The 144,179-nt window shown below is 45.9% G+C and overlaps 1 long non-coding RNA gene across 1 annotated transcript; it reads left to right on the forward strand.

The window, feature by feature from the left end:
- Window positions 1-12,636: 12,636 nt before the first annotated feature.
- Window positions 12,637-76,546, forward strand: LOC146861068 (uncharacterized). Its single transcript, XR_014978907.1, has 3 exons — window positions 12,637-13,340; window positions 21,030-21,102; window positions 76,443-76,546. It is a non-coding gene; the product is annotated as an uncharacterized LOC146861068 (long non-coding RNA).
- Window positions 76,547-144,179: the final 67,633 nt, after the last annotated feature.

Here is a 144,179-nt window from a genome sequence, read left to right on the forward strand (position 1 = left end):
ACTGATGACAGTAGCCCATCATTTCCAGAAACATCCTGGCTTCTCTGTGAGTGGCTGGGGCATTCTCAGTATGATGTCCTGAACTTCCATTTGACAGTACCACAAATTCTTGGGAACTTTTTGTGTCCGTTCTTTGCCAAATAGTTCAGAATGGCCTTGGTGTCCTACATATATGCATCTTGTGTTGTCGATGCAACAAATAGGTCACAGATATTGAACTAATATTGAATGGGACCACACTAGAATTATATTTTGGAACCAAAAAGCAAAAAGGAACTTACTGTCATCATTAAAGGAAATGGAAAAGAATGCAGAATGCTTGACACAAATCAATGAATGAAATCCACTCACACCTCATGGTTGGTTAGTTAATTCTTTATTCAATTAAGTTTAAAATTATAAAATTTAATGAAAAAAAGCAATGCAAAGGATGCCCCTAAAATATACATACTCTAGCCAACACTTAAAATTCATCTAATGCAATATAGTAACACAATATAAAATTAAAATACTTTTGGAAAACATTAAAAAGGGTCATGAATTTAGCTAAATGCTTGTACCGATTTTCCTTCTATTGCTGATTACATTATGTAAGAAGGTATGAATAGAAAAACAGACAGATGCTGTCTCTAGTCTTTGCAAAATGTGCAGTGCAGGTATACTATCTCTAATGCCCTCTTTCCTCACCAGATATTTGATAAAGTGCGAAGTGAATAAAAATGACATAAAAATAGCACATGTAGGGTACTTTGCTTGGACATGTTATCGCAGGAGCAAAAAGACATATGAGTAAGACGGTTATTATGTAGAGGGAAGGAGACAAGGCAGTGAAAAATGCTTGACCTGAATCTAGTGAGGAGAAATCTCTGGTACTGGGATGCTATAGATGACTAATAAAATTGCAGTACCCAGAGTACTTCCCCTCCCATTTCCAGGTAAACAGATGGCATAGACCTATACCTTACAACCCTGTTGGTTTCAAATGTCTTTCTGCACAGTTTTTTATTGGCACCTTTACATAGGCCACCACGGAGGGGGATCATCAAAGAAATCAGGTCTATCTAATCTGATGCCCATATCCCTTATGGCCGCAGCAAGGGAATATCCAGTGCTTGGTCAGAACCCAAACAGTCTGTAATGATTTGTCTATTTAACACAGACTCTTGGTTAGCTCAAACATGGTAATACAACATGATGGGGTTAGATCTGATGATATCCACCAGGAATGGTAATGCCAATTCCTAATGGCCTAGAAAGGCTGGGGTACTTTTCGGGCAATTGAGTAGGCTTCTGAGAAAATTATTTTCAGTAAAACATAAAGTAGTGACATCAGTCTGACTTCAAACAACAGTATGGGAGGCCCTGTGACTGGGACCTGCCTACCAGGAGGGAGGGGAGATCTTTTTTAGAGAAAGGAAGACAGGGATAGGTTCTGCTGGATCGTGACTACTAAACAAACAAGCATATCCCTTTGCCTAAACAAAACTAGAGTGCTCCTCACAGATATACACCACCTTGGAGAACAAAGGAAAAGGAGTCTTTTTCTTTTTATGTATAACCCTCACCCACTCTAATGGTGGCATGCTTCATCATCGGGTTCATCCTGGCCCCTAAAAGCCAGGATGGGCTCAACTTTGTACCAGGGAGCTCTATGAGTATTATGGTGACCGGGTGAAGCTAAGTATAATAAAATTGTCTTGTCCACATCCAGCGAGGTTCGTAGGACCATTATATGCTCCATTGTCCCTCTATTCTGATTTTATAGTATGACCATCTACCCCACTAATAAAGGGATACCTTGATTTGACTGGAGAGTGTAGATTGACCCTCTGCCCCACTCACCAGCAAACACATCCCCAGGGAGAAACTACTGACAGATGGAATTGGCTTAATGTCCTTGAATATAGCCGGCCTGTCCACCAAGTTTGACAATCATGAATGGAGGGAATACATAACCAGGTTTCATGTTATTTGTCTGCAGGAAACGTGGGTGGTAGATCATGACCCTTTCCAGTTAGAAGGTTATGGGTGTTTCGCCGTCCCCGCACAGAAACTTGCATCAGGTAGAGCAAAAGGAGGATTAATTATTTATGTGGACCTGCAACTGGAAGGAGTATGGACCAATCTGAATTGGAACTCGGACTATTTCCAAGCCCTAGGGCTTCAGATAAATAGATTAAGTATTATTTTGATCAACTTCTATAATGCCACAGCTTCGAGCAGGGAAGGTTCAATAATATGTGATCTATATAACCATCTGACCACTGAGATTGATCAGAGTAAATCTACAGTGGCCCCATGTGTAGTGCTAGTGGGCGATCTAAATTGCCATCTGTGTCCAAACTTAAAACCTAGCAAGGGTGAATGGTCTGGGTGCACTGTGACAAAGGGATTGCACCTCGAACACACCGAGCAGGGGAGGGAATTAGAGAAAATCATGAAAATCCACACATTAAGACACGCACTTGATCTGGTGGGTTTAGAAGAAGGAAGTGGGGTCACCCCAACATTTAAGGGAAGAGGGTGTAGCTCCATCATAGATTTCATATTAGTTTCCAATAAATTCCGGGATTGGATAAGAGGGGCTACTATTGATTGGAGTATATTTAGTGATCATAATCCGCTTGCTTTATGGATAAAAAATTGGTCCTCCCAGGAAGTAATGAGAGGTGTACAGACACGCAGCTTGGAAAAGGTAATGGACCAGGGGAGGCGTCTAAGATGGTCTAGAATAGACGGAGAAGCCTTTTATAAGTCCTTAATTGAGAAAGGCAAAAAAGAGATTGAGGTGTGCACCGACCCACGTGCAGATGGCCTGGCCGTGACCAAAGCATTTGAAACAATGGCCAGCTTAATAGACAGGTTGTTAAAATCCACTCGGCCTCAGAAACAAAATAATGCCCCGAGATGGTTCAACAAAGATTGCTCACGGGCACAGAAAGATCTTAAAGAAAGTCTGAAATCAAGACCCAGAGAAAAATCATGTATAGCACAGTGTAGGATTGCTTATAAAAAGGCTATTAAATGCAGGAAATTTGCTCTACAGCTCCAAACTTGGGGAGATTTAAGGGAAGCAGCGGACAGGAGGGACATAAGTGCCTTCTGGACAATCATAAATAAGCCCTGTTTTCAGGATATTGCAGCTCTGGTAGTTGGCACATCCATTCTCCCCGAGCACTGGTTTAATCATTTTAAAAGTTTATATAATTACTTAACGGAGAACCCACAGGTAGAGGAGCTGTGCCCTTGGCGGGCTGCTATTGAATTTACCCTTGAAGAAGTTACAGTGGGTATTCAGGGGCTAACACACAATAAAGCACCAGGTCCTGATGGGATTCCCCCAGACCTTTTTTTAAACAAGATAGAACTATGGGCTCCTATACTGACACGGGTAATTAATGTAGCCATTGCCGTAGGCATGCCACGGTCTTGGACATCGGCAATAATAGTGCCAATCTTTAAAAAAGGCAAAAAGGATGACCCGCAGTGTTACCGCCCCATATCCTTAATTGATGTGACGGCGAAAGTCCTGGGTAGAGTAATTTTAAATCGTTTGTTAGACTGGGCGGAAGAACATCACATTATCTCAGACCTTCAATACGGATTCAGGACTGGTAGATCAACAACAGACCAGTGCCTGAATCTCTACTTATTAGTGGCCAAATACACCCAAGCAAGCGACCAAGCAGTATATTTGGGGTTTATGGATCTCTCGGCCGCTTTTGATCGCGTGAACAGAGAGAAATTATGGGGCCTTATGATTAGATTAGGGGTAGATCCAGACCTAGTAAACATCTTTAGAGGAGAAACATCGTTTACTTTGCATTCAGTACAACGCGATGCTGTTACATCGCGGTCGTTACAACGAACGCGACGTAACCACGCGATGCCATTACAACGCAAGTCTTTACATCGACTTGCGCTAGATGGCGTGCTAACATTACAAATAGTGTAGTTTACTATCCCAACACCTTCCCTACTGTTAAGTGGACTGGAGTTGGAATAGTAAATTACGCTTTTCTAATGTTAGCACGCCATCTAGCGCAAGTCGATGTAAAGACTTTCATTGTAATGGCATAGCGTAGTAACATCACAGTCTTTGTAACGAATGCGATGTAACTGCACGCGTTGTAATGACTCGCGTTGTTACGTCATACATCCTCTTGAGAGCACTCCATTGGAACACCTCCGCCAAAGTACGTTTTAACCTGGCTGGTGATACTACTGCACCTTTTTGTTGCACCAGTGGAGTGCGACAGGGCTGTATATTGGCTCCGTTCCTGTTCTCTCTGTATATAAATGAATTGGAACAGGCATTATGCAAGCGGAACGTAGATACTCCAAAGGTGGGCCCCCGCTCTATCCCGGTGTTGTTATACGCCGATGACGCGGTCCTATTGGCACGAACACCGAAAGGCCTGCAGTGTCTAATAGACGGTTTTGTTGATTTTATGGACACACTAGACCTGTCAGCCAATTTATCCAAATATTATGTTTTGCTAGCAGGAAGTAAACCTTGTAAAAAGTTTTCCTATAGAATAGGCACACATACATTAGAACAAGTGAAAACCTTCTCTTATTTAGGTCTTTTATTTGACGGGCTTTTACATTTTAAATTTTTAATTGAAGAACGGAGCACAAAACTGGTCTCGTCATCTGGGGCTATAATGAATTATGGACGTAGGCTGGGTTGGTGGTCACCAGAACAGGCCATGCATCTGTATGGCTCCATTTGCTGCTCAAAAGTAATGTATGGAGCAGAAGTTTGGGGCTTTACCGGGATTCGGCAAATACAGACTGAGGAAAATAAATTCTTGAGAAAGATACTGAAAACCCCTCAAAGTTCGCCGGCCCACATTATTCATGCCGAACTAGGGAGGCCATACATCGAGGACCTGATCAAGGCCAGACCTATTATGGCTTGGCTTAGGATCTGGACCAACATTGATGCAGACCTAAGCAGGCAAATTATCAGAGATTGCATAGGCAGGGATAAGGGGATGTGTATCCCGTGGTTCAAATATGTAAAAACCACCCTGGAGGGAATAGGTTGCATGGATCTCTTCACCAACCCCACCACAATTATTTCCCAAGACAAGAATAGAATCAAGAGTTTGCTCCTGGCAAAGGCTGTTGAGCGTAGAGCCTACATTGAAGGTAGAAAGCCCACAGTTTGCGCTTATAGCATGGTAAAGACAGTAGATGGCATGCAACCATACCTTACTCTTATGCATAATGCTCAAAATAGGTTCTTATTTACTCATTTTAGGCTCAACCTTATACATCATTTATTGGTGGATCCTTCTGGTTTTACCGCTACAGTTGAGCAGAAGGGTACCTGCGGCTGCGATAATAAATCTCCGCAGGATACCCTTCATTTTGTTTTATTATGCCCTTTTTATTCTTTTCCTAGGCGTCGCTTCCGAGTAAGAATATTAAAAAACGGCAAGTTCAGACAAGTCAAGGTTGCCTTATTATATCTACAAAGGGCTGAGAACCCACTGACCCTTGTATGTATAATACATTTTTTAAGGGTCGCTTTCAGATTAAGAAACACTAGAGAGTAGTTTGGATTAAAAAGGGCTGAATGTATTTAATGAAAATGTTTTACTCTGTAAATGCATTGAATTGAATGTGGGCATTTTTTGTCCTTTTTGTATTTTTTATTATATTTGTTAGATATCGAATAATGGTTTGGATATATAATTCATGTTCCTTACTGCTACAACTCTTACATTATGAAAGGTGTAAGAGCTTGATTGTAACGTTTTTCTAACATGTATTAAGTCAAGATATATAATGCCGGATATGAACCTGGTTTTTAATCGATGATTTTATATTCTTCTTAATCATGTAATTTTGATGTGATTGGATTTTTGATAACCATATTTGATAAAATTGTGCTTTTATGATTTACGTCCTGAATCGAATAAAGCTTATTTTGTATTTGTATTTGAATGAGACATTTTTATTATACTTAGCTTCCCCCTGGCACTATAATATTCAAAGAGCTCCTTGGAACAAGGTTGAGCCCATCCTTTTTGTTTGTTCGCAAAGGAGGTGTAAACACGTGAGGTGCTCTCTAGGTTTGTTTAGGCAGAGTGGATTCCCTAATTTGTTTTGCAGGCATGAGCCTGACCCCAGATCCCTGCTCCAAATCTAGCAGTCGCCACACATTTGGCATGGTAAATGGTCATCAATTGTTGATAGATCTACCATCTAATTTTCCAGCAAATCTTTCAAGAGGATTAATGATTTTGACCAATGGATTATTTCTGATCGATACTCGAGGGACCCATGAACCCATCTCATTAAAATTAACCCCCCGATTTAATAAAAGTAGAAGTTTGCGAGATAGGTAAGTTGTCTAGATAAAACTTTTGTTTTGGTTTCCACTGTATTGAACAAATTAGGACAAATGTTTCGGCGGGATCAACTTTGAGGTTGAGTCCTGCCATGAAAGAGGAGAAACTATTTAAAAGAGGCCGTAGTGACCTCGGATTGCGGCCCATAAGTACTGAGATATCAGCGTTAGGAATGCGGGGATTGTTCTCTGTCCTACCTGTGGCATGTCCCTGCACTCCTCCACCAACACTCTTTCCAGATGATTAATGTAGAGGGTGAAGAGGAAAGGGGAAAGGACATAACTCTGCCTTTTGCACCATTGAACTTGAACACCCAAGTACACTCCCATTCCCTACTATACCTCACTCTGCCCTTGCATCACTGCAAATTTCCCCGATCAGGGATATCATGGCCCTGTCCTCTCCCATGTCCCCCATGACAAGCCAAACCCTGTCATATGAAACACAGTTGAAGGCACTGGGCAAGTCCATGAATCCCAAAAACACGCACCCTGTTTGACCCTGGTGTATTTATCCACCAGAAGTGATAAATTAAGACACTGGTCCTCAGTTCCCCATGCCCCACTGAAAGTCATATTGAATGTCTGTGAAGACACAATTCTCCTCCACCCATGACTCCAACCTAGCCGGATGATGCAACCCAAGATTTTGATCAGTGAACCTAACAATGAAATGGGTCTATAACACTTTACATTACTCCGATCTTGATTTTGAAAAATTGGTATGAGAATGGACTCAGACCATGTAGGCAACTTGCCAGTTTGTCACATTGTCCTTAAAACATTAGTTAGGAGTGGTTCCCAAACCCCAATGTTGGATTTGTATAAATCAAGGGGAACCCCATCTGGACTGTGGGCTTTTCCATTGCGACTCTTGGTAATGGCCATTATCACCTCCGTCATTGTGAGAAAAATGGGGGGAGGGGTTGACTGGGTCTTTTGCTTTCAAAATTACCTCAGAGGCCCCATTCCCCAGTAAGGGGTGATTCATCTCATTCACTAACATAGCAGAATAAATATTACTAAAAGCTTGACCCACTCTTCCACGGGGACCATGACCTCAATGGCAGAACCTCCTAAATCCCTCAAAAAGATTGATTAATGGTACACCAAAAAGCTCTATGATCTTTATTCATGGGGTCCTCTATTAGGTTATCCCAACTTCCCAAGTTATCCCTTTTAACTCCTTTTTCCTAGATGGCAGAGCTAGTTTATATTGTTTCCTACAGGCTACCACCCTGCTATTAGATCTTGGAGCATCCTCGAAGGCCCGCATCAGGGCTTTGTGTGATACTCTGCAGTCAAGGTCAAGCCACCTCATGGGACTCCTGAAGGTGTTTTTGGAGTAGGACGATCTAGTTAATCTCTCTTTGATAGCCAGGAAAAATGTTATCTTGTAGTGGAACCTCCTCATCTGGCATGTGTCCAAAGCTGATATCTTTTTTTTGAAGACCTGGGAAAACAATCCTCTGGGGTAATGGTATCCCACCTACTACGTGCATACCTCAGGTTATCTTGACCTTTTCCTCGGGTTGTGATATTGAGGACAAGTATTTGGGGTCTGTGATCACTATAACATCTGATATGGGGGTTAATGCTGCAGACACGCGTGCGCTACTTGTCTCAGTTAACAAGATGCAGTCTTAGCTCTCCCTATATTAGTTATAGTAAATGAAGCCTGATCTTAGTTGCTTCATATGCAAAGATTATATAATATTTGGCTATAAGATGGGTCACCCCCTTGCCATAGGAATCACAGGGAAAATGTGTTAACCTATTCCCTTCTTTGTCGGTGGTGCCGCAAGCTCCTATAAAATGCGGCGGGCATAGATGTAAATTAAGGTCGACCCACCCACCCCCCATATATAATGTATTATTTTACCATTTACTCAGGAAAATACCTAAAGATCCTTATCCAGGTTAGGCAACATGTGGGTCCTTTCGTAATCAAAATTATTATTGTAGAAGTTAATTATGATCAATTTATTAACTTTTACATACCTCAAAGATAACATCTGATAAAAAAGATGTCCAGTTACATGACTGTTTTAGCCTTTATGGTTGTGGCAACATACACCGATAGTCCCCCTCGCTCCTTAGGTAATCTAGGGAGAGATTTCAGGGCCTGTAAATGTGTATACCCATGTAAGTGGACTGGCTCAACAGCCCACGTCACAGCCCACGTATCCAGTAGACGGACAATAGGAAATGGCTCAATGAAGTCCGTCCGGTCACTTAGTTAGATTTTCCTCACCAACTCTGCGATATTCCAAAATAAGATCAGCAATAAAGCTACCAATTTATCTGGCATTCCTAGCTCCAACATTTATGTCACCCATAAGTCCCTAAACATGTTTGTATTGACTGTAGCTTCATTATTAAAATGAGTATTAATCGTTTATTGAGCATCAGATAATGGAGCTATTGAGGGTGATTCGGTTACAGTTGTGCTGGACTGAAGACAGCTGTAATGGGGCAAAGTCTCAAGTCAATCCAAACTTTCAGCCCCTTCAGGACATGCATATCTGTTACCAATAGGACAATTGAAATTGGGCTGCCACTATGTGGGTAACCCAGCTCAGGGGCGTAGCTTGATCAGTAAGATTGGGAGGGCGTGAGCTTCAGATTTTCCGAAAATCACACTGACAAATAATATTAAAATACATAATACGACAAGTAGGGTGCATGAGATGGACCTAAGGGACTGTGAAAATGGACAGGAATATCGATTAATAGGAGTACTAACCGAGAGAAACACAATATTTTGTTAAATAATCAATATTTTTTAGGGCTTTCAAAACAGAGATGAGAGAGAGCGTGTGTGTGTTTTTGTCAGTGAGTGCATGCAAAAATCACAGGTGAAATATGACAGACACCTCACCATACCCGACTGAAAGCCCCTGCACCCAACTATTAATAAGAAAATACATTTATTATTGGGGTGTAACACCCCATACACCCCCCTGAAGCTTCGCCCCTGATTCAACTACATGAGCTTACGTGTTAAACAAATATGATCTGAGAAGTCCTCGTATGGACGGTAGGAATATCCAAGAGGAACAACTAGTATTCTTGTAAATCTGGATTTTTCATTTTGCATGAGTTATAAAATTGGTTTTGTGGCATTGGGTGATTTAAAATTAAGTCCCACGCAGCCTTCTTTCTGGTCATCACCAATCAGCACCACACTCACCCACATCATCAATACCTCCATCACATCCACCACTTTCCCGTATGAATGGAAACTTGCAGAAATCAATGCCCTTCTCAAGAACACCGCAGAGGACCTGAATCAACTGAGGAACTTCCGACCCATCACCCTGCTGCCCTATCCAGTCAAAGTAATTGAGAAGGCCATCCATAAGCAACTCACAACCCACCTTGAACTTCCCCATCTTATAGACAACACACAATCAGGATTCAAAAAGAACCACAGCACCGAAACAGCACTCATCGTGGCAACCTAATAACATTTGAATCATTCTGGACTGAGGAGAAACAGTGGCCCTTATTCTGCTCGACTTCTCTGCGGCCTTCAACACTATCTTTCATAACATGCTCATCAGAAGACTCTACAAGATTGGCATAAAAAGATCCTCTCCGAAATGGAGCTGTTCCTTCCTCACAGGAAGAACCCAACAAGTCAGGCTGCCACTCTTCACATCAGAGACCAAGGGCCATATGTATTAACACATTTTCCCAGACACAGAATGGGTAAAACCCTTTGATACATATGGCCCCAAAACAATTATATTCAGATTCTCACAGGGATTGTTTACAGCCCAGCGCTCTCAAACACATGCATGACACCGCTCACCAACATTACCCGATCCAAAGATATCACCGTCATCTCCTACGGTGATGACACCCAACTCATCCTCTCCCTGACAAACAAGACAATCACCACCAGAACCAACTTCACCAATTGCATGACCATGGTAACAAACTGGATACGAACCAACTGACTGCAGCTAAACTCCATCAAGACGGAAGTACTAGTCTTTGATAACACATCCTCCCCATGGGACTACACCTTCTGGCTCTCCTGAGCTAGGACCAACACCCACAGACCACGCAAGAAATCTAGGGATCATCCTAGATGACAAGCTCAACATGACGGCTCAAGTCAATGCAGTGTGCACTTCCTGCTTCCACATCCTATGCATGCTGCCAAAAATCATCGAATGGCTACCTCAGAACACCAGACGGACTGTCACGCCAGCACTTATCACCAGCGGCTGGACTATGCCAACACTCACTATGCAGGAATCTCCAAACAACTCTTACACAGACTCCAGACCATCCAGAACACCACTGCAAGACTCATACTCGACCTCCCACATCTTACGCACATCACACGGCTCCCCATTCACAAGCAGAGCCAATTCAAACTTCTCACTCACACATACAATGTCTTACAGAACACAGGATCAGAATTCCTGAACAGCTGCATACACTTTACCAACCCACTAGACACATACGTTCTGCCTCACTCTCACTTGCACACACTCGCCACACCTGCAAAAGCAAAACTAGAGGTCACTCCTCCTACATCGCACCCAAAACATGGAACAACATCCCTCAACACATCCTCACTTTTTGAGTTCCACAAGAAACTGAAGGCCTGGCTCTTCAGATAAGCACATTGGGACCACACACCTACACACCTTGCCCAAGTGCCTGGATACCCTCTCAGGTGATTAATGTGCTAATCAAATCAGCATAACATAACAGGAGAAGAGCTGTAGTGATTTTAGATTTACAACATATTGAATATGCTCATTGTCTAGTGAACATTCTGGCTACAGTGTCATTAGAGTCACCGCAGTGGATGTCTAGGTCACCTAGGAAGATGGTGGTTTCAGAGAAGAATAGATCATTCAAAAAGTATAGGAAAGCATTTGTCTCCCATCATATTATACGAACATTTGAACAATACCATGTAAATTGTTCTTAAATGTCACTGCTGTAACTCGTTTAGTTTCTTCTTGATGTTAAGCTGCTGTATATCGCCCTGTCTCTTCACCTTCTTGCATGAATCCTATTCCTATTATTACAATTATAACTTAGTTTAGTAGGTCTTCGTTTTCACTGTTTGCTATTGAAAAAACAAAATTAATAAAGGGTTTTGAACCAAAACGAATGGAGACGGAAAAAGAAGAGAAGGAAAAGGGAAAGTGAGGAAAAAAAAACAATACACAGGAATGCACTGTGCAAGAATGGCACTTTAGCGAGAAAGAAAGACAGAGGTAGACAAAACAGAGACGTGAAGGCAGAAATGGAAAGGCTAGAAACTGGGTGAAAGAGGAGAGTTAAGTGCAAAGAAATAAAAAAGAGGAGTGAAGAAGAATGACAGATAACTGAAAGAGAAGAGAGTGGAGAAAGAAACATGTTTGGAGGAGACGTGAAAACATGTCATCTTAGAGGTCTAGTGCACCCTTATTTGGAGTCGCCTGAAGAATTGCCATGCTGCCAGTTGGTGTGATCATCATGTCCCTGGGGGTCTCTCATTGCTCTCTGTCTCTCGCTCTCTAAGGGGCGCTCATGCAGCCGAGGGATGGCGCACAGCTCTCCACTAACAGCTTTTAAAGTGTGCCATTGAGGACCAGTCCAGCCTCCAAGTGCGCCATGTCTGCCGGCTGTACTTGCCTGAGGCCACCTCTGCTGAGCGCCTCCTCAGCAGTGTGAGCCGGAGACCGACCCAGGCAGCTGAGGGCACCAGCAGCTCACAGCAGAACCGGGGCCCAATCTGCTACCAGGAGTTTTGACCATCACTTCATCTCCAGCGAGCGGAAAAGACAACAAAGGGTAATCGAGTTTGGGGTTTTACTTGTTTATTTTCGGTGCACACGCCAGACTTTCAGAGGCCCCCGCGTGCCGCGCATGTTTTTACTGATCTAACCCGTCTGAAGAATTTACCCTGTGTGAGCCCGGGGCACCTACTCCAAGAAGGGATGTTTCAGGGGAGAGGACGTGGGGAAGAGACGGCCTCCAGTTTATGTGCCTAGCAAACGTTCTACCTGCAGGCCTAGCTACTTAACATTAACTTGCAAAACTCTGCCTGTGTCTGTGGAAACTGTCCACTGCCTGTGTCTGTGGAAACTGTCCACTGCCTGTGTCTGCCTCTCCTGTTTAGTGGTCAGCTTGGCCTATGGGCAGGCACGGGCTTGCAGGTGTAAAAGTGGTTCTGCAAGTTGGGTAACGTGAAGCTTTCTGACAGATACGCAAAGGGTGGAATGCGGCACCGGGCTTCGTTAGTCTGCTGTCGGGGTTACACGGTGCAGGCAGTCGTGGCTGCCTGCTGTCGAGCTCCGTGGGTTCAGGCAGTCGCTGCTGCCTGCTGTCGAGGTCCAAGGGTGCACACAGCTCTGCTGTCGAGGTTTGTGCTGTCAAGGCGCACACAGGCTCTGCTGTCGAGGTTCACATTGTAGTTGCTGCCTGCTGTCGTGCTCCGTGCGTTCAGGCAGTCGCTGCTGCCTGCTGTCGAGGTCCAAGGGTGCACACACGGGCTCTGCTGTCGAGGTTTGTGCTGTCAAGGCGCACACAGGCTCTGCTGTCGAGGTTCAGATTGGAGCTGCTGCCTGCTGTCGTGCTCCGTGCGTTCAGGCAGTCGCTGCTGCCTGCTGTCGAGGTCCAAGGGTGCACACACAGGCTCTGCTGTCGTGGTTCAGACTGTAGCTGCTGCCTGCTGTCGAGCTCCGTGCGTTCAGGCAGTCGCTGCTGCCTGCTGTCGAGGTTCCACTGTACAGATAGTGGCTGCTTCCTTCAGTCGAGGACCCAGGGTGCAAGCAGTCACTGCAGTCTGCTGTCGAGGGCGCAGTGTGCAGGCAGGAGCTGCTGCTTGCTGTCGAGGACTCATGGTTCAAGCAGTCAGCTGAGTGCTGTCCAAGACCCCGGGTGCAAGAAACTCCTGCAGTTGCAGTCGCAGAAGTGGACCAACGATGCAAGCAACGAATGCGGTCTGTTCGCAGTGACAGTAAGTGCAGGCAGTGACTACTCTCGGCGTGTTTTTGAATCTGCGCTGTTGGCGTTCATCGGGGAGATGGCTCCAGGCCTCTCCGCTGAGAGCTCGTGAGCTGCTGTCAGCTCCCCAGGTACCTCTCGTGGGTGTCACTCAGCCCACTCACTTTGACGCTAGTGCTGGGTGGGATTAATAGAAACACTCCAAAATTGAAAAGTGTGTATTCGAGACAAAAATGTCCGTATTTTCGGAACTCTTAATCTCCATCACATATTTACAAATGATATTTGAGTGATACACCTTGTGATGCTGGGGAGGCTGATTGCTAATATTGTCAGCCTGGTTTCAGGGGCACTGCAGTAACAGCTGTTAGACGTAGAGGTATTCCATATCGACAAAGCCTTTCTTTAATTTACATTACCTCCAGGGACCCTCCCTAATGGATTCTTGTCTGGCATGGTCACTATTGCAACACCAGTGCTGTTAGTTGCTTGTGATGATCTTAATTAAACATAAGTAGCTTTTATTTCTGAAAAGGATAGAGAGGAGACAGAAAATGCACCGGGTACCGGGAAAAAGTGGGGTAGCAGGAGGCTGAAACTTTGCAGAAGTTACTGGAGATGTGGCTAGTGAATGACGGCAGGTAATGGGCACTGGACATCGAGGGATGGCCAGGGCTGATGGAGGCTAGCACTGGACACGCTATTTGGGAGGAAGGAAGGCGGTACCTTGCGCCAGGCTGTTGCAGATTGCTCAAGGGGAGCGGGGATGCTTGAAAGCAGTTGATGGGGGAGGGCCTGTGGGATTGATAGAAGGTGACGCGGGAGAACTGGAGACAGTAGGGATGGATGGCGTCAAGGAGACCGGTGTATAGAATTGGTGCTGATGCAAGTGAGGAGGTGGTGGGGAGGCTCTCGCTCCACCTCATTCCCCCCAATATATATGTGTAAAGTATACAGCTTAACCTGTCAATTGGGCTGATACCTCATAGTCATCGTATGTTGATCTCAGAGATTGAAACTCTCGCTCAGTCCTGCTCGATTCAGTGACGCTAACAGTTTTGGACTCAGGTCAGCTGAATTATGTTCACTCCTTCCCTTCTGCTCTTCATGCCCACCATACTTCTCCCTGCCACTTGCCCTTGCTCCCTTGCCTTCCTCTCCCTACCCCACTCCCCCCCTCTCCCCACCCCTGAACCTTTTTAGTGTTGTCGTGTAAAATCCGTTGTCTGATCAGATCGAGAGAGCCAAACCAACGTTGTTTGTTAGGGCAAAAAAGCGTGTAAAAAACAAAGTCAAATGGTGCATTTATAGCACAGCTTTCACATACAATCATACGTCTCCCCTTGCAGCCTCATGGCCAAGAACAGGGGATCCAAGGTGGCAGAAACTGCAGTGCTGGCCTACGATCCCTGACCTTGTGCTATTTCAGTGTACTGCAAAAAGAATAGATGATGGACGGAACGCTGAACAAATCAAACATTCACCCCCAGTCACAGATCTGGGTTAAATCCATAATTTTTTGCACCCCATGCCATTCCAGTTTAGACCCAGTCATATGCAAATCAGTCTTGGCCCTGTTCGTCATAGGAACAGTTTAGCCCGAATTGAAAGGCAGGTCCTCCCTGGACCAGAAACAAGTATCCTGGAACCGGTTTCCGGGTATTACCCCTCATCAACCAGGCTAGCTTGAATCTGGTGGCGTAGCAAGCTCAGGAGGCACTTCTAGGCATACCCTTCCCACTTAGAGCGACAAATGTAGAAAGAACAGATGATGGATGAAATGCTGAACAAATCAAACATTCACCCCCAGTCACAGATCTGGGTTAAATCCATAATTTTTTGCACCCCATGCCATTCCAGTTTAGACCCAGTCATATGCAAATCAGTCTTGGCCCTGTTCGTCATAGGAACAGTTTAGCCCGAATTGAAAGGCAGGTCCTCCCTGGACCAGAAACAAGTATCCTGGGACCGGTTTCCGGGTATTACCCCTCATCAGCCAGGCTAGCTTGAATCTGGTGGCGTCGCAAGCACAGGACGCACTTCTAGGCATACCCTTCCCACTTAGAGCGACAAATGCAGAAAGAACAGATGATGGACGAAATGCTGAACAAATCAAATATTCACTGCCAGTCACTAATCTGGGTTAAATCCATCGGTTTTTTTCAGTGTACTGGCTTCCATCCTCTTGTACTATATTCTAAGCTTGCCTTTCATCTCAGATCCATGTGGCTACCAGAATGCTTTTTGCTCCCCTCCCAAAGACTATATTTTCCAGAAGCTTAGACTTTGTGACTTCTGGGATTGAGGAAAGCCCATTTGTTTCCCACCAAAACAGCATTTCCTATAATTCCCAGATCACTGCTTTTCCTCCAAACTTGCAGGCTAAGAATGGGTGGAGGAATCATCACACCTATTGCTGGCTGCTGCCAGCTTTATCAAAACTGTGCATGTGATCACTAGTGAGCTCTTTCTAGCAGAGGCCGCCCCCAAAGGGGGCCTCGAGGGCTGGCGCCCTAACAGACGCCGGTGCCCTGCAAGGAACCAGTTTCTGCTAGCGGGGAGCGCCCCAGGTCACAGGGGGTGCCTCCCACGTGGCGAGTGCGCACCAGGTAGGCGCCGAGTCACCGGTCCAAAAGGAGGCCAGCTAATGTTTATAATTCCCCCAATCAGGGTGCCCCCAAAAAGTCAGATGTGGGGAATATAAGGCGTTGCTCCCCATACTATGGCTCGCTTCTGCATCGTGGAGCAAGAGAACAACACCTGAGGTTTTTTGAGACCCACCCACCGACACCTTGTCGCAGTGCTGGTGGATACGAAGGGTATGTTTGGTTAATTATGGAAGCACAGAGATAGGGCGGTGTGGAAAAGGAGTGATGCTCACTTTGGGATGCCTTACGGTGGAGTGAGGAGGCCACACAAAAAGGGGCTAATGCTCACTTTGGGATGCCTTACGTCAGAGTGAGTAGGCCTGACAAAAGGGGGTAGCAAACAGAGCCGACGCTCGCAGCCCTGACCCAGCCAAGTGGAAGGGCACAAAAAGAGATATGATAGCGAGTTGGGGCATAACTCCATGGAGAGGCTACCCCCCGCAATCCAAGGTGCGTTGAAAAACCAGCGGAACAAGGTGCGATCTGTCAGGGTGATTTATGACCCTAAGATACACAAACGATTTATGACAAGAAGGTGATTTACGAGCGACAAGTGATTTATGGCTGATGATTTATGACGATATGGCAGAATGATTTATGACAGTCAATATATGACTGCTTGTGGCAGAATGATTTATGATGTAACATGATGAGGGAAAATGATATATGACATCCGAGTGATGACAAAGATTTATGGCAATGTTTTTGACACGAGTTATGACTATGATTTATGACACTGGACATAGAAGTATGTCCAGAGAGAGAAATGGAAATGTATGGTAATAAAACTGCGGCCAACTACGACCACAAAAATTACGAGTGTTGGCTGCCTTTGGTAGTACATACATGTGAAGATTTGCATGTAAGTCATCCTGGAATTGGCACAGTGCAGGTGTTATAAGCATCTATTTGGTTCAGTGCAGGGCTGATTATTGATGCAGTGTTCCTGTGTGGCTGACCACCTGTTTCCAGACATTCCTGATCTCTGCGATCAAGCATATCCTTGTTTCTTGACTCTGACTGTTACTCTGACATTGTATCCTTGTTTCTTGAACCAACACTGTCTTTTACTGTCGCCTCGTTTCCCAACCCTGCGTTCTTCTATAGCATATCCTGCAGTGTTATCTGTTTTTTCGAGTTAGTGCTATTTCAGTGCTTCATGATTCCTTGAATTTCCACTTATTTTTGGTCATTCTTTTTGCAGTGTTATGTTATGTTATGTTATATAGCATTTCTATAGCGCACGGCTACTCCGACAGAGTGTCCCGGCGCTTTTCACTTGCAGCTCAGCGAGAATAACATAACAACATAGAAACAAAACAGAAAAAGTCAGAAGAAAAGAAACCTAAAGATTAAAAAGCCAGGTCTTAAGGCTCTTCCTAAACAGAAGCAAATTAGACGTGCTGCGTAGAGCCAGAGGCAGCGAGTTCCAAAGCTGGGGGGCTTTCAAACTAAAAGAACGCCCCCCAATACGGGCTTTCCTTACACGTGGCACCAAGGCCAGGTATAAAGCTTCTGATCGTAAAGAGCGGGCTGGGCAATAAAAAGTCAACCTCCGCTGCAGGTACTTTGCCCCTGTGCCAAACAGAGCTTTATGCATAAGGGTCAAGGTTTTAAACATGATCCGTTTCCGGATGGGCAACCAATGCAGCGCCTGCAACAACCCAGAAGCCCCCACTCGCCTATGGAGGCCAAAAATAGCGCGAGCCGCAGCATTCTGCGCCACCTGCAGGCGCTGGACCAAGTAGTCCGGGAGCCCCAGAAAGAGGGCGTTGGCATAGTCCAGTCTGGAGCCTATTAGAGCTTGAACAGTGACCCGCCTGTGCTCCTCAGAGAGCAATGATAGAAATTTGCGGAGCATCTTCAGAATGCCAAAACAGGTGCCGACCAAACCAAGGATATGTGATCTTAACGTAAGCTTATTGTCCAGCTTAACTCCCAGGTTTTTGGCGACCAAAGAGGACTGAGCAGGGGGACACATATCCATAGGCCACCAGACCTGCCATTCAGGGTCGGCGGTGCATCCGAAGAACAGGACCTCTGACTTGCTGGAGTTGGCCTTGAGGCTGTTCCGCTGGAACCAGTCAAAGACCATCCCCAGACAGCCCCGAATACACTCTCCATCGAATGCCTGATCTTTCCCGCACGTGAAGAGCAGTTGAGTGTCATCTGCGCAGGATACAATCTGGGCCCCGAAAGCCTCCACCAATGCCGCCAGAGGGGCCATAAAGATATTGAAAAGAGTCGGGCTCAACACAGATCCCTGTGGAACTCCGACTCCCAATGGCGGCATCTCTGCGGTGCTTTGGGAAACCCAGACTGTTTGGCGGCGGCCCTCGAGAAAAGATGTAAACCATTTAAACACCGTCCCCCTAAGACCGATGTCATACAGCCTGGCGAGAAGCGCCTCATGGGGGACGGTGTCAAAGGCCGCCGACAGGTCTAGCATGACAAGCATGGCCTTGCCGCCTACATCCAGCGTCTCCCGGATGACCTCCGAGACTTCCAGCAGTGCCGTCTCAGTACTTAAACTGGGACGGAACCCAGATTGTGATGGATGCAGGAGATGGTTGGTTTCTAAGAAACCCGACAGGATGCCATGGACATGCTTCTCCGTGATCTTAGCTAGGGCCGGGAGAAGGGAGATTGGCCTATAATTGGCCAACACCTCGGCATCTAGTCCAGGCTTCTTCAAGAGGGGGATCACCATCGCCCTCTTCCAGGCGCATGGGACCCTTCCCTCCCTCAAGGAGGCGTTAAGGAGAGGATTAACCAATGGGTTCACCACCCAAAATTTGGCCGGGCAGGGGTCCAATGGCGAACCAGATTAAAGGTTGGTTAGCAGTATCAGGGAAGCTTCATTGGAGATAGCAGGGAACTCCTCCGGCACAGCAGCAGGCATGGACGATAAAACAGGTCCCACCCCAATGCTGCACCCCCCCTCACCATTCCTCTCCGGAAAGGAGGCCTGGATGGCCTTGATCTTCTCAGTGAAGAAGCTAGCAAGATCACAGACCCATGTGTCAGATGACGCTGGAAGAGGCACGTTGGATCTCAGGGTCGTGAACTCCCTCACCACAGTGAAGATCTCCTTACAGGAGTTCATAGACGCCTCTATCCTCCTGGCCAAGTATTCCTTCTTCGCACACAAGATGTCACGATGGTACACTTTCACTGCCGCCCTATAGGCTAGTTTGGCCTTCCCGTCATATTGGAAGCGCCAGGCCCTCTCCGCAACCTTACACTGGCAGCGGGACAGGCGAAGCGCCTCTGTAAATCACGGCGCAGATAGTCGTTTGGTCGTGGACCGACGAGCAACTGCAGGGGCAAGGCCGTTCAGCCTTTCTGCCAGCCAAAACTGCAGGGCCTCGGTGTCCCGCTCCAGATCACCCGTGAGGGAACACGGATGGTCCACCAGCGCCTGCGCCAGCATCTCAGGCGTCACTTTGTGCAGTGCCCTTGAGACTGAACTAGGTTGTATAGGGGTGTCGCTGTGTGGGAACACTACCTCCGGGATAGAACACTTAATCAACCTGTGGTCCGTCCATAGCACTGGCACAGTATCGATGTCAACAAGAGGAGTCGAAGAAAACACTTGGTCCAGAGTATGACCCCGCTCATGGGTGGAACCCGTGACAAAGGGTGCGAGACCCAGCGGAGAAGTAATGTCCTTCAATCTGAGTGCATCTGAGTCGTCCTCCACATCCAGATGGAAATTAAAGTCGCCCGCCAACAGGTAGTGCTGTGTGGACAGGGCCAGATCGGAAACGGCCGTCTGCAGGTCCTCGAAAAAGGAACCCACAGGACCTGGAGGCCTGTATACCAGTAGCCCTTTCAATGCTTGGTGCGTGGACAATCTGAGCGAGAAAGCAAGAGCCTCAGAACCGCAGAGAGGATTCAGGGGGAGAAGAGAGCAGGAGACACTCTTCTTCACCACCCCCGCTACTCCCCCTCCCCTACCCTTGACCCTATCCTGCCGGAAGATGTTATAGGCCGGAGGAATGGCAGCGAAGATGTCCGGGTTAGACGCCTCACCCAACCAGGTTTCGGTCAGTAGGAGGCATAAAGGGCTTTCCCTGACCAGCAGATCATAGATGTCCAAGGCATGACTGCCTAATGATCTGGTGTTAAGCAAAAGGCAAGAATGGATAGCACAAGCCTTATCTGGTCGGCGGGCGGCTACCGGAGGCCAAGTAGGCCTCCAGCCACAACCCGGGCAACATCGTTTCCCCTTATAGCGTCCCGGGAATGTTATCCGACAAGAACGAGAAAAAGTCCGCATAGTATGAAGAGTGGATGAAGAGTAACAGATCATCCTAGCGGGGCGCCAGGCCTGGCCAGAGTCTCCCGCCGCTCCGTCGCCACCGAGTCGCTGACGGACGCAGACGAGCAGGACTCTGGCGAGACTCAGGCATAGTGAAGGCGCATCACCGCTGCGCGTAACCGCTGCGCTGCGGAAGTGATGTTATATAGGAGTGACAGGCGGAGCACTAGAGCGCTCACCTGGATGTTGAAGGAGCGTCCCAACCCGCTCCAAAATGGCGGCCAAAGTGCGCGCGGGAGGGCCGTGAGCCCGGACCCGCCGAAACAGCGTTGCGTGTTATAAAGATTTTATAGTGCAGGTAAGGGCCAGGGAAGGGAAAGGGAAGGGAAACCCCGCAATAAGAACAAGGAAAAACGAAATTAAAAATGAACCAAAATAGACAACAAGGAAGGTTAAAAACACTGTAAGCAGCCAACAGATGAGCGTGTGCGCGCTGCAAGCGCTAGATGCCCAGTGACGGTCACCTTTTCCAGGCTGACCCACAGAGACTCAACACCTGAAATAGATTTTCCAGTGCTTGACTTCTTTTCACTGTTTCCTTAATTCCCAGTCCCCTGTGCTTGTCTTCCTTTCCCTTATCTTAGTCCTCAGTTTCCTGGTGTGATATGTTTGTTTGCTTCCTGCCAAGTGTTGTCTTTCTTTTTCTTTTTTCATTGATGGTCACCACAAATCCTCTCTTGTTCCATTTGTTTTGTGGCTGGGTAGTAAGATCTTGACCATTGCTTTGCAGACTTGTGTGTTCCTGTGTGATCATCAGGATTTGTGGCCACAGCTGGCAGTCTTGCTGGTGTTTCTCGCCCACTGTAAGTATTATCTTTACATTACCTTTTTCAATATCACCATAGTTACCAGCTTCACAGACCCTGCCCTTGCATGTTGTCCATCCTATGGACCTTTTACACCGAGCATGGATGAGGCACTTACACAGCTTCAGTCTTACTGCATGGCACTCCTGAGTGCTTTAACCCACATCCTCTTTATTATTAATGTTGTTTCCACTGTATCTTGCACGTTCTGGGTATACGTTATTCGAAATTGCCCCTTGAATGTCTGTTCTCTATGAACTTTGACTTACTTTGTTACCTTATGCAGAGCTTCCTCATTGGCTCAATCATAGGATCATATCATCAGAGACTCATTGTGTGATCTTTTGCAGCTCTGTTACCATTATTCTCTTTCCTTTGTCTACCTTGCCAGCAATCCTTGTTCACACATACATTGGCTGAAAATCCAGGTAATATTAAAGGACACAATTTAATATCACAATGCTTCTGTGGTGTGCTAGACAATCTCTGCTTTCCCCATTATTCTTTTTCACAAACTCAAGGGAACTTGCTGCAGACAAGCCCACCAGCCCACCTCCACTGTGTATGGTGGAATGCTTCCTGCAGTGGGGGTCGAATTACCCCAGAGGGTGGGGCACAAAGCCTTCCCAGACTCCTGGCCGGGCACTCCATCCATTCACTGTACAGCTTTGAGATCATTGGTCTCACCCCCCTGCAGACAATCAAAGCCTGTCCACTGTGGATGTTAGGCACCCATAAAGCATTGCTTTTGGGACTGGCCAGAGGTCACACTCTGCATTTAACCCTTTGCTGCTAACAGACAAATGCTGCCTGTGGACAGTGCTCAGGGCCGGCCTAGTGAGGCCCTGTGGTCCAGCCCTACTATTTGCAGTCAGACGAACTGCACAGTGGAGATTAGATGTTGGCATATGTTTGAGAATAGATTCTGCATATCCTAGCCTGGAATAGTGAGGATAAAGGGTCTTACTATAAAATCCTGGTATTCAGTCAACCTCTGCTTCCTATTTCTACAAGCCATGGCCTGTATTGGTTAAGTTGTCTACACAAGTTTTCCACAGAGACTGCAGTTATTCGCTACTAGTTAAAGCCAGAGTGCGAGCTTAGCAATGGTTAGAGGATACTTTAAGGTGAATTGCAAAAACACGACCAAGCCTGGGCGTAGTGGATGTAATGGAGCTACGTGGAGCAGCGCGTAGTGTGCCCAAATCTACGCACACTCGGGTGCTTTGCGTAGCCCCACTACGCGCCTCCCGCCCGCCCGCCCTCCTTTTAAAATAATGAAAACTATTATAAAAACATTAAATATAATGCCTTACCTGTAGCGCGGCGTCTCCGGGGCTCCCTCTTCCTAGTTGACAACTTCTTTCCACAAATGCGCATGCACGGACGCCCGCGCATGCGCATTTCTCATGATGGCGGGCGGCAGGCAGCTCTGCATCGCCCTGGCGTGTGCGTAGCGCTGCCTGCTACGCCTACTTCGAAAACTGCGAAGCAGGCAGCGCCACGTACACTCCGTGGGCGAAGCGGAGCCCTACGCCCGGGGTTAAACACGACTCCATTGAATATGATCAAAGCACCATAGAAAGTCACCAACACACAAAGGTTAAAGTGACGCTACAGTTAGAGTTGCTCATAACACCATAATGTATGTTTATAAAACCTCTGAAATTCACTGAAAAAAACACTTGTAAAGTATAGTTATGGTTACAAAACAAAACCTAAAGAAACACTGAAATTTTCTAGTTATGGTTCGTAAGCTAACTATAACTTGAACGCCTATCATGCACTGCTTATGACATCACATATTGCGTCACTCACAACAAGTTTAATGAGATCATCCGTAACCTCATTAATAACCTCTAAAATGACATTGATGACATCACTGATGACATCATGCAACTATACCAATACTCTGTCATTAGCTATGTGCATTGAGAGTTAGGCACTAGGTCAGCCCATTGCACAATCCTCTGTGAGCAACGAACACATAATGCACATAGCCTTTGGTTAAGTGCAGCAAAGAGTGGGCACTGAGTTTGTGCTTCAGCCAGGCCCTGTGGACACCCCTCCGCAGTTGGTAATGAATACTACACACTGTCCTCAGCTATGCACAATGGAATTTAGCTTTAGGGCCACTCTTACAACTACATCCTCCTCTGAGTGGCTAACCCTTACAGTGTGCACCCTTGAACTGTGAGCGGTGAAGCAGAATCTTCAGTGAAGTCTTGCACTCAACAATCCACAACTAATAAACTCACTTTACTGAGTCTTTGTCAATAGCACTGGGGTTTGACTGTAGAACCTGGTCATGTACCCAGCCCTCTACGAGCAGGTAATCCTAGTGCTCAAAACCTTTGGTTTTACTCAGAGGTGGTTGGGAACAGGCTTTGGATCTAAGACAGAACCTGCATTGAAATGTCTCTCAGCAACCAACACCATCTGCACACTGACTTTACCCGGTGCATCAGGGATTACTGCCTGCACCCTAAGTTATCCAGGTTGCCAATTTATGCAGTGTATTCACTATGCACAGCATGAGTTCCATGGTCTAATCTATGTCTAATCCATACACCCATCTTGTGCAGACACAAATCCAAGCCTGAATATCACCACAGAGCCCTTTCCCTATTTTATTTTCTAAAACTTTGTTAAGCTTCATAGAGTAATGTGAACAGCAGTGTCCTGGATGGTGTCATTAGTGATGTAAAAAATGATGCAATTAGAGATGTCATTAGTAATTACATGATGTAATTTACATGTCATGAATGATGTAATATGAGAGCTTATAAGCAGATCATGATGGGGTTGCAAGTTACGGTTAGTTTACTGAATTGCAACTGATTTTCAGTGGTTTTTGCATTTTGTTTAATAACCATAATTGCACTTTAACAGTGCTTTTTCATTGGAAATATATATATATATATATATTCACTTAAACAACCATAGGTTTCACACATGTTATAGTTAGCTGGACATTTCCCTCGTAAAAAAACAATGAAATTCCCCCGTTATAGTTAGTGCAGGCAACTATAACTCACGCGACCGCAATCCTCTGCTGATGACGTCAGATATTACATCACTGTATTTAGACACCTATTTACCCATGTCTTCTTCCATTAATCTTTAGCTATACATAAATTACAAATATTTATTTTTCAGAAAGACACATATTTAATCAGTGATGTAATATCTGATGTCATCAGCAGAGGATTGCGGTCGCGTGAGTTATAGTTGCCTACACTAACTATATCGGGGGAATTTCAATGGTTTTTTACGAGGGAAATGTCCAGCTTACTATAACATGTGTGAAACCTATGGTTTTTTAAGTGAATTTGCAAGGTTTTTTAAATGCTAATTCCTAACTATAACGTGTGTGAAACCTATGGTTTTTTAAGTGAATTTGTACGGTTTTTTAAATGCTAAGTTATGTATTTATTAATATTTTTTTTTTTCAGGTTCTTCACCGTGCGCGTGCTGTGGGCGCACCGAGCACCCACGATGCGTTGTCCGTGCCGTGCGCGCACAGTGCACGCACCCCGCACTTTTTCGAAAAAAAAAAATGTTTTTTTCATCCTTGGGGGTCCTTCAGTGACCCCCTGACAAAGGCTAGGGGGTCAGGAACTGTCCACCCTGCCCCCTTTTCACATTCTCCACCTTTGTTTTTCACTGCCTCAGACTGCGAGAGACAAAATGGCGGCCGACACTTCCTGATTTCGACCGACTGGAATGTTTACTGTCATGTAACCACCAATCAGAATTACGCTCGCGCACGTCAGCGTGCGCGTACGGTATGCTTACCGTACGCGCACGGTGCGTGCCTATAGATATATATGTACTTTTAACTGAAATTTTCTCAGGAACTACTGAACAGATTGACTCCAGATATTCAAAAGGCACATCCCTGACCTGAGGACTTTCTCTTTGCCAATTTTCAAATAATTCTGTTCAGCCGTTCGGGCTGTACCTTGGACTAAATGTCCCTATGGAAAAATGCATGGGGAAAACGCGTTTTGGGACCCCCCTTTTTTCTCGGCCCCCGCTTGACTAATCACCCCGAGACTTACAGGGTAGGAGCGGAGCGGAGCGCCCCACCTATTTTGAAAAATTCGCGAGGATTCGTCAACCGGCGCCAAAGGTATTCAAAATCGAATTTTCAGATTTCCTATGGAAACACAGTCCTAACTATAACTATCTACTGGCGACCGCCAGTAGATAACATATATATATATATATATATATATATATATATATATATATATATGTATATATATATATATATTATCTACTGGCGGTCGCCAGTAGATAGTTATAGTTAGGACCGTGTTTCCATAGGAAATCCGCAACATTCTATTTGGAATAACTTTGGCGCCGATTGACGAATCCTTGCGAAATTTTCAAAATAGGTGGGGCGCTCCGCTCCGCTCCTTCCCTGAAAGTCTCGGGGGGATTCGTCAAGCGGGGGCTGAGAAAAGGGGGGGTCCCAAAACGGGTTTTCCCCATGCATTTTTCCATAGGACCTTTAGTCCAAGCTACAGCCCGAACGGCTGAACAGAATTACTTGAAATTTGGCAGAGAGGTAGTCCTCAGTTCAGGGATGTGCCTTTTGCAGGTCTGGTGTAAATCTGTTCATTAGTTCCTGAGAAAATTACAGTTAAAAGCATATATATATCTATAGGCGCGCACCGTGCGCGTACGGTAAGCATACCGTACGCGCACGGTGACGTGCGCGAGCGCAATTCTGATTGGTTGTTAGATGTCAGTAAACATTCGAATCGGTCGAAATCAGGAAGTGTCGGCCGCCATTTTGTCTCTCGCAGTCTGAGGCAATGAAAAACAAAGGGGGAAAACGTGAGAAGGGGGCAGGATGGACAGGTCCTGACCCCCTAGCCTTTGTCAGGGGGTCACTGAAGGACCCCCAAGGGTAAAAAAATAAATATTTTTTTTGCGAAAAATCGCGGGGTGCGCGCACCGTACGCGCACGGCACGAACAATGCATCGTGGGTGCTTGGTGCGCGAAGCGCACCAAGTGCCCACAGCGCGCGCACGGTGCACGAAGCGCACCATGCGCGTACGGTACGCGCACGGTGAAAAAACTTTTAAAAAAAACCAAAAACATAACTTAGCATTTAAAAAACCGTACAAATTCACTGAAAAAACCATAGGTTTCACACATGTTATAGTTAGGAATTAGCATTTAAAAAACCTTGCAAATTCACTTAAAAAACCATAGGTTTCACACATGTTATAGTTAGCTGGACATTTCACTCGTGAAAAACCATTGAAATTCCCCCGTTATAGTTAGTGCAGGCAACTATAACTCACGCGACCGCAATCCTCTGCTGATGATGTCAGATATTACATCACTGATGACATATGTGTCTTTCTGAAAAAAAAATATTTGTAATATATGTATAGCTAAAAATTAATGAAAGAAGACATGGGTAAATAAGTGTCTAAATACAGTGATGTAACATCTGACATCATCAGCAGAGGATTGCGGTCGCGTGAGTTATAGTTGCCTGCACTAACTATAACGGGGGAATTTCAATGGTTTTTCACGAGTGAAATGTCCAGCTAACTATAACATGTGTGAAACCTATGGTTTTTTAAGTGAATATATATATATATATATATATATTACCTACTGGCGGTCGCCAGTAGGTAGTTATAGTTAGGACCCTGTTTCCATAGGAAATCCGCAACATTCTATTTGGAATAACTTTGGCGCCGGTCGACGAATCCTCGCGAAATTTTCAAAATAGGTGGGGCGCTACGCTCCGCTCCTACCCTGAAAGTCTCGGGGGGATTCGTCAAGCAGGGGCCGAGAAAAAAGGGGGGTCCCAAAACGCGTTTTCCCCATGCATTTTTCCATAGGACCTTAAGACACAGCTACAGCCCAAACGGCTGAACAGAATTACTTGAAATTTGGCAGAGAGGTAGCCATAAGGTCAAGGAAGTGCCTTTTGCAGGTCTGGTGTAAATCTGTTCAGTATTTCCTGAGTAAATAGCATTTAAAAGCATATATATATGTGGGCGGAGCCTAACCACACATCTCATCCTGAGATCTGATTGGCTGTCAGCACTTCATCCAAGAAGTGTTGGCAGCCATCTTGGGACCAATATACATGATAGCACCTCATTAAAAAGCATTGCAGTTAATAGAAGGTTTTAAGACTTTAGTTACATTATAAATCATTTGTTGATGGTACCATACTCATTTTAGGAATTGTGGTATGTTCTAAGGTGATTTCACCATGTGAAAAAGCCTTCTGCTGGGATATCATGATTGAGAGAAAAATATTTTCTCATGCTTTTACCACAGAGGTTTGGAAGGTGATCTATAGGCTAAACTGAGAGCTTATTTTCTGTAAATTCACATTATCTTTCTCAGTCATGTGAGAATGAAGTCTGACATTCTCAGTAAAACATGTACATCCAACAAGGGCAGAGACTGTCAGTTGATTCCTTTGTGTTCTACTGCAGCTTCCCAGAGTGTTCCAAAGAACTACTAGAGCGCTAACAGTCCTACTTATGATAAACGTATGGCACACCTGAAGCCATCTTGCTTGGATTAAAGTGGTAACTCTTAAAATATTTAATTTAAAAAGGAACAAAATGAGGGGGTTCATTTTTCCATAAAAAGTATGATTAGTGCTGCAGAAAGAAAAATTAGGGCACATTTTGAGTGACTTCTCAAATCCTCTTCTATTTCATTAAAAAATTCTGACATGCAGACTGAAACATGCACTTTCAATACCAGCAGCAGTTTTCCCTGGTGAGCAGTAGCTTTACTACAGTGATCTAATGAGCAAAAAGAGTGCTAACATTCTGAATTTATGGCAAATGTGTGACACATCTGAATGCCTTCTTGATGGAATCAAAGTAAAAAACTGAAAGTATTTCCTACTGAGGAAACTGCAGTAAATGAGGAAATTAGGAAACTTCATAACAAATAAGTCTCCCAAGATGGCCACCAGAGACAAAAGAGCCCAAATGTAGCCCAAATATCACCCAGATGTAGCCCAAGTATAGCCCAATGACAGAATGTCCCAGAATGTTCTTAAAAACAACTAGAGCGCTTACTGTCTTCATTATGACAAAAGTATGGCACACCTGAAGCCATCTTGATTGGAATAAACTGGTAACACTTAAAACATTTAATTTAAAAAGGAACACAATGAGGAGGTTCATTTTGCCATAGAAATTATGATTAATGCTGAAGAAAGAAAATGAGGGCACATTTTGAGTGACTTCTCAAATCCTCTTCTATTTCATTAAAAAATTCTGACATGCAGACTGAAACATGCACTTTTAATACCAGGAGCAGACTTCCATGGTGGAGTAGTTTTACTACAGTGATCTAATGAGCAACTAGAGTGCTAACATTCAGAATTTATGGCAAATGTGTGACATATCTGAATACCTTCATGATGGAATCAAAGTAAAAAACTGAAAGCATTTCCTACTGAGGAGACTGCAGTACATGAGGAAATTAGGAAACTTCATAACAAATAAATCTCCCAAGATGGCCACCGGAGACAAAAGAGCCCAAATGTAGCCCAAAATCAACCAGATGTAGCCCAAATATAGCCCAATGACAGAAGTGTGCAAAACACTTATTATTTTGTGTTTTTGCAGTGTTATATAGTGCAGACTTGTCAGGTATTGGAGTGCTTTACATGAGCATTGGTTACATCACACAAGAACAAATTCATTTTGGTTGTAGACATGGGGAGACTAAGTGATTTGACCAGAATCACAGAATGTCGAGCTGAAGCAGAAACTTCAACCTGGTTCCCCAGTTGCAAAGTCTGCAGTTCTGGAAGTAACACCACATCCTCTCCCCTAAGTGCAACATTTAATCAAGTGGTCAACTGGATAAAAAAACATAAAGATAACAAATAATTTAAAAGTGCTTTGTCGCTATTTGAAAACTCAGAAAATATGTCCTTATTTTAGTCTTTTAGAGCACTAACCATAATTTTGATGCCAATAAGACCCTCTCATATATGTAATTTCTAAAGGAAATGCTCTAGGTATTACAGTTTTGATTACATCAAGATGATGTCAGGCGTTCCACACTTTTGTAATAAATATAGAATGTTAGCAATCTAGTTGTTCATTAGGATACTGTTGAGAGGCAGAGGACAGGGGCACGGACTCTGAAAATTGAAGGCAGGTAGGAGGGTGCAAAGGCAACAATTTAACCACACTGAGTAGGCAGGAAGGGCCGTGGAAGCACAACAGACTATGGAGGGCAGTGGAAAGGGGGGCAGGGGCAACAAACCAACAATACAGGACTTGCAAGAGAGGCTGTTGGAGGGAAGATCTATTACGGGTCAAGGAAGCTAGGGGCGGTCCCCAGATCCCCGGGAGCCACCACAGAACTGAGCAGGAGAGTGAGTCAGGGACAAAAGGGGCACCTTAATTTGAGCCGGGGTGCCTAGGAACGCTTGCTCCAAAAATGAAGAAAACAGACATATGAGACATGGAATTGGAGGCAGAATACAATGGCAGTTTAATGAGAAGATGGAACTTCAAAGAAACCGCAGAATAGAGACATAAAGTACAAAATACAGAATCCAGATAATCATACAGCTGTCATAATATTCTCTGTATCTCAATTAATGTACTGACAGAGAGAGAGAGAAAACAAATCAATAAATGCATCATGAGAAAGAAGTTACACCAAGGAAAATGTTACCTAGGAACACTCACGTTTACTCTTAGAGCAAGCATTCCTGCAATTACAATACAAAATCTTTTAAATGCAAAAGTAAAGAGAACAATGGTTAAACATAACATGACATTTCATATAGGTAAAATAGAATAAGATACTTCATGCAAAGCAGAGCAAGACATTTTAAGCAAAGGAAGACAAGAGCTCCCAGCTCTTGGGGAAAACCTGCACTGCCTGTTAACCTACATACAGACGGCGAGGTAGTCCGTCGATATCTGTGGGTGCTCCCTTTTTATATCATTTTGTGGGCTCCTTTGCACGCTACATCTACCTACGTATGCTACCCAAAAGCTTCGTCTGCAGATTTTACCAGACATTTCGTCATTTACCCACTTAATGCTGACAATGGACTGGGTGAAAAGGTCAGTCTCTCAGGCCAATCGCTTATCGTAAGTTCCATAGAGCAAGCAGAAAATAATGGGTATTGTACGGGAATTCAATATATTTATGTATAAAATCTCCTCAGTTCTCCTAACTTGACGCTCTGCGGTTGCCACTTCCTTAAAAGCGGGAAACCTGCCCAGGAAGCAAGTACCAGTCCAGGATGCAGCCTACTGTATGTCGACAGCTTCAGGGGGATGTTGAACTTTGATACCGAGCACGGAGCACTCGGGTAGGGTGGGGGCTACTAGTTTGGATCAGAAGGCCTCGCAGACCTGCCTTCAGACTGCTATACACTAAAATTGCAGAGCTATGGTCAATTTAACAAAGAGGCCTACATATTGAACAGAAGGGCCTACACAGGGGTTTTATGCTGGCTGAGTGGTAAGGATGTCTCAGGATAATTATATAGCAACACAGGACCCGCTGGTCAATTTAATACGGCCTACAAATGCAGCTGGCAGGGCAAGGACAAGGGTCTCATACTTCAGGTGTGGACAGAACGGGCCAGGGGCCCCCTGTGATACAAAATCTACCCTCCTTCAAGGCTGTGGCAATGTAATAGACCATTGTGGGCAGAAGGAAGAGGCAATGGTAGTACAACCATACATGCCAACAGACCCGATTCAGCCAGGAAACGTCCAATGTTTTTAAGCTCAAATGGGCTTTATTTGATCTGTCTCCTGTCTACAATATCCTCTTTTTCAATGTAACTCAAAGGGGAAAATCAATACCCCAGTTTTTTTTCAAAATCTCCCTCTTACCAAGTTCAAAATATTCGCAAGTATGGTACATTGGATCATGGAAGGAAATGGGATAGGGACATGGACTTGGATAACAGAGGACAGGAGGGACATGGAGAGGTGCACCAAACTGACCCTGCAGGGCAGGCATCAGGGTTTGCAGCAGCACAATACACCACACAGGGCATGCAGGACGGGAGTGCAGCACAACAATCCATAGAAAGCAAGAGGGAGGGGACAGGACCATGCACATGGACAACAGAGAACAGAGGGGCAAGAGGCAATGGTAGCTAGCTGACCATAATGGACAGACAGGAGAGAAAGCTGCAGCATAACAGACCATAAAGGGCAGGAGGGACGGATCAGGGGCATTACAATGGAACAGACAAGCCAGGAGGGAGGGAGTAGGGCTGGGGGCAAGGGGGCAGGGCAGGAGCAGCAAGATAGCCATGGAGGTCAGGCAGGATGGGCACTAGAAGCAAGACACACCATGAAGAGCAACAGTGAGACTGTGATGGCATACTCACAGACCATGGAGGGAAGGTGGGAGGGGGTCAGGGGCAGCTAACTGACCACACAGGGAAGGTGGGAGGGGCCATGGCAGCACAGAAGACCATGCATGGCAAGTGGGAGGGTTAGTGGCAGCACAATGGCTATGATGGGCAAGAAGGAGGGTGGAGGGGCATGCACAAAGGACAATGGAGGATAGAAGGGAGGGTCAGGACCTGTGCACAGACAAGAAAGTTCAGGGGAAGGGACCTCACAACAGACCACACGGGGCAGGCAGGAGGAGCAGTTGCAGCACAACAGACCAGGGAGGGCAGAAGGGTGTGGCAGTACAATGGACCATGTAGGACAGGAGGAAGAGGATAGGGGCATGGCATGTGGACAGGCAGGGTGGAGGTGGCAGGGACAGGTTACAGTCATCTGACAATGCTAGGCAGGTGGGAGGGGAGTGGCAGCTCAACAGAACACTCAGAGTAGATAGGAGTGGCAGGTCCATGGGACATGGTGGGCAAAAAGGATGGAGCAGGGGCATGCACAAAGACATCGGAGGGCAGGGGGAAGGAGAATAGGGGCAGCAAGCTAAGCACAGAGTTTAAGCAGGAGGTCAATGATGGGGCATAGAATTGGGCAATGGAGGGCAGGAGGAGTGGACTGGTACATCATACTAAATTGAGGGCAGTGGCAGCACATCAGACCATGCATGGCAGGAGGGAGGAGGCTAGTCCATGGATTCACACAACAGAGGATAGGGAGGAAGGGGATGGGGCAGCAAGCTAACTGTTCAGAGAAGGCGGGTATTAGGAACTTTATTGTTTTTAAAACATTGTGTCTGTGCGAACTACTTAAAATATGAACAAGTATGCAGCATAATCTCACTTTTATTCAGGAAGAAGAGGACGTTTGTGACTGTGACTCCGGGCTCACTTGGCAGAAACACCCCCTGACCCTCCACCCCCTATCGCAAAATGTAATGCCCGTGAAAAGGGTAGGTGAACACAGTGTTATATAGAACATAGTCCTGAGAGCACGATTGAAAATGAAAACTAGATATAGTGTATGGTATAAACTATGCACCAAAAAGTGTGATATAAGATGAACCGGGCGTGAAATATAATATGCAATACATTGTGCGCAATGACAGATTCATTGGAGAGCGCGAGATAGCACAGGCACTAGCGCGTGCTATGCGATATGCGCCTTGGAGTGTAATATGCACAGGGCAGTGTTGTGTAACCTAACTAGTCTCTAAAGTTGTAATATAAAATATGTGCTGGGGAGTGTAACGTTGCATATGCACTGTGACAAATATATGGATCCCAGATTGTAATATGTATGGCATAGCACTGTGCGTTATAACATAGGCATCGAGAAAGGCACGTTAGATGGGGCAATATAACCCGTGCGAAGACAAGTGTGGCATGACATATTCACGGGGTGGTGTTACAGTGCACATGGGCTAGAGAGTGTCATAGCATATGCACTAGCTAGTGGAATACAACACAGAGGTGTGTGGCACTCGGCAGGCAATGGTGGGTGTAACACAGCATTGGGCTCTGTCAGGAGCACGCTGTGACTCTCAAGTGATGTTCGTCCCCTTTCCAGAGAGTAAAATAAAAAGTATTACACATCCGGCAGTGGATGTGTGTTTTATTAACCGTGAGGGGAGTTTCTTGCATAGTTTTGGTCGAATTTTTGTCGAATCCCCTTTGAATGGCTTGGTGTGCATGTGTATTAAATGTGCCCGTCAATAGCTACCCATGTTTGTATAAATAAACGACAAGGGTGTCTACCAGGATTAGGCACGGTAGGGCATCAGACATGTCAGAGCTTCACTAGTGGTGTAAATACATTCCACGTGGATTCATTGCATGCATAGTCGCCTTTTAATGAATATCACGCAAATCGTCATGGTGATAGGTACGTACGGTTTGTCCAGCATGTCCTAGGTGTGTCTATAAATATATATTTTTTAAAAATAATAAAAAACAGTGGCCGGCCCTGGGGATTGGGGTCAAAAAAATATAATTAGGAGACTGGCCCTGGGTTATGGGGTCATCAGGGCCAATAAATTAGAATAAGAAGGGGAACCAAACAGCCCCCCTTCTTAAAAAACTAAAATAAATAAAAGACTGGCATCGTGCCGGAGGCCATGCCCCCTCCGTGCAGCACTCTGCAAACGCGCCCCCAACAGGCATCTCCAGTATGCGCCAGGGAGCTGCGCTGCAGCCAGGTGTTCTGAGGCCAAGCCCCTTTTTACACCTCTCTGCAACGCAGCTCTGTGGCGCTTACTGGAGGTACCTAGTGGTCTAGTTTGACCCTAGGGACCCTTAGGATTCAGGGGACTTAATCTCTCAACTTAGAACAGCCACAGGGCGCGTTTACACAGTGGTGAAGGGAGGGGACGGGGCCTGAGGTGACGTGTGCAAACACGCACTATGGCATGTTTTAAATTGGGGATATAATTTCCCTTCAATACTGAGGGCCCCTGGGGGCTAACTAGCCCACCAAGTGCTTCCAGTAAGCGCCACTGAGCTGCATTGCAGAGAGGTGGTCCAGGCCGTGCCACTTTTTACACCTCTCTGCAACGCAGCTCTGTGGCACTTACTGGAGGTACCTAGTGGGCTAGTTGGACCCTAGGGACCCTCAGGATTCAAATGAACTTAATCTCCCAACTAAAAATGGACACAGGGCGTGTTTACACAGTGGTGAAGGGAGGGGACGGGGCCTGAGTTAACGTGTGCAAAAACGCCCTGTGGCCTGTTTTAAGAGGTAGTTTTAATCCCCATGCCCTATTATACACTAGGGGCTTACAGAGGAGGTCATGCTAATCACAGGGGGACCCCAACGCATAATGTTCCCTAGTGTATGTAGGTGTTTTCACTGTACTCTAAGTGTCTTTTAACATAGCACTGGCTCTAGGACTGGTTAGTCAGACTCAGTTACCACCAGTATCCGTCTGAAAAAGTTGAGGGTACAGGATGATTTTGCAACAAGGCTTCTTTCTGCTCTTCTTTTTGTTCTTTCTGCACGTTATCCTTCTTCCTGCACTTATCTTCGTATTTGAGGACTTCTGTTGCTTCTTTCTGCACTTCTTTTGTTTCTTTCTGTGCATTTTTTCTTCTTTCTTCACATGTCCTATCTCTGTAGGCATAGTTAGAAATTAGCATTTAAAAAACCTTTGAAATTCACAGAAAAAACCATAGGTTTCAGGCACGTTATAGTTAGGAATTAGCATTTAAAAAACCTCAGAAATTCACTGAAAAAACCATAGGTTTCAGGGGTGTTATAGTTAGCTGGACTTTTCACTTGTACAAAACCATTGAAATTCCCCCGTTATAGTTAGTTCAGCTAACTATAACTCGCGCGCCCGCAATGCACTGCTGATGACGTCACATATTACATCACTCATGACATGGTCAGTGACATCACTCATGACATCACTGATGACATCTCAAATGACATCACTGATGACATCACTGATGACATCATCCTTGTGATAGAGTGGCAGACCTCCTCTCACCCTAATATAACCTTTGATACACACATTCAAAAATAGAGACTAAAATTTTCAAAACAATGGACATACCAATACCAGTTACAACAACCTCTTCAGTAATTCTAAGATCCACATACACATCCACTCATTCACCAACAGTCCTATACAGTCACTCATACATGTACTCACTCATCATATGTACTCATACACCTATACATCCTGTTACACAATGCCACTCATCCATAGAGTTACTCACACACATAGTCACTCATGCTAATAAAGAATCAAACATACATTTACTTGCATATACAGTTATACACACACCACCATACTTACTTCTACGGAAACTTACACATACTTAGTCTTTTAAACAATCACTTATAGAAACACATACTTATTCATACAGGAACTCTTTCAATCTCTCACTCTCACATATACTCACATATATACACCAATAGTCACATATACTAGTTTAAAACATATGTAGTTACTCATAAATACACTATTGAGACAGTCATTCACTCACTAACACACCCATACACACACTCATCCACCCATACAGTCCTGCACACATGCTGTGTTCAACACATACAAACAGTGAGTCACTCATTCATGCACCTATGCACTACGTAATACCCCCCACCGAACCATGCAGACACTCAGACTGATACTCAAAAAACCAACTAATAACCTATATAGACACCCATGTAGCTACTCACCAACCCATGCAGCCACTTATACACAAAGTGAGAGACTGATACAGATATTTACATATTTAAACATTACTCACTAAGCCATGTATTCACTATGATACACTTAATCAGTCAGTTACACAATCAATTTTTCAAAAACAAATCATCCATTTAGACACTTATATACCCATTTATTCTTCCATTGACCTTGAGATATACATATATAAAACATATTTAATTTTCAGAAAAACACACATTCACTGGATGATGTCATCAGTGATGTCATCAGTGATGTCATTTGAGATGTCATCAGTGATGTCATGAGTGATGTCACTGACCATGTCATGAGTGATGTAATATGTGACGTCATCAGCAGTGCATTGCGGGCGCGCGAGTTATAGTTAGCTGAACTAACTATAACGGGGGAATTTCAATGGTTTTGTACAAGTGAAAAGTCCAGCTAACTATAACACCCCTGAAACCTATGGTTTTTTCAGTGAATATATATATATATATATATATATATATATATATATATATATATATATATATATATATATATGCAGAAAAGAAGTTGGGTTACAGGTAAATTGCCCGGCGCTATTAATCTCAGGCACTGGTCCCCACCAGTGTTGTTCAAAACATTAACACAAAAACATCTGAGAACTATAATGACCAATACTTTCAATGCTCCACAGATGATTCGTCTTCTCATTCATTTATTTCATGATGTTTTTATTCTTGTTTCTTTTTAGAAGTCAAAAGTTTCACAAAGGAGAATCACAGAAATTGCCAACATGTGTTTCGCGCCAGCTGCGCTTCTTCAGGGCTGTTATATAAACAAAATTAATACACTTAGTTCATCTTAACCTTATATCCATGATTAAACATTTTAAATAATAATAATACTACACAAGGGTACTATAACCTTCAGTAATGTTTTCTTAGACAATAAATACAGAAATATACAAAATATACACAGTTGAGCACAAGGAAAAAGGAAAAAATTAGGACAAAATAGGAACAAAGGGCCTGTCATTTTATTATACAGTCTTCTATCTTAATTTGCTAATTTTAAGCATCAAAAATCCACATTTCCTAATAGTGAAATTTTGAAATTTAACACAGGAGCTGAGTTTACCTCATCTTCCATTATAGATATCTTTTCTAAATCGTTAAGAGAAAAATCTTCATAATTGGTGCGATTTCCCACTATTATGGTTCCATTTCCTAGAGATAAAGTTGATCCATTGTTAGTTGGTTTTAAAATTAAAATCCTAATCACTTGGAATTTGTCCAAGAAGAAATATATAATCTCACCTCATTAATGACAATATTCCGCAAAATCTTGTAATAAAGTTTAGTTTGTTTGGTAATTCTGCTACCGATCCATGATAAGATCTATAAATAAAGTTATTAACAATCTAATTAATACCACTGTGGTCTGAGAACAAAATTTCAAAAGAATGGCATTAGTAAAGTGTCTCATAATTATTAATTAATAGAGTCTCAAATCATTTTCTTCTCAATGCACATTGAAAAAAAAATATTTAAAGCGGCTACGGCATAATAAAATATTATATAGTAGCGTTAATATGAATTGCTCACTAAATCATTCTAAACACACTTCAAAATAAGACCTTGGTACTAATAAATGAGAAGGGAGTCAGAATCCTGAGACAGCTAGTATTATTTGTAATCTAACCTTTAAAACGGCTACCCAACATATCACATTTTTAGTGTGACAGCTAATATTGTTCACAATCTACCCTTTAAAATGGCTACAATACATATCAAATTTTTAATGTGTCAGTGATCTTCTTATTTGGAAATTAGTACTTATGAATGGAAAGATTTTTACGAATCCTGAGATAGCTAGTATTATACACAATCAAACCTTTAAAACAAATGCGACGCATGACAGATTTTAAATGTGCCAGAGATCTCCTTACCGCTCAATAGAAAAATAGTTCGGGTTCAGTCTATCCGTCGATTTTCGCAAGTGAGGCACCGTTAGAGCCTTTGCCGTTATATATACTCTCCTCCCTCAATTAGCAAATTCAAAAAAAGGCGGGAAGATGTCAACATTCGCTGTTTAAATGAGATTCTCTTTATCGTTGTATAATCATTTGACCAATACAGGTGATTAAAAAAAACACCGTTCATTGTTTCTTTTAACTTCGATTACTAATCTTGATTAGATATCTAGAAAAATGTATAAAATGTATTTGTTGACTGTATTACGGACTACGCATCCCAGAAACCTTTGCATACAGTCTCATTGGAGCAGCTGAATGGCAGCGTGTGATTGGGTATAAAGTGGGAGGCGTGGCCCGTCATGCCTCTTTCGACCGACGCCTCTGAGGAAGTGCCAACGAAACGCGTAAGGCTGTGGTTGTGTGCCTTGGGAGAATGACTGAGGAAAGCTGTCTGCATACCAAATAAAGCTTTACTTGGGGGAAAGCTAAGCCGTGTTCGAGTGCTGCTTGCATTGGATACCCCACTGAGCCTTGATATTACAAGCGGCCGTCCAGCCGCTAAGCATGCACCACCCCATGGACTAAGGGGGTCATGGAGTCTCCATATGTAACTCCGAAATGAAACGCGTCTTGTGGATCAGCGGCACATCTTTCCTTGGGGCTCATGTGGAGCTTTTAATTGGCATTAATTTAAGAGGCATCCATCAGTGGACTGTATTACGGACTACGCATCCCAGAAACCTTTGCATACAGTCTCATTGGAGCAGCTGAATGGCAGCGTGTGATTGGGTATAAAGTGGGAGGCGTGGCCCGTCATGCCTCTTTCGACCGATGCCTCTGAGGAAGTGCAAACAAAACGCGTAAGGCTGTGGTCGTGTGCCTTGGGAGAATGACTGAGGAAAGCTGTCTGCATACCAAATAAAGCTTTACTTGGGGGAAAGCTAAGCCATGTTCGAGTGCTGCTTGCATTGGATACCCCACTGAGCCTTGATATTACAAGCGGCCGTCCAGCCGCTAAGCATGCACCACCCGATGGACTAAGGGGTTCATGGAGTCTCCATATGTAACTCCGAAATGAAACGCGTCTTGTGGATCAGCGGCACATCTTTCCTTGGGGCTCATGTGGAGCTTTTAATTGGCATTAATTTAAGAGGCATCCATCAGTGGACTGTATTACGGACTACGCATCCCAGAAACCTTTGCATACAGTCTCATTGGAGCAGCTGAATGGCAGCGTGTGATTGGGTATAAAGTGGGAGGCGTGGCCCGTCATGCCTCTTTCGACCGACGCCTCTGAGGAAGTGCAAACGAAACGCGTAAGGCTGTGGTCGTGTGCCTTGGGAGAATGACTGAGGAAAGCTGTCTGCATACCAAATAAAGCTTTACTTGGGGGAAAGCTAAGCCGTGTTCGAGTGCTGCTTGCATTGGATACCCCACTGAGCCTTGATATTACAAGCGGCCATACCAGCCGCTAAGCATGCACCACCCCATGGACTAAGGGGGTCATGGAGTCTCCATATGTAACTCCGAAATGAAACGCGTCTTGTGGATCAGCGGCACATCTTTCCTTGGGGCTCATGTGGAGCTTTTAATTGGCATTAATTTAAGAGGCATCCATCAGTGGACTGTATTACGGACTACGCATCCCAGAAACCTTTGCATACAGTCTCATTGGAGCAGCTGAATGGCAGCGTGTGATTGGGTATAAAGTGGGAGGCGTGGCCCGTCATGCCTCTTTCGACCGACGCCTCTGAGGAAGTGCAAATGAAACGCGTAAGGCTGTGGTCGTGTGCCTTGGGAGAATGACTGAGGAAAGCTGTCTGCATACCAAATAAAGCTTTACTTGGGGGAAAGCTAAGCCGTGTTCGAGTGCTGCTTGCATTGGATACCCCACTGAGCCTTGATATTACAAGCGGCCGTCCAGCCGCTAAGCATGCACCACCCCATGGACTAAGGGGGTCATGGAGTCTCCATATGTAACTCCGAAATGAAACGAGTCTTGTGGATCAGCGGCACATCTTTCCTTGGGGCTCATGTGGAGCTTTTAATTGGCATTAATTTAAGAGGCATCCATCAGTGGACTGTATTACGGACTACGCATCCCAGAAACCTTTGCATACAGTCTCATTGGAGCAGCTGAATGGCAGCGTGTGATTGGGTATAAAGTGGGAGGCGTGGCCCGTCATGCCTCTTTCGACCGACGCCACTGAGGAAGTGCAAACGAAACGCATAAGGCTGTGGTCGTGTGCCTTGGGAGAATGACTGAGGAAAGCTGTCTGCATACCAAATAAAGCTTTACTTGGGGGAAATATATATATATATATATTTATACATTCAGGACACAAAGGATTTTCTCAGGTGGATAGAGGGGATTATATGGGAAGATGATATGCTTTTTATTACCTTAGACATTATAAGTCTATGTACCTGTATAAACCACCAACAAGGTATAGCAGCAGTCAAATGGTTCCTAGATAAACATCCCTTGAAATTCCAACAGCATAACATCATGCTATTAGAAATGGTGAAATTCTGTCTAGAAAATAAAAAATGTATTTTCGCCAATCAGCTGGACAAGCAACAACGTGGAACAGCGATGGGCACGTGCTTCACCCCCAGTTATGCAAATCTTTTCCTAGGCTGGTGGGAGAAGCACGTGGCCTGGAGGGATACATCACATCACTGGTTTGAAAGAGTCGTGTTATGGGCACGCTACATTGATGATTTGTTCATCGTGTGGCGAGGCAGCCTCACCTCAGTTGAGGAATATGTGGCCTTCCTCAATGAGAATGATTTCAACTTAAAGTTCACTGGACATATCAGTGATACCAGTGTCTTTTACTTAGACCTTGAAGTTTATGCAACAGGTGGCAAGATTATGACCTGCTAGTATCGTAAACCCACAGCGGGTAATTCCGTTCCACATGCTCGAAGTTTTCATCCTAGAAGTATGACCAACAACATCCCTTATGGGGAACTTCTATGGTTGAAACGGAATTGTACATCCGCAGAAGAATATAACGCTGCCAAGAAAGATGCCCTTGTAAGATTTGAGACGAGAGGTTACTCACAACAGGTCTTGCAAATTGCAGAAATAAGAGCGGATACTCCAAATAGGTCTGAGCTTCTTATCCCCAAGTCCCAAAACAGAGCCCCAAAGAAAACTGTACAACCTGTCAGAATGATGACTCGCTACAGCTCTAAAACACCAGAATGAATGCACATTTTTAAGGAAAACTGGCATATCCTAAAAACTGATCCTGTTCTCAAGTCATCAATTCCAGAGCAACCACTCATCACACACAGACAATGTAAATCTATGAATGACTATTTGGTTTCCTGTCATTACGTTGCATCAGCACGAGGTAAAGAGCCCATAACAGGGTTCTTTCCCTGCATGAAGTGTAAAGCGTGCAAATACAGTCATTAAATTAACAACTATAGCATTCAATACAAGGGTCAACAAAAAGTAAGAAAGATCAATATGTTGCTTAACTGCAACTCAGAGTTCACGGTTTACTGTTTGGAATGTCTATGCCCCAAACGATATGTGGGCAGTACAATCCATCCAACAGAAAACTTATTTTGGAGCATATGCGTGCAATAAGTAAAAAAGATCCCACATATCCGGTAGCACGCCACTTTGAAAGTTTCCACAACAGTAACTGTGACCTCTTAAAATTATTCTGTATAGACCAGGCCCCCAAACATGAAAGGGGAGGGGATAGAGTCAACACTTTGTGCAGAATGGAGTCTAGGTACATCATAGAACTCAATACCATGACACCTATAGGTCTTAACACTTCAGAAGAACTCTAGTCACGCTTAGAATGAGTATCAACATCAATGATAACATCTCACGCACAATCCCTATAATAAGATCTGGATAAAAAAGACTAGGAATCTGTTGTATAAGAGGGAAATCGTTCTATATTTGCACACTTTCATACTTCTATATACATCCTCTGTATAGTATGTAACAGCTAAGAGATTGTGGACCACGAATCCAAAAGGTCACTTTTTCTTTTTCTTTTATACAAAGAGAAAACTATTCTTTCTTCCATTATAGAAATCTGTCAATATTACCTGTGATGGCCCATTCAGGGCTTAATCAAGATGTCCAAATTCTTTACAAGACTCACGATTTTATATATTATATTTTATTATATTTTATAATATATATTTATTGTAATTGTCTGTGATATCAAGAACTGTCTGCATATATATAAAGACATTGTTACATTGCACTTAAGCAACGTTCTAAGATGGCCGCCACAAAAGTATGAAATTTAGGTGATACTATGGCCATCTTTGTTGTCTATGAATTGTTTTACGTGCACTGAGCACTTTAAATATGGTGGATTGTTTTAAGGTAGCCGACACCGAGGAAGGCGGTAACGCAGAAATGCGTCTGTTGGCAGGGGAGAGGGTTTTCTGCACCTGAAATAAAATATCCAATAAGAATTCCCGTGAGTGCCGTCTTTCGTTTGGACCTGGATTGTCCCGACTGTGCTTCCCATATATATATATATATATATATATATATATTATCTACTGGCGGTCGCCAGTAGATAGTTATAGTTAGGACCGAGTTCCCATAGGAAATCTGAAAATTCTATTTTGAATAACTTTGGCGCAGGTTGACTTATCTTCGTGAAATTTTCAAAACTAATGGGGCGCTCCGCTCAGCTCCTACCCTGAACTTCTCGGGGTGATTCGTCAAGCGGGGGCTGAGAAAAAAGGGGGGTCCCAAAATGCATTTTCCCCATGCATTTTCCCATAGGACCTTCAGTCGAAGGTACAGCCCGAACGGCTGAACAGAATTACTTGAAATTTGGCAAAGAGGTAGTCCTGAGGTCAGGCATGTGCCTTTTGCATATATGGTGTCAATCTGTTCAGTAGTTCCTGAGAAAATTGCAGTTAAAAGTACATAAATATCTATATGCGCGCACGGTGCGCGCACCAAATGTCCGCAAGCGTGATTCTGATTGGTGGTTAGATGTCAGTCAGCATTCGAATTGGTCGAAATCAGGAAGTGTCGGACGCCATTTTGTGTGTGACAGTGAAAAAGAAAGGTTGAGAACGTGAAAAGGGGGCAGGGTAGAGAGTTCCTAACCCCCTAGCCTTTGTCAGGGGGTCCCTGAAGGACCCCGAAGGGTGAAAAAAACATTTTTATTTTTTTTTAAATCGCGGGGTGCGCACCGTGAAAAACCCTTAAAAAAAAAACCATTTTAAACTGTTTATAAGTTTATAGAAGATATTAACTATGCTGTTCAACTTTATCCAAATAAAAAAAAAGAGCTGAGCCATTCCATATTACAGGATACAGTCAATCTATAACTATATACATAGGTAGTTTATTGTAAAATAAATATATAAAAAATATAATAATACATACATAAATTAGCATTTAAAAAACCTTACAAATTCACACAAAAAAACATAGGTTTCACACACGTTATAGTTAGAAATTAGCATTTAAAAAACCTTGCAAATTCACTTAAAAAACCATAGGTTTCACACACGTTATAGTTAGGAATTAGCATTTAAAAAACCTTGCAAATTCACTGAAAAAACCATAGGTTTCACACATGACGTCACATATTACATCACTGTATTCACTAAGATACTGTTAATAAGTCAGATATACAATTAATTTTACAAAAAATTAGACATTTAGACACTTTTTTTACCCATTTATTCTTCCATTAACCTTTAGATATACATATATAAAAAATATTTGTTTTTCAGAAAGACACATATTCACTGGATGATGTCATCAGTGATGTCATCAGTGATGTCATTTGAGATGTCATCAGTGATGTCATGAGTGATGTCACTGACCATGTCATGAGTGATGTAATATGTGACGTCATCAGCAGTGGATTGCGGTCGCGCAAGTTATATTTAGCTGAACTAACTATAACGGGGGAATTTCAATGGTTTTTTACGAGTGAAATGTCCAGCTAACTATAACATGTGTGAAACCTATGGTTTTGTCAGTGAATTTGCAAGGTTTTTTAAATGCTAATTCCTAACTATAACGTGTGTGAAACCTATGGTTTTTTAAGTGAATATATATATATATATATAGATAGATATATTACCTACTGGCGGTCGCCAGTAGGTAGTTATAGTTAGGACCACGTTTCCATAGGAAATCCGCAACATTCTATTTTGAATAACTTTTGCGCCGGTCGACGAATCCTCGTGAATTTTTCAAAATAGGTGGGGCGCTACGCTCCGCTCCTACCCTGAAAGTCTCGGGGGGATTCGTCAAGCGGGGGCTGAGATAAAAGGGGGGTCCCAAAACGCGTTTTTCCCATGCATTTTTCCATAGGACCTTTAGACACAGCTACAGCCCGAACGGCTGAACAGAATTACTTGAAATTTGGCAGAGAGGTAGTCCTCAGGTCAAGGAAGTGCCTTTTGTAGGTTTGGTGTAAATCTGTTCAGTAGATTCTGAGAAAATAGCCTTTAAATCAATATATATATCTGAGCCAGCTTACGGTGCGCTTACGGTGCGCTTACCGTACGCGTACGGTGACGTGCGCGAGCGCGATTCTGATTGGCTCTTAGATCTTAGTAAATATTCGAATCGGCCGAAACCAGGAAGCGGCGGCCGCCATTTTCTCTCTCGCACTCAGAGTGGGGCAGCATAAATGAAGCCCAAAAATGTGTAAAGGGGCAGTATATTGAGAGAATAATCACCCAGCAGTGATATACGGGCCCCCAAACAACCCCCAAAGCCCCAAAAAAATTTTTTTTTTTCGAAAAATCGCCGATTACGCTTACGCGTACGGTAAAAAAATTTTTTTTTTTAAAAAATTATCCACACTTTCCACACCCCATGTGCAAATGGTGCCCTAAGGGCTCCATTTGTGCATGGCATATCAAATAAATGAAAATAATAAACAAAACATTTCACAACGATGCGCATAATATGTCCCCCATGTGCGCACGGTGCGCGAAGCGCATCGTGCGTACATGGCCCATCCCGCATAATGTGGGCACGCGGTGCGCGCAGCGCATCGCGTGACCACCGTGCGTGCATGGCACTAACTGCGCGTGCTCACCGTGCGCCCACGGAACGAACTGCGTTAACTGGGCGCGCACGCCACGAATGGCGTAAAGTAAGTTAGCATTTTAAAAAACGTACAAATTCACTGAAAAAACCATAGGTTTCACACACGTTATAGTTAGGAATTAGCATTTAAAAAACCTTGCAAATTCACTGAAAAAACCATAGGTTTCACACATGTTATAGTTAGCTGTACATTTTACTGATAAAAAACCAATGAAATTCCCCCGTTATAGTTACTGTAGGCAACTATAACTCACGCGACCGTAATCCTCTGCTGATGACATATGTGTCTTTATGAAAAAAAAATATTTGTAATATATGTATAGCTTAAATTTAATGGAAGAAGACATGGGCAAATACGTGTCTAAATACAGTATTAGCATCAGCAGAGGATTACGGTCGCATGAGTTATAGTTGCCTACAGTAACTATAACGGGGGAATTTCATTGGTTTTTTATCAGTAAAATGTACAGCTAACTATAACATGTGTGAAACCTATGGTTTTTTCAGTGAATATAGATATAGATATAGACATATAGATATATATATGCAAAAAAAGGTAGCAAGGAACTCTGAGTAGTACCCAAATTTAGGTGGAGAACAGCTCCAATATAGAGTACCCTACAACACCAGCGACACTCTGAAACTGCTCAACTCAAATGTCTGTATTTCTAGCAAAGTGTTAATACATAGTATTAGCGCAGTGCATCCACAAAGAGCTAGAAAGTGACAACGTCTCTTGCCATTATTACAGCAAAGTCTTTAAGTATAAGATTAGCTAGTGCCATCCACGTCGAGCTGAAAAATGACAAAACCCTTTTATCACTCCAGGCATAGTGTTACAGCTTTAGATTGGTAAAATACCATCCAGGCCAACCTGGAATGAATAAAAGCAACCCCTGACACGTATTTCGCTCTTGTTATGAGCTCTTCAGAGAGCTATAGCGTTGTCCAGACACAAGGGTCAAAACAGTACCCTTTCAGGCTTAAAGAGCCCTATTTATTATGCAAAAAAAGCAGAGAACTCTAGGTAGTTCCCAAGTTTAGGTAGAGAGCAGCTCCATTATAGAGCACCCTACAACACCATCGACACACTGAATCTGCTCACCTTAAATGTATGCTTTTCTAGAAACGTTTTTAGGTGTTGCACTCTAGTGCATGCCATCCATGCTGAGCTAGAAAGTGACAAAGCTTCTTGACATTTTTTACAGCAAAGTCTTTGAGCATAGGATTAGCTAGTGCCATTGATGCCGAGCCGAAAAATGAAAAAAAGCCTTTTACAACCCCAGACAAAGTATTACAGCTTTTGATTGGTAAAATACCATTCAATCTAAACTGGAATGAATAAAAGCAACCCCTGGCACATATTTTGCTCTTGTTATGAGCTCTTCAGAGAGGTGTAGCTTTATCCAGGCACAAGTGAGCACCCAGTATACGTTTAAACAATACCCCTTCAGCCTCAGAGTGACACATAAATTAAGTTAAAAAAGAAGTAAGGAACTCGGGGGTCTGCCATTGTTTTTTTTTTATTTAAATGATCCTGGGTGGGCCAGGGCCCGAGGGCCAAAATGTATTAAATTGTTTGGGAAGGGGTGGGTCCGTGGCATTCACCTTCCCATCCCAATTTCAGCCCTATGGACCCCATCCTCCGGGGCCTAGCAAATTTGTAAAAGGGGAGGGGGGCCTGGCCCTCCTCACTAAGCATCGTAAGGCCATGTGTTGTTCCTGAAAAAAATTATCTATCTATCTATCTATCTATCTATCTATCTATCTATCTATCTATCTATCTATCTATCTATCTATCTATCTATCTATCTATCTATCTATCTATCTATCTATCTATCTATCTATCTATCTATCTATATATGTATATATGTATTATATATATATATGTGTGTGTGCATATATATATTCATTTATATCTATGTATATATACATATGTATGCATATATATATGCATATGTATATATATATATTCACTGAAAAAAAACAAAGGTTTCAGGGGCGTTATAGTTAGGAATTGGCATTTAAAAAACGTTAGAAATTCACTGAAAAAACCATAGGTTTCTGGGGTGTTATAGTTAGCTGGACATTTCCCTCGTATAAAACCCTAGAAATTCCCCTGTTATAGTTAGTTCAGCTAACTATAATTCATGCCCCCGCAATGCACTGCTGATGACGTCACATATTACATCACTCATGACATGGTCAGTGACATCACTGATGACATCACTGATGAAATCTCAAATGACATCACTGATGATGTCATCCAGTGACTGTGTGTTTCTGTAAAGTTTAAATATGTTTTATATATTTATAGTGAAAGGCCTGTGGAAGAATGAGTGGGTGTACAAGTGTGTGAATGGATGATTTTCTAGGTGCGTAACTGACTCTATAAGTGAGTCATTAAATGTATCTTACTGCAGACTAGTGACTAAACTGTGTGAATGTCTGTATGTGTCTGTGTGTAGGTGTATAAGTGGCTGCATGGTTTTGTGAATAGCTATATGAGTGTCTATATGGGTTATTGATTGGTTGTCTGAGTATCTGTATGGGTGCCTGAGTGTTTGTGTGGGTAGGGTGTGTGTGACTCTATGCATAGATGTGTGAGTGGGTGATTCTACGGGTGCATGGTTTTAAGAGTGCATCCGTGATGAACTGTATGGTTGAGTGAGTGTATGTATGGGTGTGTTAGGGATTGAATGTATATCTCAGTGGTACATGTGTGACTAACTACATATGTGAAAGGCAGTATATATGCGTGTAAGAGTATATAAGTGGGTATATGTGAGAGTGTGTGATTGTGAGAGTGGCTGTATGGATGAGTGTGTGCTTGTATCAATGATTGTATAAGAGTGTAAGAACGTGGTACTATTTTTATGAGTAAGTGAACTTGAGTATGTATAGCTGCATAGGTGAGTAAATGGGAGTGTGATTAATTATTTGCATGACTGACTAGGTGTGAGAGTACCTCTATGGATGATTGGTGGTGTGTGAGTGTCTATGTCGGTGTATAAATGCATATGATAGCCTTGTACAGAGTGACTGTAAGTATGAGTGACTGTACAGGTGAGTGAGTGGAGGTGTATGTAGACCTAAGAGTTAATGAGTGGGTATGTAGTTATTGGTATTGGAGTATCTATGGTTTTGAGAATGGACGTCTGAAATTTTGAGTTGGTGTATCAACGGTTAAATTAGGGTGTGAGAAGATGCAGTAATTTATCACATGGATGATGTCATCAGTGATGTCATTTGAGATGTCATCAGTGATGTCATCAGTGATGTCACTGACCATGTCATGAGTGATGTAATATGTGACGTCATCAGCAGTGCATTGCGGGGGCGCGAGTTATAGTTAGCTGAACTAACTATAACAGGAGAATTTCTAGGGTTTTGTACGAGGGAAATGTCCAGCTAACTATAACACCCCTGAAACCTATGTTTTTTTCAGTGAATTTCTAAGGTTTTTTAAATGCCAATTCCTAACTATAACGCCCCTGAAACCACTGGTTATTTCAGTGAATTTCAAAGGTTTTTTAAATGCCAATTCCTAACTATAACGTGCATGAAACCTATGGTTTTTTCAGTGAATTTCAAAGGTTTTTTAAATGCTAATTCCTATCTATAACTTATCTCTGAAGATATCATGTTTAATGAATTTGATAGGATTTGTATATTTTTCAAATTCAGTGTGTCAATTTCATTAATTACGTTTTTTTTAAAATACTTTTTTATCACCATTTTTTAAACTTCTTTTTTCAATTAATACTTTTAAAAATTAAAAAATATTATTTGAACTTAATGGGTTTTTCAAACATATTTTTTTATATTTTTCAAAATATTTTTTTTATATGTTCAAAACTTTATTTTATATATTTTTTTCAATGTTTTTGGATCCGCGCACCCTATGCGCACCGTTCTCGATTCCTACACGTTAGCATCCGCGCATGGTATGCGTCGGGTACGTGGTTAGTGCACGATTCCAATGCGACCGGTACGCGACTCCCAGCCTATTCGCGACACATTCGATGTACGTAACGCGATGTTTACGCGCTTCCGCGATGCGTCATCTGCGTCTATGACGCGGTAGGTGCGCGGATCCCACGAAGTATTTAACATTTAAAAAAACATATATATGTATTTCATGTGAATATTAACTGAAGACAAACTCTAAACTAGTCTTAAAAGTAATATATTTTTACATCTAATCCTATAATTTTTTTTAATTCAATTTCGCGGATGCCCGCTGGGTGCGTGCTGCATAAGCGCAGGATGCGTGGATTCCATGTGACCTGCAAAAAAAGAGATTTGATTGGTTCATTACACTTCCTCTTCTAACTATTGAAAGACCCCACCCATTTCAATCATTCTTCTTTGACCTTCTTTAGAGAACCATCTCTTTGGAGAGAAGAAGATTTTTTAGACTAAGTTTACACTTAGCTCTAACTTTTTTCAACCAAAAATGGCTTCAGGGCAGCAGGCATCACCTGCATCTCCTCATATTTCTGAGGATGAATTTTTGGAGGAGGCACCACCCAAAGAACGTTTTTCTTCAGTGGTGTGGACATTTTTTACTTTTCCCGAGGGGCAGAATAAGACCAATGCCACCTTGGTCACGTGCAAGATTTGCAAAAGAGTCCTGTCGCGAGGGGATCCTAACAAGAAATACTCGTGCGGCACGGCAAGTATGATGAAGCACATGAGGACCCTGCATCCGAACAATTTTGTACGAAAAGAGTGCAGACGGATGAGAAACACTTCTGATCCGGCGCCTTCCACCTCATCACAGCTGAGCACATCAAGAGTGCATCTATCAGCCCAAACCTTGGGCATCCATCCTCAATTTCAATTTTTAAAAGTGCTCTGCACTAAGTGCAATGCGACTTTGTGCTATGGTGAGCAGTCGATCGATCTGATCTGCCGCTGGCAAGAAAGTCACATTTGCTAGTTCTTTATGTTTTTTATTGTTCCCTGAAGTTCATTGTTTGGTTTCTCCTGTTTTTTTTTGTTGTTTTTTTTTTGCAGAAAAACCACAAAAAAAAAAAATTGTTCAGAAAACCCCCAAAAAATTATAAAAGAAGAAAAAAAAAGTTCTTGTAACTAACTTTCCTGGTTTAAAAAAAGAGCTACATTTCTTTGTTAGTGTGTGAAAGTTTAGATGAATGTATGTGTAGTACGTAATTGACTGAATGAATGCATTAGTAGCGTATGGTGAATGTATAAGTGCAGAACTATGAGGAAGTGCTGCAGCATCACACAGTAACCTCTTTAACTGCAGTGTGCTGTAGTACTTCCGAAGCACAGGGATGCAACATATGTACATAAATATGTTGCAAATCTATGCTTCTGTCTGCACGGCTGCTTAAACTGCAGCCATGTGATGACACAGGCACCCTTGCACCATAGTGCAAGGATATCTGTGTCATATGCTGTTTGTTTTTCTACAGGAAGACACACCTTCCTGCACAAAAACAATGAGAAAATGCATTTTTCTCCTTCAGTGTATGCTGAGCATTTCAGCATGCATTGAAGATATAAAAATGTGGAGAAATTAAAACAATTCTCCTTGTTGTGCTTTCCTACACCAATTTTAGAATGGTGCACCATTCACACACATATCGAGATTTATCATTTCTGATAAATCTAGACATGTGTCTTGTTCTATGAGTATTAAGTGCAATCATGCACAACAACACTTATAGAACACCCTTTCAACACCAAGTGGTCTACATGATGAGGTTGTATTTACATGGAGTATAAAAAGTGCACAGAGTGCCTTTTCCTCTCTTTGTAAATATGAAAGAGTATCTTACACAATAACTATGTTACAAAAAGTGACATATTTCCGTTTTTAAAATTCCTTGCGAATGATAAAAGGTAAGCACAGAGTTTTGTCTGCAAAGATGTTCAAAGAAGAATGATTGTAATAATTGCGGTCCTTCAATAGCTAAAATGGGAAATATTATGAACCCCTCAATTCTCTTTTTTTGCAGATGATATCTGATTATGGTCAGATTTCAAAACTACATAGGTATAAACAGAGTGTTTTTAGAAACATGTTTCAACTTTGTAGCTTCTTGCAGACCTCCTCATTCTGCATATTGAGACTTAGTTAAACTTACCTTCACAATAATAGGAATAAAAAATGGTACACATTTTTTTCACATTTTCATTCCAATCTAAATTCATAAAAATTGCTTATTTTAAAATTTTGGATCTGTGAAAGAAAAGGAAAAAAAAATTATAACATGTAATAATACATTTTTTACAACACATCATAATTTCCACAAAGTAATTTTTTTTGCCTTTTTTGCTGTTCTCAGAATATATTAAATTTCACTAAAAATAGTGATTTCAATTGTACTCATCACTTAACAGCGGGCAAAAAAAAACCAATCTCAAAGATTGTTAAAAAAAAAAACAACATGCTAGTCTCAAACTAAAAAAAAATATATATATAAATCACGGATATATAAAATGCATACAGCTAACAAAATTTTATAAGTTTAACTTACAAAAACTGTAAATGTTGTCGCTTTAAAATATTCACCGAATCTAAGGATGAATTTTTGGAGGATGCACCACGCCCACAACGTTTTCCTTCAGTGGTGTGGAAATGTTCTACTTATCTCGTGGGGCAAACAAAGACCAATGCCACCTTCGTCACGGGCAAGATTTGCAAAAGAGTTCTGTTACGAGGGGATCCTAACAAAAAATACTCGTGCGGCACGGCAAGTATGATGAAACACCTAAGGACCCTTCATCCAAACAATCTTGCACGAGAAGAGTGCAAACGGATGAGAAACACTCCTGTTCTGTATCTGTAAAAAAGAATCACAAATAAATGTATATTAATAACTTTTAAATTTATACTATTCCATTACTGTACAAACACATTTTATATAAAAACTGACTAAGAAACTATAGCCCTGAACCACAAGTGTGACGATCGTTAAAACACTACATGCATAGTGCATACTACTTTGAAGCAGTTCATGCCCTAAAGCCTACCTCACTAAAAGACTACATGCTAACTGACTAAATGATTACAGTACTATAAGGAGACACACTGGGTGAGTGACAGGGTGTTTGCTAGAAGTATATGAATACTAACTAGGGAATTGAAGGTGTGAAAGACAACTGTGTAGGTGATTAGAGGACTGCATCCATACTGGATAGGCATTTAAAGCAGTCCATGTGCTAAGGCCTGGCTCACTGCATGAGTACTTGGGTACTGACTGAATCATTAGAGTACAGCAAGGAGAGTGCCTAGGTGAATTTATAAGTGGTAGGCTTTTCGCACAGGGAATAGATTAGTACTTGGTACTGAATGGGTCACTAGAGGAGTGCAAAGGGAGTGACAGGATGTTTGCTGGACTGTATGAATACTAACTAGGGAATTGAAGGTGTGAAAGACAACTGTGTAGGTGATTAGAGGACTGCATCCATACTGGATAGGCATTTAAAGCAGTCCATGTGCTAAGGCCTGGCTCACTGCATGAGTACTTGGGTACTGACTGAATGATTAGAGTACAGCAAGGAGAGTGCCTAGGTGAATTTATAAGTGGTAGGCTTTTTGCACAGGGAATGGATTAGTACTTGGTACTGAATGGGTCACTAGAGGAGTGCAAAGGGAGTGACAGGATGTTTGCTGGACTGTATGGATACTGACTAGGGAATTGAAAGTGTGAAAGAGAAGTGTCTAGGTGGTTAGAAGACTGCATACATAGTGGATAGGGGTTTGAAGCAGTCCATGTGCTAAGGCCTGGCTCAGTGCATGAATACTTAGGCACTGACTGAATGATTAGAGTACTGCAAAGATAGTATCTTGGTGAATTTATAAGTGTTTGGGTTTTGGCACAGTGAATGGATTAGTACATGGTGCTGAATGGGTCACTAGAGGACTGCAAAGAGAGTTACAGGGTGTTTCCTGGAAGTGTATGGATACTGACTAGTGAATTGAAAATGTGAAAGACAAGTGTATAGTATGTTAGAAGACTGCATGCATTCTGCATAGACATTTGAAGCAATCTATGTGGTAATGTATGGTTCACAACATGAGTACTTGGAAACTGACTAAATCATCAGACTACTGCTAGGTTAGTGCCTGGGTAAAACTTTTAAATTTTCAGTTCTGGCACAGTGAAGAGAATAGTACATGGTACTGCACTTTAGTGTCAAACCCTGACTCATTTTATCAATGCATAAGCAAAGAATAGCTTCTAAAGCTACTAAAACTTGACAACATGACCGATTTTAAAACAGTTATCTGTCATCAAATACACTATGTTACCAAATGCTTCTCTCACAATCCTTACCCAAATGTACACAGACTCACAGTGTGATTTTAGACAAGCAACACTGTCCCTAGCAGTTTACCAAAACTCATTCACTAGTCTAGAAGAGGTAATGATACTGCACACAATCTACATATTTAAGTACAGCACATTAGTGTCAAAGCATGACTCATTTAATCAACGCATAAGCAAAGACTGGCTTCTAATGCTACTAAAACTTGACAACATGACAGGTTTTAAAAGAGTTATCTGCTAAAAAATACACGATGTTACCAAATGCTTCTCTCACAGTGGTTCCCAAATGCACACAGACTCACAGTGTGATTCTAGACATCAACCACTATACATAGGAGTTTACCAAAAATCATTCACTACTGTGGAACTGATAAGGGAACTGCACACAATGTACATATTTCAGGACTGCACTTTTGTGTCAAAGCCTGACTCATTTAATAAAAGCATAAGCAAAAACTGGCTTCTAATTCTACTAAAACGTGACAACATGACAGGTTTTAAAAGAGTTATCTGTCAGCAAATACACAACGTTACCAAATACTTCTCTCACAGTGGTTCCCAAATGCACACAGACTCACAGTGTGATTCTAGACAAGCAACACTATCCCTAGCAGCTTACCAAAACTCATTCACTACTGTGGAAGGGGGAAGGGGACTGCACACAATCGACATATTTCAGTACTGTCAAAGCATGAATCATTTTATCAATGCATAAGCAAAGACTGGCTTCTAATGCTACTAAAACTTGACAACATGACAGGTTTTAAAAGAGTTATCTGTCAGCAAATACACAATGTTACCACATACTTCTCTCACAGTGGTTCTCAAATGCACACAGACTCACAGTGTCATTCTAGACAAGCAACACTATCCCTAGCAGCTTACCAAAACTTATTCAATACTGTGCAAGGGGTAAGGAGACTACACACAATCTACATATTAAAGTACAGCACATTAGTGTCAAAGCATGACTTATTTTATCAATGCATAAGCAAAGACTGGCTTCTAATGCTACTAAAACTTGACAACATGACAGGTTTTAAAACAGTTATCTGTCAGCAAATACACGATGTTATCAAATGCTTCTCTCACAGTGGTTCCCAAATGCACACATACTCACTGTGTGATTCTAGACAAACAACACTATCCCTTGCAATATACCAAAACACATTTCTTCATCTAGAAGAAGTACTACATTTTAGTATAGAAACATAACATAACTCATTTCACAAATTCATAAACAATGACTGGTTTCTAATTCTACCAAAATATAAAAACAGCACAGTTATCTGTCTGCAAACACATGAAAAACACAAATGCTTATCACAGAATGGTTTCTACATGCACACACACTGTCAATAAGATTGTAGAGAAAAAAAGTACTCCCTACACTTTAGCAGGAGAAATACATTAGTCTGATCAAAATAGTCTACATACATCCCCTCACAATTAAATAACTCACCTTTCAAGATGTTTTGTAGATTAAGAAGTATATCAGTCACACACCAGATTTTCTTTTACAGAATCTCTGCACTGTGCACCTCTCAGCAAAAACAAAGAATGGAAAAGTTTCCCTTTCATTTTCCACACATATACATGTAAACATCAAATCACAATCCTTCACACATAAACTCAAAAGCAAACACACATTTCTATTGGTTAAGCATTTCAACCCTTTCCAACTGAAATACATTTCAACCCTTCCCCCAATCTGCCTTCTGCCTCTTACCATAGAAACAGGTCATGAAACACTGCACTGAGCACACAGGTCACAAGTTCAGCACACAATGTTGCTAAACAAGACAGGAAGTGTGCTTGACTTTTCAACATATCAGCTTATCATATATAATGTTCCTTACAATCTGTTTTTGTTAACCAATAAGAATCATACCTTTAAAAAACAGAAATATACACCCTACCTTTCAGTGTAGAAAGTGGTCATACAACCAATGATTTCTTGTCTTTTTTCAAAAAAAAATTCCGTGGATCCGCGCACCCAACGCGAGAGTATCCGTGCACCCAACGCGATAGGATGCGCGCACCGTGCGCGCATTTCACCATTTAAAAAAAAAAAGGGGGGCCCAGGGGGTCCTTCTAGGACCCCCTAAGCACCTCTAGAGGGTCAGAGTATTTCCACTCTGCCCCCTTTATACGTTTTACACACTTATTCCCCTTGCTTCTTCAGCCTCGCTTCTACCGAGGCAGAAAATGGCCGCCAACAGTTCCTGGTTTCGAATGTAGACAGACACTCGACAGCCAATTAGCATTCAGCGCGCGATCGGGAGGGTGCGCACTCGGTTTGGGGAGGGTGCGCTCACGGTGCGGGTAGGGTCCGCGGATCCTCCCCGGCCATAGATATTTATGTACTTTTAACTCTAATTTTCTCAGTAACTACTGAACGGATTCACACCATTTATGCAAAAGGCACGAGTCTGAACTGAGGACTACCTCTTTGCCAAATTTGGTGTCATTCCATTCAGCGGTTCGGGCTGTAGCTGCGACAACAGATCCTATGGAAAATTGCATGGGGAAAACGCATTTTGGGACCCCCCTTTTTCCTCGGCCCCCGCTTGACGAATCACCACAAAACTTTCAGGGTAGGAGCAGAGCGGAGCTGGCCAATAGTTTGGAAAATTTCGCGAGGATTCGTCAACTGGCGCCAGACTTATTGGGAATAGAGGAAAATAGGTCCTAACAATAACTATCTACTGGCGCCCGCCAGTAGATAATATATATATATATATATAAATATATATATATCATACTCCGGCTTTAATTTCCTTACGCGAGTTGCACTCTAACACCAACTGAGCGTCGCAATTTCTTTTTTTTCGACAGTTGGAGTCAAAATACATAATACGACTACGAACAAAGACCCCGAGAGGCTTGAATAACGATGAAGAAATGTACATTCATCTATAATGCAGAAACTGAGACAAACACCAACAAGAAAACTAAATGAACAATCATATAAGTAGTAATTGTACCCGTATATTAATTGGCCATGAGCGAAGAGATACTAATCTAAAACAAGCAGCGGACAGCAAAACTAGAGACAATGAAGTGTTACTATAACCTAAAATCACCATACGTGAATCACTCTAGATTTGAGATAAACACTCATATATTTATCTCTGTATTGTTGTACTATACAAACTGTATTAGGTCATGTGAACAATTAATATACTAGAAATGCTATGAATTTGAAATGCGAATACGAAAAATGTTAGCGCTGTCATTGGGACATTATGTAAAAAACTACAATTCCCAGAAGTCAATGGGGTTGTTTTTTAATTAGCAGTACTACAAAACAGATGAGGAGAGTAGTGTTTCCCTACCGTGACAAAGGCTACAAAGCCGAAACGCGTCGGTTCAGAGACTGGCTCTGTCTTTGTAAATAAAAGCAAAAGAAACCAAGGATTGATGTGTGCGACTAAAACTTTGTGGGGGAAAAATAAATAAATAAATAAAAAAAATAAAAAAAAAATATATATATATATATATATATGTGAATTTTACATAATTACAGTCACCAATGCGTAGCCACAGTTAGGTCAGAGTTGCCATAGGAAGAGGGTTTATTGTTTCACTACTTACTGTGGTGCAGTTTCACAAATCTGCATGAAACGTTCTCAGCATTTTGATTGCACTGTTTGTTCTAGCTAAAAACCTCTGAGATATATGTAGTCTGCCAGAGGTGCAACCAGACCCAAACTTCGGGATGGCTAGTACTAAACAATGGTGTTGAGGCTACCATTTTACATACTGGGGGCAGAGACGTGTGGAAAAGGCATATGTGCCTGCACGTTCTTTCATGCTTCAGCACATTAAAGCCACATCCTTTGTCTTCTACATTGCATTTCCTTGAGACACTGAGCACAGCTGGAGCTCAGAGTGTGTTCACCAGACCTGCAAGTTTCTGATCTCTGCAAGATGGTTAGTACCAAGCGAGCCCATGTGCATATCTGAGCACAGAAAAGAAAGCACAAAAGGCTTACTGCATAAGTGCATTTTCTGATTAAACGTAGCATGAATTGCATAATGATAAGAAGCTTCCAAGGAACAAGAAGTTGTGTGTGGGGTGAATCTCCCAATGTGCCCAAGAAAGTGCACCCACACACATTGAGAAGCAGACTTGAGGTGTGAAGACTAAACCAGGATAAAGAAAATCGTATAGGGCTTCTAACTGACTGTGACAAAATGAGAGGAGCTCACCAACAGCTCAAAAGGAAGGAGTATCCACAGAGAATAATAAGATGGATACCTGTTCACAATGTACAAGCATGCACATGTTGGTATTTCTATAGCATGGACCTAGCCCGAGAGCAAAAGAGCACTGGACATTATGGGAGGTGATGAAAAGTGATACAAAGTTGTATTCATCAACTGGTGGTATACATCTTTTTGTTACACACTCTTACACTAGTATCTCACACATTTAAATTTTAGGCACATTGGGATTAAGTGATTTCCCAAACTGGACAATTTTCAGTCAACGCCAAGCTGGATTCAAACAAAGGTCCTCAAATCGACAGCTTAGCCGCGTGACCACATCTCCTTCCTTAGCTGGTGTAATAGAACTTTCAAAAAAAGCTTCAAACATTCAATTTCACCTATGTATGTGAACACTCATATTCTGTTGATGTTTTAACGTAGCCATTGGGTCACTTTCTTCACGCTGGCTAGTGAGTAGACCGGATGCATATTATTTTGGTATTTTTGGTTATACATGAGTTGCACCAAGTTGATTTTAAACAATAGTTTAAAATTAAGTACATACACAGCATTTATAAAGGTTAACTGTGTAATCTGGTCCCAAATCATCATTGAGGGGTTTTGGTGATATCTTAGCCCCGGTGGTTTGTAAACGTCACCAGAAGCACGAGATGGCAATGACAAGGAAATGCGGCAGCATGGGGGCCCCTTTTGTGTTCACTGGTCAGCCCCTGGCTGAGCAATGACTGGCTCCTGAACACAAACATCTTCGGATTCCCCCCACCTCCCCATAATCACCCATGTCTTAGGTGCCTCACGATGATGAGGGTGCTGTTGGTGTGTGTCAGCAGCAGGGCTGGGCTGGCCGTACCGGGCATCGGCGTTTCACCAGGAGGCTGCAAATGTAGGGGCTGGTTTTGCAGCGGTGGGTGCCGGTTTTGCAGCGGTGTTGCAATATCATCAGCACACATAACAAAAGGAATAAGCAAGCGTTTCCAGGCTCCCGGGGCCAGGCAGTGCTTCCCCAGAGGCTGGTCCAAGAAAATTGCCAGGGTTGCTTTGGGTGCCAAGCAGGGGTGAGAGGGTGAAGGTAGGGCAAGAAAGCAGGCTAAAGTGCGGTTAAAACATCACCAGTGGTATGATTATGAAGGATTACACCACTTTAAACTAGCAAATCTGACAGAAACGAGCACACCGGGAGCAGACAAGGCTGGAGCAAGATGAGAGGGGCGCTGCTATCTGCATAACTCTAATGCACACACCTCCGTGCGCGCCTCAGAATATGGGCGCCCTGGGCCCAGCTCACCCATGCTTAAAGCCGGCCCTGTGTGTATTAGCTGTTTGTGGTGTGCCTTGATTCATCATAATATACATGACCACACCAATGCTCACTTTTGCCACACACTCCCTTGCTCTTTCTTGGCACTTGCTGCCAGTCCCTCTGTCAAAATCTTTTCTTCCGGTGTTTGAGCAGGGCCTCTTTCTGTGTGCTCCAGCACAACCGTTTCCCTGTGTCCCAGCGCGTGGCCTTTTCCTTGCGTGCCTCGTCCCGGTTTTGGCTTCACACACTTCATCTAATTGTAATGACATGAGTAATCAATATGTTTATTGACACAAGAACACAGGGCTATTAGTGCCATTCAAAACATTTCACTTCCACCTGGAGGACACCAGCGCATGTACACAATGATGTCTGTGCCAGTGTGAGAGAATTGTGTAGATTTGCCTGGATTTGAAAGGGTGCATCTGAAGGCACGTTTAGCTGAAATCTCAACTCTTTCAATTAGGGATTTTCCAGTGTATCCCACATAATATGAGACCTTGTTTTGGTGACAAAAAGTTGCTGCACACCCTGGAACATATTCCTATTAGCTTATATTTGCTTATTAACGAACATAAAATCAATTTGGAAGGGTAAATTGAAAAGACGACTTAATTTTTCTCAATTATAAATCTACTAGGATATAGAAAAAAAGAATGTCCCTCAATGTGCAGCTCTGGGCAACAATCTTGCTTAATCTCCACAACGGCCCCCCCGCGGCGGGATGCCTGACTTTCACCTTGGGGATGCCCAGTACGGGTTATCTCACAGGGAAAAACCAGGACGGGTTCCCAATGCAAGCGCCGAGATGCCCAAGGGTAAGTCGAGCGCTATATAAGAGCACACATACATACATACAATGTCGTACAAAACGCTACGATTAAAATATCGTGCAATAATTAAAGCAGGTGGGCTGTCTTCGACTGACATTTAAGATGTCATAGGAAGAGTGGAAATATTTATGTGACATTGATTAAAGGGCGAAGTGATTTTTTTTGTGACCTGCCCTAAATCCATCGATTACGCTCAGTCACCAGCTGTATAGAATTCAACTGCTTTTCGCCACAATTTAAATCCAGTCCATCCACAATAGATCTCTCTGCAGTGTCTGGTGCTACCTTAGACCCTCAACCGCCTCAAAAGAGTGTCAGCTACTCTGATTGGCTATGAGAATAAGTAAACTCAGGGGCTAATCAGAATGGGTAGAGCAACTTGGGAAGGATGGGGCTGAGGATCACAACTACCTGTTGTGATCCTTGGCCTGCATCAAGAGTACTCCACCTGCGATGTTATGGGTTCATGGAGGCAGAGGCAGATCTCAAGAAGCATTGGCAATGCCAATAAGTCTGTCTTTAATGTGCTGCATCATGAACACTAAAGAATGAAACTCACTCCATATTCACATGGGCACATCTCTCGCCTGCACTGGCACAGACTCACGGATCACCTTGCAATCATGTAGGCATGCTGCTCACCATGAAGACACAAACTGTTTTCTCCTGCAGTTATACAACTCTCACTTACACACCACTAACCTTGCACATGCCCTGTAGACACACACCTCATACCCTGCACTCTTACACACACTCTCCTCTGAACCTGCACCCACCCACCACTGAAACTGGCCTGTACCCACCCACCGCTGACCCTGGCCTACACCCAGACACCACTCACCCCAAACCAGACACCACTCTTCCTGCACTCACACCACGTAAGCAACCTGTTCTCCCTTCATTCCCCCACCTGTCATACTTGATATTCACACACTTCTCACTCCATGCACACCCACCTTTCACTTTGAACACTCACAAACCGCTCACCCTCTACTCATACACTTCTCACCTTGCACACTCATGCACTTCTCACCCTGTGCACTCAGACATCATTAACCTTGCACACGCGCATACCTCTCAAATTGCACTCATACACCTCACACTCTACTCACACAATGCTCTCGTGCGTACTTCTAGTCCTGGACTCACACACCACTAACAGACCTCTCAGACTGACTGCTTGCCCTAAGTTACACACCACTGAACCTGCACATCGCTCACCCTGCATTCAAACACCACTCTCCATGCACACTCATGCACTGCCTATCGGCCCACTCACCCTGAACTGACATCAGTCACTCTGCACTAATACATTGTTCAACCTTCACAAAGATACCACTCATTTTGCACAAAGACACCACTCATCTTGCATTCAGACACCACTCAACCCTCAATCTGCACCCACACACCTCTCACCCTGCACTAACACCGCTCATCCAGCACTTATAATCCTCATCCTCAAATACTTCTTACCCTGCCTTCACACACTAAGTCACCACTCAAGCTGTCTACTTGCCCTGCACTCACTCACCTGCCACACTGCACGTACATCTCTCAGTTTGCACACTCACACACTGCTCATCCTGCACACACACCATTGAACCTACACTCACACACACACCACTCATTGTACACACACATCACTCACCTTGCACTCACACAATGCTCAACCTGCATTCAAACATCACTCCCTCTGCCCTGAAACACCATTCACCTTGCACTTGGACAATAGCTATCCTGCATACTCAGCCTCTACTCATATATTACTCACCCTGCATTCACACACTACTAATGTACTTCTCATGCAGCACTCCCTCACTGCTCACTCTGCATCCACCAACTGTTCACTCTGCACTCACCCACCATTTACACTACACTCACCTGCCTCACAGTGCACTCACCTACTGCCTGCCTTGCACTCACTCACCACTCACCATGCACTCACACACATGACTCATGCATCTCTCACCATGCTCTCACACCTATCACTCTGCACCTACACACCACATCCTGCATTCAAATAGCACACCTTGCTCTCACACACACTCTTCTCCATGCACATATGCACACTGTTTGACCTACAAACACAGTGCTCCTTCTGCACACACTTACACCATTCATCCTTCACAGTCACAAACTTCTCACCCTGAATGTTCACACACCGCCGATCCTGCATACTGAACAATTGCACACAGACACTGATCAGTTACACACTGTTCTTTCTGCACACTAACCCTGCACAGACATCTCTCATCCTGCATTCGGCACTGCTCATTTTGCACTCAGGCACCACCTGTGCTGCACTCATACACAGTTCAACCTGCACTTACACACCTCTTAACATGCAACCTCAAACATCTTAATGTGCACTCACACCACTCACCGAGACACTGCGCTTGCATCCCTCACATAACTCTCCCCTTGCAGTTGTACCCCACCAACACCTACCCAAATTAACTGCACATCATACACTCACACCTCTCATGCTGAATGCACTCACCTCTCGTCCTGCACACCCGCACTGTACTCAGACATTGCTCACCTAGCACTCACACTCCTTACATGGACTCACACAACTCTTCCCTTGGACTCACACACCTCTCATTGCACCTATATACCTCTCACACCCAGGACTCACCCACCTCTCACCCTGCACTCACTCACTGCTCACCATGCATTCACCCACCACTCACACAGCTCACCCTCTTATCATACTTCATCATGCATTCACACATACCATTTACCCTGCACATTGACACATGGCTAACTCTGCACCTATACACAAAGTTCACCCTGTGCACACACATACTGCTCACTCTGCACATGCACACACTGATCACCTTCTACTCACACACTACACACCACTCACCCTGCACACTCAAACACTGCTCACACTGCATACACTCACCACTGACCTTGCACCCTTGCTCACCTCTCAAATTGCACTTGAACATCTTAAACTGTCTACTCAAACACCACTCACCATGCACTCACCTGTCTCCCCATGTCATCATGCACCTGCACACACACATTTCACCCTGCACACTCACACACTGCTCACCTTGCATACTAACTGTTCACCCTGCACTTACAGCATTGACCCTACACACACACAGCATTCATGCTGCACTCACACACATCTCACCCTGTAGTCAGACACCACTAACTGTGTTCTCAGACTCCACTCACCTAGCCCTTAGAAATCTGCCATCCTGCACCATCATCCTGCACTCAGACATTGCTCACCATGCACTACAATAACTCACCCACCTCTCATATTGCACTCATAAACCACTGATCTTGCACTCACACATTGCTTACCTTACACTCACACTACTCACCTGTACTGGACCCTGCTTACCCTGAACTGACCTTGCACTCACTTACCGTTCAGGTACCTCTCATCCAGCACTCACTCACTCTGCACTCATCCACCACTCCTACTACACTCTGTCAGCACCTACCAAGCACACTGAACTTGCCTACGTCTCACACTGTACTCCACCAACCACTCACCCTGCACACACACACGACTTAGCATGCTCTTATACACCAAACATACACTGCTCACCCTGTAAACACTAATTTACAGCTCACAAACACACTCATATGTTGCTCACTCTCTACACATGGTGCACCATTCACCCTGCACACTCACATATTGCTTGCCCTGCACCCTGCACACTTACACACTTACACACCTCTCACCCTCTACACTTAGCACCCTGCACTCAGTCACTACCCACCCTGAGCACTAATGGTCCGCTCATCTGCTAACTCTGCACACTCACCCTTCACTCAGACACTGTTCAGCTTACGTTCAGACACTGCTCATGCTGCAAATAGACATCAATCACACTGCACTCATACACTGCTAACCTTGCACTCACACATTTCTCACCCTGCACCCACACACCTCTTGCCCTGCACTGACACCGCTCATCTTTTACCACACCATTCACACTGCACTATCACCGTCCTCCTTGCACTCACCCACAACTAACACGTCCCTTATGCTGGCCGATACCCTGCACCCACATTTACATCCCTCATCCTACACAGTCCTGCAAAAGTCACTTTGTACATTCACAAACTGCTCAATCTGCACACCCACAGACCATTCACCCTACAGCAAGGCACTTCCACTCTGCACTCAGACAGCTCTCATTCTACACACTCACACTGAATTCATGCACCCCTCAACCTGCACGGGCAGCACTCACACTGTACTCATATGTTGCTCACCCTGCACCCACACCCTACACTGAATCACTTTCCACCCTTCACTAATACACCTCTCACTGCACTCACACACCTCCCACCTTGCACTCATCAACTGCTCGCCCTGCACTCATTCACTGCTCACCCTACACATACTCACCACTCATACACCTCTCACCAAGCACTCACTGACTTCTCACCATGCAATCACTCATCTTCCAGCTCACACTCAACCAACATTCCCCCTGCACTGAAAAACCACTCTCCATGCATGCACACACCACTCACACAGCTATCTCCTTGCTCTCATATCACTCACCATATATTTTCTCACCATGTATTCACACACCGCCTAACATGCACTCACACTAACCGCTCATCCTGCACTCACACACACCACTCACCCTGCAATCCCACACACTGCTCACCCTGTACACAGACAGCTGAACCATCACCATACACACACTCCGCTCACCGTGAACATACACACAGCTGAACCTCCAAGCACATACCCAGTCAAACAGCACTCATAAACCCCTCACCCTGCACACCCACATCCTTCTTCTTGCCCTGCACACTCACAGTGCTTACCCTGTGCACTCACACACTCCTCTCCTTGCACACTCACACATTGCTCATCCTGCAGACTGATCACCCTGCACACGTATGCACCATTCATTCTACACTCTCACCAGCACCCACACACCTCTCATCCGGCACTGATGCTGCTCACTGTTCACATCCCTGTCACCCTACTCTCACACCACTAAAACATGACTCACGCTGACTGTTCACTATGCATACACTGACACTTCTCATCCTGCAGACTCATGCACTACTCGCCCCCACACACACAAATCACTCACCGCACCCTGCACGTTTACTACTCACCCTGCACACTCATCACTGCTCACCCAGGCAACAAGACACTTGCACCCTGCACTCAGACACTTCTCATCCTATACACTATCACAGTACTCAGAAATTGCTCCTCCAGCACACACACTCCAGTAACCCTGCACAGATGGTGCTTACTCTGCATCGACACTGCTTTCAATCTATTCACGCACTGGTTACACGTTTCTCACCTTCCACTTGCACAGCTTTCCCTCCACGCACACACCTCTCACATTGTACCCAATCATTCTTCACCCTGCACTCACATCACTCCTCCTGCATTCACACCACTAACACATGCCTCACCCAGCAGCCACTCACTGCTCACTTAACACTCACTCACCCTTTACCCTGCACTCACGAGTGTGAAGCAATTTGTCGTCGCATGTTACACTTCAAGCTGCAGGCAGCATAGCATATTATATCTTATGTCAGCTATCAAATAAAGGCAGTCATTCTAGAAAAAGGAAAGAAAACACACAATTTTCTCAAGGATTGTCATTATAAGGTATGTGAAAATGCATGCAGATGATTACAGCTGCAGGTATCCCATACTAATGTCTAGTACACAACTGCATTCTGAAGTCGATGATGGAAATGGGATGGGGCTGAGACAGCAATACAGTGTCACATTCCCCCTTACCGTGTTCCTTCCAGCTGAGCTATTTTCAGAAAACGCACCCCATAATTATCTAATTAGCTTGGGAATATTGTTCAATAGTATTTAACTAGCATGTGCGTGAGCTGAAAGGAAAGCTCCTTTCCGTGTGAGAGACAACTGGCCACGCAATGTGATGAATATAAAAATAAACAATTATATCACAGCTGGTTTGAGGGTGAGTCCTCTGTCTGAGTAAAAACACAGAGGCTTATTTACAAGCCCCTTGCGCCGATTTTGCGTAATTTAACATGGGAAAAATGACGCAAAAGTGGCGCAAGGGGCTTGTAAATAAGCCCCACAGTTTTTGCCAAATCAAAATTGTAATCAGGTGACCAAACGTCTGGGTGGAACCACATTGCCTCTCTGTACAACTTCTGACAGCTCTTTTTTTATATCATACTCTGAGGTGATATCTGTGCTGTGAAGGTAGATTTAAAAAAAAAATGACAGATCCTACCTAGGAATCAACATGATCAATTCACAAACTTAAAACACTTGTTTCTCCCACCAGAATTATGATTTAATTATTTCATTACACGTATATTCCTATGCATGCACGTGGTGCTCAGTATCTTGTGCAAATGTGTCTCTGTTTGCCGTGGCGCATGCTGCACAGTATAGAAGAGGGCTGCACCAAAACTCCATTGGCTAATGCCGGTGCACTCGGCTAGCCTTCAATTAATCAATCAAGTAGTATTTGTATAGCAAGGCTAATCACCGGGGGGAGGAGGGTATCCAGGCGCTGTGCTGCAGGTATCAGTCGAAGAGCCAGGTCACTGCCTTCCTCCCTGCCTCCTGGTTCAGCCACACCATCTCACTCTGGAATTGAACAGGGTGACACACTGGATGTATGTATTTGTATGTATTTAATGCTTGTTAAGCGCAACTGTCACCCAAAAGGGTATCCTGGCGCTGAGACCGTGTCTGACCATCAGGAAGGTGTATTACATTGCTCTTGGGAACAGGTAGGTCTTAAGATCCCTTCTAAAGGAGAGCAGATCTTGACTACTCCTCAATGTCAGAGGTAGAGTATTCCATAGCGTGGCGGCTGTATAACTAAAAGCGCGGCCGCCCATCCTCACTCTATTAATCCTGGGAATCCTCACCAGGAACGCCGAGGAGGATCTCAAACGTCTGGCAGCTTGATACCAAGAAAAAAGATTTTGGAGTGGAATTGGTCCTAGTCCATGCAGAGCCCTGAATACAAGGCATAACGCCTTGAAGGCAATCCTCTGCTGGACCGGCAGCCAGTGCAGATCGACTAGAGCTGCAGATGAAGAAGCAGAGCGCGGCCGAGATAGAGCCAATTTCGCAGCCATGTTCTGGATCCTCTGCAACTTTAGGATCAGGATCTTAGGAGCTCCCAAAAGTAGTGCGTTGCAGTAGTCTAACCTACTGAGAATAGAACTACACACTGTCTCTGCCCTGGCTCTCCGCGGGAATATTGGTAAAAGTTTACGTAGGGCACGAAGCAGACCCATGCAGGTCGCCGCAGTCTTATTTACGGACGCGTCCAGCTGTAAACTAGGTTCAAACAAGACTCCTAAATTACGAGCCGATTCTGCGGCTTCCACTGAGCCCGGAATAGAGGTTGGCCAAAAGTTATCCGGTAACACGCGAGGAAGATGGTCTCGGGAACAATGGAGTACCTCCGTTTTCGATCCATTAAATTGAAGAGAGTTAGCTCGCAACCATTCTGCTGTGGCCGACATGCAGCGGTGAAAGGTGTCCCTCGAGACTGTCTCAGCTCCCTCAAATGAAAAAATCAAATGAGTGTCATCGGCACAGTTGATGACTGATATGCCGAATGACTTGATCAGATCTATCAGGGGTCGGAGGTATAGATTAAAAAGAATCGGACTGATCGCTGACCCTTGGGGGACACCATGATTCACCTGTCGTATGGCTGATCGAAATGGTGGCAATGCCACAGCTTGCTGTCTGTTGCAGAGATAAGATGTTAACCAACTTAGAGCCAGGCCGTTTACTCCCACGTTTTGAAGACGGCCCAAGAGAACCTCATGGTCGACCGTGTCGAACGCGGCCGACATGTCAAGCAGCACTAAAAATGCTGACTTACCCCTGTCGACACGCGTTCGAAGATCGTCCAACACGGTGACCAATGCGGTCTCAGTGCCGTGGGCCGGTCTGAAGCCAAATTGGGCTGCATCCAGACAGAAGTTAGTTTCCAGGAAGTTGGACAAGGCTCTCGTGACCCACCTCTCCAGAATTTTTATCGCAAATGGTAGAAGCGAGATGGGTCTATAATTAGCCGAGCATAGAGGGTCTAGAGAAGCCTTTTTTAGCAATGGTGTTACTATTGCCAGCTTCCAGCTGTCTGGAACTTGCGCTGTCATCAATGACTGACAGAAGATAGAATAGAGTGGAGGAAACAACTCATCTTGAAATGCCTTCCAGATCTTATGAGGCATTGGATCGAGTGGTGAACCTGAGGATACGCCATTGGCAAAGGCACAGAATTCCTCAAGCGGGAAAATAGGAAAACAAGACATCTGAGAGGAGTCTACCTTGTTGTTATCCCATACGGGCGCCAAGTGGCCAGGGAAAGCCAAGGAGGAAGATAAAGACGGCACAGCCTGTCCAGATACTGAGAGTCCGTTCAAAATGGTCCTAATTTTCTCCTCAAACGCGAGGGCCAAAGAATCACAGAGTTCCTGAGAAGCTGGAATGGCTGGTACTGTGCAGGACGGATTAGATAGGTTATTAACCAGCTTGAAAAGAGTCTGCGATTTATTAGAAGCCTTCGCCAAAGTGTCTTCTAAGAACTTAGCTTTAGCACTTTTTAGCTGGGACTTATAAACCTGCAAGGCCACTTTATATGCTGCCCTATCCAGCTCCTTATATCCTCTCCTCCAGGTGCGCTCAGCCTGTTTACAGAGGAGCTTGTGCTGTCCGAGATCATCAGTGAACCAAGCATTGGCACCTCTAGGTCTGTCCCTCACCCTTCGCAAAGGGGCCAATTCGTCCAGGGATGTCAGAATTTGCTGACAAAGGGCAGCATAGCTCTTGTCCACGCTGTCTTCCACCAGAAAAGCCCTAGGCAGCAAAGTAGGTCGAATCGGCTCCCTTAGAAGGCGAGCCCATTGTCGATTAAACTTAGTGCCGCCCAGGTTGCTTAATTTTAGCGGAGCAGGCAGAGCAATGGACATATTGATCAATGAATGATCTGTCCAGCACTGATCCATGACTTCTTTCACTACAACCAATTCCTTCTCAGCGAATACCAGATCTAAGGTATGCCCCTTAACATGCGTGGGTAACAGGACCAGCTGTGTAAGTTGAATATTGCTACACGCTTGGCAAAGTTCCCTATAGGCCAGATCATGAGGGCCAGAGGGCCAAAGGTTAAAATCACCCAATACTAAAAGTTTTACATGGGAGTTTGAAAGGTCATAGATCAAATCGACCAGGGACTGAAGACCTGTTGTGGTCGAGGAAGGAGGTCTGTAGCATAAAAGACCTGCCATCAAGGATGCTTGCGTTGCAGCAGGCATACAACTGAGGATGAATGTGTGAGCCCTGTTTTCCTTTTCTCTTCTCTTCTCTTCTTTCCCTCTTTCCTCCCATGCATCACTCACTGGCTTAACCCAGCTGTCTCCCCTGCTTGCTTCGGGCTCTATTCTTCCTTCCACCCATCCCCTGCTGGTTTTTCTTGCTTCTCTGTCCTGCTTTCCTCCTGCTTGCCTACTAAGCACTCCAATGTCACCCCATCTTGTACACTAACTCATAGTCTCTCCCAACAATTAGACGACCTGCTGTGGGCACTCTCACAGTTGGCACCACCCCGGCCTGGAATACTGGTCAGTCATTCTAGCATCGCGCCACTGCCAGGACATAAAATATACGTTTCTGTTAAATGGACAGCTGGCCATAGGGTGAGTCTGTGTCAGCATTAATGTGGTTGATGTCCTTGAAGTAAAATTAGATGTTGCTCTAACCTCCCAGCTTTATATTTTGCGGTGCACATTTTTGAGAAATTTAAAAAAGAAAACAATGACGCTGTCTCGTAATCTTTAACGTTCTTTCAACCATTACACGAATTCCAATGAAACTATAGGAATCCGAAGTGTCTTTCTGCCCTCATTAGAGCATTTGGCTTCTTAGAAACTTTCTCAACAACAAAAGCTATATATTTTTGGCTTTTATTAATAATGAAGCCAATTCCATCACAGTAACCATGGAGATTTTTCAACTGAAACAGAGGAAAAGTGGTAGTTAAAAGGAAGATCAGAGGATCTGCCTTGTTTGCTTACACGAGGGGGTGCCGGTGCTCCCTCCGAGCACAAAGCCTTTTGGAGAGAAACATCCTCACTGTCTCAGTGTGCATGGGAGGCCAGTCTGACACAGGTCAAATAACATGGACAGCAAAATACAGACCTGCTTTAAATCATTCAAATGAATTAGGCATTGACTGATGCTTGCTCTAGATTTTCCGGGTACAAGTTGAATTAGTTGAATGAGTCATTTCTGCTGATGAAACTCACTATCAAAGCAACATTTGAGGTACGACCGTTCTGTGGACTGGACAGCAACACAAATTTAGGTATTCTGATTTTTCAGATGAATTAAAGGCCTGACACACATTATGAGGGACAATTTAAGTGTTTTTCCTAAGTTTTGGAGAAGTAAGCGTTTTAAAAAGGAGTTTAAAGGGTTTTGAAGGATTTGGATATCTTGACCATTTGAGATTTGCAAATTGTTTGCTAAGCAAGAAAACCAAAAAAGAAAGGTGTATATATGATGAGGGATCCTTTTCTCCCATATTCCCTTTCTCATTCATGGTTTAGAGTTAGTACCGCGGATCTGAGTGATCTCTTACAGCTGTCATTTTAGGACAGGGGCCACACCCTGGACTCCTGGTAATGGAGAGGGCCCTCAAAGGGCCCCTCTGGTTTACATACAAAAAACATAAGATTTGAAGACTCTGGGGCCCTTTTGAGATTCTTAAAGAGGCAGCTGGGATCCCACCTCACAAGCCAATTTAGGTGTGGGGGATTTGCAAATCCCATAAAAGTATCTAGTATCAACTGACAGGGCAAGTTTCAGTCCCGAGTTCCACAAACCCATGGCAAGCTTCACCTACCAATGTATCGACATTTGAGGATTCACAGTCAGTGATTTGGAATTATGGGGCATATTTACAAGCCCCTATCGCCACAGGAACATCACTTTTTACGATGTTCCAGTGGCAATAGGGCATTCGCCTTTATTTACAAGGCGGCGTTAAGCCACTTAACATGGCTTAACGCCACATTGTAAATATGGCCCCTTTTCATGCTATACTTAGTGTGAAAGGGGTGGGCAATGGGTGTTGCGGTGAACGTTCCACCACAATACCCATTCATTTTGATACTTCCCCCCCATTTGCAAGGGTGGAATAAATAGGATGCAGTGCTAAAATTAGGACCCAAAAACCTGGTCTTAAAATAGCGAAACAAGGAGAAATGCTTTGTTTCTCCTCGTTTTTGCTATTTCTAGTTGTGCTGCATTGTGCAACACGCATAGACACAGCAAAACACCATGAATGTTTGTTTATGAGCAGGAAGGTGTCCTTTCCTGCACATTAACAAGAGTTCCTGTGTTGGTGCTAGGCAGCTACATTTAGCGCCAGCGTTAAGGGAAAGGCAGGGGTGCACCGTATTCTTGAGAATATGGCGCATCCCTGCGTTTGGAAACTGTCGGAGCTCGTAGGTAGCGACCCTTGACCTTCTGGTAGGTCGCCCCCCCCCGCTGCAGCGCCACCTGCACCCCCGCTGTCTGCTGCGGCCGGTGGAATTCGAGGCCCTCCACCACCCGCAGGCTTCCACCTGCGCCTCATCCCTGGTGGCCAGTGGTGGCCTTAGGTACGTTTTTCCAGTGTTCCATTGCTGCCTGTTGGCTTGTATCCTGATCGCCGCTCTGCTCTGTGCCCCCTGCCCCCCGCTCGCCGCTCTGCTTTGTGCCCCTCCTATTTTGTATTGTGCATCCTGATCGCCGCTTTGCTCTGTGCCCCCTGCCCCCCACTCGCCGCTCTGCTTTGTGCCCCTCCTATTTTATATTCTGTATCCTGATCGCCGCTCTGCTTGTGCCCCTTGTATTTTGCATTTTGTTTTCTGATCGCCGCTTGCTCTGTGCCCCTTTGCTTTTATACACCTTCGCTCCTCTGTGCCCCACGCCGGTCTCCCGTCCTCCGCCCCCGCCGCTGCCTCCCCTGCGGCCCGCCCCCTCCGCGCCCATTCGCCACACCCGTCCCTCGCCTCCCGCCTCCCAGCTGCTCCTCCCTCCCCATCTCCCCATATAAGGCGGTCGCTGCGCGGTGAGGAGAGCGACCCTTGACCTTCTGGTAGGTCGCTCCCCCCCCGCTGCAGCGCCACCTGCACCCCCGCTGTCTGCTGCCGCCGGTGGAGTTCGAGGTCCTCCACCACCCGCAAGCTCCACCTGCGCCTCATCCCTGGTGGCCAGTGGTGGCCTTAGGTACGTTTTTCCAGTGTTCCATTGCTGCCTGTTGCCTTGTATCCTGATCGCCGCTCTGCTCTGTGCCCCCTGCCCCCCGCTCGCCGCTCTGCTTTGTGCCCCTCCTATTTTGTATTGTGTATCCTGCTCGCCGCTTTGCTCTGTGCCCCCTGCCCCCCGCTCGCCACTCTGCTTTGTGCCCTTCCTATTTTATATTCTGTATCCTGATCGCCGCTCTGCTTGTGCCCCTTGTATTTTGCATTTTGTTTTCTGATCGCCGCTTGCTCTGTGCCCCTTTGCTTTTGTACACCTTCGCTCCTCTGTGCCCCGCGCCGGTCTCCCGTCCTCCGCCCCCACCGCTGCCTCCCCTGCGGCCCCGCCCCCTCCGCACCCATTCGCCACACCCGTCCCTCACCTCCCACCTCCCAGCTGCTTCTCCCTCCCCATATATGGCTGAAGGCACGCCTGAGGCAAGCCTGTCTGCGCCCGTCTGCGCCTGGACCGCGTCCAGCGCCAGAACCCCTGGCCCCCGCACCTGCCAGGACGACCACCTCCGCTACGACGCCAAGACCCTCATCGCTCTCATCCCAGGAAGAACTCACACCTGCTACAATGCTGCCCCGAGGCGCACCCACGGTCCTTTCACCTGCCGGAACTGCAGCTTCTCCTGCCACGAAAGCGCCAAGACACTTACCACAACGGAAGACAACCAGCTCAGATGCATCCTGATCAACACCTGCTCCGCACACAAACACGCCGTCGAACTCTGGGACCTACTCGACACCACATCACCGGACGTCGCCTTCCTGACCGAGACCTGGATGAACGAAGCCTCCTCGCCAGACATCGCCATAGCCATCCCAGACGGGTACAAGATCACCCGCAGAGACCGCACCAACAGGGCCGGAGGAGGAATCACCATCGTCCACAAAAACAGCATCAGGATCTCAACAAACACCACCGACACCCTCAGCACCGCCGAACACATGCACTTCCAGATCCACACGAACCCAAAAACCTCCTTAAGAGGCACCCTCGTCTACAGACCTCCAGGACCCCGGCCTCAATTCTGCGACTCCATCGCCGACCTCATCAGCACACACGCGCTGACCTCCACCGACTACATCCTCCTCGGAGACCTGAACTTTCACCTGGAGAACGACAACGACAGCAACTCCTCCACCCTGATCGACAATCTCGCCAACCTCGGATTGAAACAGCTTGTCACGACGCCGACCCACAACGCCGGCCACACGCTAGATGTCATCTTCTCCTCAAGCCCCCACGTCACCTTCAGCCACGCCTCCGAACTCACCTAGACAGACCACCACTGCATCCACTTCTCCTTCCGAAAACCACCCACACACCACCGCACCCTACAGACCCCCCGCCGCCGCTGGGACAAAATCACTGAAGAACAACTACAGACAAACCTCGCACTCAACCCCCGATGACTCCAACTAACCCAGATGAAGGGGCACTCGCCCTCGAACGCTGGATGAACAACTGCGCCAACACCATCGCTCCTCTGAAAAGCCCCACCAACGCAGACACCAGCAGAAGAGTCAGCTGGTTCACCCCGGAACTCCTCAACTCCAAACGCACTTGCCGAAAACTGGAAAACATATGGCACAACGAAAAGACGCCAGACAGCCGCACCACCCACAAAGACGCCATCCACAACCACCACCACCTCATCAGGTCCGCCAAAAGAACTTCCTTCACAGCCCGCCTTGACAACAACGCACACAACAGCAAGGAGCTCTTCACCATCGTGAAGGAACTCTCCAACCCCAGCTCCAACGCGAACGACATCGCACCATCACAAGCCCTGTGCGACTCCCTCGCCACCTTCTTTCACCGGAAAATCACCGACATCCATGACAGCTTCAGACCCCGGATGACCCCTACTGACCACACCGCACCGAACCCACCGCACCCCACCGCCCACGACACCCTAACAACCTGGGCCAATGTGAACATCGAGGACACAATGAAGACCATGGAAACAGTCCACTCCGGATCCCCATCCGACCCCCTCCCGCACCACATATTCAACAAAGCCAGCAAGTCCATCGCTCCCCACCTGCACAAAATCATCAACCTCTCCTTCGAGACCGCCACCTTCCCTGAGATCTGGAAGCACGCAGAGATCAACGCCCTACTGAAGAAACCCAAGGCGAACCCGAGCGACCTCAAGAACGTCCGGCCCATCTCCCTGCTTCCGTTCCCAACTAAGGTTATCGAGAAGATAGTAAACACCCAGCTCACCCGGCACCTCGAACAACAACATCCTTGACCCGTCCCAATCAGGATTCCGCAGCAACCACAGCACCGAGACCGCCCTCATCGCCGCCACGTACGACATCAGGATCCTGCTGGACAACGGCAAGACGGTGGCCCTCATCCTCTTGGACCTCTCCGCCGCCTTCGACACCGTCTGTCACCTCACACTACGCACACGCCTTCACGACGCAGGGATCCATAACAAGGGCCTGGACTGGCCCACCTCCTTCCTCTCCGGCATAACGCAGAGAGTCCGCCTCCCCCCGTTTTGATCCAAGGTCTCCGAGATCATCTGTGGCGTTCCTCAAGGATCCTCCCTCAGCCCGACACTGTTCAACGTCTACATGGCACCACTAGCACTCTTCGCCCGACAGCACGACCTCAACATAATCTCCTACGCCGACGACACTCAGCTGATCCTCTCCCTCACAAAGGACCCCCTCACCGCAAAATCCAACCTCCACCAGGGAATGAAGGCTGTCGCCGACTGGATGGAGGACAGCTGCCTGAGACTGAACACAGACAAAACGGAAATCCTCATCCTCGGATCCAACCCCTCCGCATGGGATGACTCCTGGTGGCCCACATCACTGGGGTCCCCCCCGGCCCCCACCGACCACGCACGCAACCTGGGAGTCGTCCTCAACTCAAAACTCTCCATGACCAAACAAGTCAACGCAGTCTCCTCCACCTGTTTCAACACCCTCTGCATGCTCCGCAAGATCTACAGATGGATTCCGACCAACACGAGGAAAACAGTCACCCAGGCCCTAGTCAGCAGCAGACTCGACTACGGAAACGCCCTCTACGCCGGAGCCTCATCCAAGCTCATCAGCAGACTACAGAGAATCCAGAATGCCTCCGCACGTCTGATCCTCGACGTCGCACGCCGCGACCACATCACCCCCCACCTGAGGAACCTGCACTGGCTCCCCGTCGACAAAAGAATCCCCTTCAAACTCCTGATCCACGCACACAAAGCACTCCACAAAACCGGCCCAGCCTATCTCAACCGTCGACTCTCCTTCTACGTACCCAACAGGAATCTCCGCTCCGCTGACCACGCCCTGGCCACGGTCCCACGCATCCGGAGAACCACTGCCGGAGGCAGGTCCTTCTCCCATCGCGCCGCCAAGACCTGGAACACCCTTCCCCTCTACCTGCGACAGACCGAAGACTTGCTGACCTTCAGGAGACAACTCAAGACCTAGCTCTTCGACCAATAGCAGCAGCACCCCCCCCAGCGCCTTGAAACCCTTACGGGTATGTAGTGCGCTTTACAAATTATGTGATTGATTGATTGATTGATTGATTCTAGGCTTAACGCCACTCTCTGACAGTTTCCTAGTAAATATGCCTCTATGATTCTTGGTGAGGAGAGGAATGGGTCAGAGTAGTTTGCCCTGTACCCGGGCATGATGGTTGCTATGGATCCACAGTGACAAAATAGAATGTGCAGATTCAAAAACATTTAAAAAAGAAAGTCATGTTCAAAAGTCCATCTCCATGAGCCAATCCTTATTAGTAGTGGGCAGCTGTGCGCAGCTGTGGTTAGATGTGTTGGGATTGGTGCAGGGGCTGGCTGAAGGCCACACCCTGTGGCCATCCCCACTGTGCATGGCCGTGTGCAGTAATGCCCATTATTTACAGATTAGATGAGGTTTAGGGTGAGGTGGAGACCGAGTGAGAATTTCCTCATTACACTATAGCTTTAGAGATGAGATAAATTCTGCAGCTGAATTCCAGACAGTGTGACCACAAACCTGGGTTGCAATCCCAATTTACACACCAGACCAATTTGTATGAATCTGGGCAAACAACATTATGTCCTTGTCCTCCTTGTCCTTAACCTCAAATTATCGATACACTTACAAGTAACTATATCCAGATTTAATCCTACACACACACCTTTATTCATATGTAATTTTATAGAGTGTAATCCAAGTCATACAAGAATCTCTGCAACAGATTTATTAAGTCAATGAGCTTTCTTACTTGAACACAAACCTGTTACCTGCATCTTACACGTAGTGCTCGGCCGTAGGCACAGATAATGACTGGTAATGGTGATTTGAATCTGTGACCTGAGAATGCACAAAGATCACTACAACAAGTGTCACTATCACCTAAACTATCTTATTAGTGTTATACCCATAGGGCCTGCTTTAGAGTTTGGCAGGTGAGTACCCCGTCTATCAAACTGACAATACACTCACTCTATTTTTAGGCTGAGCGTAAGCGTACAACCTCTTGTATACTTTAGTACACATATATCTCTGTGGGTCAAATGCCACTCCTTGCTTCTCATTTGTTTGTTTCAATGTCCTTTAAAAATCCTTGCTTACTAGTGGACAGTCCTGCCTCTGTGTCCCTCCTTTTTCCTTCAAGGAGCAGGGACTTAGTACCATATCATTACGCTTCTGTTGATCTGCTTGTGGGGGACTATTTTATTATGTTTTCCACCTCGTGTTACCCTGTGGCTGCTCTGACCCCTAACTGCTTACATTTTATTGCAGCATTAACCCTCTCAGTACCTTCCATGTGGCTGGAATTCTTTTGTATTCTTCCTGAAGAGAGCTCCCAGGCTGGCTGGAGGACAGCCGCCTCAAACTGAACACAGACAAAACGGAAATCCTCATCCTCGGATCCAACCCCTCCGCATGGGACGACTCCTGGTGGCCCACATCACTGGGGTCTAACAAAATCAATGCCGCCCTCCCTCCCTGATCCACCGCTGCCCTGATCTCTTCCGTGGCTTTGATAAGAGCAGACTCAGTGCTATGTCCTGGCCTAAAGCCATATTGAGTGGGGTCAAGCACTTGCGTCTCATCCAGAAAGTGACTAAGTTGTCTATTCATAGTTTTCTCCACCAGTTTCGCCGGTAAGGGGAGTCTGGAGATAAGACGAAAACTGTTTGGGTAATTCGCGGAAAGGTTTGGCTTTTTTAAGAGGGGCAAAACGGAGGCCAATTTCCACTGTCTGGGGAAATGTCCAGCTTCAAACATTGAATTAAATATTGCCGTTAAAGAATCCGCTATCGGACCCGGGGCCAGTTTAGCCACCTTGGCGGGGAAGGGATCAAAAGGAGATCCCGAATTAGCCTCCAAAAGGAGCTTTTGGATGTCACAAGGAAGTACTGGCAAAAATGTATCGAACACCGGGTTGTGAGCCCCCTTTGAGGTGGGAGTCTCCCTACTCCTGTCTATGTTCCCAGTGCTTATACTACTAAAAACCGTGTAGATGGCTTCTACCTTGGACAGGAAGAATTTAGCCAGTTCTTCACAAAGCACTTGGCTGGGCTGGACTACCACTGGCTTGGGCAAGGCCGACGTGGCAACCGTCTTAAACAGTTCTTTGGCTGAATTTTTAGATTCTGTGATCTGTGCAGCTAAATAATTCTGTTTAGCTGCCACAATTGTGTGTTTATAGGACAACAAGTAGACTTTGTAGGCTTTTTTCTCAATTTCCTTGTAGTTACTCCTCCAACTTCTTTCAAACTGCTTACAAATGAGCTTTTGGTTCCTGAGCTCTTCCGAGTCCCAGGGTGCGGAGGGGTGTGTTCTCGTGGGACGTAAAACTTTACTTGGAGCTAACCTATCATAGGCCTGCTGCAACCATCCTGTGTAACTTTGAAAGGCCTTGTCAACTTCGGAGGACAGTTGCGTTGCAGAGGAAAATAACAGTTCATTGAAGGTAGTTCCATCCACCTTGTTCCACGCTCTTGTTCTAATACACTCCTTAGGACCTGTGCTTTTCTTATATGACTCCGGCAGCAGAATCTCAAATTGGACTGCAGAATGGTCCGACTATACCAAAGGGAGGATGCCCCGGAAAAGAAGATTATGATGGTTGGAAAAAACCCCGTCCAGGGTATGCCCTCCCCTGTGCATGGCACCTACTACCTGCTGCCTCAGGTCTACAGTCAACATCAGGTCATTCAGAGCCATAGTGTCAGTTTCCTCCGTCAGTTCTAAGTAAAAGTTAAAATCTCCCACAATAGTAAAGGCCTCTGCGAGCGTCCCTTCTTCCAGTAGGGTACCCAGGGAAGTTAGGAAATAATTCCGGGCTCCAGGCGGCCTGTATAAAAGACACCCCTTATAGGAGTGGTGATGGGTGAGGGTAAGATTAAAAAATAGTGCCTCACAGGTATCCATAGAAATTGGCTGGAAGGCTTCCTTGATAGAATGATGATAGATCACTGCCAAACCTCCGCCTTTCCTTATCGGCCTATCCAGTGTATGGCATAAAAATTCTGGGGGGGGGGGGGGGGTCTGTTTTCAATTCTGTGTTTGTGCTTCATGGGCCCAAGCGCTCTTTAGAAATGCTGCCTACCAATATGCATGACTTGTGACTACTACATCCTGTAGTCCTCTGTCTTATGTAACATTTCCTTTACACTAATTTATACACGTATGATTGATTGCCTCTGTGTAATTTGTGTGTGATGCAAAGTGCTTTGTAACCCTACACTGGTATGAGTGGCGCTTTATAACTAATTAAATGCATCTGAACATTAGTGGTTATGGAGCCATAAGGAATACTGTTAAAGAGTGGTGGTGATAAAGGAATCCGAAACACTCAGCCTTACCTCAACATCATCTCAGCACCACGTCAGCATCAGCGCAGCACAACCTCCTCATCAGTGCACCACCACCAGTGCAGTACCAACTCAGCATCAGCGCAGTACTAGCGCAGCACCACCTTAACATCAGCACTGCACCATCTTAGCTTTAGCACAACACTATCTCAGCATCAGTGCCCCACCACTAACGCAGCCCCACCTCAGCAGCAACTCAGCACCAATGCAGCACCACTTCAGCCTCAGTGCACCACCACCTCAGCACAGCATCAACTCAACATCACTCAGCACCGCCTGAGCACCAGCCCAGCACCACCTCAGAAAAAGTGCACCACCACAACCTCAGCATCACTCAGCACCACCACAGCATCACTCAGCACCACCTCAGCATTAGCACAGCACCACCTCTTCATCAGTGAGCCACCACCAGTGCAGCACCAACTCAGCATCAGTGCAGCACCACCTCAGCATCAGTGCAGCACCAGTGCATCACCATCTTTGCATTAGCACAGCACCACCTGAATACCACCACCTCAGCATCAGCAAAGCTCCATCTCATCATCAGCACAGCACTACCTCCTCATCAGTGCAGCACCACCTGAGACCCAATGCAGTAGCACCACCTCAGCATCAGTGCACCACCACCAGCACATCACCACCTCAGCACCAAAGCAGCACGACTTTAGCATGAACCAGCACCTTGGCATCACTCAGCACCACCTCATCAGTTCACCACCAACTCAGCATTAGTGCAGCACGTACGCAGCACAACATAAGCATCAGCACAGCACCATTTTCGTATCAGGGCACCACCACCAACACAGCCCAACCTCAGCAACAGGAGAGCATCACCTCAACACAGCACCAACTCCGCATCACTCAGCACCATCTCAGCACCTGCGCAGCCCCACCACCTCAGCATAACTCAATGCCACAGCATCACTCAGCACAACCTCCGCTTCACTCAGCACCACCTGAGTACCATTCAGCATCACCTGACCATCACATCTGCACCAATTCACCACCACCTCAGCCCCACTTCAGCATTACCTAGCACCACCTCAGTTTGCCCTTAAAATCTGGCATCTGTTGATTCTCTCCTAATGCCTGTCCACTGCTTGTGTTGTAATTCAGCTACTATTTCTCAATCTCCAACCTCCTATTGTTTATGTCCCTTCATTCATAACAACAAAAATGCTATAATAAACAAGCATTACAACAGGCAGGAAGAGGTTGCCAGTATTGCAAGGACAAAAAACTAGAAGACATTCTTTGTTAATTCTAATTTTAATAGTCATTCAATTGTACATAATGTCGTCTTTAGACTCAACTACATAACACTGCACAACACAAAATACCATTCCACATACTTACACTCCATTACACACAGTCCCACTCCATATAATTCTAATACACTCAAAAACACATAATTACTATCGACATAATACAACTGCACATAATTCCACTTCTACAAATCCACACCACACAGTTTTACACCACACAAAACCACAACTAACAAGTCCAATCCAACCCACATAATTGGCACACACAACATACATCTACTCCAATCCATAACACATAGGTAAGAGACATTTACATTTATAATGCCAATAGCTCCAACTCTTTCCTTTTTTTTAAACACACAGATCTGATGCATAGCTCCTACCGATTTGTTCTTTTCCGTCACCAAAAATGAAAAGCTATACACACAGTTCCATGCCACACAATTGAGCTCCACACATTTCCAGCCCACACCACATAATTTAACACTAAATCACAAAATACAACTCAAAAACACTATTACACAATACACCACAAACATCCAATCCACACCACCCAATTCCACATCGTGCTGCAAAATTCAACAGCACAACACATAATTAAACTGAACTACTTACCACTCCAAAACACATAATCCCACTCCACATAATGCCACTACACTGAATGCCACATAATTGCTAACCATATATATTACAAATCCACTCCACACAATTTCACACCACAGAATTACACAACTAACTAATCCAAACCAGCCCATATAGCTCCAGTACACACCACATACATACACTCCATAACACATAAGAAAACTACATTGCCATTTACAATGCCAATAGCTCCAAATCAAACAAATGTCAGACTGGTTACATTTCCAATGCTTGTTTATAAACCAACTTGTATTGATGTTGCAGTTTATGACAACAAACAGTACAGTGAAAGCAATAAAGTACATTTTAATGGATACGCTGACAATGCACAACATACTACTAATCACTACAGCCCATAAAATTCCCACCATTTGCCGCAGATTTTCTTGTGCTTTTGGGGGCAGTCAGATGCCACATAAATAGGTTCCTCCAGTTTCACATACAAGTCCTTGGTTGCCCGCCTTGCTGTCAGTGAAGTAAGGTCAGGCGCAGTCCTATGCACAGGCAATAGCAAGAATCAAGGAAATTGCCATATAGCCTCAGGGAGTGGTGGAGCTGCAGAAACCTATAGAACAAAGAGTGATGAAGTCTGAATTCCACCTGAAGCTCCTGGAACTATCTCATATGAGATCCCTGCCATACATCCCCCAGTTTGTAAAAGCTGATGCGGTCCCATTTGCCGTATCCCTCCAGTCGGACCACCTATCCCAGCCAGCGGCCCTTCCAAAGGGGAGTCTAAAGGGTAAACCTTCGGTCCCATCCTGTCCAGTATAATGCTGAACTCCTAACCAAGAACACCACCCTCGAAAGTTCCAGGAGGAAGCAGGGAATAGTTGCCCCGTACATCATGCCCACTATTGCATCGTATTCCATGATGGAAGCTTCAGTCCAGAAAGCGAGATCCGCGCAACCTCCACTGAACCCATCACTCAGGACCACCAACTGTGAGGCCCAGTAGTACAATCAAACATCCGCTGTTGCCATGCCCCCATCGAAGGTGGACTGCACACTTTTACCAATGGCAATGAGAGGAGATAGGTTGGCCCAGAGAAAGGACCCTATCCTAGCCTGTAAGGCAACAAACCAATGCTGCAAACAGGAAGTTCCTGAGAACATAGAGAACCATCAATTTAAAGAGTAGTGTCCGACCTAGAATACAAGAGTGGTAATTTGGCCCACTTATCAAGGTCTATAATCATTTTGGATCATAGGTATGTACGCTTGAGGCTTTGAGAGAGGGCCGGGGAATTCACCTGTAAGTCAGAGCCATGTTCTTGCAGGCCCAACACCTGAAGGAGCTGCAGCACTGTGATGTCTGGGCGTGAAAGGACTAGCAGCACATCATCGCCATTCAAGGCAATGCGGTTTTCCATACCATCTCCCCACTCAAACCCCTACATCTGCGCATTGCATTTAATCCGTGTTGCTACGGGCTCCAAGTTGTGGATAGGTCGAGGTTGTCAGGGAAGCAGCCCTTCGCTATCGTTTCAGTATATTTAGACTGCAAGGGAGGCAGGAGAGATTTCCAAGATTTTGGTAACATTCAATCAGGAACCTGTCCGGTTCCGACATCATGCCAATATTCTAATCTTTGAGGGTCTCATCCCGCTCTGGTAACTCAAGGTGCTGATCAAGATTCTATTATTAGAAGCAGAGAGAGTTGGCAGGGGTAGCTCAGCAACCAGGGGCCCAGACAGTTCCCACAAAGGGTCTCTCCAGTTTCACATAGAGGGATTGGTAATAATCGGCAAAAGTTGTAGTGATTGCTTTGGCATCCATAACCCTCTCCCCAGAGGAGTCAGTGATTCCCAGCATCACCCTAGTGGCAGTATTGTGGGTCACTAGCCACTAGAGTAGTTGCTGGATTTGTTGCCCCATTCGTATATGACTGGTGGAGGTGATCCAGCATTAGCGTGCCTCATTGAGGCAAAGTTGGATCAAAGATGCTCAGTGAGTTGCTAACTGACAGACCTTAATGGTTCTTGATCCAGCTGCACACTCAGGTTGCACAATGTGGGCCTCCAGCTTGTTTATCTGCTGTTGTTTCTTCTTTTCCCACATTTTAAGGGAGGTCTTGCCAATTCCCTGCATACAAGCCTTTCAAGCTGCCCCCAAAACACCAGGAGAATCCCCCGACTCTTCATTCAGTTCCAAAGACACCCACAGCCCCTCTGATAAGAAATGGGTGATTTCTCTGTCAACCTGGAACCATGCGTTGAGTTGCCAGATGGGACGGCATCCCCCCATTTGGACCCCCAAATGGATCATGACCGGGGAGTGGTTCAAGATCCCTTGAGGCAAGATATATGTTCCCATTGTAAAATGTAGATCCGTGATAGGCTGTGGACATGTGGGTGTATTCCTATTTTGTCAGGTTCTAGATGCTCCATGCACCACAGAGACTGAGGATTGATGCCCATTTAGACAACCTCAATACTTCCTCCCTGGTGGTCACCGTGGTCCTCGAGACATCCTAGGGGGCAACATCACCACATTGAAGTCCCCCCTATGAAGCAGCTGAAGTACCAGGGGCTTAACGGCTTCCATCGTAGACCCCGCAAAGTGTGGAGGCACATGAACGCTGATCAGATTATAGGCTTGCCCTGTGATTATCCCTCAATTATGACGTCTACCCTGCTGTGGCAGCAACTGGTAGTTTGCACCGGGTGCCTAAGGTAATTACCTCTGTCATACTAACGCCATACACTAATTAAGGTGCCTCTATATCTACAGTAGGATATCTAGAAATACTTTTTATTTGTGTTCAATAATTATTATCATGCTTTTTATTTCTAATTTCAACGGGGGAAGTCTTTCTGGGAAAAACACTATGTTGAGGCATTCCATTGTGACGAACATGCACAGGCTCCCTGTTCCCGTCTGAGCGTCGAAACACGGCGCTTGGACCAATCACAACGCTGCATTGCAATGTTGTGATTGGCTCTGGGGAGCTCATGTGCCCAGGTGCTTCCTGCTGCCAGCCGGGACTGGAGAAAGGAAGAGGACTAGGACACGGATGGAGGAGAGGCGGCAGCAGGCCATTTCAGGAAAATTCTTATTTTCTTTTTTAATTCCCTCATCACTTGTCACCCCCGCCCGCCACCCCACTATCCCCGTCCGGTAGCAGCCGCTACTGAAAATAGGTATTTGTGGAATTTCATCCTACCCCTAAACTCTAATAGATACATTTAGGGTTGCTTGTTCACAGCCATTCAAAATGTGGTTCAAAAGGAAGGGCCAATTATTACTTTTTTGGGGCTACGCAATGGCTCCTGCTTCCCCCACTGTCTTCCCCCGGAAGGTAGATTGAGCCCTCTACTGTTCTGTGCTCCCATCTTTATGGTTATTTACAAGGCACGATCATCACATGTAACTGCTGTAACACTGGCCCACCAGTACACTTCACTAGAGGTCTCTGACAAATGCTGGTGAGTCTGTCATTGTTTGCACTTCTGGAGAAGTCATCGGCTCACAAGCGTAGACACTGGAAATTGTGGTGCAGGGGTACTGCAGCACCCCCAAAATAAATAGGATGGAGTCCAGAAGGTAATGAGCACTAAAGATACCTTTAAATTTTGTTTTTATATTGTCACATTTGCTGCGTGTTCAAAGGCAGAAGTCAAATATCAGGCTCTCTCTTCCGACAGATTTCTGCTCATTCTTTTACATGTAGCATGGTGTTTACTTTTCTTGTTCGGACTACAAAGTTAGAGAGTTTTTGTTAGACCTGGCATCATTGGCATGAGTCTCTCCTCCATTTTTTTCTGTTTGCCTCCTCTGTTTACGATGTTTTTGCTGGATTATTGCTTTGGGCACTGTGCCACTGCTGATCAGTGCCACAGTGCAAGTGCTCCCTATGTTAAATTGTTACATTGATTGGTGTTACCATGATTGGCTTGGTTGACTTACTGTTCAGACCCTAGTCTAGTGCACTGCGTGTGCCAAGGGCTTGTAAGTTAACTGCTGCTGGTGGGCTTGCAGCACTGGTTGTGCCACCCACAGAAGCAGCGTGTAAAATGTGTCTCAGGCCTGCCATCGCAGAGCCTGTGTGCAGTCCCTGACTGCCATGTCGACTTGGCAAGGAAACCTACTTGCCAGTCTCTAAAACCTTCACTTTGCCACATTTCAGACACCTCTATGGTAGGCCCTAGGGCTGGGTGCATTGTGGGTAAAAGGTAGGTCATGCCCTGATGTGTGTGGCATGACCTAATAGTGAATTACAGCCATTTTCGTTTTTCACTATTGAAGGGCTACCTGCCTCCAATAGGCCAGACTGGGCAGACTGATTATTAACTCCATTATAATCTAACAGACTCAGGGAGCATGGTAGCAGATCGAGTTTAGTATCCCTGAACTCAGAATTTAATAACACACCCTTTAGGATGGGTGGTTTTTAAATTCTGTGTTTGAAAATAGCCCTTTTAGAAAGTGGCTATTTTCTTGTCCAACTATCCACCGGTCTCTGCTGGTTTGGTGTGTGTGTCAGGGGCTGGGTGGCTCCAGAGGTCTGAATTCGTCAGTGTGGGGTGAATGAGGCATCTACACTTAGAGTGGGGGAAGAGTAGTCTCTGATAACCTGCCCTGCCTGACACAATGCTGGCTCCACCTCCTGCTGGGCGACTGATAGCCCTGCTCCTTCCAGTGACAATACTGGCTCCGCCTCCTGCTGGGCTGCTGAGGACCCTGCCCTGCTCAGTGAATAGGCCAGGTGCCTCTGCCTGGCAACACCCACAACAAACCCAGGATGGGGGGAATTTCCCTGCTTGGACAATGGGAACAAAGCAGAAAAGGGGTATAAGAGAAGGACCCCTGAACCAAGAACTCAGATCACTTCTGACAAGGAAACCTCTACCAAGGACAAGAAGCCTGCTGATCTAAGGACTTGCCTCCCCCTTCTGCCAGTGTGCTTTTTGCTGGGGGGAACCTGAAGCTGCTTCTTTATTTTTGCCAAGGAACAAGGAGAGAGGAACTTGGTGTGTACTCTCAAAAGCTTGCTAGAAAATCTCCAAGGGCTGGAAGAGTGCCAGCCTCCTGTTGAAGTCACAGGGCCAAAGGACTTCACCCTCTACTGAATTGCTGGTTGCTGAAAAGTGCTATTTCCAGTACACAGGGGAAAATCTGCAGTCTCGACGCTGCCGACGCCGCCGAATCCAGCTCGACATCGTGAGTAACGGCTCCAGTGTTCCGAGCCTTCGACGCCGGCCGCCGGGCCTGATCGACGCCAGCAGCAACGCCAGGAGCAGTGAGTATTGGCTCCAGCTCCAAGTGACCCCGTCTTGACGCCGGTATCGACGCCGCTGAGTAGTGAGTATCGGCTCCAGCTCTAAGCGACCCCGTCTCGACGCCGCTGCTGATCGCATCGACTCAACGCCCTTCTTGACGCCGTGAGCGCTGCTCCGGCCCGACACCTCTCGACGCCGCTGCAGATCGACCCGAATCCGAGGCACGACCGACCTCGACACCGACATCTCGACGCCGTGGATCATCGTTTTCTTCATTTCCAAAGGTACTGTGTTTGTGGGGTCTGTTGCAACTCCAGGCTCGACGTAGCGCTCCTCGCGGTCGACGCCGAACCTTGGGAATATCGTAAACTCAACATCGTGTGACTCCTGTGGGGGTTACATTGTTGCCAAGAACTGTGTTTTAAGAAGAATACATACTTTTGTTGCTAAAGAACTATTTCCTGAGAAGAAACTTTACTTGAACTATTATTTTTCCTTCCAAAGAGTATTTATTAAGATTGTGGTATATTTTTGTCGTTATTTGGTCTTGTGCTAAGCCTTATATAAAAATACTATTTTTATAATAACTCCTGTGTTGTGTCCATTTGTAGTGTATTCACTTTATTACTGTATATGGTCATAAATGCTTAACACACTGCCTCTGAGATAAGCCTGTCTGCTCTGCCAAGCTACCAAGGGGGTAGCAGGGGTTATCTGAGTGTGTAACCCCCTTGCCCTGACTAGAGTTGGTGGGTCCCTATTTGTCAGAAGTGTATACCTCTGCCAACTAGAGACCGCCGGTTCTAACATTGGTGGTCAGCGGTGAGGATTTGAACTTTGCATTTATGACTCATGTGCAGTGATTAGTGTACGCTACATAGTGAAAGCAGACCATAGCGCAGCCACAATCTGCTTTGGTAGGATATTCTATTTTTGTTCTCCGCTTTCCTGGAGCTTATTTTTTAAACACTGCCAGTTTTGACCATGGAGGATGCCGGAGCTGCTGCACCTGCTGAGAGTGTTGTGGGGGAATTTGATAAAAAATTGATCAATAAGTACAAGAAAAAGGAGCTAGAGCAATTTTGCAAGCAGTTTAAAGTTCCTACCACAGGTCTCAGAGTGAGAGACGACTTCCTCAAAGCACTGAAAGCCTGGCTAGAGGCCAGAAATCCCTCTGATCCGGTGGTGGTACCGGAAGAGGAAGAAGAGGAAGAAGAGGAGGAAGAGGAAGTGGAAGAGCCCACAGGTGGGCCAGTGTCATCTCCCGGCAGTAGTATTTCCTCTAAGGGCCTTTCTCCTGAAGAGTTGGAAGACAGGGAGAGGGAGAGGGGACACCAGTTAGAAATGGCAAAACTTAAATTAGGAGGACAGTTGGAATTAGAGAATGCAAGAAGCAAGAGAGAAGCTGAAATGGAGAGCAAAAGATTAGATTTTGAGAGAGAGAAATTAGCGTTTGAACGTGAGAAGATGGTGAGGGAGATGGAGCTTAAAACTAAGAGTTTAGAGTTGAATCCCTCTGGTGGCAGCACTCCATCTGTGCCTGCAGAAAGTAGGTTTTATTTTCCTAAAGATGTGATCAAGGATTACAGTAAAAATGAGGATATTAGTCAATGGTTTAAAGCATATGAGTTAGCATTGTTGGCCCACCGGGTCCCTGAGAAAGATTGGGGAACGGGGTTGTGGAGCCGCTTTACAAATGAAGGGAGAGATACCTTGTTGGGCATGCCTGCTGAGGATAGGATGTCTTATACTCATATGAAAGATGCTTTAATGTTGAGCTATACAACAAACAAATGATGGACGGAATGCTGACAATGCAGACATTCTCCCCCAGTCAAGAGATCTGGGTTAAATCCATCGTTCTTTTGCCCACTACACCACCCCAGTTTAGACATGGCCATATGCAAATCAGTCTTGACCCTGTGCCTCATGGGAACAGCCCAGCCCGAACTGCCAAGCCATGTCTTCCCTGGACCGGAATCAAGCATCCTAGGACCGGTTTCTGGCTATCAGCCGTCATCAGCCAGGATAGCTTGACTCCAGCGGCGTAGTGAGCACGGGTCCCACGTCTGGGAATACCCATCCCACTTAGGGTGAAAAGCGTTACAACAAACAAATGATGGACGGAATGCTGACAATGCAGATATTCTCCCCCAGTCAAGAGATCTGGGTTAAATCCATCGTTCTTTTGCCCACTACACCACCCCAGTTTAGACATGGCCATATGCAAATCAGTCTTGACCCTGTGCCTCATGGGAACAGTCCAGCCCGAACTGCCAAGCCATGTCTTCCCTGGACCGGAATCAAGCATCCTAGGACCGGATTCTGGCTTATTTTGTTAACAAAAGGTCCTAGCTTAATTTCTAGTTAGGAGACAATGTTTTGACATAGACTTCAATGAGACCTATGTGAGTTCCTCCTGTGTCCAGCCGGACAGAGGAGCATTTAATCTTAAATGGTCAAAGAATTGTAAGTGAGAAATGAGAAGGCTGATGAAACAGGGGCACAGTCCTGTACCGAGTTTTCAACAGAGAGAGGAAAGAGAAAAGCCAGGAAATGAGAGGCAATTACAAATTGGTAACAGGCAAACAAATTTTGGAGCGATCGTGGGGGCTTACAATACAATCAGTGACTTTAAGTAAGCTCTAGCCAATAGTATCCACGGTGCATTTAAACAATTGCCATAATGTGGAACTATTATCAAGTCGACGTAACGTTTCGATCCCTAGCTCCTAGTATACAGGGATCATCATCAGGACTAAGGGATTTGTCAACAAAGTAATGCCTGGTAGAATTATAACGCCTATAAACATTGAATGGAAGAAAGGAGAGAATAGAAATATGCAAAAAAGTCAACATTTGCGTATTCAGAAATTTGCGTATTCAAAAGGACGACATATCGATTGTCATTTTGTGTGCTCAGGGGTGGAGCCGCATGCGACAATTGGTGAAGGGAATAAACCGGTGATAAAGGGACTTAGTGAAATGATTAGTTCAGCGACGCACTTGGTTGGTGCTAGGCATGGTGCCAGGTGATGAGTGATGTCTGTGACATAATGATTAGAAAAATGTTGCATAAAAGGTATCGGTGGTTGGTGCGCCTGACTGTCAAGCGGTGCACGGCGACGATTTCACGCGATAGTGATATCTATACATAACATCATGATGAGTGATGTCTGTGACATAACGATTTAGGAAAATGGTGCATGGGAGGTATCGATAAAAGGTGCGCCTGATTGTCAAGCGGTGCACGACGACGATTTCACGCGATAGTGATATCTGTACATAAAAACAAGGTGGACGGAAAGGATAATTACCTAGGGGAGGGGTTTTTGGATTGGAAAAGGTAGATGTGTCTTCAAGAGGGCGGGATCCTTCTTGTTCACGGGCGGTGCTGCTTGTGAAGTCAGACGCGTTAAGAAATCTGAAAATGCATGCTAATTAGGAATAGACTGAGTAGGTGGCCGCGCGTTGGACTTCAATGAATGACCCGCTTACCGTGCAATTGGGAAGGCGCTATGGAATCGAAGGATATTGGGAGCGTCTTGGATTTGAAGCAGGGTGGCAGCCAATGGTGCTGTGCGTAGTCTTTTGGGTGCTGAGGGCGGGAGATAAGGAAATTAAAATAAGGAAAGTAATCGTGTTTTTCTTAAAATGGGGGTGGGGGGGGGCCTCTATGCGGTGCGAGGGAATGGCTTACCGTGAGTGAGATCAGGTACGCCACACGCGTCTGTTTGAAAGTGGCGAGGCGTGTCAGTGTCCGAAATTCATCTGGCAGCTGTTTATGCTGTCCGTATTCTTCGGGGCGCTAATAACAGGAGATAAGGGAAATGAATAGAGACAGGGCACTTTGGAAATTATCCTCGGTCTTCTAACAAGGGGGGCTTCTGTGCGGGAAATGAGGAAGGCTTACCGTGATTTAAATTGTGAAACCAGCGCACGCGTCTGGGATGAGGCGCGTCTGTGTCCGAAAATCAACCGGCAGCTGCGATGGCTGTCCGAGTCATGCTGAATGGAGGGGGAATCTTGTTAGTAGAGTTAAGCTGGGAAGGTGGGACACAAAGGGCTGTACGTTAAAGAACGCTTACCTAGTCAAGGTCTTGTGGCCACAATGGGGAGTCCAAGACAGTCGGAAGTGGTGACAGGACTGGGAGGGGTGAGGATTGGTTTATGTAAACCGGACGGCGGAAATAGAAGAAGGGCTGTGTAATTGCATTGCGGCGGCCATTTTGGATTGGAGAGGAAGTGGTGTGTGATTAAATAAAGTTAAAAAAATCCCGGTGATATGTAAGTGAAACCGGTCGCGACAACAGGTTAAAATGCATTACAAACAAAATATGGGCAATTTACATGTGAATTGTATGTCTGGACTTTCAGGTAACATACATTTTGTCATTGTAGAAGGAAAAGTTTTTGAATAACATTTCAAAGGAGCGTTGTCCAATCTTCAGACCTATTTAGGCCTTTTCGAATAGAGTCATATGTGATAATTGCTTTCAGCTCCTCTTTGTTTAACATCTGGGCCATGTTGCCTCCACGTGGCGGTAGTTTGAGCACTTTCAATACTGTCCAGCGAATGTCGTCCTCATTGTGGTTGGCCTCTCCAAAATGATCAACTAGTGGCGCATTCAGAGTCTTACACCTGATTCGGCTTCTGTGCTGGCAGATTCTTGTTTTTACTTTCTGCGTAGTTTGGCCTATATAGACCTTTTGGCATGGACACATGATGAGGTAAATTACATTTGCAGTGTTGCAGTTAGAAAAGGAATTATTGATTGCTGTGATGTTGTTGAAGGTGAAACTTTTGCCTTCCATTGAAAACACACAAACATTACAATTTCTGCATTTGAAATGCCCTAGGACGGGCGGGAGACCCCAGGTGCCCTCAAGAGTGGAAGTGTTGGCAGTAGAAGGCAGAGCTGCGCGGATCAGATGTAAGTGTGAGGTTAAATCCATCGTTCTTTTGCCCACTACGCCACTGGAGTCAAGCTATCCTGGCTGATGACGGCTGATAGCCAGAAACCGGTCCTAGGATGCTTGATTCCGGTCCAGGGAAGACATGGCTTGGCAGTTCGGGCTGGACTGTTCCCATGAGGCACAGGGTCAAGACTGATTTGCATATGGCCATGTCTAAACTGGGGTGGCGTAGTGGGCAAAAGAACGATGGATTTAACCCAGATCTCTTGACTGGGGGAGAATGTCTGCATTGTCAGCATTCCGTCCATCATTTGTTTGTTGTAACGCTTTTCGCCCTAAGTGGGATGGGTATTCCCAGACGTGGGACCCTTGCTCACTACGCCACTGGAGTCAAGCTATCCTGGCTGATGACGGCTGATAGCCAGAAACCGGTACTAGGATGCTTGATTCCGGTCCAGGGAAGACATGGCTTGGCAGTTCGGGCTGGACTGTTCCCATGAGGCACAGGGTCAAGACTGATTTGCATATGGCCATGTCTAAACTGGGGTGGCGTAGTGGGCAAAAGACCGATGGATTTAACCCAGATCTCTTGACTGGGGAGAATGTCTGCATTGTCAGCATTCCGTCCATCATTTGTTTGTTGTAACGCTTTTCGCCCTAAGTGGGATGGGTATTCCCAGACGTGGGACCCGTGCTCACTACGTCACTGGAGTCAAGCTATCATGGCTGATGACGGCTGATAGCCAGAAACCGGTTCTAGGATGCTTGATTCCGGTCCAGGGAAGACATGGCTTGGCAGTTCGGGCTGGACTGTTCCCATGAGGCACAGGGTCAAGACTGATTTGCATATGGCCATGTCTAAACTGGGGTGGCGTAGTGGGCAAAGGAACGATGGATTTAACCCAGATCTCTTGACTGGGGGAGAATGTCTGCATTGTCAGCATTCCGTCCATCATTTGTTTGTTGTAACGCTTTTCGCCCTAAGTGGGATGGGTATTCCCAGACGTGGGACCCGTGCTCACTACGCCACTGGAGTCAAGCTATCCTGGCTGATGACGGCTGATAGCCAGAAACCGGTCCTAGGATGCTTGATTCCGGTCCAGGGAAGACATGGCTTGGCAGTTCGGGCTGGACTGTTCCCATGAGGCACAGGGTCAAGACTGATTTGCATATGGCCATGTCTAAACTGGGGTGGCGTAGTGGGCAAAAGAACGATGGATTTAACCCAGATCTCTTGACTGGCGGAGAATGTCTGCATTGTCAGCATTCCGTCCATCATTTGTTTGTTGTAACGCTTTTCGCCCTAAGTGGGATGGGTATTCCCAGACGTGGGACCCGTGCTCACTACGCCACTGGAGTCAAGCTATCCTGGCTGATGACGGCTGATAGCCAGAAACCGGTCCTAGGATGCTTGATTCCGGTCTAGGGAAGACATGGCTTGGCAGTTCGGGCTGGACTGTTCCCATGAGGCACAGGGTCAAGACTGATTTGCATATGGCCATGTCTAAACTGGGGTGGCGTAGTGAGCAAAAGAACGATGGATTTAACCCAGATCTCTTGACTGGGGGAGAATGTCTGCATTGTCAGCATTCCGTCCATCATTTGTTTGTTTTAATGTTGAGATATGGCTTAACCCCAGAAAAGTACCGACAAACCTTTAGAGAATGTAAGAAGTTGCCTGGTACCACGTGGGTTGAATATGTGTCTTTTTTTTGCAGAGCCATGGATGGTTGGATAAAGGGTAGCAAGGTTGATAGTTATGATGCTCTTTATGATTTGTTTGCTTGGGAGCACTTGTCTAATAACTGTTTTCCAGAGCTACGCCAGCACCTTGTTGATAGCAAGATATCTAACCCTAGAAAACTTGCTGAGGAGGCGGACCCCTGGGTCAGTACCAGGGTCCACAAGGATCCAGTGGGAGACTCAGCCAAAGGTGGGCAGGGTCCCCAGCAGAAGAGTGGGGGGGACAGGGGTAAACAGAGGGAGTTTCAGAAAGGGCCCCAAAGTAATCCCCAAGGGAACCAAGGGAAGGGTTCCCAGCCTCCCCCTGTAAAGAAGCCAGAGGTCTCGACAGGTAAACCTGTTCCCAGGGGCCCAATGACCTGCTACGTTTGTAAGCAGGTGGGACACCGTTATTATGATCCCCAGTGTCCCATGAAGGATTCAAATGCACCGCCGCGTGCACCCCCCGTCAGGTAGTGAATGTAGCCCTGGGAGGGAGTGAGATGGGTGCCCCCGGTGGGTGGGGTCCCGCAGAAATGTCCCTGGTCTCTTTAGGAGACGTGGAAATGGTCCCTCCAAACCCCCTGCCTAGTAACACTAAGAAATATCGGCAGTGGGTGACCATTAATGGCCATAGGGTGGAAGCTCTCAGAGACACCGGAGCAAGTGTGACAGCTGTCAAGTGTCACTTGGTGTCCAGAGAGCAGGTGGTCCCTCATGCATTCTACCCCGTTGTAGCTGCTGACAACTCACAGAGTAAGTGTGAGGTAGCTCAAGTTCCTTTTGAGTGGGGGGGTCTCAGGTACTCTTCAGGTTGCTGTGAGGCCCGCCATGCCTGTTGATTGTCTCCTGGGCAATGATTTGGAGGACTCCCCTTGGGCTAAGGTGGAGAGAAAATCGCATCTGGAAATATTGGGTCTGCCTGAGTGGGTGTGTGCGACCACCCGGTCCATGTCAGTTAGTAAGGGTGTTGATGGGGCCCTGGAGCCCTGGAGCCTGAAAGTATGGCCCAGGTCCCAACCGTGAAGAGAAGAGGCAGGGGGCGCGGGAAACCGTCCCCCATCGTTCCCGCGGTCCAGGAGGGAGCAGACCCTGAGGGGGATGCCCTGGAACCGACAGGAGAACAAGTGGCCGAACTGGGAGACCTGCCCGAGCTGACCCATTGGCAGCAGGATGGTGGTCCCTCCAGGGAGGAATTTTGTGCTGCGCAGAAAGTGTGCCCTTCTCTTGTGGGTATGAGGCGGCAGGCCTCAGCCCAAACGACAGGTGATCAGTCAGGATCACATTGGATCTACTGGGAGAACGACCTCCTGTATAGCGAGCCTAAGGCTGCTGAGCCTGGGTCAGCCCGTGTGCTGGTGGTACCCCAGCGCTTCAGAGCCTTCCTACTGGGGTTGGCTCATGACGTTCTGTTAGCTGGACATCTGGGGCAGGACAAGACCTATGACAGGCTTGTCACCCATTTTTATTGGCCCCAGATGAGAAGGGATTCAGATATCCATTGTAGGACCTGTCAAACTTGCCAGGCAAGTGGGAAAAGTGGGCGGAAGCAGAAGGCTCCCCTCCAACCTTTTCCCGTCGTCAGTACCCCCTTTGAGCGAGTGGGGATTGACATTGTGGGGCCACTGGACCCCAAGACAGCCATGGGCAACAGGTTTATCCTGGTCTTGGTGGACCATGCCACCCGGTACCCGGAAGCCATCCCTCTCCGCACAGTGACGGCCCCCGTGGAGGGACGGGCACTGATGGGTGTTTTCTCCCGCATGGGGTTCCCCAGAGAGGTGGTGTCAGACCGGGGCACCAACTTCATTTCGAATTATATGAAGTCTCTGTGGAAGGAGTGTGGGGTAACCTACAAGTTTACTACTCCTTACCACCCTCAAGGTAATGGGCTGGTTGAGAGATTCAACCGGACCCTGAAAGGCATGATCATGGGTCTTGAAGAACCAATGAGGCGTAAATGGGACGTCCTCTTGCCATGCCTACTGTTTGCTTACCGTGAGGTGCCCCAGAAGTCTCTAGGGTTCAGCCCATTTGAGCTTTTGTATGGACACCCGGTAAGAGAACCTTTGAGTCTGGTCAAAGAAGGCTGGGAGCAATCTCCCAGGAAACCTCCTCAGGATGTATACAGTTACATGCTGGCCTTTAGGAACCAGACTCGGCGCTTCAGAGATCTTGCTCAGGCAAATCTGGAGTCCAGCCAGGAAGAGATGAAGCGGTGGTACGATCAGAATGCCACTCTGATTGAGCTTCAACCTGGTCAGAAAGTTTGGGTCATGGCCCCTGTGGAACCTTGTGCGCTCAAGGACAGGTGGACTGGACCATTTGAGGTTGTGGAGAAAAAGAGCGATGTCACCTACTTGGTAGACTTGAAGTCTCCCAGGAACCCCTTAAGGGTCCTGCATGTCAACCAGTTAAAGCCCCACTTAGAAAGGTCCGAAGTGGGCATGCTCCTGGCCACAGATGCTGGGATGGAGGAGGAGAGTGAGCCTCTTCCTGACCTCCTGTGTGCCAAAGAGAAAGATGGGTCGGTGGATGGTGTTGTCCTCTCTGACACACTGACCCCTGAGCAGCAGCAAGATTGTCACCATCTGTTGGTACAATTCCCTGATCTGTTTTCCTTAATCCCTGGTGTCACTCAGTGGTGTGTCCATGATGTGGACACTGGGGACAACACTCCTGTGAGGCACAAGGCCTACAGGGTGACTGAAAAGGTCAGAGCATATATCAAGGAGGAGGTCTCCAAGATGTTTGCCTTAGGGGTGGTTGAGTCCTCTAGCAGTCCTTGGGCAAGCCCAGTGGTCTTGGTCCCAAAGGCTGCAGCGCCTGGTGCTTCACCGGAACTTCGATTCTGTGTGGATTACCGAGGACTCAATTCGGTCACCAAGACTGACGCGCACCCCATCCCCAGAGCTGATGAGCTCATCGATCGGTTGGGGGCTGCCCGGTACCTTAGTACGTTTGATCTAACGTCTGGGTACTGGCAGATCGCCTTGACTGATGGGGCAAAAGAGAGGTCTGCATTCTCCACACCAGATGGGCACTACCAGTTCTGGGTGATAACCTTTGGAATGAATAATGCCCTTGCCACATTCCAGAGGTTGGTTAACCAGGTATTGGCCGGGCTGGAAGATTTCAGCGCCGCCTACCTGGACAATATAGCAGTGTTCAGCGCCTGCTGGGAGGAACACTTGCGCCACATCCAGGAAGTGTTGTTGGCCCTGCGCAGAGCAGGCCTCACAATCAAGGCCAGTAAGTGCCAGATTGGGCAGGGTTCAGTGGTGTACTTGGGGCACCAAGTAGGGAGCGGCAAGGTGGCCCCCCTGCAACCCAAGATAGATACCATCTTGGCTTGGGAACCGCCCAAAACCCAGACTCAGGTGAGAGCCTTCTTGGGTCTCACGGGTTACTACAGGAGGTTTGTCAAGGGGTATGGCAACATTGTGCACCCCTGGACCTCGCTGACTTCCCGGAAGCAGCCAAGACTTGTGATCTGGACTGACGCCTGTCAGAAAGCCTTTGACACCCTGAAAACTGCAATGTGTACAGCACCGGTCCTCCAGGCACCCGACTTTTCAAAAGAGTTCATTGTCCACACAGACGCTTCAGAGCATGGTGTGGGGGCTGTTCTAGCACAGATGAATGAGGAGGGCCGAGACTTACCTGTAGCCTTCATCAGCCGGAGGTTACTTCCCAGGGAACAAAGGTGGAGTGCGATAGAGCGTGAGGCATTTGCTGTGGTCTGGGCGCTGAAGAAGCTAAGACCCTACCTGTTTGGGACTCACTTCCGGGTTCAGACAGACCACAGGCCCCTCAGATGGTTAATGCAGATGAGGGGTGAAAACCCAAAGTTGTTGAGGTGGTCCATTTCCCTACAGGGGATGGACTTTACGGTGGAACACCGCCCTGGTACAGATCACGCCAATGCTGATGGTCTGTCCAGATTTTTCCGCCTTAGTGATGAGGACTTCCTGGGTGAAGGGTAGTTCTCCCCACATTTCAGCTGGAGGGGACACGTGTTAGACCTGGCATCATTGGCATGAGTCTCTCCTCCATTTTTTTATGTTTGCCTCCTCTGTTTACGATGTTTTTGCTGGATTATTCCTTTGGGCACTGTGCCACTGCTGATCAGTGCCACAGTGCAAGTGCTCCCTATGTTAAATTGTTACATTGATTGGTGTTACCATGATTGGCTTGGTTGACTTACTGTTCAGACCCTAGTCTAGTGCACTGCGTGTGCAGCACTGGTTGTGCCACCCACAGAAGCAGCGTGTAAAATGCGTCTCAGGCCTGCCATCGCAGAGCCTGTGTGCAGTCCCTGACTGCCATGTCGACTTGGCAAGGAAACCTACTTGCCAGTCTCTAAAACCTTCACTTTGCCACATTTCAGACACCTCTATGGTAGGCCCTAGGGCTGGGTGCATTGTGGGTAAAAGGTAGGTCATGCCCTGATGTGTGTGGCATGACCTAATAGTGAATTACAGCCATTTTCGTTTTTCACTATTGAAGGGCTACCTGCCTCCAATAGGCCAGACTGGGCAGACTGATTATTAACTCCATTATAATCTAACTGACTCAGGGAGCATGGTAGCAGATCGAGTTTAGTATCCCTGAACTCAGAATTTAATAACACACCCTTTAGGATGGATGGTTTTTAAATTCTGTGTTTGAAAATAGCCCTTTTAGAAAGTGGCTATTTTCTTATCCAACTATCCACCGGTCTCTGCTGGTTTGGTGTGTGTGTCAGGGGCTGGGTGGCTCCAGAGGTCTGAATTAGTCAGTGTGGGGTGAATGAGGCATCTACACTTAGAGTGGGGGAAGAGTAGTCCCTGATAACCTGCCCTGCCTGACACAATGCTGGCTCCACCTCCTGCTGGGCGACTGATAGCCCTGCTCCTGCCAGTGACAATACTGGCTCCGCCTCCTGCTGCGCGGCTGAGGACCCTGCCCTGCTCAGTGAATAGGCCAGGTGCCTCTGCCTGGCAACACCCACAACAAACCCAGGATGGGGGGAATTTCCCTGCTTGGACAATGGGAACAAAGCAGAAAAGGGGTATAAGAGAAGGACCCCTGAACCAAGAACTCAGATCACTTCTGACAAGGAAACCTCTACCAAGGACAAGAAGCCTGCTGATCTAAGGACTTGCCTCCCCCTTCTGCCAGTGTGCTGTTTGCTGGGGGGAACCTGAAGCTGCTTCTTTATTTTTGCAAAGGAGCAAGGAGAGAGGAACTTGGTGTGTACTCTCAAAAGCTTGCTAGAAAATCTCCAAGGGCTGGAAGAGTGCCAGCCTCCTGTTGAAGTCACAGGGCCAGAGGACTTCACCCTCTACTGAATTGCTGGTTACTGGAAAGTGCTATTTCCAGTACACAGGGGAAAATCTGCAGTCTCGACGCCGCCGACGCCGCCGAATCGAGCTCGACATCGTGAGTAAGGGCTCCAGTGTTCCCAGCCTTCGTCGCCGGCCGCCGGCCGCCGGGACCGATCGACGCCAGCAGCAACGCCAGGAGCAGTGAGTATCGGCTCCGGCTCCAGCTCCAAGTGACCCCGTCTTGACGCCGGTATTGACGCCGCTGAGTAGTGAGTATCGGCTCCAGCTCTAAGCGACCCCGTCTCGACGCCGCTGCTGATCGCATCGACTCGACGCCCTTCTCGACGCTGTGAGCGCTGCTCCGGCCCGACACCTCTCGACGCCGCTGCAGATCGACCCGAATCCGAGGCACGACCAACCTCGACACCGACATCTCGACGCCGTGGATCATCGTTTTCTTCATTTCCAAAGGTACTGTGTTTGTGGGGTCTGTTGCAACTCCAGGCTCGACGTAGCGCTCCTCGCGGTCGACGCCGAACCTTGGGAATATCGTAAACTCGACGTCGTGTGACTCCTGTGGGGGTTACATTGTTGCCAAGAACTGTGTTTTAAGAAGAATACATACTTTTATTGCTAAAGAACTATTTCCTGAGAAGACACTTTACTTGAACTATTATTTTTCCTTCCAAAGAGTATTTATTAAGATTGTGGTATATTTTTGTCGTTATTTGGTCTTGTGCTAAGCCTTATATAAAATACTATTTTTATAATAACTCCTGTGTTGTGTCCATTTGTAGTGTATTCACTTTATTACTGTATATGGTCATAAATGCTTAACACACTGCCTCTGAGATAAGCCTGTCTGCTCTGCCAAGCTACCAAGGGGGTAGCAGGGGTTATCTGAGTGTGTAACCCCCTTGCCCTGACTAGAGTTGGTGGGTCCCTATTTGTCAGAAGTGTATACCTCTGCCAACTAGAGACCGCCGGTTCTAACAGTTTTGTAAAGAGAACTATCTGACAATCTTGCTGGAATACCTTGAGTATGAAAAGAAAACTGTTGGATCAGTGGCGGCTGTCTCCAATCTACAGTGGTGAGGCGGTGCGGGGGGAGGTTAAGGAATAAAAATAAATAAAAAGACTGGGTTAACTGCTACTGATGCTGCCGGTCGCCTCAGTACTCCTCTACTCCTGGCAGTCCATGGGCAACAAAGCACAGGCTCTCCACCCAATTCAGATGCTGCTCTCATGCTACACCTAACGGTGCAAAGACAGAATATCGAGTTAAAAATATCGAGTTGCACAAATATCGAGTCATTAATATTTTGGGTCAGAAATATCGAAAGAAAGAATATCGTGGTCTAGAATATCGAATTAAGGTCAGTACTATCGGTTTTAAAAATATCAAAGTTTTTAATATCGTTCACAAAAATATAGGGGCACATTAGGATGGTGGTCAGAAAATGTCCCTGACCGCCATGGTAGCGGGAAAAGACCGCCCGCAAGGACCGCGGCATAACCGCCGGTCCAATTAGGATGCTCCACAGTCGAAATCCGGTGGTCGGATTCTGGCGATTAACTTTGCGGTGGTCGCTGCTGCCAGCAGCACTGCCGCGATGTCAAAAAGAGCATGTCCTGCATTTCCCTGCACTGCGTGAAAGGCACTGCACAGTGCCGGCCACCTGGTACAGGGACATGTGCACCCCCCCATCACATTGGGGGTCCTCAATGGACCCCCGGAACATGTCTCCGCATGCATTTCCATGGCGGTTCCATCGCAGCGGAAAGGCTGGCTACCGCCGGCATCATAATTGTGCTGGCGGTGCTTGGCCCTGATCCGCAACAATTGTAGTTGTCCAGCTCCGCCCGCCAGGCAAGGGGGCGGACTGCAACCGGCAGAAAAGTGGCGGGTGGAAAATCACACGGCAGCGGTCACGTCTGCGATGCTAATCAGACCGGCGGTTTTCTGGATTTCGATGGCGGGCGGATGGCCGCCATCCTAATAGACCCCATAGTTGTTAAAAATATTGTTTTTAGGTCTCGGCTAGCATAGGCTGTGCAGACATGCGCAGTCTCGCTGGCGAGATTTTATGTTTTTGGGTAGCTTACACTAGCGGGGGTTAAGCCCCTCCCCTCTTTTCCATTGGCTGCCGTCACCGTTTATGCTAAACGGTGGCCAGCCATTGGAAAAGAGATTCCAGTGACATACACTTTTCTCTTTTAGAGCCGTCCCAGTTGGACTGGCTCGTCTGACTTCCTGCTGGTGTAAAAGGTTTCTTATCTTCTTTATGGGGCCAAACACATGGCCCCATAAAGACAAGAAACCTTTTAGCAGGCGAGGCCATCCAAGTGGGACGGCAGAAAAAGGTGACGAAAACGTCATGGCGAGTGCTTGTTATTTTCTTACTGTCACGTGCTATGTCACTGTAATCCGTGATTTATCTGCAGGGAGTCCTTCTATGCCACACACAAGCACCTTCATGGCATTTTGTGCAGTGGCGGCTGGTGTATAGAGGGCGCAAGAGCGGCGCCCCACAAGTACTACCGACAGAAAGAGAAGCTGCTCTTTGAAGCTTCAATCGTCCGAAAAGTCAACCCACATTACTGACTGAATTGCCGCTTTGATTCTTTTCATATCTTTGTCCTCTGCGGCTAACATGCTAATCGCGCATGTCAGCAGTAAAGGGGAGGGGTAATTTGCAGGACTCTATCTAACAATTGGGCATGCGTGAGGGGCGCATTTCATTTCAGCCTTCTCACACATTCCCAACTCCATAGACATGCAGCGCATGCTCAAAGCAGTGCAGCAAGTTTAAACATAGGAGCGCTGACGCGATTTTCGCAACATCGCCCCAGGCCCAATAAGAAGTCAGGATAAAGCTGATTGAACGATTGAGACCCAGCTATATTCTGAGACCTGATAGGGAAGCATCAGTCGGCAGGCTGAGGCTCCTGACTAGAAAAGAAACTTGTTTATTTGTGTGCTGCGCTTTCTACGTTCAACGCATATACAAGGAAAGTGAACATTTTATTTATTTTGTCATGAAGGATTGGCTGGCTACAAAGTGGGTGATTCATAGGATTCGGGGGTGTAGTCATTGGTCAGTGCACAGTACATGTCGCACACCGGCACCCTCTCCAAAGTCAGAAGCTGTGCTCAGCCTCTGGCCATTACAGCCATGAACCCTGTTGCCCAACTTCTACTTCGCACGAAGGACTGTGTTCGCTAATCATGGTTGTTGCACAATAAAATGATGAGCTATGATGGACGCCGAGTCTCGGATCTGGTTCACCTGAAGAGAACCAGGTTCGAGTATCGGCGTCGCCGGCTCAACATCCTTTGAGTCTGGGCAAATTACTTAATCGGAAAATCACTTGATTGAATGATCATGTTTTAATCTCCCCGTGCCTAACAAAAAAGTAAGTTCGTTCCCTCATGGACTTTGCGAAGTTCACATTGCCTCCACACCACACTGCTTGACTTTGCAAGACTTTTTGTGTGAGGAGGACACTGACAGACTGTGTCCTCCGTGAGTACTGACTGGCGAGCGCATGTAAAGCTAGCCACACTAATATGTTCGGGTTGCGTTCCCGCTGTATAAAAATTAGCACTCTTTGAAGTGCAGAGTGACTCTGCACTTCAAAGAGTGTTAGTGTTTATATAGCGGGAACGGAGACTGATGCAGACACTCGGAAATGTTTCTGAAGCTGGGCCCTACTGGCACGCACCCAAGAGGTGAGTGCCAGCACCGCCTATCTTCAGAAACATTGCTATCTACAAGGAAAGTAATGTTTCTGAAGCTAGGCCCTGCTCTGCTGGCAGGCTGCGCACCGCTGAAAATCCTACACGCTGCGTGCCAACAGGGCCTAGCTTCAGAAACATAACTTCTTGTAGACAGAAATCGAATTCTATCTATAAGAAAAGTTATGTTTCTGAAGCTCGGCCCTGCTCTGCTGGCACGCACCTCTGAAGCACGCACCTCTGAAAAGAATACATCCTCCATGCCAGCTGTTACAAGTTTTCTGGCATGGGGGAGATTACATAATGTGCCCACAATAACAAGCTGCTGAACTGGGGTTGGATTCTTACTTGGTTCCCCAGTTGCATATTCAGCAGCTTTAGCTAGATCACATCTTCTCCCGTGTGCAAACAGAAGTGCAAAGTTTTCAAGATGAGTCAGATTGCAGAGTGCTTTACAATGTAAAAGGAGATTAGCAAAGGAATTTGACGTACATTGTTTCCAGTTGGTGTAGGCCTGCTCTATTGTGGAATTAGAGCATAAAGAAAAGGTGTACAGTGGACTAGCCATGAAGATCAGAGTGACGGGGCAGAGAGGGTTCTACAAGCACTCAGGTTAACCGGATGTGCAGTAGGTACATAAACTCTCTTCAATTGGTTTTGGAGCGAAAGGCCCTGATACAGGATTGGCACTTTCACAATTGCTTCATTAATCTTCTTGCTTTCTCAAATTTGCTTGAAAATGCACCATTTGCCTACTCTTTTAAAAAAAAAATCACAGGGGAGAACCCCCAAATCCCCTTAAATCATTCAGGCTCGAGGTCATATGCTCTAACCGTTAGGCCACATCTTAATGAGTCCAGCCTGCAGGGACAGGGGCCCCTGTACTTACACTCCAGAGTGTGTCACTCCTGGGCGTGTCACTCTTAAGTTTGTCAGTCCTGTGTGTCTCTCCTGAGGTTATCACTCCTGTATGTATCACTCCTGGGTGTGTCATTACCGAGGGTCTCACTCCTGAGTGTGTCACTTGGGCGTGGGGGAGAGCAAACAACCCCGTACTGGTCACCGTGTTCTATTTGTATGCCGATGCTTGTTTAAACCCGAAGATGCGCTTGGTGGGCGCTATACCCCGATCTTGTCACATGAGAGCTTGTGTCTCACTCTTCGCCAACCAGCAGGTAGTGTGTGAATCTTCTGGGAGAGAGAGGCACTTATGGAGGGGAGAGAGTGCAACCCCCACGAGCACGAGAGTTCCTCTGAGGCACATGACAGTGAGTGCATGTGTGAGGGCGTGTGTGAGGGCGTGTAAGATCCGGAGAGCCGTGTGTTTTTTGTCTTGCAGTTTTATATAGCTCCAACTCGACCCGGAGGTATCATGGTGCTTTACACGAGCAACAGCTGTTCCAGATGGGCACATCCATGTTTTGTTAGGCGTGGGGAGATGAAGTGATTTGCCCAGAATCACAAGAGGTTGAGTCGTAGAGACTCGAACCTGGTAACCCAGCTTTGAGGTTATTCGCTCTAACAGTTAGGCCACATCTTAATGAGTCCAGCCGGCAGGGACAGGGTCCCCTGTACTTACACTCCAGATTGTGTTACTCCTGGGTGTGTCACTATTAGTTTGTCAGTCCTGTGTGTCTCTCCTGGGGTTATCACTCCTGGATGTATCACTACTGGGTGTGTCATTAATGAGGGTGTAACTCCTGAGTGTGCCAGTGGGGCGTGGGGGAGAGCAAACAACCCTGTACTGGTCACCGTGTTCTGTTTGTATGCCAATGCTTGTTTAAACCCAAGAGATGGTTGGTGGGCGCTATAACCCGACATTGTCACGTGAGAGCTTGTGTCTCACTTTTCGCCAACCAGCAGGAAGTGCGTGAATCTTCTGGGAGCGAGGGGCACTTATGGAGGGGAGAGAGTGTATCCCCCACGAGCACGAGAGTACCTCTGAGGCACGTGACAGGGAGTGCGCGTGTGAGGGCGTGTGAGATCTGCAGAACCGTGTTTTTTGTCTTGCAATTTTATATAGCTCGAACTCAACCCGGAGGTATCATGGCGCTATACACGAGCACCAGCTGTTGCAAACGGGCACATCCATGTTTTGTTAGGTGTGGAGAGATGAAGTGATTTGCCCAGAATCACAAGAGGTTGAGCCGCAGAGACTCGAACCTGGTAACCCAGCTTCGAGGTTATTCGCTCTAACAGTTAGGCCACATCTTAATGAGTCCAGCCTGCAAGGACAGGGGCCCATGTACTTTCACTCCAGAGTGTGTTACTCTTGGGTGTGTCACTATTAGTTTGTCAGTCCTGTGTGTCTCTCCTGAGGTTATCACTCCTGGATGTATCACTACTGGGTGTGTCATTACTGAGGGTGTAACTCCTGAGTGTGCCAGTGGGGCGTGGGGGAGAGCAAACAACCCCGTACTGGTCACCATGTTCTATTTGCATGCCGATGCTTGTTTAAACCCGAGAGGCGCTTGGTGGGCGCTATACCCAAACCTTGTCACGTGAGAGCTTGTGTCTCACTCTTCGCCAACCAGCAGGAAGTGCGTGAATCCTCTGGGAGAGAGAGGCACTTATGGAGGGGAGAGAGTGCATTCCCCACGAGCACGAGAGTACCTCTGAGGCACGTGACAGTGAGTGCATGTGTGAGGACGTGTAAGATCCCCAGAGCCGTGTTTTTTGTCTTGCTGTTTTATATAGCTCGAACTCGACCCGGAGGTATCATGGCGCTTTACACGAGCAACAGCTGTCCCAGATGGGCACATCCATGTTTTGTTAGGCGTGGGGAGATGAAGTGATTTGCCCAGAATCACAAGAGGTTGAGCCGCAGAGACTCGAACCTGGTTACCCAGCTTCGAGGTTATACGCTCTAACCGTTAGGCCACATCTTAATGAGTCCAGCCTGCAGGGACAGGGGCCCATGTACTTACACTCCAGAGTGTGTCACTATTAAGTTTGTCAGTCCTGTGTGTCTCTCCTGAGGTTATCACTCATGGATGTACCGCTACCGGGTGTGTCATTACTGGGTGTGTCATTACTGAGGGTGTCACTCCTGAGTGTGTCACTGGGGCGCGCGGTAGAGCAAACAACCCCGTACTGGTCACTGTGTTCTATTTGTATGACGATGCTTGTTTAAACCCGAGATGCGCTTGGTGGGCACTATACCCCGACTTTGTCACATGAGAGCTTGTGTCTCACTCTTCACCAACCAGCAGGAAGTGCGTGAATCTTCTCGGAGCGAGGGCTACTTATGGAGGGGGAGAGTGCATCCCCCACGAGCACGAGAGCATCTCTGAGGCCCGTGACAGTGAGTGCACGTGTGCGGGCGTGTGAGATCCGCAGAGCCGTGTTTTTTGTCTTGTAGGTTTATATAGCTCGAACTGAACCCGGAGGTATCAGGGAGCCTTACACGAGCACCAGCTGTTCCAGACGGGCACATCCATGTTTTGTTAGGCATGGGGAGATGAAGTGATTTGCCCAGAATCACAAGAGGTTGAGCCGCAGAGACTCGAACATGGTTATCAAGCTTCGAGGTCGTGCGCTCTAGCCGTTAGGCCACATCTTATTGATGCGGCCGCGAGACGCGATATGTGGTGGGGGAGGGGGAGAAGCGGGAGTTGTGTGCGCGCGCGGCCAATGCTTGGAAAAACAAGCATTGAAAATGCAATAGGTCTCGCCTTTGATTAAGTTAAAGCCATTTGCTCTGCTAATGGTATTGTGTAGCAAAGCAAATGGCTTTAGCTTAATAAAAGGCGAGACCTATTGCATTTTTAATGCTTGTTTATTATTGTTATGTATTTTAGTATATATTTTATATGTATGCGATGTATGTTTCTTTGTATAAGAATTGCTTGTATTTTTAATATATGTGTTAAATTTTTAGTAGTTATTAATTTTTTTTAATTTGAATTTTGCGCTTTAAGTTCTGTAGCGGGTTGTGAGTTCATAGGGGAATAGGGTGGGAAGTAAGTTAATTATTTTAAAAGTATTCATTTTTTAATGTTTTATTTTGAGTTTTTAGTTCCGTAATGGGTTGTGGGTTTATAGAGAAATAGGGTGGAAAGTAAGTTCATTATTTTAAATGTATTTATTTTTTTATTTTTTATTTTGCGTTTTTAGTTCCGTAGTGGGTTGTAGGTTTATAGGAAAATAGGGAAATAGGGTGGGAAGTAATTTATTTATATTAAATGTATTGATTAGTTTTTATTTATTTATATTTGTTTAATTGACATGTTATAGTGTTAAATGTGTAAAGTAATTTATAATTAATTAATTAATAATAGGTTGTTAATTAATTTTAATTAATTAATTGGTAATTCTTTATGGTAATTTTGGAATTAATGTTAGGTGTGTGTTGTGATATTTATAGGTGTAAAGGGTGGGAAGTAATTTATTTCTAATTTATGAATTAATTATTGGTTGTTAAATAATTTTAATTAATTAATTTGTAATAAATGTTGGTAATTGTTTAATTAATTTTAGGTGTGTGGTGTGGGTTTTTATAGGTGTAAAAGATGGGAAGTAATTTATTTTTAATTGATCAAATAATAATTGGTTGTTAATTAATTTTAATTAATTAATTGGTAAATAATTATGGTAATCGTGTAATTAATTTTAGGTGTGTGCTGTGGTGTTTATAGGCATAAAGGGTGGGAAGTAATTTGTGTTTAATTTATTAATATATAGTTGTTAATTAATGGTATTTGATATTTATTTTGGGTAATTTCTTATTTTTTGTGTGGTGTTTTTACTTTTAAAGAGTTAAAGGGTGCATATTAAATACATTTCAATTATTTAATTATTAGTTGTTAATAGCTATAGTTTGTAATTTTAAAATAAGTTTTAATTGTGTATTATTATTTTATAGTTTAATTTAGGTGTGCGTTGTGGATATTATAGTGTTAAAGTGTATGTAGTCACTTAGGGGGGTCATTATGATAGTGGGCGGATCGCCACCGCCCGTATGGCAGTGGCGATCCGCCCGCCAAAATCTACCGCCCGCATGACTACCGGAAAAGCCCAGGAATATGGTCATCCATATTATCATCATTGCGGTGAACTGCCTTTCCATGGCGGAGACTCCGCAATGGGTCTTTGGGGGCCCGTTGCGGGCCCCCAGGGTGTCCGGGGGTAGGGGGTGCACATGGGGGGTACCATTTGCATGCACAAGGTGACAGGCACCGCTCGGTGCCTGTCACGTTGTGCATTCAAATGCACCACATGCATTTTACACATTGCGGCGGGTGCTGCTTCGCCCGCCGCAATCTTTAAAATGCGGGATACGCCCCCCAGTCTGACGGGCGCATCCTAATGCCACTTGCGGGACCGCCGCGAGAATGGCGGGTGGTCCCGGCGCCATCGTAATAGGCCCCTTAATGTTTATTAGTTATTTTTAGTAATAATATTTTTTTATTGATTATTATTTATGGTAATTATGTAAATAAATGTAATAAAAAAATGTTGACGTGTTTTGTTATTGGTGTGGTGATATAGGGAAGGAAATAAAATAAATACATTTATGTTTTAATTTTTGTTTTTTGTAAATATTTTCTAGTTTAAAAGAATTATGTTTTTGTAAATGTATTTATTATTTTATTTGATATATTATTTGTAGGTTTTTGTTATATGTAATTAATATTATATTTGTTCTTTTACAATATATATATATATATACACACATATATTTTAATATTGTGTATTCAGTTTATTTTTAATTTTTAATATATAAGTGTTTGAGTGTGAATGGTTTTTTTCCCTCCACTATCCAACACTTTCCCTACTGTTAAATTCACTGGAGTGGGACTAGTAATTTTTACCCCTTCGCTATACAGCACTTTCTCTACTGTTGCACTCACTGGAGTGGGAATAGTAATTTTTACCCCTCCGCGATTCAGCATTTTCCCTACTGTTGCACTCACTGGAGTGCGAATAGTAATTTTTATCTTTACGCTATCCTGCACTTTCCCTACTGTTGCATTCTCTGGAGTGGGAATAGTAATTTTTACCCCTCTGCTATCCAGCACTTTACCTACTGTTGCACTCACTGGAGTGGGAATAGTAATTTTTATCTTTACGCTATCCTGCACTTTCCCTACTGTTGCATTCTCTAGAGTGGGAATAGTAATTTTTACCCCTCCGCTCTCCGGCACTTTCACTACTGTTGTGATCACTGCAGTTGGAATAGTAATTTTTACCCCTCCGCTATCCAGCACTTTCCCTACTGTTGCACTCACTGGAGTGGGAATAGTAATTTTTATCTTTCGGCTATCCTGCACTTTCCCTACTGTTGCACTCACTGGAGTTGGAATAGTAATTTTTACCTCTCCACTATCCAACACTTTCCCTACTGTTGCACTCACCAGAGTGGGAATGCATTTTTTACATGTCTGCTATCCAACACTTATCCTTCTGTTGCATTCAGTTGAGAGGGAATTCACATTTTTACCCCTCCTCTATCCAACATTTTCCCTACTGTTGCATTCAGTGAAGTAGGGATAGTAATCTTTGCTCCTCCACTATCCAACTTTTTGCCTACTGTTGCTCTCACTGGAGTGGAAATAGTACATTTTACCCCTCCCCATCCAACACTTTCCCTACTGTTGCACTCACTGGAGTTGGAATAGTAATTTTTAACCCTCCGCTATCCAGCACTTTCCCTACTGTTGCACTCAGTGGAGTGGGAATAGTAATTTTTACCTCTACGCTATCCAACACTTATCCTACTGTTGCACTCAGTGGAGTAGGAATTGTAATTTTTACCCCTCCACTATCCAACAATTTCCCTAGTGTTTCTCTCACTGTAGTGGAAATAGTAATTTTTACCCCTTTGCTAACCAACATTTTCTATTCTGTTGCACTCCTGGGAATAGTAATTTTTACCCCTCCGCTATCCAACACTTTCCTTACTGTTGCACTCTTTGGAGTGGGAACAGTAATTTTTACCCTTCCGCTATCTAACACTTTCCCTACTGTTGCACTCATTGGAGTTGGAATAGTAAATTTAATTATTTTGCTATCCAACACTCTCCCTACTGATTGTATTGAGCAATTTTTTAATAGTTTAATGTTTTAATTTATTGTAGAATGTTTTTTTTATATTTTACATTATTTTTATATATATATATATATATATATATATATATATATATATATATATATATATATATATATATATATATATATATATATATATATATATATATATATATATATTATTTTGATATAATTTTAAAGTTTAAATATAATAGTTTATTAAATATTTTAAAGTAAATATATACGTATAAATTAATATGTTTGTGTGTTTATTTTTTTAATTAAGTTTATTTGTTATTATTTGTAAAAATGTCTATTAAATTTATTCAAATGGCAATGATCCCATCTCCCCCTGTGAACTTTGGATTCTATGGTCCCTGCATTGCACCTTTTTCTGTGCACAAATCACGCCCCAGAGCTATAATTAAAAAATTAATACGTGAAATTTTATGTTGGAGTCATTTAGCATGAGTCTACAAAATACGTGTGGGGATATGTCAAAGTATGCCTGAGTGTGGAACTAACTCCAGCCATCCATACACTTGGATCTGAGTCCGGTCGAGGACACACATGTGTCTCAATGTATCACCAAATACAGACATGGAGCCCAATACTCACCCATGATGGCCTCAAGCTGCTGAGGGGGGGCTTGCAATACTGCTCAGACAGACCAATTTGGAATAGTATCATGAAGGTGTAAAGGTCATGGGTCATGTTGATGTGCCCGGGGAGGGAGTCCCAGGTCTGTCTGGCGAGGTGGGAGAACTATCTCCTGAATGCAGTTTTTATGTGGATGTGATGAATGGTGGCCAGGGCAAGGTGGGCTGCATGGAGTTGAGCCAACGGGGTGTTGGATGACAGACGTCCAAGGTTTGTTTTGGGTCTGGCGTTGTGGACTGCCTCCTGATGTGTGGTTGAGGAGTCTGAAGGTGATCCTGCAGCAGACAGTGAGCCATTGTAGCTATCTCAGGTGGATGGTGATGTGGCTGGGGCGGGGGATGTTGAAGATGAGGTGTGCGGATGCACCCTGTATGTGGACAAGTTCGCCTGCAGTTTTGCTGTTGTTCTCCGTAGAGGCCGGTGCTGTAGTTGAGCCGGCTGGTGTCGTGGACCTGGGGGACGGTCTGGCTTGCCTTGGAGTGAATCTATCTGTGGATCATTTGCAGCATGCGGAGGGTGTTGCAGCATGAGGTACAGATGGTGGTGAGTTGCATGGTAATTGTGAGCGATGGGTCCATGATGAACACCAGCTTGCGTGCGTGGCCACTGGGTGCTGGTGCGGTGCCCAGACCAGTGGGACACAAGGAGTTGACCCAGCTGTAAGGGGACAATCCTCAGATGATGACCTCAGTCCTGTCCAAGTCCAGCCTCAGGTGGCTGATGTACAGCCATTCGTCAATGGATCTCATGCCTTCTTGAAGTTTGGATCTGGCAATGGCTGGGTCTTTGGTGACTTTGAGGAGCAGCTGGGTGTCAATGGCATACGAGATGATGATGAGGTCGTGTGCGCATGTGATGGTGGAGAGGGGGGTCATGGAGAGATTGGAGATCGTCACGCTGAGAGAAGAGCCCTGGGGCATGGGCCAGATGACCCCAGTGTACTACATGCTGCAGGGTGGAGGCCGACTCCCTGGGCCTTGCTGGTGAGCTACTTGTTGAATTAAACCTGGGCCCTCCTCTGGATACCAGTGTTGGAGATGTGTGAGCTGACAGTGTGGTAGCACATGGTGTAGAATGCCGTTGAGAGGTCAAGGGGGGTGGGCTCACCATTGTTGAGCAGGGCGATGTCCCAGGAGATCCTGCTGGACTGCCGTCCGTTGTTTAACAAGGGCCTGGGTAACTGCATGCCTCCAGCTCCCATGGAATGTGGCTAACTCAAAGGAGACATCCATGACGCCCTGGACGTGGGCTTCAAGGATGGGGAATGATGTGGTTGAGATGTTGTGTGGGAAGGGGCCTGATGGAGAGCCAGAGTGGATGGTGCACATGAGCCAGGTGGTGTATTTGCTGCTGACGGGAGTCAAGAACCTGAGTGGGGTTTGTTCTGCGGATAATAGTGCTGTCTGCCTCTGTGTGCCAAGGCAGTCGTGTATGACCATGAGCTTGCAGTGGTAGAAAGTTGCAAGGGATGTGATCTGCCTTGCAAGGGTGGGGTGTCTTTTGGATGGAGATCTGCTGTCAGTTCACTCACAATGCTGATGAGCACCTTGATGTCGTGTGTTTTGGTGCCTCGGCCCTATCTGAAGGATCTCCACTTGTCCTTGCTGTTGATATGGTGATGGCTGTGTGTGGCGTTTTCCAGGGCTGTAAGGTAACTGATGGTTCTTTGTGTTGCAAGGTTTGCACAAGAGTCCGGCTAGATCTGTATGAGTCCAGTAGGTCTGCCTTTTCCCAGGTAGCTTAACTGTTGTTGTGCTTCACAGGAAAGTCCGTCAATGTGGCAAGATTGTTGGATCAGTTGCTGATCCAGTGTGTGAGGTTGCAGGGTGTGGCGGTGGTGTTGTTTTGAGTGTCCCACACAGCTTGTCTGTGGTGACTTACATCAAGCATCTTTGGGGGATCGGTAGCGGGGTGTGGGGCAGTGTGTTGCTTGTCGGAGACGTGGATGCAAATGTTGATGGACCAATGATGGATGGTTGTGTGGTTCTCCTCCAGCAAGAAGTTACTGGCCCCCAGCCACATGTAGCCTGTGGAGGAGAGGGCGTGCGTGCAGATGTACGTGTTGATGGCTTAGCGGAATTGTGGATGTAGGCCTGGAGATCTGTAGATGAGTGTTACTCTAAGGGTTGCCAGGGAGTTGGTGCTAAACCGGATTTGTGACTCTGAGGGTGTACTTGGGAATAAATTGCAATTCATCCTCCGGGATTGTTGGTGCCGTCCCTGCAGGTGATCTTGTATCCGTCTGAGATGGCAATGAAGAAGTTGTGTGCTGAGGATGCTTTTGTCCAGGTTACTGCCATGAAGGTGATGTGTGGGGCTGTTGTGTTGAGGAGGTAACAGAGTCCAATGGCGTGCTGGTGGACGGAGCGGGTGTGGAGTTGGAGGCACATGACCTGGTTGTTCTTACAGGGTCTGGTAGGCTGGGCAGCGCTGTGTAGGCAGTTGGTGTTGCACACTCAGCATGCAAAGGTGTCGTGTGTGTGCTTAGGGGTTGCCTGATAGCAGGCGGTTGATTGTCTGGAGGACATTGCATGGAGGGTGGCTGCAGCATGAGCCTGTTGTGTGACATGGGTCATGCGAAGACCAGAGGGTCGTGCACTGTGCACATTGCAGGCGCAGACGTTCCTGCCTTTGGCATGGCGTTGGCGCAACAGTGGCACAGAAAAACGGCTGGCTGCATTTAGAATGGGTGGAGGGGGAAGGGAGGAGCATTTTGGAGGCGTGTGGGTTGCAGAATTTGGGCACTCGGTGGGGCGTTGCTGCAGGTGAGGCCGCAGCCTGCGGAAGGGGTGAGAAATTAGGCAAAAAGTAGCACACAAAGACAAGGAGGTCAGAAAGGCCCAGTGCAACAGGTGAATGTAAAAGAAGGAGTGTTAGGTTACTCATGGGTCACTCCGAGAAAATGTATGAACAATCCCCAGAAATTACGGACACAGGATCATGCAACAAAAAGCGGAGCTGCGCACAGGAGACACACCGTCAGCAGGCGTTGACGTCCCGTTGTGTGGAGCAACCTGCACAAATACATACACAACCAGGTACTTCATGCACAATAGATATTATCAGCCAAGAAGAACTGCATGCATGTTTCCGAAGTACACATACACTCATATGCTCAATCTTTGACAATTATGCCATAGATGACGCATGCAAACTGGCAAGAGAGCTGCACTGACAGAGATGAGGCACTTTGAATTGTGCTGAACACCTTTATTCCACAAACACACACAAAGGGAAATGCATCCATATGAACAGACTCACAGGTCAGTTGACATAACATGTGTGACATACACTTGACCCCCCCTTCACAACATGGATGATGTAAATCCCAATGAACTGGCACACAAGTTAAGGGGATGAGCCAAACACATCCTGCTGCACACGGAGAGGCTGCAATTCCCCATAGAGCCTGTTGTTGTGATGTCCCACACTATGTCCACCCGTAGCATCCACAATGTTTCAGAGGCAAGGTTTACACACATTGATGCCTTCATCAGACGCCACACTCCTCTACAGATGACTGTCAAGAAGGGTGACTATCATATCATGGGAGTGATGCTACATGTGATATGCTCCATGGTGAGAAGACATGTATGCATGGTACCACAACATGCACAGAAGCAGGCCCACACATTCCCAATCCGTGCCAACACCAAAAAGCCTTGCTGCAATCCTTACCCAAACGGACATTTCCACATGTCCGTGCATGGAACGCTGATTCAGCACACGTTGCAATCCTCATGAGGAATAGCAGGAGGACAACAATGACACGAGCAGACAACAGGCGCAAAAACCTGGGAATGACAGACACACAAGAAGTCACCTGAGACTATTCTCACCACACACATGGACATTTACGAAACATGAACAATGTTGCACACATGCAAATTTCAAAGAAAGTCTCTCCGCTAAACTGTGTGGCATGACATCATCACTCGAGTGACACATCTGAACACACATCAAAGTCACCTTGCATTCAGTCAGCTGGACACACACATTGCAACACATGCCACTCAATGCTTCAAGCTTGCACACTCATACCCAGTGACTCACCATTATGAGAAGAAGTTGCGTATGAGCTGACTCCGGATATCATCCTCCTGCTCCTTATCACTAGCCTCGTGACCAAGCCCTTGATCCTCCACGGGTGGATGTTCCTGCTCATCCGGATCCAGGATGAGTGGTACTGCCTTCTCAACTGCCATGTTGTGCAGCATGCAGCACACGAGGAAGATTTGGCAGACCTTCTCCGGTGCATATGGCAAGGCACCGGAATCGGCTCTTCAGGAGTCCAAACGTCCTCTCAATCACTCGCCTGGTCTGCCCGTGTGCATTGTTGTACCGGTGATCTGCAGCTGTTCTTGGGTTGCGGAGAGGTGTCAGCAGCCATGGCATGTTGGGATTAGGCCTTGTCTAAAATTCCGTTCCGCTCGCGGAAGTTGCGATAATTTGACATTTTCGCGTTCCGCGGAGAGCGCAAAAATGTCAAAATTTCCGCAATCCGCATCTTACCGGAAATATTTTTGCTTGCTCGCGTCTTAAAAAAATACATTCTCGCGTGCGAGTGATCGCCTTACCTGAATCCCCGCATTCGCCAACAAGTTTTCCCGATATGGTCGCGTTCTCCACGAGATGTTGAATTGTTGGTAGCCATTTGCGCTGTCTCGCGACAGTTCGCTCCCGCAGTAACGTCATTCGTCGCGCGATCACGTCTTTCTTCTCGCGATCATGCACCGCGAGATAAGTGAAAACAAGATGGCCGCGCCCGTGAGCAACCGCATGGGTAAGGTGGCGAGCCGCGACCACGCAGAAAATACCACAAACGGGCGGGAAAAACACTTCTGCGTCTTCGTGATATTTCCGCGTGTTTGCGGAGATTTTTAACATTTTCGCGATAGCTTGCAAAAGTGAATTTTGCAAATTCCGCCCTCCCCTAGATGGGATAGCCAGAGTCCCCTACATGGAAACATCATGTAAATAAGTGGGTCAGGAGATGCCGTAAGAGACAAAGATACCGCAACACACAGGACAAACAGAGTATACCCACCAACAAGACATGCTCGTTCGTTGTGCAGCCGCAGCATCATTTGTGGCACCCTGCTACGCCTCATGATGTAGGCATCGTGTGCTGATACTGGAAAACGTGCACAGACATGGGAAACCAGCATGTTAGCAAGACACACCACAAGGGCATTTATAGAGTGGTAATGTTTACGGTTGCGATAGGCGACCTCCTGTGCCTGTGGTGGTACCAAAGCCACATGTGTCCCATCAATGGACCCAATGACATGGGGCATCCCTCCCAGGGCATAGAAATCACCCTTGACACCTGCCAACTCCTCAGGAGTCAGAAAATGGATGAATTCATCAAGGTGCTCCAACATGGCTGCCAAAACATCATGCAGGACACAGCTGAACATCGTCGATGACATGCCACCAACATCAGCTATGGTGGATTGAAACGTACCTGTGGCAAAAAACATGTAGGGCTGCCATCACTTTCATCTTGGTGGTCAGCGCAGTAGGATACCTGTGTCACGGTTGGAGGTGTGGTGCCAGCTTGTTTGTCAAGTCCTCAATCAACTGGCGAGTGAATCTGTAACGGCGGATGCAGGCACGTTCCCTCATGGCACCCAAGTCTGGCATTGATCTTGGGACAGGCGGTGCCCTTCAAAACATTGTTTGGAAGAATGAAGATTGAGAGTCGGGCAACATCAATGAATATAGCACATGCTACACTGCTAATACACTTCAGGTAACTATGGAGTCGGGTGTGTGCAATACTTCCAGGACACATATGCCAGCTTGCTGGCACTCCTACAAAAAGCCAGATACACCTGTTTATTGTCAAGTCTACATGACATGCCCTGAAATGAGCTGGGGCCAGTCTGAGTGAACAGCCAGAGATATCACCGGAGTGACACCCAACCACATAGCTGCATTGGAAGGATGTCATCTCATCCAGACAGCTGACTGCAAGGCACACGCACAGGTCACAAGGAATGTCAAATGTACATATCAGACACATTGCGATGAAGGAGTACACGTGACAACAGAAAAACACAGCCATTGAGACAACGCAGACATGTATGCCTGGGAAAATATGATGTCCGATGCACACAGATCCTACAGCCGTGGGAATACACATGTGGCATGGTGTGCGTAGATGTGTGCCATGGCCATCTCCACACAGACCCATGTTGGATGCACCAACAGCAGATGCAGTTGACGGAACACTGACAGGAAGCTCATGGGAACACATGACACACACCTGATATAGTCACAAAGGAACACGCTGATCGTGACATGTCAGTTGATAGACTGTCCCTGTCCCTGGCATCAGGAGACAGGTGCGGGTGTTGTTGACTGTGCTGTGCATGACACAGTTGGACTACAGACACACATGTGTCAAGTGTCAAGGTGATGTGTGCCACATAGTGCCCCATCACATATGACATGTGTCCACAGGTCATCACACACCAATTGTGCAACTAGATGAGATGACCTGTGCAATATCACTGTCTGCCACACCTAGGGCCTGCACATGTAAGTATGCAATGACAAGTACTTGATGGACATCCTTTGGCGACTCGTAGCCCTCTATTCCTGGCATGTGTATGCCTGTATTACCATTGTAAGCATGTGAAACGCACCGTAAAACTATTGGCGTAGGTGTACGTGTGAAACGCACCGTACAACTAGTGCGTACATGTACGTTTGAGAAGCACAGTACAACTATGGGCGAATGGTGTACGTGTGAAACGCACCGTACAACTAGTGCGTACATGTACATTTGAGAAGCACCGTACAACTATGGGCGTACCCGTACGTGTGAAACGCACTGTACAACTGGAGTGTACCTGTACGTGTGAAATGCACTGTACAACTAGTGCGTACCCGTACGTGTGAAGTAGTGCGTACCCATACGTGTGAAACGCACTGTACAACTAGTGTGTACCCGTACGGGTGAAACGCACCGTACAACTAGTGCGTACATGTACGTTTGAGAAGCACCGTACAACTATGGGCGTACCCGTACGTGTGAAACGCACTGTACAACTGGAGCGTACCTGTACGTGTGAAATGCACTGTACAACTAGTGCATACCCGTATGTGTGAAGTAGTGCGTACCCGTACGTGTGAAATGCACTGTACAACTAGTGCGTACCCGTATGTGTGAAACGCACCGTACAACTATTGGCATAGGTGTACGTGTGAAACGCACCGTACAACTAGTGCGTACATGTACGTTTGAGAAGCAACGTACAACTATGGGCGTACCCGTACGTGTGAAACGCACTGTACAACTGGAGCGTACCTGTACGTGTGAAATGCACTGTACAACTAGTGCGTACCCGTACGTGTGAAGTAGTGCATACCTGTACGTGTGAAACGCACTGTACAACTAGTGCCTACCCGTACGTGTGAAGTAGTGCGTACCCGTACGTGTGAAACGCACTGTACAACTAGTGCGTACCCGTACGTGTGAAATGACCCGTACAACTATTGGCGTAGGTGTACATGTGAAACGCACCGTACAACTAGTGCGTACATGTATGTTTGAGAAGCACCATGGGCGTACCCGTACATGTGAAACGCACTGTACAACCGGAGCGTACCTGTGAAATGCACTGTACAACTAGTGCATACCCGTACGTGTGAAACGCACTGTACAACTAGTGCGTACCTGTACGTGTGAAGTAGTGCGTACCCCTACGTGTGAAACGCACTGTACACCCGCAGTCATTGCGTGTGTACGCTTCGTTTCACCATTGTACTGGTGCCGTAGGGGTACGTGTGAAACGTACCGTACCTGTGTGTGGATTTCAAAATTACATAGGGGACACATAAGGGACAAGTCTTAGGCCCTAAATGCATGCTGGTTGTCATGGAGACAGTTTTCATTTGAAAAGTGTCGATCAGGTGTCCTGGAACAGTCAGTTGGCCACAAAATACAATGTTGCAAAGTGGTTGTTGACTTGACATGATGCTCAAAATTTGAACGATGCGAATGCTGTCATTGGTGTATGTTTAAAGGGATTGGAGTAAACGTACGATGCTAATGAGTCTGACCAATCACTATGTACTCCTCAAAATGAATGCCCCTCAGCAAGACAGATATAAGGCAGCCAGAACCCATGAGAGGGCACTTGCCTGCACAACTTTCCAGTCGACCACACTGCTGCTGTCTCTGCTTCCTCTGGACCATGTCACGTACTGTGGAGAGGGCCCAGCCATTCAGCCAGGAGGAGAATGAGGCCTTGCTGGACTGTCTCCTCCCACAGTACACCAAGCTGTATGGGAGACCAGGGGAGCAAGTGAGTGCAGAGTCCACTACCTTTGCCTATGCACCTGTTGTGTGACTGTCAATATTGTGTCAGGTGGGACAGACATGCAATGTTGTTTAGAGTGGGTCCCAGGGGGGGGACATGCTGATGTCTCTCATGCAGAGCATGATGTAGTTCCTGTGTGCACTCCTCACTTGCATTGTGCTTACTGTGACTTTCACTGCATAGTGCATGACACATTCAGCCTGGCAAATCCTTGGTGGCTTTTTTCCTATTGTCCTGAGGTGATTCAGTGGTCCCCCCGGTGTGACAGGTGACTGTACCCACAGATGTGTATGAGTTAAGTGGACCTGTGGTGAGAGTGTCCAAATGATGTGTACGACCTCATGGACATTGATGTGCGTGAATGTTCCTTTACATGTGGGTGAGTGTCTATGTGAAGTGTTGCACCACAGCTGCATGGAGGAGGCAACAGATCAACCCATCTGATGTGACAAGTAAGCCGTGCTGTGTGTCTGTGCAGAGCTAGCATGACACATGTGACACCCCACTGGCAAGTGGCACATGTGCAGAGTGAGGGTTGTATCCGCTGTTGTCAATGACAGGCGAGTGATCTGTGCTTGGGTGTGTCTATCTTGTCTGCTGAGGGTGCGTCAATGGTGTGGGACATGTGACTGCTTGGCACGTGCTGGCCATCAGCCTGCTGTTGCATGTGCTGCACAGTGTGTGGCATGATCAGTGAGTGTGTCGCACCCCTCATGCCACCTGTTGACTTTCAATGCCATGTAGTGCATTGGGGCTTGCACACAGGCCAATTTCTTATTGTGAATGAAGCAATTCCTGTCAGCATCCTATGCCCTGCTCAACATTTCAAAGATGTTCAAATGTGTGTCTCTGGGACATGGAGCAGGTGTATTGATGTTGTGTCACTTTGTCATCCTGACAGGTAACTGCCTACGAGAAGGGGGTGATCTGGAACAACATTGTCAGGGCCGTGAGATCTGAGGGGGAGCGTAGTCGGCAGCTGCCACAGGTCCGCAAGAGGTGGCAGGACATCCGGTGCTGGACCCGGAGGATCGCCTGGGTCCAGCTGGGGCTCGACCCTCCTCGACCCCACGGTGGCCACCGACACCTGACCCCCCACATGAGACATGTCATGGCGGTGGTCTTCCCTGACCTCGATAGGCAGTTACAGCTGAGACTGCAGCAAGGAGGGGGTAGGTACATGGCTGTATGTTGTGCTATGTGTCACCAGCTTTTGGAAGTGCTCTGTAGCCTGGATATACTCCCAGAGTTTATATGTGCAATGCATTTTCTGTTCCCCAATGTCACCTGGTGCTCTTTTTCATCCCTTCCCCTCCTTGACATGTGTCCCCTGGTCTGTGTGTAATCACATTTGCACATGGTCATCTAGGCTGCCAGAAGATCAAAGTGCACATTGCTTTCTGCATCATGTGGGAGAGTGGTCTGTACCTTGTGTTGGTACCTTGCCTGTGCCATGACCTGTTCACTATGTTGGGGGTCCATATTTTTTGGCAATGATGATGATTCTCAACATAGGAGTGTGAGGTTTCAAATGAACACCCTTGCACCATGCATGACCAATGTTGTGGCCTCAGACATGATGTGCATGAGTGGGAAATATGCATAGTGGCATGACGGTTGATCATGGTACAGTCAGCTCATTCCAGGAACACGGAGCAGTGTGCCCACTACAGTCCCCTGAGACACCCTGGCCTCCTAATCATGTGTGTCATCCAACACTGTGCACATTCTCTGTGGGTTCAGCAGGGGTCTGCCTCTGTGGCATTGTTCCCTGGCCTAGTTTGTATTTTTAAAATGTGTGCTACATGTGTCCACTGGACAGGGATACACCATTTTGCTTGTGCATACTCACACTGGGCAGTGCCTGTGTGGCTATTCACAACAATCTGTTGATGGTTGTTTATCACAAATATGTGTTGCCAGCCCCACGAGGTGATGGTGTGTAAATGTTGCAATTTTTGCTGCACAGTTTTTGTAACCCTGAATAAGGTGTCACTTCTTGATCTGTATCAATCACATTCACTCAGGTATGGGGGGTGTGTGCGGGAGAGGCCTACATGGGCAACCCTGATTTTTCCTTGCCAGGTCTGACCTGTGTGTGAGAATTGGCTGTACATAGATTCACCGTGCAGTGCCCCTGTAATGCTGGCCAGTGCTTAATGTTCATGCTTTGCTGCCTGTGTCAGTTTTTTAAAAACATGAATCCTGCTCATACATTTTTGGCACCTGTGTGTGGTTCAGATGCAACGCAGTTTGGACTTTGTGTGCTGACATCTGTGTGTACATTCTGGCTTACCATTAGGGTGTCCCCACAGTACAGCTAGTTTTTTTTAAACCCAATTGCAGGCCCATTAGCTTATGCATTGTCCTGGGTGTGGACATGTGTGCCACTCCAGATGACAGGCAGTAGGTCATATGTGTAGCCAACTGTGTAATCAGGTGATGGATGGCCATGTGACAACTGACATCATTCAAGTTGTTACTCTAAAAAAATTGTACCTTGGCACTCACAGCACTTGTCAACAGTTATTCATGTTTTAAATGTGGTAATTTGATGATTTCTCTTAAGAACACTGATGTGCCTGCATGAAAAAAGTCTCCCAAGGAAGTGCACACCAAACGACATTTCCACTTTCATGGAATACGCTGGCACCTTTTCAAAGAAGCCACTGTTAGAATTAAATGGTGTTGCAGATTCTCCATATACATGTTCCCACAGTGGTCTTGATTTTGTGAGACTCCTTTGTTGTTGGGGATACAAACTAACGAGTCTCAAGACATCAAGACCTCCGTGGGCCCATGTATATGTACTTTCTGCAAAAACCATTTATTTTTAACAGTGGCTTCTTAGAAAAGGTGCCAGCTTCTGCAATGACAGTGCAAATGTACTTTTGTGTGCACTGCCTTGTGCGACATATTTCATGAAGGCACATGAGTGTTCTTTTCACGAAATGGCGAATTGCCACATTCAAAACATGTCGATTGTGTAAAGTATTGTGAGTCCCAAGGTAACAATTTTTTTTCGTTTAGTGTTCCAAAGTACTTACAGGTCTCTGAGTGTGGTGACACCTTGAGTATTGAGGTGTGTTAGTTTACCTTGGGTGCACCACTACTGTTTCTTTCAGGGTAAACAAGAGGTGGCATGACTTCATTGTATTGCTGTGCTCACCGGTTCACAGACACTAGCTTCTCAGTGTATTTCTCATTCAAGTTGTGGCCTGGTGTGTTCTTTTTTTCCTGGTGTCCAAGTGGCATAGTGGGTCTACCAACTGGGCAGTACAGGGCTTACATATGTGCGGAGTAATCTAGGTGTTACTCATGATGCATTTCCTGATATGCACTGTGACCAATTGTTTTTGTGCTCATGTGTCAGATGTATACAGGTGACTGATGCATTTCGGTTTCTTCTCCTTGCCCACAGCATCCTCATCCGCAACCGAGGGAGACACCTGCATGGACCTGGAGGAGGGACCCAGCGACAGTGCCACCAGTGCTGTGGAGTCAGTAGGAGCCAGTGGCATGGAGGGCAAGGGGAGTTAGTCGGAGGACCTGTCTGGAAGCGAGAGCAGCTACGACGCCGACGGGTCCGTGGCTGACATCCTTGAGGAGGCGGAGGCTGCAACACCAACTGGCAGCATCCCCACATCTGTCCCCGCCTCCTCCATTACCATCTCCGCCCTCCCAGTTGCTCCCGTCCCTTCTGTCCGTGCAGATTCCCACCATGTCTCCTTCGGCCCAGGCACCGCACCCCCTGCCCCTGTCACCCCTGCTGCCCTCAGTGAAGAGTCTGTGGGCATACTGCGGCAGTTGCAGGTTGGGCAGACATCGGTGCTGTATGTCCTCCATGAACACACTAAACTGCTCACACAAATGGTGTCGTTCGTGGAGGGCATGTCAGAAATGATGTCTGACCAACGCAGGATTCTGCGGTCCATGGACTCTTCCCTGACGGCAGCAGTTACTCTCCTGCAGCGCTCCGTCCCCCCCCTGCCCCGGACCCATCCACACTGCCCTCTCCCATGCCTGCCCAACGCACACCCAGACAGTCACAGGCACGCACCCCACCAGACACAGGCAGCACACCCCCAAGTAAGGCAAAGCGCACACCTCCTGGCACGCACACTCAGGGGGATGTAGGCACACCCACAGGGCCTGGGGGCAGACGACATACACGCAGCCACAGTTGCAGTCCACAGTCCTCACAACCCTGTTCCTCCAAAACCAATCACCTTGGCTCCCCTGCCAAACTCTCACCCAAGGACATCTTTATGGGTGAGCTGGACCTCGCACCCGCTGAGCCACCACCCCACAAACGGGCGAGGAAGTCCCCGGGCACGGGAGTTGAGTCCCCCACCATGTCCACCCCCTCCCCCAAGAGCGCTGCACCCCATCCCTCGGCCATCACACCCTCCGTTGGTCATGGGGGATCTTCAGGTACAGGGGTTAGGATGAACATCCTAGCAGCAGTGTGCAGCGCCGAGCTCACCTCCAACTTTGGCGCTGCCCCACCCCCTGTGGTGGAGACGTCCACCCCTGCACCCACCACACCTATCCATCCCCCTCCTGTCCCTGCGGTGCCTGGTACTGCCACTGATGATGCCCCCCCCGGTCGACAAACCTTGAGGTTACTTTGTGCAGGCAAGGTAGGGGTGGACGCAGAAATGGACTGGCCATTGGCCTTTGTAAATAGTCTATTTTTGCTTTTTGTTTTTGTGCTGAATAAAGCCTTTTCTTTTACTTTCAACACTATTGCATTTCAGGTACTTGATGTTGGTGATGAGGCTCCTGGAGTTGGTGTTCTGGTAATGTGTTAGGGTTCTGAGAAATGTTTTTGTATGATGGTCATGAGGTGGACCATGGTATCTGTGTGCCATCACAATGTCTCTGCAAATAATCATTGGTAGTGTGTGTTCATTTTGTTTGGAGACATTGTCCCAAGGAGTGTTGCTTCCTCTGTGGCACCTGCCATCTTCCCTGCAAACAGTTTCACAATTGTTGTGCTAACCTGTGTCAACATTTCCTTTGTTGGTGACGGATCCCTTCAACAATGGCCATGCCTGCTCACCGATGTCTCCTGCTGAATCGTCTGTGCCATCCTTGCTAGTCACTGTACTTGTGTTTTGGGTATGTAGGAATGCCTTCAGGGACAAATTGCCCCTTTTCAGCACTATGCATGTGTGTAATCACGGGCTACCACACAAATGGTACTTGTTATGCAGGGTATTTGGGCACCTGACTCACAATTGTGGGCATTGTATCTAGTGGAATTAAACCCTATTCTTTCCATGAGAGACAACATCTTGGTGGCTGGACCAGCACCTGAACATTCCTATCACTCCTGGGATGTGCGTGACAGTGTGTGTTCCCTTTGGCTATCTTAGTTTTGTATGCAGTTAAATGACTATACAGTCTGTTGGCATGAAATCAGGGTGTGTATTGTGCTGCATCCACCATGGGTGGGTATGCATGTGTTATATGTCCTCACAACCACATGTGGTGTGTCATGCAGTGTGTGAAAGACATCCATCCTCCTGGGAGTGGGACACTGCTGTCAGTGATGTGTTGTAATAACACTATCATCATAGCCCAAAGTTAGGGATGCGTCCATACCACCATGTAGGTGTGGTCATCTGATAATGATGTACACCCCCCCATATGTCTGTCCACTGCTGGGATTCCTCTGCACCCACCCCTCATATATCTGTCCACTGCTGGTAGTCATATGCACCCACCCCTCATATGTCTGGACACTGCTGGGAGTCCTCTGCACCCACCCCCATATCTCTGCCCACTGCTGGGAGTCATATGCACCCACCCCTCATATGTCTGGACACTGCTGGGAGTGCTCTGCACCCACCCCCATATCTGTGTCCACTGCTCGGAGCCATATGCACCCACCCCCATATCTCTGTCCACTGCTGGGAGTCATATATAGGGGTGGGCGGAATTTGCGAAAGTGACTTTCGCAAATTATCGCAAAAATGTTAAAAATCTCCACAAACACGCGGAAATATCGCGAAGATGCGGAAGTTTTTTTCCCGCCCGTTCGCGGTATTTTCTGCGTGGTCGCGGCTCGCCAACTTACCCATGCGGTTGCTCGCGGGCGCGGCCATCTTGTTTTCACTCTTCTCGCGGTGCATGATCGCGAGAAGAAAGACGTGATCGCGCGACCAATGAAATTACTGCGGGCGCGAACTGTCGCGAGACAGCACAAATGACTACCAACAATCCAACATCTCATGGAGAAAGCGACGGGATCGGGAAACTTGTTGGCGAACGCGGGGATTCAGGTAAGGCGATCGCGCGTGCGTGAGAATGTATTATTTTACAGCGCGAGCAAGAAACAAATTATCGCTTAGCTGCGGAATGCGGAAATTTTTACATTTTCGTGTCTCCGCGGAACGCAAAAATGTCAAATTATCGCAATTTCCGCGAGCGGAACGGAAATTTATCCCAGGCCTAGTCATATGCACCCAGCCCTCATATTGCAGGCCACTGCTGGTAGTCATATGCACCCACCCCTCATATGTCTGGACACTGCTGGGAGTCCTCTGCACCCACCCCTCATATATCTGTCCACTGCTGGGAGTACTCTGCACCCACCCCCATATCTCTGTCCACTGCTGGGAGTCATATACACCCACCCCCATATCTCTGTCCACTGCTGGGAGTCATATGCACCCAGCCCTCATATTGCAGGCCACTGCTGGTAGTCATATGCACCCACCCCTCATATGTCTGGACACTGCTGGGAGTCCTCTGCACCCACCCATGCACCTCCTTGGAGCAGTACACTGCTGGCCTGGACCCACACACACACCAATATGAAGGTAACATGCAGGGCCAGTCCGTAAGCTTGCATTCCTGGCGTGTTTACGCCTCGTATCCCAAATGTACTGCTGCCGTAACGGGGTACGTGTGCAACCCACCGTACCCACGCATTCATTGCGTGTGTACGGTCCGTATCACTGTTCTAATGGTGCCGTAGGGGTACATGTGACACGCACCATACCCACGCATTCATTGCGTGTGTACGGTCCGTATCACAGTTCTACTGTGCCATAGGGGTACATATGGTACGCAACGTACCCATGCATTCATTGCGTGTGTACGGTCCGTATCACAGTTCTACTGTGCCGTAGGGGTACGTATGGTACGCACCGTACCCACGCATTAATTGCGTGTATGGTCCGTATCACAGTTCTACTGTGCCGTAGGGGTATGTATGGTACGCACCGTACCCACGCATTCATTGCGTGTGTACGGTCCGTATCACTGTTCTAATGGTGCCATAGGGGTACGTGTGACACGCACCGTACCCACGCATTCATTGCGTGTGTACGGTCCATATCACAGTTCTAATGGTGCCGTAGGGGTACGTGTGACACGCATCATACCCACGCATTCATTGCGTGTGTACGGTCCGTATCACTGTTCTAATGGTGCCGTAGGGGTACGTGTGACATGCACCGTACCCACGCATTCATTGCATGTGTACGGTCCGTATCACTGTTCTAATGGTGCCATAGGGGTACGTGTGACACGCACCGTATACGTCCACTTCCGTTGTTGCGGTACGCAGGGGTTGCTGGACACGCCCCCCCCAAGTGAACAGACCCTGGTGGTAATGTATGGCCTCCATATTATAGGTTTGGCTTTGAGTATGGGGCATGTTTCCTGCCCCTCACCCCACCCTGGCCCCTGGGTGTTGTTCTCACCTTCTGCGGCGTGTGTGTTGGGTGCGGCGCACCAGGTCATAGGCCAAGAGGACCAGGATGACACGTACGACGGGGTTCATGGCGTGTACGTCGCGTACCGGGGCTCCGTTGCGTAGCAGTTCGCGGAGGACTCTGCTTTTCCGGCTGTGTTTGGCTCCCGTAAAAAAAGAGCCGTACGGAGTGATGTAGGGACGATTCGTACTTGCTGGGCCGGAAACCGCTGCCTGAATACGTCCGGACGTCACGTACAAGCTGTTCCGGATCAGAATCATAGGTTTTTTGGACCCGTACGGGCTTTTGTACGAAAAGTACGGAAATAGGCTTTCTGTACGAATCGTACTTCCTAGGTTGTACGGAAAGTTTACCGGGTACGAGTCGTACGGGGAAAACGCTCCGTACAACGATTCGTACAGCCTTTTTCCAGGATTGGAATCGGCCCCTTAATATTTCATTTTCTTTTATATATATATTTAAATCGATATTTTTTACATCTATATTTTTTACATCGATACTTTTTATTCAATATGTTTGTACTTACCTGTGTAGGTATGGGAGTCAATATTTTTGTTGACTATATTTTTAGGGGATATTTTGTACATCGATATTTTTTACATCGAAATTCTATCAGTGAACCACACCTAGCATGAGAGAAGCGCCAGGTTGGCCTGAGCGGGCTGGTCTGACGCTCGCTCAGACACAAGGAGCCTCTGCCTTTTCTCCAGCCGGCTGTGCAACACAGCTCGGGTTGTCGGCTTGGCTGGCCTAAGATGGCCTGCCAAACCGAAATGTGCTCTTACAAGTGCCCACCATTCCTCCTCCCTGCCATAGCCTGGCCCGGCCCCGCCCTAGACTCATCCATTGGCTTCTGCGCTCAGTCAGACAGTGATAAATAAAATGATAATAACATTGTTATACTATCATTTTAGTTATCATCTGCTGACTTTAAGCAGTGGGCGACGCTTCTCCGCCATTACGGAGGAGCCACCCCTGTGTAGGAGGTCCGTTTTTTTTTCTAGCAAACAGTAACAGTTAAATACCTGTAAAAGAACTGTACAAATATTTCAGGAGAAGAAAAGTACAAATGAAGTAAATTCTTTGTAGTTCTGAACCGACTGTGATGGAAACTAAAATTTTAATTGGACCAAAATAAAGTAAGACATTTTGGCCCTGATTACGAGTCTGGCAGTCTATGGACCGCCAGACTCTCAGGGGCAGAGTGATGGTGGTCTCCCGACAGCCCTATTATGAGTTCCGCGGCGGGACCGCTACAGCAGTCAGCGAACCGCATTTCCAGGCTGTGTTACAGTGGTGTAGAGACATCAATATGCTTGGTGAAACCGCTGCGGTCCTGCCAAGCTTATTAGGAGTTTCCTCTCCGCCAGGGTTTTCATGGCAGTTCCTCCTCCATAAAAACTCTGGTGGGGAGGAAACACAGAGGGCCCCAGAGGGCTCCATGGTACCTCTGCTCCCTGTAGATGCACACAGGAGGGCACACCAGTTCCTGCCCTGCATGGACTTTTAAGTCCATGCAGTGCAGGAACTGTTTTTTGACATTGCCATTGCAGTGCCCGTTTTTTAGAGGCACCGCTGTAGGAACGCCAAAAAAAAGCCCAACAGACAAGAGGAAACTCCTAATCTGGTGGGCAGCCCGAGCGCGTCTTTGGCGGTGCAGTGGCATGGTGGACCCGGTGTCGCACCGTCAAAGTTGTAATCAGGTCCTTTGTTGAAATCCAGTTTCTACAAATTATCGCTGGTGCTCCATATTGTTTTATCAGTAAAACAGCATGTCTGTGCGAATGTTGTTGCCATTTCAATAGAAAATGTGCTGTCTGTAAATTACAGTGCGCTTCCACACCATACTTTAGAAATATATTTGCAGCGGTGTGCTCCAAAATGTACCACCCACTACATACCATACCCGAGCACTCTCCTGCTGAATATATTGGTGACTTTTGTTCTTTGTGTGACACTTGGAGTTCGCAAAATTCCTATAACTTCTTTAATGTAACATTAATTGCATCACCCATGCCCCGAAAATTGTTCTAGGGCCAGCCTCCCTTTTTTATTTTGAGGAGCAAATCCTCAGTATGGCATAAATCAAAGTGCCACTAAACACATATGTTTTACTTATTGTGGAATATTATTACAGAATCAAAAAATTCTATTTTACATGGGAAGTGGCATTTATGTTTCCTCAATCATCAATACTGGAAGATGAAAAAAATTGAAAATTCTCAAAATCTATATCAAGACCAGACTGTGGAATTGGACTTACGTAACCCTAAATTGCTCCAAAATAGCAATAAGAACAAGCAGGCGCCCATTTTGTTTTTGTTTTGGAGTAGCAATTTCTTTAACCTGTTACATGCTCATGATGAGCTCAGCTCGTCATGAGTCACAGTGGAGCTGTGCTCATGACGAGCTGAGCTCGTCATAATGGCCGCGGCCCGCCCACGTGCGATTAATTCCTCGCCTGTGCGGGAGAATTAATCAGTGGGCGGGGTCGTGACAAGCTCAGCTCGTCATGAGCACAGCTCCACTGTGAGTCATGACGAGCTGAGCTCGTCACGAGCACAGCGCCGCGGCGGCTGCCCCCCCACCGCACCGCGGGGGAATTACCCCCGCAGGCAAGGGGTTAAGCAAGCCTTACAAGAAGTATAGATATGCAATTCAATGTGATTATTTAGAATTAAGAGCCTCATTTTGATGTTGGCGGGAAAGCGACATCTTCAGTTTCACTTCCGACTGCCGTATTACAATGACAGCAGTCAGAAGTGAAACCGACCGGTCATTCTGGCTGGCTTCTGACGAGAAGTCGGAACCGGCAGGTAATCCCTTGAGGATGGCGTTTCAGCCGTCAGGATTATGAGGTCAGTTTCCCACAGCCTCTTCATGTCGGGCGTTCTCCCTGTGGTTTCTGGGTGGGGGTGGGGGGGGGCACCATAGGTGCCCCCCTGTTAATCCCTGCACCGTGTGGCCGGCACCGTGGGGTGCTTGTCACATGGTGCAGGGATTTATCCCATTTCTCTATGGGAGCTTGTGCTGTTGGCAGAAACCGCCCGCAGCACAAGCTCCCATAAAGAAATGGGAGTTTGCGACCGCACCATATGTGGTCGTATAGTAATTTGCTGGTCGGAACAGCCAACCTGAAGTCGGTCTGTTTCAACACTGAAATGGTGTCGGGCGGACGCAGGTTCACCCAACATCACAATAAGGTCCTTGATATCTTGTATTCCAGCCATGTGGACTTTCTTTAACAACCAGTCACAATTCATACCTGAACATTGATAGGTTTTAAACAATAAAAAAACTTTAATTGACATTTCCTATACAGGAGCAGTCTTATGCACATGTAAAAAAGTTTTCAAAATAATTTTTTTGTTAGGGTGGAAAGGGCTGTCAACACGAAGTGGCATACAAATATGGCGGTTTGACCCTGTCATCAGCAGGGAATCCATGACAAACTACCATAATACTTGTTAGGTTTTACTAACCTCTTCCTGTGCTGCTTCTAATGCCCTGTTTTTACTATTTTATAAAAGTAGTTAGAGCTTTTCACAAGTTCAATTTCACGTCTGCCTGTGGTCCAGAAAAAAACATTCCTAATGTGCGGCCCGAACATGCAGTCTTTTTTTAATAAAGTTAATATAGAATTATAGCCCACTGCTGAGCTCTGCAATGGTTGTTAAAGGCCCTCTTCCTGATTTATAGACGAGCCACAGGCATGGACTTGTAACAGAGGAGAGGACCTTTAAAAACCATTATAGCCATAGGTAGAAGGACTACACTGCTGTTATAATATTCCAACCACTGACTGCTGTTATAATATTGCAACCACTGAGGTTAGAATGCACTACAATAAAACAGGGGAAACAGAAAGACAAGCATTGGAATGTTGGAGCAGAAGTTCTATATCAGCAATAATTAGCACTGAGCTACTTAATTGTCCTTATTAGAGCTTTCAACATTCCAATGTTCTCATTAAGCGTTATTGCCTGCACCCGTGGGTAATAGCAGCAGGTGAATACAGCCCCGGTAGTGACGGGCCTGAGCCGCTGGTGAGGGAGCATAAGTGTGGTGGGGGTAATTAACAGACGTTATTGCCCTGCAGATGTGGGCGATATGGCTATTAGAATCCTCCTCCCACACACACACTAAAATAAGAGCGCTGGAGAAGTAGGAGCATGAGGGTGACTTGGCTCTATCCTCCCATGGCGAGTGATGTGTCTTCTATTCAAGCTGCCAGTAAACACATGGCTGTTTGGGCTTCCCCTTCTGCTTTTGGTGACAGCCCAAAAACATGTAAAAAAACGTTGTTTATGTTTTTTCTACATTTCTCTGGCTGATTTGAATTGAAGGGAACTTATGTGCTTATAATGCTGTTTTGAAACTGAGTAACTAAATTGGGGACTTAAGCACTTGCGAGGTAGGGTTGGACTGGTATACATTGCAATCAGCCATTGCCCAGTGGGCTGGTCTGGCAGAGCAGTATGTGGGCTGTTTTTTTAGCCGGGGGGACGGTTTTTACTGTTGATTTCCCTGCTATTACCACAAACTTTGCGGAGATCCAGCCATGAGTGCGGAGATCCCACCACGGCTGCGACCCCTCTGCCATGACTGAAGAGGCTCTTTGTGAATCAGGGCCTGTATCTGTACAAGCTCTAAAATGTTCTGATTTGGAAATGCGGGACACTCTTTTAGCCATCTAGTTTGCTAATAGTGGTCACTTTATTTTAGGTGCCTGGTCCTACCCAGTCCAGAGTAGCTATACAAAGTCAAAAATCCAAAGATAAAGAAGTACCTGTTCATCATTACATTCGCAACACAGCAAGACAACTTGCGCCATGGTGCAAAGGTGTCTAAGTTACAGGCCGGATTGTTTTTCTGCAGGGAGGGACACTTTCATGCACAAAAACAATCCTTGGATGCATTTTCTGCTTTGTACATGTGCTGCATAATACAGCACCCATAGAAAGAAGAAATAACGAGGATAAATAAAGATATTTCTCCTCTTTACACCTCTTTTGGGAAGGCGTACCATTTTGATGCAATCCCATGTTTACTAACCCTAATAAATGTAGGATTGTGTCAAAATCCATGGGGAATGCATGGGATTGCCTATGTTTCACCCATGGAACGCCTTCCCAATGCAGAGTAATGCAAGGCAGTGATTTGTTCTCCTTTGCTTTACTCTGGATGTACTATGCCAGGCAGAGCCACACAAGGTGACTTTGCGAGGTTTAAGAAATCCCACCATAGGGCTTGCTTTGCCTTGCGTCAGAGCAGCGCAAGCTCTTTGTAACTCTGTGATGGTTTGTGGGTCTATCAAGCACTAAGCATGACATAGAGACTGGTTCTGTGAAAGTGCAATTCCTAGTCTGACCTGAAGACAAAGAGGTCCATTAGGATAACGGGCGGATCGCCACCGCCCGTATGGCGGTGGCGATCCGCCCGCCAAAAACCTCCGCCCGCTGCATATTTCCCCCGCCACTTTACCATGGCGGGGGGGACCCCGGCGGATGGGAAGACCGTCAGCCGGTATTCCGCCGGTAGACAATCCGCCCGATTAACTACCGGGCGGAAAAGCAGTTTATATGGTGGTGGTGTCTGGTAGACACCGCCATCCATATTACTATGCAGGCGGGGTGTTGCCTTTCCGTGGCGGTAATGCCACCACGGAAAGGCAGGTGGTTTTTGCCATTGGGGGCCCGTAGCGGGCCCCCAGGGATCCTGGGGGGGTGAGGGGTGCAAATGGGGGGTACCTATGGTACCCCCTGCCTTTCAATGAACAACGTGGCAGGCACCACACGGTGCCTGTCACGTTGTGCCTTGAAATGCACTACCTGCCTTTGTGGCATTGCAGTGGGCGGTGCTCTCTGCACCGCCCGCCGCAATGTTGCAGATGCGCCATGCGCCTGCCAGTGTGGCGGACGCATACTAATCGGGAGTGCGGGACCGCCGCACCCTCAGCGGGCGGTCCCATACTAATGGGGCCCTAAGTATTCGCTCTTGTAGATGACAACCTTGGCTACAGTGGAATGTTTAATGTTCGTTGCACATTGGAAGCAAAGTACATTCAACAAATGTTTTAATCTGTGTGCCTCATTTTCAGTGTTATATTTTACCTTGTGTTATCACTACATCTCGTTTGTGATGAGTTTAAAACTTGTATCTGGCACCTCACTGTTTGCCCCTTTTAAAAAATTCCAGTATGACATTGTGAATTATTTACCCTTAATCTTTAATAATTGTTTTAAAAGTGGACTTTGTAGACAAATATATTCTACAGTTAGTATATTCTAATAAACATAAAGGGCACGGAAAGGTATTGAAGAATGCTTGACATCACTCATTCAGTCAAGAAAGACACAGGGCCCGATTCACAGAACAAACTTAAGACAAAATCCTAAACTTAGTACCATTTTGGTATTCACAGAATGCACTTACTACTTCTGGTATTCACAGAATGAACTTACTACTTTTGCGATTCACAGAATAAACTTACTACTTTTGCTATTCACAGAATGGATTTACCACTACTAACTTTACGTCCGCACTCGGGATGGAAATTCCGGCCCGGAGGTGGAGCTTCCGGCCTGGAGGTGGAGCTTCCAGCCCGGAGGCGGGGCTTCCGGGCCGGAGGCGGAGCTTCCGGCCCGGAGGTGGGGATTCCGGCCAGTGGCGGAGATTTAGCCATGGCCAAAATCTCCACCTCTGGGCCGGAAGCTACGCCTCCGGCCCGGAAGCTCCGCCTCTGGCCCGGAATTTCCGGCCCGAGTGCGGACGTAAAGTTAGTAGTCGTAAATCCATTCTGTGAATAGCAAAAGTAGTAAGTTTATTCTGTGAATACCAGAAGCAGTAAGTGCATTCTGTGAATACCAAAATGGTACTAAGTTTAGGATTTTGTCTTAAGTTTGTTCTGTGAATCGGGCCGACACTCTTTAAAAAAAATCTAATTGACATCCTGAGCATTTTGGTCTTCTGGACGCACAACAAGCCAGAAGAGTAAAACAAAACTTAGAAACCAAAGTTCTGTCACATAGAATACATTTGGGAAAAATGACAAATTCTCCCACAGTGGAAACCAATGAAAACAATGGTCCCTGTCGAAATTTAGAGCCTTGACTGCTGTTTGACTCCTACTTAGCGGCGGCTCCTTTGCAATGGCGGAGTAGCGTTGCTCCACTGGCTCAGATCTTGTTTAATTTTCAGCTGCTGGCCGAGCCAGCGTGTGTAGGGCGGGGCGGGGTCAGAGAGAGGAGTGGTTGTGCACTCTGAAGCCAGCCAAACACACATGCGCAGTTAGGTTTCTCTAACCCGGCAGTGGAGCAGCATGCCAGACTCCCTGTGCCTGAGCAGAGCATCTAAGCAGCCCACTTCGGCCAATCCCAACACTGCTCTCATAGTATGAGAGCAGCATCTGGGTTGGTTGGGGAGTCTGTTCTAGGGACTGTCTTTGAGCAGCAGGAGAAGCGTGAGGCGGTCACAGGATCAGGTTAGTTTTTTTTATTCAACCTTCCCCCCTACGACCCCACAGCTGCTGCTGCCCTGCCGGCCCCCACCCGCTGCATATTGGCAGCAGCAGCGACTGCTCCTACTACCATTCATTCCATTCTCTCAATCTAAAGAAGGAAGGAGCTGTTTTTGGCTCTCTCGCTGGTACTGTGGCTGCTGTGATTAATTAGAGCCAAGGCAGTCCTCAACCTTATCTGTACAATAAACTTTCTCGTTTAATTAAGGAAAGCAAAGAAAGGACAAAAAGGGAAGATGTTGGGAAGGCAAGGAAGCAAACATTAAGGAAGGAGGCTGTAGAAAGAGGGACAAAAAATGCTATTAGAACGCTGGAGAGTGAAGACTGAAGAATAGATTATGATTGGGTGGTGACAGAAAATCTGTGCAGGGGATACACAAGTTGCAGTCAAACTATTGGTGGATGCAGGCGTCTCTTTCTAAACGTGGTGATCATTTGATCTGAAGGTTCAAAAATGAGCTATTCAACTCAATTGCTGAAATAAAAAATTTTGATGCAATAATTACACACTTTCAAATCATGTTAGTTTTCATTATTTCCTGTAAAACCTCAACACTTATTTCACTTGTGTGGCAGGTTAGGAGGAACATCAAAGAGGTCTGAGGCTTACAACTCAAGAGATCAGTGCGCATTAACCTTTTGCACCCTTTATCAACCTCCCTGAGCCGACCACATGATTATGTGTGACCTATCTACTGTTGTATGTGGACTGCAAAATGCTGAACCTTTTAACGACGGTTCCCTAATTCTGTGTTTTGTTTATTCTTGCCCACAGATTTCTATTTAAAGGACAAGTAAAACATCTCCACCATTTCATATCAGTGACTCGCGGTCCAGTTACACACGGTGTCCGTTTGTGCCCTGAGTTGTGGTCTCTGGCCCTGAGCTGGACTGAAGCTGTTGAGACATGGAAGACATAAGGTATACATACTTGAAGCCTCTTCATGTCACACCTTCTTAAGATGGCAGTCTTCTTTTATTATTTAGGTGTGAGTGCATGATTCACAGGTGGTGGTCCAAACAGTTCTGCCATCCTTTCAGAGTTGTTTCCCTATACGTTGTTAGAAGCACTGACATAAGTATCAAACATAGAGTACCTATAAATTTACTACTGCCCAATTATTTTCTGGGATTGGGCAGATTACTGATTATATAAAATGAGACAATTATTATTGTTTTTCAACATTTCCATCAGATGCCAAACACATTTGTATTCAAGTAACCCTCCTTACAATTTAGAACATGAGTGAATGAATGAATGAATGAACAAGATTTATAGAGCGCAACAGGTGCTCCAACCTGAGCATCCCGGCGATAGTTGCAGGAGTTAGAAGCAGGCAACTAACAATCCTCTAGCTTAAACAGGAGAGATAAAAAGAGATTCACATTTCTTTAAAAAGGTGAGTCTTTAGAGAGCTTTGATCCTAGCCTCTGTGGAAATATTCCGGAGGTGGCCAGGAAGAGAATTCCAAAATTTAGGAGCCAGAGAGGAAAAAGCCCTGCCTCCAGCTCTAGATTGAGGTATTCTTGGGATGCACCAAATATTGTGTTGGGTAGAACGTGCATTTCTGAGAGGTTGTCAATTTTTTATCTTGTTTTGAATGTATATATTGTCCAATCTGATGCAGTGCCCTGAAGGTGAATACAAGTGTCTTGAATTTTATTCTTTGGCTGATAGGAAGCCAATAGAGTGTTTTCAACCCCTTTCAAATTGAGTTTTGCTGTAAAATGTTCAAGAAAAGGTGAGCAGCGTCATTCTGAACCTGCAGTCATCTGTTTATCAGCTCTTTTTTTTTTATATTTTTTTTTTAACAGGAAAATATGCAAAAACGAGCACAAACACACGAGGTATATATCAAGAGATATAGTACAGAAATAATGGAGAGCTAGAAACTATACCAGGACAGTAAAATCAAACTTGATAGCAACTATAAAACTCACTCCATGGTAAATTCATTAAAAAGAAATCTTGTAAAACATGATTCCACGGGGTCCACAATATGATACAGCTGAAAGATATACATAATCCCTCCCATTTTTCCATTGCATACACTCTAGTCTAAAAATACCAAAACCTGAGTAGAAAACGTTCTTAATTGATTAAAATGTATACAAATCTTGCTACCGATGTCCCTCTAATCAGTAAAAAAAAGTGCAATGTGCAGAAAGTTTAAAGTACATACAATCTAGCAGCAGATATCCCTCTAACCACTTAAAAAAGTGCCATGTGCGAAAGATTGTTTTGGAGGATACGAGAGGGTCCTATAATACTTAAAGTACATTCTGCTAAAAAAAAAAATACACAATCAAGCACCTAGATCTTGTAGTCACCCTTCGTCTGCGAACTTGTTAAAAGAAAAATGTTGCCATATACCTCTGAATCTTGCAATTGCTCCCATACGTTTTGAGTAGGCCTCTTCTAATTCTACAGGTCCTGGACATTTTATTAAACCACTGTTCAATACTAGGCTGTTTGTTGGTTCTCCAGTTTTGAAGAACAAGTGACCTAGTAACTGCGATAGAGATTAATATAAAATACTGCTGATGCTTTGTGAGACATTTCACTTCTCCAGATGAACCAAATAGCACCAACATAGCTGATGGCTTAATTGACATGGACAAAATCAGAGACATTTCGGCAAAAATCCCCTTCCAAAAGTGCTGTAAATCATTACATTCATAAAATATATGCACCCAGCCACCATTGTCATTTTGGTTGCATCGAAAACATTGATTCTTGCTCGTTTGATACATTTTAGACAGTCTCAGGGGGTGTATAATATAATAACCATCTGGATAAAAAATTAATTCTCTTATAGTTAGCGCCTCTGAATGCTTTATTCGCTAACTCACTAAGCTGTTTCCATTCTTTGACATTAAACTTACAGCCAGTCTCCGAATAAGTTCTTTCAGCACAATCTCCTCAGAATAGGCCTTTTGATGAAGCAGCCGATACCAACAACTGACCCCCACCATTTTATTTGCCATCTGCTTAGTGATTTGACATGCCATTTCACCCATCATAGAACAGAAAATTAACTAACTGTAAAAAACAGAGAAAGAGGCCAGTGGTCAATGTAGTAACTCGCAATCGAACCGTTTCGCAGGTCATTAATGTTTCGCGGTAAAAAAAATTCCTGAGCTGGGGAAAACCTAGTTCTTACCATACCTGATAAAGCCCTCTTGACAGTACAAGACCTCCAAACTCACAATCCTCTATAGGGGTGTATGCATGAAATGTAGGGATATCTCGAGATTTAAAAAATAACTGAGTTCTTACGGCTAATGTCAGTATCACCTTGTACCTTGTTTTTTTAGGAAGTTTCGCCAAATGTAGAAAAATGGGCAGTTTTATAGCATTTTCCTTCAACATATAAATTAGCAGAAAATTATCAAAAACCAGCTTTTCTTTCCCTAGTTGGGAGAGTAAATTAGCTAAAGAAGCCTGGTAATACGTTGGAAAATGTGGGAGTGCTAAGCCTCCTGATGTTACATCTAATTGTAATGTAGTTATCTTAACCCGAGGGTGTTTATTATTCCATACAAACTTGCTGATTATTTGATCTAGCTCCTTAAAATATAAATTCTGGATTTTCAAAGGAAGATTGATAAAAAGAAACAAAAACAAAGGGAGCACCGACATTTTGACCACAGAGATCCTCCCTATTAATGATAGTTGAAGCATAGACCATTTGTCTAATAGCTTTTTCACTTTCGTGAGCATGCTAGTATAGTTTAAGGAAAATAAATGCCCATAATCATTTGTAACATACATCACCAGGGGCCTCATGTAGGTAGCGAAATACCGGTCGGTAACGGCCCAATTTCGGTAAATATTCCGTTACCGACCGGTATTCAGACAAGTGAGATGTAGGAGACCAAAAACCACTTTTCGGTAAATATGAGGCGGTAAATACCGATTCATACTTACCGAATACATAATTAACGAATCGGTAAATATGAAGTGGTAAATATGAAGTGGTAAAAAGTTAAAATGACATGTAGGAGCACTCGGTAATTAAGAAATCCAAGAAAATCGGTAAATAAGAGTCGGTAATTAACACGGATTGAAAGCAGGTGGTAACCAACAACAGTGCAGCTAAGCAATCCCAAAATGCAACAGCGTGGACACCCTGGCAGCTATGTACGTCATTGCAATGCGCCTACGTCTAGAGGCAGCAGGACTGAGGGTTTGGCGACGGAAGGAACGCATCCACAGACAGCGCATCACACTATTCCAGCTGACTGATGCAGAGATACATGAGAGGTACAGGCTACACCCCGAAACCATCATGGACTCAATCAGGGACCCGCACCCACTCTTGGACCAGCCAATGAGAAGGGCGCACGCCATACCCCCACATGTGCAGGTGCTCTGCAGCCCACATCTGCTGGCATCCGGCATTTCTCAGGTGGTGACAGCTGCGGTGGGTGGTGTATCCCAGAGTTGCCTGTCCCGTTCCTTCAGGAATTACTTCCCCCATTATATTGGCTGCATTGATGGGACACACATCCCACTCTGTCCACCAGCTGACACAGAGCACATCTACAGGATCAGGAAGTCCACCCACTCCATCAATGTGCATACCGAATGGAATGATATTGTGAATGGTCCCGTGGGTGGCAGAACCAAAAGGTGCGCGTATGCTATTTACAACGAGGTCTGCAAGTTGTCGCACAGTGAGGCGGCTTCCAGACTGAGAGCTATTGACCAAGCAAACATGGAGAAGGCCTAAGCCGTTATAGATATTAGCTCTAGCACTCTCACTTCTAGGATTCATACATGAGACAATAGGCACATGCAAGTACACGGCGCATGCAATGTACAAGCCCCGATTTTGGCGTGCGTCCTACGAGGTATCCCAGTGCCTGTGATTACACCTTCATTCACTGTGCGTGCAAACGGTATTCATTTAATAATGATTAATGAAGTTTGCTGCGGGATGTGAGTGGTAATTCCGTACATAACTGTCTCGCATGAAGTTGTCTGTTGCAATACTGTTCTTTTTCCACCCCCGCATGGGCGGCGGGATGTTTCCATCTGGCCTTCGATTCCAACCTTGAAAGCAGAGTCCAACAAGTTGAGCAGAATAGAGCGCCATTGTCCCACAAAGAGGTGCCTTTGACTTCCTCTCGTTAAAATATTTGTCCTTCACGTTGCTACTACGCGCACTGAGGAACAGGCGCCTCTGAATACTGACCTCCCCCTGCATTTCGGCTCTTTGATCCAAAGTATTATCAATGCCTCGTCCACGACCGGCCTGGCTCAATTTTTTCTAACATGTGGGGCTCGGGTCTCGTGACCTCTTTCCAAACAATTTGTGGTGTAATTCCGGCATTTGTTCATTCACTGTTCTCGAGCATCTTTGGAGGTGTTCCGCTGCTTCTGGCGCTGGTGGCAGGTGTGCTGCTTTTACTTTTCATACTACGGAATGGCTGCTCCTTCTGTGCCACACGAGCACCTGTCCCGTCTGCATCTTCTTCGTGATAGGATGCTTGACTTCTATGGTACTTTGCCATTGGCGACTTTGAGCCTGGCTTATGGATTATCCTTCAGGTATTCCTACTTCACCTGCGTACAACCTGTATTACACTGCCTGGATTGTCCCTTTGAATGGCCTTTGGATTTGTGCTTGACCAACATGGTGTCTCCGGTGCCGGATTTCGATCGACTGATGAGGCCCTTAGTGTCTCACGAGTTGTCCTGTTCTGGTGTCCGGATCATGGCGTGTGGAGCGGCGCATGGTATCCTGGGTAATTGGGACATCTCAGCGGCAGCCTACGACTTCTTGTCCATGAGCTATTTGGAGGAACATTCCGGGTGCCCTCTGATTGTGCTAGAGGCTCCGTTGGTTGGAGAACACGTATGTTCCTTTTCTTTACTCAATTGGATGGCTGAGACTTTTAGTGGCCCTGAAAACGATTGCTTGTTGGAAGCCGTGGCCATATATGCCGCCTATACATTCATGGATTAACTGGATTGTCGTCCATTGCGCCTGTGCTACTGGACAGCACCCTGGCGCAACATTTATTTCTTTTAGTTCTCGTTTTTCTCTTCCTGATGGTCTGCTTGAGTTTTTTACTATACTTGCATTGTGTTTTTGGAATTGTATGCTGCAATTAATTGGACTGTAGGACTTTGGCGCTGCATTGGTTACGCCCTGTTCTGCTCTGACGAAACTGAACTCTGCGTTCTCTCTTTTCTTGCCTATTACATATTGCTTCGCTCAAGGGGGCGTGTAGTGAGTTCTCCCTGAATACGTACATGCATTGTTCAGTTGGCATTACCACGTTGAATGTTTTGTAGCCATATTTGTGTCTTTGCACACGACACTGCGTTTACATGTTCTTTCTTGAATAAACTGCTGACTCGAGACTTCCTTCAGACGAGTGCATTCTGTTGTTCCCATCCCAAGCTCTGCGCAGCGACCTTGGTCTGTACATGCTGTGACACACAGTCTGGAATTTTACACAATGCATGTTTTCCACTCTAGGTTGTTCGACCCACGATTTAGCCATGGCACACGCGCAGCTGCACATACCTGACAGTTGGTGCTTTTCATATCTCAGACGTCATGTTTATTATTCAGACCGAAGACGAGCCTTCCTGCGAGGAGACTCCTGATGCTCCTGTGATGTGATTTCACTAAGCTGATCTTTGAGGTATGGGGTCCCCTATTCAAGCCTGAGAGACCTTCTATAATGACATGATTGTGATATTGGCTACTTAGTTAAGGGAAGGTGGTAGTGTCCTCGGTATTTTCCGATTCGCTAAATACCACCTCGGTATTTTCCGATTCGCTAAATACCACCTCGGTATTTACCGATTCGGTGGATACCACCTCGGTATTTACCGATTCGGTGACTTCCGATTCGTATTTACCGAATGTTACCGAATCGGTAACTGTTACCGAATTTTTACCTACATATAACTTACCGGTTCTAATTTACCGATTCGGTACGGCTCGGTATTTATGAACCGGTAAAATTTATTTACCTACATGAGGCCCCAGATATCTAACTGGATGTGACGGTTTTAACTGAATGAAAGCTGGAATATCCAAATGTTAAAATTTCAGTTTTCGCTTGGTTTATTTTATATCCGCCAACCTGTGTGAATTTCTGGATTTCATCAAGAGCATTCTGTATATTAACTGCCCCTGCTCTAAGATGTAAAATAATATCATCTGCATATAACTTAATTTTTGCCATCCCCTCAATGGGAGGCAAAATCATTAAGCTCTTCCGGATCCTGGCAGCAAGGGGTTCAATAAACAATGAAAACAGAAGGGGGGATAACGGGCATCCCTGGCATGTATCTCGTTTTACATTAACCTTGCCGGCTTCTGAACCATTGATAATGATTTTGGCTTCTGCATGACTATATTCTTCTTTTAACATCAGTATGAGTTGTGACGGAAAACCAAACTTATCCAAGATTAAAAATAAAGCTCTCCAATCTACCAAATCAAAAGCCTTTTCGGCGTCCATCATCATAATCACCGAATTGGTCTTATTAACAGAAAAATAATCAATGGCTTGCAAATATGTATTAGAAGATATGAGACTTCCTGGAATAAAACCATTTTGGTCACCATGAACTACTTGTTGTGCACAGGGTGCTATCCTTTTTGCCCAAATTTTCATAAGCAATTTAGAATCTGTGTTTAGCAGACTGATAGGACGATAAGAGCTGGGTTCTGAGGGACCTTTATCTTTTTTTAAGAAAACTATTAACACTAATTCCTTAAAACGTTTGGGGATGTCTATTGCTTCTTTAATTTGATTAAACAATTTTGTTAAAAAGGGAAGCAATTCTTCTTGGAATGCCTTATATACTTCGACCGGGATCTCGTCCATCCCACAAGCCTTGGCATTGGGCATACTATTTAAAATGGTTCGAACCTCCGTAATTCCTATTTGAGCTTTTAATATCTCCGAAAGCTGTTGTGATAGCAAAGGTAGCTCTAATTCTTCGAAGTAACTCCTCAATGGTAGCTCATCTACTGCCTGAGTTTCTGCGTAGATTTGATTAAAATGTGTAAGAAACACCTCAGCAATTGCCACTTTATCATCCTCTAATATACCGGTTGATGGATTTTTAATTTGGGTGAGCAATGGAGCAGCATTTTGGCATTTCGTGGACCAAGCCAGAAATCTGCCCATCTGTCGGCTTTCCTCGTAAAGCTTTTGCTGATAGGGCTTACTGCCTGTAATTTCCTCTAATAGAAAAAAATCCTTTAATTTCTCCTTGGCTCTATCTAGCTCTTGCTGTTGCGCTTTTATGGTGTATCTGTTAGGACTATATTTAGTCTAGCTTTTTCTACGGCAGTCTGTAATGCCAGGATCTTCTTTTTCCTTATATTAGCTATCCTTGCCTTATATGATATAATCTGGCCTCTGAAGGTGGCTTTGAATGCCTCCCATACCGTAAACAAAGGAGCCGTATTTAAATTGAACTGGAAGATCTCCTTGATAAACCCTCTGGCTTCTGTCAACCAAGTACTATCTTGTAGTAGGGATTGATCAAACTGCCATCTTGACCTCTTTTTAATAGTGCTTCCTAATTTCAATGTGAATGAAACTAGCAAGTGATCCGAAAAAGAATTGGCCAATATTTCTGCCGGGCCATTGACAACCAGCTTATCTACTAGAAAGTAATCCAAACTGGAGGCTGATCTAAATCTCGCAGAATAACAGGTAAATTGCAAGAGACTAGGATACCCTAGCCTCCTAGGATCTATTAATGAGAAATCATTACAAAGCCTATTTATTAATTTTGTGATTTTAGGCTTTAGTTGGCGCTTTGCCTTGTTTGATGTATCAAGCGCCGGGTTCTGAATAAAATTAAAATTGCCACCCAAAATTAATATACCTTCCATAGGTACTACTAATTGATAGATTTGGGCGAGTGTTGCAGTATCATTGTCAATAGGACTGTAATAATTAACCAAACTCAGGACTGTTTCCTGCAGCTGTACTTTCACCCACAGCCATCTACCATTCCCATCTCGACGGATATCCTTAACCTGCCAATCAAGGGAGTTAGGTAATAAGATCCCTACTCCACGAAGAGCTAAATTAGCGGATGAGAAGTATGCCTGCAAATCTGGGACGTTATCCTTTTTAAAAGAGCAGCACTTTTACGTGGGTTAAGTTTACCAATTTTTATATTCTGCATTTTTGATTCCAGCTTGTATGACCTCCTAAATTTTTTCCCAGGCTTTTAACCTTGATTTTGCCATTATTTTGTCTCAAAATCAATCCCTGAATTTTTCTTGTCCCTTGCAAATTAATTCTAAATAGTTTGTATCTTTCCTGTTCATTTTTTACTATTGCCACACCTATCCCCTCTAAAACCCCACCCGAGACACCCCTACCCTTACCCCCAAGAACCCCCCCTGGAAATGTGGTCATCCCCTCAGGCCCCGCAAACCACATCTCTCCCTCCCTTCTTTGTTAAGGGGTGCCCTGTTACTGCACCCTAGGTAATCTACCCCTCACACAACAGTAAAGACCTAACCAACATAAAGCAGTCATCAATCATTCCCACCGATTCATTTCGCAGTGGAAATCCCTCTCAATAGCTCCTGAACTTACTCTATGCGCGAAAGCATATGGAATTTCCCTCTCACCAACACCCTTAACTTAGATTGCTGCGCAATAGATGCCTGAGCCCCTTGTGCTTTAAATAAATACAAAAGTTTTACAAACTCTTTACATCTGCGGGCCTCCTCTGCAGACATATTTGGAAAAATCAGGCATTTAGTGATCTCGTTGATAGAGAACTGTCTCTGCTGCATCGCTTTAGCCAGAATGTTCTCTTTTATTCTATAGTCAGCAAAGTTAGTCAAAATTGTACGAGGGTACTTAGAATTAGGAATGGGATGAGCAGGAACCCGATGTGCCCTAGCTAGTGTCAGATCTTCAGTGAAATCCGGGAGCACTTTTTGCTTGATGAATGTTTCAACCCATAGGAGGGTATTGGTTCCCTCACTTCCCTCTGGCACTCCAACAATATGTTATGTTATAATGGACTTATACCGCTCACAAATACTCAAGAGTGTCCTGGCGTGCAAAATAACAGTGACCCTATGAAACAGAGCTTTAGCACAACTACGGAAACAGGAAAGTTTTCAATTGTTTTTTAAAAAGTCTGAGAACCTGAATATTACGTAGTTCCTGAGGCAAGGCGTTCCATGCCATGGCTACTATGACAGACAGAGACTGGCCCCCCCAGCCGAGTTCTGCGGAAACATGGGATGACCATCCGTCGATTGGTCGCTGACCGCAACACTCTATTCGGGACATAGAAAGCAAATCGCTTCCTGATATACATAGATCCAAGATCGTGCAGCGCTCTGTGCGCCAGGGTAAGAGCTATGAATTGCACTCTCTGGGCCACAGGCAGCCAATGCAAATCTCGTAAATACTGTTTTACGCTAGATCTTCCAGAGAGGTTGAACAGAAGTCTGGCAGCGGCATTCTGTATAGTCTGTAATTTTTTAAGTAGGTATCCCGGAATCCCCACATACAGAGCATTGGCATAGTCAAGACGGGAGAGGACGAGAGCACGAATGACCATTTCCTTAGCCGACCTCGGCAGCAAAGGGAGGAACCTTCTTAAAGACTTGAGGGTGCCAAAACATACTCCAGAGAGTTTCTTGATTTGTTCCGTAAACCGTAAGTCCTCTTCGAACCAAATCCCCAAGTTTTTTGCTGGAGCACTCTCAGAATTAGGATGAGGAAAGTCAGGAGGCCAAAAAGATTCTCTAAAGGCGGATGGAAATCGACCATATAATAGGACCTCAGACTTGTCCCCATTGCATTTCAGTTGAGCGGAAGCCAACCACCTAAACACAGCTGAGAGGCAGTTCTGGGCAGTTTCTGTTGACAGGTCGGAATCCTTCCAAGTAAATAGGAGCTGGGTGTCATCAGCATATGCAATTATTTTTGCACCCATTTCCTCAGCCAGAAAAATCAAAGGGGTCAAATAGATATTAAAAAGCAGAGGGCTCAAAGTAGAGCCCTGAGGGACACCGGTAGACATCTTCTTGGCAATAGAGGAGAAAGGAGGAATCCATACTTGCTGGGTCCGCTCTTCCAGGAAGGATTTCATCCAGTCCCAGGCAGGGCCAGCAATGCCAATATTTGAGAGGCGAGCAATGAGTAATTGGTGGGGCACCGTATCGAAGGCAGCAGAGAGGTCAAGTAAAATCAGGGCGGCTCTGCCGCCCGCGTCCAGGCACTCCCTAATTGCCTCAGCCATTTCCACCAATGCAGTCTCGGTACTGTAAGATAGCCTAAACCCGGACTGCGCCAGATGGAGAAGACCAGATGTTTCCACATAGGCCTCCAGCTGTCGAAAAACAACCTTCTCACAGACTTTTGACAAAGCTGGTAGAAGAGAGATAGGGCGATAGCTAGCAAGCTTTGTCGGGTCTAAGGAAGGTTTTTTCAAGAGTGGTAGGAGCTTAGACGGGGTCAGACGGAGACCCCGACTTGAGGGATTTGAGGATTGCCAGAGTATCTGGTCCGGCTATGGGCACGAAGTTCGTAAATAAGGGGG

This window comes from Triturus cristatus, chromosome 3_1 (genome assembly GCF_964204655.1).
Source record: "Triturus cristatus chromosome 3_1, aTriCri1.1, whole genome shotgun sequence".
Lineage (NCBI taxonomy): Eukaryota > Metazoa > Chordata > Amphibia > Caudata > Salamandridae > Triturus > Triturus cristatus.